This window comes from Oreochromis niloticus, linkage group LG15, assembly GCF_001858045.2.
Source record: "Oreochromis niloticus isolate F11D_XX linkage group LG15, O_niloticus_UMD_NMBU, whole genome shotgun sequence".
Lineage (NCBI taxonomy): Eukaryota > Metazoa > Chordata > Actinopteri > Cichliformes > Cichlidae > Oreochromis > Oreochromis niloticus.
The window spans coordinates 5,244,198-5,388,376 of NC_031980.2; the positions used below are offsets into that span (position 1 = coordinate 5,244,198).

At 39.5% G+C, this 144,179-nt stretch overlaps 7 protein-coding genes across 9 annotated transcripts; 4 read left to right on the forward strand and 3 right to left on the reverse strand.

Moving 5' to 3' along the window:
* Nucleotides 1-42,776: 42,776 nt before the first annotated feature.
* On the reverse strand, nt 42,777-43,833 carry rps29 (ribosomal protein S29). Its single transcript, XM_003440649.4, has 3 exons — nt 43,682-43,833; nt 43,124-43,223; nt 42,777-42,886 (listed from the first exon to the last, which is right to left on the reverse strand). Exons 1-3 carry the CDS (start codon nt 43,741-43,743, stop codon nt 42,878-42,880), a joined length of 171 nt encoding a protein of 56 aa, XP_003440697.1. The 5' UTR covers nt 43,744-43,833; the 3' UTR covers nt 42,777-42,877.
* A 2,748-nt stretch (nt 43,834-46,581) lies between these two features.
* Nucleotides 46,582-51,309, forward strand: mgat2 (alpha-1,6-mannosyl-glycoprotein 2-beta-N-acetylglucosaminyltransferase). The gene is made up of 2 exons (XM_003440648.5): nt 46,582-46,789; nt 49,312-51,309. Exon 2 carries the CDS (start codon nt 49,563-49,565, stop codon nt 50,970-50,972), a length of 1,410 nt encoding a protein of 469 aa, XP_003440696.1. The 5' UTR covers nt 46,582-46,789; nt 49,312-49,562; the 3' UTR covers nt 50,973-51,309.
* Nucleotides 51,310-55,412: 4,103 nt separating this feature from the next.
* wdr20b (WD repeat domain 20b) lies at nt 55,413-65,658 on the reverse strand. Its single transcript, XM_003440646.5, has 4 exons — nt 65,330-65,658; nt 62,143-62,325; nt 57,841-59,250; nt 55,413-57,276 (listed from the first exon to the last, which is right to left on the reverse strand). Exons 1-4 carry the CDS (start codon nt 65,576-65,578, stop codon nt 57,220-57,222), a joined length of 1,899 nt encoding a protein of 632 aa, XP_003440694.1. The 5' UTR covers nt 65,579-65,658; the 3' UTR covers nt 55,413-57,219.
* A 2,048-nt stretch (nt 65,659-67,706) lies between these two features.
* Nucleotides 67,707-72,465, forward strand: hsp90aa1.1 (heat shock protein 90, alpha (cytosolic), class A member 1, tandem duplicate 1). The gene is made up of 11 exons (XM_003440645.5): nt 67,707-68,060; nt 69,010-69,159; nt 69,274-69,640; nt 69,728-69,861; nt 69,980-70,285; nt 70,380-70,545; nt 70,697-70,887; nt 71,003-71,150; nt 71,245-71,513; nt 71,629-71,962; nt 72,060-72,465. Exons 2-11 carry the CDS (start codon nt 69,010-69,012, stop codon nt 72,167-72,169), a joined length of 2,175 nt encoding a protein of 724 aa, XP_003440693.1. The 5' UTR covers nt 67,707-68,060; the 3' UTR covers nt 72,170-72,465.
* A 344-nt stretch (nt 72,466-72,809) lies between these two features.
* On the forward strand, nt 72,810-77,783 carry hsp90aa1.2 (heat shock protein 90, alpha (cytosolic), class A member 1, tandem duplicate 2). The gene is made up of 11 exons (XM_003440644.5): nt 72,810-72,987; nt 74,034-74,183; nt 74,350-74,716; nt 74,807-74,940; nt 75,136-75,453; nt 75,575-75,740; nt 75,851-76,041; nt 76,275-76,422; nt 76,533-76,801; nt 76,892-77,225; nt 77,323-77,783. The coding sequence occupies exons 2-11, from the start codon at nt 74,034-74,036 to the stop codon at nt 77,433-77,435; spliced, it is 2,190 nt and encodes a 729-aa protein (XP_003440692.1). The 5' UTR covers nt 72,810-72,987; the 3' UTR covers nt 77,436-77,783.
* Nucleotides 77,784-79,894: 2,111 nt separating this feature from the next.
* On the forward strand, nt 79,895-109,999 carry ppp2r5cb (protein phosphatase 2, regulatory subunit B', gamma b). Of its 3 annotated transcripts, none has more exons than XM_005449702.4 (16): nt 79,895-80,044; nt 80,559-80,618; nt 84,361-84,523; nt 96,962-97,161; nt 100,139-100,249; nt 100,341-100,433; nt 101,014-101,144; nt 101,271-101,330; nt 103,020-103,128; nt 103,616-103,669; nt 104,069-104,239; nt 104,348-104,475; nt 104,590-104,691; nt 105,000-105,072; nt 105,463-105,579; nt 107,021-107,155. In XM_005449702.4, the coding sequence occupies exons 1-16, from the start codon at nt 80,018-80,020 to the stop codon at nt 107,153-107,155; spliced, it is 1,734 nt and encodes a 577-aa protein (XP_005449759.1). In that variant the 5' UTR covers nt 79,895-80,017. The 3 variants fall into 3 exon arrangements, with proteins under 3 accessions (XP_005449759.1, XP_003440831.1, XP_005449761.1); XM_003440783.5 differs by having other exon boundaries at nt 80,018-80,044; nt 84,358-84,523; nt 107,021-109,999; XM_005449704.4 differs by lacking the exons at nt 79,895-80,044; nt 80,559-80,618; nt 84,361-84,523 and adding an exon at nt 92,203-92,425.
* Nucleotides 110,000-133,455: 23,456 nt separating this feature from the next.
* Nucleotides 133,456-135,009, reverse strand: dio3b (iodothyronine deiodinase 3b). Its single transcript, NM_001279439.3, has one exon. It carries the CDS (start codon nt 134,878-134,880, stop codon nt 134,074-134,076), a length of 807 nt encoding a protein of 268 aa, NP_001266368.2. The 5' UTR covers nt 134,881-135,009; the 3' UTR covers nt 133,456-134,073.
* Nucleotides 135,010-144,179: the final 9,170 nt, after the last annotated feature.

Genomic DNA, 144,179 nt, shown 5'->3' on the forward strand with positions numbered 1-144,179 from the left:
CAGCATCTGAAGGGGGCTGAGATGACAGAATGGAATGGAATGAAATAAAAATAAAGCATTATAACATAACTGAAAATAGTCAGATGCTAAAATTATACAAATAGAAAACATACAGATTTAAAGTCACAAACTAAGACCATTTTATCCAGTAAGAAGGGCTCATCAGTGAGTAAAGTTTATCAACCTTAACAATGATGTATTGGCTTTAATTATCTAAAACTTGTGTTGAAATTGAGTTTCTAGGGGTCATTAATTCATACCGAGTAAAGTCAAGCTTGTGCTTTAGCCATTTTACATTGTCACAGTGAGGTCTGAATGAAGAACACAAAAGTGCATAGATGTAATAGTTGTGTAAAACAAAAACCAAACATCAGTAAACACCTTGCTGAAATGTTATCTTGACCCAAATAAAGGCCTTCTATGGCTGAGTTTAAAATTAAGCATCTCAAAGAACAAAAAATAAATAAATAAAAATAACCGAATTTTTTTTAAATGAAAACTTTTAATTGGACATTCTCTATCAAAACAAGCCCAGTGTCTAACCGCAAAATCAATACAAAGTCAGTATTGAGACTGGCGATATTTCATCAGTGCAGACATCTTGTCTCCTGACAGCGTCTCTCACTATCATAACAGGGTAAGTTAATGCATTTATGTGCTGCTGAGTGATTGATACTGTATAACCAATGCTGGTGAACAGAGGAATTGAACATATTCCAACTGACATTAATGAAATATCATATTTATCTCCCCACAGATGCATTACTGGCAATCGTTCGGTGCTCTGAACGGTCAGTGGAAGCTCATGAATTTGTCTTGCCAGCTCAGCCAATAATCAAGTCTTGGGTTCAGCATTCTGCCAACCTGTCTGCGAGGCAGGGAGTGGGATTTTTCAGTAAACACCAGTCAGCGACGGCAAATGTATTTCTGCGTCTTTTGTATGTTTGACCTTCCCATTAAGATAAGATAAGATAACTAATAATTAATCATTAATAATTAATAGTTGTATTTAAATCTGGTATGTTTCCATCTTTTAAAACACCTGTTAAATAAATTTAAAGAAAAGAAACAGGTGGAAAAAAGGAAGCAGTGTCCTTGACTTTCTTTATATGGTACTGGATTGTGATAAGCTAGCTAAAAGTATAACTGTTTGACTATATGGGTCCATACAGGGTGTTGTACAGTCTGTGCAGACGTCTTTATTTGCACTAATTTAAGCACAGCAAAATAACTCACTATAGTAAATTCTGTATCTTAAGAGAAAATCATGCTCAATTGTAAAATGTAATAAAGGAGAACTAGTTAAGTGGACAAACAACTGGGATCAAAGACTACCTTTAAAACGGGCACATTTACAGTTCATTTACACCAAATGTGAATGCTGCTGCTCAAAAGTACTGACAGACATCAATCACATGGCTGGGAATGTGCTTAGACATAAGCACATGTGAACATGATTATCTTTATTCCCAAGGAAATATTAGCAGTTTTACCACTTCGCTGGATTATCAGTATCTACCATCTTTACAGCAATATTTTAAGGTCCTTCTCTTTTACAAGCAGGTTGTTATACTGAACATTTAGACCTTATTCTCCTCTGGATTCCTTGATGGTTCATAACACGGCCGCTGTAATACTCACAAAACTGTAAGCCACCTATATTGCGCCGTGTGTACTGTCTGTTATTCTACTTCTTTCTTTCACTTTCTCCATCTTCCTGCCTTTGTTCCTGCCTTTCTGCTCCTCCTCTCATCTCTTTTGCAGCTCTTTCCCTCCAGCTCCCCACTGACAGCTGGATTACCATGTATCAATGCAGTGCCAGAAACTGGCTGCCAGACAAAATCATGTTTTGTCTCATCCTTGGCTACTGCGATGTGATGAGGGCCAACAGCATATGACATTGGGAACAAGAGAAGGAAAGGTAGTTGTGACCAGAGACAAACGCAAAAGGAGGTTCACATATTTTTTTTAATGTATCCAAACCTTATTTAAATATATAAATGTATTATATTATACATATTTATGCAGTCATGTGAACCATGTACATTTGTGCATATGAATATGGTTTCCCTCTGAAAAGTTGATGACGGGAGGTATTTAGGTACAAATTACTGAGGACAGGCATTTACTGAGTGCAAATCCGGTGTGAGCTGTGTGTGCACGTTTACAGTACGTTATTGTCAGCACATACATGTCTGTGATGTCTATATGCGCTAGTGTGTGATGTCTGTTTGAAGTTTATAAATGGTTATTGTCCCAGAGACCATCGTGAAATTGCAGCGCGATGAGAGCGATTCTCACTGCCTTGCAGGCTGAATATTGGATTTTCCAAAAAGTCAATAAAGGGCTTGATCATTAAAGTGAATAAATATTCTCTCCCCTCAAAGCTATTTCAAGACTTGCACTTTCCTATCACTACTGTGGCTCTTTTATTATTTACAGTATTGTGCTGACACATACACATTCTGACTGCATGTAGCATCTTATATGAAACTGAAAGAGGTGCGCGCGGCGAAAGTTGCCAATAATACAGAGACAGCTCCATTAAAATGGATTACGTTTTCCACCATTCTCACTCTTCCTCTGCACTTCCCAAAAATAATGTATAAGATTTCTGTTGTGGCTTTTTGCAATAGATTGGCTTTTTGTATAATATCTGTTTCCGAAGAAATGGGAGAGGTTGTTTTGGAGCCTTTGGTAGATTCGGAGGAAGCAATTGCTGAGGAAGTAAAAAAACAGTATCATAAGGGAATATACAGCAGTGTAGTCATTATCTCCAACCAATATCACTCTCAGTCAGTGACTGAGTTACTGCTGCAGTATTCTGACATGAGATGCACAGTAAATAAGGAAGAAATAATTGTCAGGTAGATTGCATGGCTCACGCTCACACACAAAACAAGGATTTTGAAATGTAAGAAATGCTGCACACACCTTTCTAATGAATGTATCTTTTAAAGGGGCCAGTACAATGACACTAATGACTCGGGTACATGATAATTCTTAAACACTGAAGTTTTATAGAATATTAGAAAGAAAGAATGTCAACAAAAAACAATGAAAAATCCCACTGGCTGCTATTCCTCTTCTGAAGAGACACACATACTGCTTGGTTTTTCTTCTGTTCCAGCTGACCCTTTGGAAAATAAATAATTGATGGATTAATGAATAATTAAATAAACATGTTTCGTTGTTTTTGATTCACATGTCCCCCGGCTCTTTATGGGTAAGGTTGAGAGGTCTTTGGGGTAATGGTTGATGGGCTGGGCTCAAAAGTTAAGAAGAATATTTTTCAGCCAATGGAAATTTTTGCAGCAAATATCAGCACCATTTCAAATTTTTTATTGGATGAGCAGAATACAAACGCATCGGAACTTGCACACTGCACACTCTGTATTCTCATCGTGTTCAAGGAAAACACAGAGCTCTGATGCAGGCAGGCGCCTTCTCTGCACAGAATGACCTCCAATGGATCACGCTACACGAACACGGTCCCGCTGCTGGAAAAAAAAAAAGTACACACTCAAACATAAAACCTGCTCCAACACGAGCGTCCAAGTTTTCATAACAAAGGTTGTCTATCTATTTTTTCTGTAACCCCACACAAATATCTGATTTTGTGAAAACACTGGTCATTTTGAGATGCTAGAGATAAGTCACAAGATCACAACTGAATTTTTTCAATTCAGTGAACTGAATTGAATGAATGAATGTCTGTGTAAACCTTCATGCATTTGCATGCTACTAAAATATTTCATCATGGACTAAACAGACTGACACTGGCATCCCTAGAGTAACGCCACAAAAATATACCAATTCCTAACGCCTGGATTGGATAAATTTTTCTTAATTAGAGGATTACTCTATGCTCTCAACGTCCTAGTGGATGGGCAGTTTAGGGATTCATAAGAAGACACACAGTAATAACAGCAAATGTTTAATAAGCATCATCATCACAGAAAATAGCTGCTTTCCCTGTGGCTGAAGTGGGATTTCTTGCGCATCATCTTCCCACTGATGACTAATGGCGTGATGAGAGAGCTGCCCAACTGTTCATCCTCGTATCTGTTGGTCCTTTGTGATATCTCTTCTTCTATTTGCTCACACATTGTTTCTGGTTATTTACTGAGCTGCAATCCCTTAAACCCAGACAGACAGGCGAAGGCTGATTTGTATTCATCTGGACCTCCAAACAATGTGACAGTGTGGAAGGAAAGGAAGAGTGAGTGGGCCAAGAATATGTGAGCGTATCTCTGGTTAGGATATATATCTCCGACTACATGTGCATTCTAGTTGTGTACATGCCTATTTGTATGTGCGTGTTTGGCAGCTTGCTTCTCCTGCACGTATCAAGTTGATTAGGTTATTTATGAGGGAGGAAGTAAATGAAGACTTAGTATTGTTCCTTATCCTAACAGACTGCAATGGTGGGGAGATTAACTACGTGGGTCCAAGATTCAACTCTTGTGGATTGATGACTCCTGAGGCTGAGCAGGCTCAACAATTCTTGATACTAACAAAGTCCCAGGAAAGCCTTGCTCCTCCCACAAGTAACCTCACATAACCTAGAAAGTAAGTACTAATAATAAGTGTGAACATGGTGGATATAGTATCTGAACTAAAAGGGTACAAAAGTAACTGGCCTGACTGTTAAATGTACTGTAATGTACACTGTATAAGCTTTTTAAGCAAATGCCTGTTATATTAGATTACGATACAAAGAGCTCAAACTAGGATAAACAATGATTTACATTACTGAGATGTCCAGCTTTTGGGAAGTATGCTCATTTACACACTTAGTGCCTAATTGGGGCTCCTTTACCACAAACTCCTACAGCAGTGTGGCGCATCTTGGAGCTGTTTATCTTGTGGCACTGCTGAGGTGTTACTGAAGCCCAAGTGACCGTGATAACGCCCTTCATCATCCGTATTTATGGTTTGGATGTTTTTTATCTGTTTTGTGACAATGCCCCACAGATGATCTGATGGGCATTGGTTAAGTGAGGTGGCTGGTCAACCAAACATAGTGATAACATGGTCAACAAACCAGTTGGTAGTGGTCCTGGTACTGTGGGCAGGTGCTGGGTCAGCTTGAAGTGCTATAAAAATCTCCAGGTGGACGTCTGCCTTGACTTTGGAGTTGATGAAACACAATAACCAACACCAGCAGATGACATGCCATCACAAATCATCACAGACTGCAGAGACTTTGTACTGGACTTCAAACATCTTGGATTCTGTGTCTTTCCATTCTTCCTTCAGACTCAAGGACCTTGATTTGCAAATGAAATTCAGAATTTACTTTTATCTCAAAAGAAGACTGAGCAGCAGTCCAGACCTTTTTTTTTCTTAGCCCAGATAAGACACCGGTCTGACATTGTCTCTGGTTCAGGAGTGGCTTGACATTAGGAATGCAATAGCTGTAGCACCTGTCCTGAAGACATCTGTGTGTGGTGGCTCTTTGTGCACTGAAACCTCAGTCCACTTCCTGTGAATCTCTCCCAAGTTCTTAAATCGACTTTTCTTGACAATTCTCTCAAAGCTGCAGTCATCCCCATTGCCTAGCCAGCTTGTTCGACCACACTTTTCCCTCGCAGTCAACTTTCTTTTAATATGTTTCAAGACAGCTCTTTGCCATCCTTATAAGCAATGACCTTCAATGGCTTACCCTCCTTTTGTAGGGTGTCGATGATAACCATCTTGTATCTCGACAACTGTCAAGTAAGCAGTCTTCCGCATGATTGTAGTTGTGTGTATTAAACTAGACCACGAGATACACTCGTGGTCTAGTTTTTCTCCTTTTCTCCTTTTTCTCCTTTACTCAAAGGCAAAATAAGTCTAATAATTTGAGACACCAACATTTTTATTGCATTCAATTTTTTGTACATGCTAGGTATTGATATTAGAGTTGAGCTCTGCTGGGTGGTTTGCACAAGAAAGTCACAAAGATGCAGGTACCGATTTATCTTCACCAATCAAGAGACACCTTCATGAGTATAACCTCAGAGGATTCGCCATGGGAAGCAAACCCCTGGTGAGTCTCAAAAAAAGAAAGGTCAGTTTGCAGTAAGGAAAAAACAGAAAAAGACAAGAGTAGAGTTGTGGAACAAAGTTCTAAAGGACAGAAGAAAGAGAAAATGAGCCTTTATCAAAATGACAGAAAAGGATAAAGCATGGATGAGAAAAGGAAGACCTTTCGAATCAAAGTACTCTGCCCCATCTGTGAAACATCGTGTTGATTCTGTTTTGCCTTAATGTGTATTTATTATAGTATTTATTATGGGTGTACCATTTATTCATTACCATTATTTATTTCATTCAGTCCAGTCACTGCTGATATAGAAATGGAATAAAGGCAGAGTAATTCAAGAGTGTGCTCAGATCCATCAAAATGCATAAAAACTAACTGGATTACATTTTAACAGCAAAGCCAAACATACATCAAAAGAAAAGGTCCACAAGAGTTTTCCTATTTGTATTCATGCTTAATTTTGATTTTTAAAATAACAGAGTACTTCTTTATTTCTTTTTACAACCATTCGACTGTGCAAGAATGTAGCATTATTTTCGACTCAGCTCTACAATATTTATCAGTCACCTCAAAAAATATGGTCTAATTCAGCGGTCCCCAACCCCCAGGCCACAGACCGGTACCGGTCCATGAGTCGACCGCGAGAGTTGGGGCTCGGGTTTGAAATTGATGATTTTCAGGATTTTTATTGGTTTTTAGCGATTTTTTTTTATCGTTTTTATCATTACCTCGGTTTCCCTGGGTCTTTTCCTGTATGTTATGAATATGTTATGATTGTTATTGGTACCAATATTGGTTTTATTTTGTTGTATTTATCCACAACACCTTAGAGGCCAGTCCGTGAAAATATTGTCAAACATAAACAGGTCCATTCCGCAAAAAGGTTGGTCTAATTTAGCTCCCTAATATCGCACATCAAATGAGCAAAAACAGAGAATTTAGTAGCAGTTAGCTAATATTAACAACATTTAACCACTACAGCCAACATCTGTAGTTATTGTTCGGTAACTGAATCAAGCATCAAGAGAGCATGGAGCATGTGTGCTTGTGGATTCTTAACCAGCCAGTCATGCGACATTAGCAGAATGCTAGCAAGGAATGCTAATTACCCTGTAAGGAAAACAAAGGAAAATGGTATTGTATTTGCAATATCAGGCATTGAACTGGGTATATTTGCAGCTAACTGTATATTAGCCATTTCCTGTTATAATTCTATTTAAAATTTCTAAGTACAATTTTATAAAAAAATTTGAGAAATGTATACTCATAATACTTGTAGCTCATAGCTAGTACTCATATACATACATATATGTATATATAAAACCAGAGTGCACATGTGCCATTCCTTCAGTTATCCCTTCTATTTTAATGTGTTTTGGTTTACACAAGTTGTGTTGTATATATCATGAAAAGGGTTTTGCATTCAGCCTCTTCATTCTTCATCTACTCTGTCATGTTCTTTAGTTGCAGGATGCCTTTAAGCTTGCTGAATCAAGCAAAAAATCTGCAAGCAGCAGACCATTTTCTTCCCCAGTTGCTCATCTCTTCCAGCAAATCCTGTTGCAATCAAACATCCATTCTCACTTTAGTTATATCACCAATCTAAGTGCTGTCTAGTTCAAGATTTAATTTTCATATAAACTTCATATTAAAAACCTGGCTGCATGGGTCACAAAAAGCAATCTATTTGTTTGTGTTTATAGACATGACCAGTGCCACGAAGACAAGAGTCAGCACAATTTTATAGCTAGCATATTTAACTGTGAAGTATATTATATGTGGTGAATACTTTTTCATCACAAAGTGGGGCTTGCATCACTATGGCAACCAAGAAACCAGATCCTTTAAAGTTGTTCCAACCTTTTCGTTTTAATTCAATACATGGTCTTTCTCTAAATCTGTTCAGTAAACTAACCAGTTTTTTTAATGCCAAAACCCTAGCTGATGTGCAATGAATGATTTTTAGTATTTTTTAATAAATAATCTATAAATTTATAAACCTTTAAATGGGGAGTTCTCTGCCTTTAAAAAGTGAAAATATATTATCTACATGGATACGAATCAGCACAGATGAGGCCGGAGAGAAAATAACAGATTAGGGATCATGAGAAGTTGGCAAACTGCGTTAACAATCAAAATCAAAACTATGATAGAGTAAAATCTTTTGCATGGACTGAAGGTAATATATAGGGTACTGTCACACCTCTTGTTCATTTTTTTAAGCAAAAATTTGCTGAAGAAAATGCACCATGAAAGTATAATGAAATTCTAAAAGATATATATCGTTTCACCTAAGGCCTCTTTATAGGATGAGAAGATTAGATTCAAGTTACACAATGACTTTTTCATGTAAATGTAAATATTGAGACTGTGTGAGCTAGATATTTAAATGTTGCTGCTCTTGCTAGTTGGCACCAGAATTCTAGTTAAATAAATAAATGTATCCTTACTGTATTAATGCACATCAGTTACCTATTTTTAAGATGTTATGAAGCCACCTGCCACATGTGGGTCTACAGCTTCAACAGCAGCAGAGTTTTAAACAAGTGAGGTGGAAAGTAAGAAAATGTCAGGCATGCTGACTAGTATGGTTAATGAACAATTAAATAGGGCAAACCGGGGATGACGGTAACACTTTTTTGTTCCGCACTCGCAACTCAATGAATATTTTTGTGAGGATTCCTAAATTTTGACACAAAATACCTTTGTTGTTGTGCATATATACACATATACATATATATACATATACATATACACACACATATATATACATATACACACACATATATACATATACACACACATATATACATATACACACACATATATACATATATATATATATACATATATATATATATATATATATATATATATATATATATATATATATATATATATATATATATATATATATATATACACACACACAACACCTTTTTTTACAATCATCCCTGTTCTCTCCTAAAAATAATAAATGGTTATATGTCAGGTGTGTTACAGTAGAGTGGCATATATACTGACATTCAGCAAAATAATTTAATATTATGCATGTAAAGCTTTATACAGGGAGCAAAATGACATACATTTCAGCACTATTCAAAACACCACATTACTGTAAAAAAAAAAAAACATCAAATACAGATGCAGTATATCCATTGCAGGAGTTTATTCCCTACTGAATGTTTACTGTCTTTTAGAAAGCTGACCAGTCTGATTTTTTTCTATTCTTGAGAGAAAGTTGCCGGGAATGCCCTTACTAAATACATGTATTTTATTTACTATATTTTCACTGTAAAAAATTTTTCGTAATAATGATCTAGATTGCGCTGTGTTAAATAGGAGAATCAGGATATTGGTTTTTGTTTAATGGTTGTTTCTTTCCGATGACTGATAGAATAGATTAGATTGAATTTTCGGTAGACGTAATAGGTCCCTTACCTTTTAAGTTATTAATGTTTTAAATTTCTCGCAGTCTGCTATAAAACACATTACCAGTTAGGAGGACACTGGTTCTTCATTGCAATTTATGAGCTGGGTGGCGTTAAATGAATTTTGAAGGATGTTTTCCGCTGTACACCCGAAGAATTTCTAACCTTGACATGGACTATACATCTGCTGAATTCAGTAAAGCACACAGTTTGTTTACCAAGGCAAACAAATCAGACTCAATACTAGAGCAATTGTGGCATGACTGAAGTGTTCCCTTTTTGAAGAAGACAACAGCAGTGCATTTAAGTTAATGCTGTTAAATAATTATGCACTCCGCTGAACAGACTCAATAGAAAGTGCCACGGTTTGCATTCAGATTGTTTGCCATCCAATTAGTCATCATGCACGGACTTGAAGCAGAGAAGCTCTGGGTGAAATGATCAATCAGTCTTGTCCTTGCTAAGCTCTGCAATCCAGCTTGCTAAACTAATAATACACCGGATACTTTAAAAACTACCTGGAAAAGCCTCTTTGTTCACACCTAGACATCTTTTTTTCAGTCAGTATAGCAATAAATGTTCCTCTCATAGCCACTGAACCATGAGAATAGCAAGTGCTGTCATTCAGTGCTTCATATATATATCCATAATAGATCTGTATTCAGGTAGTAAACACGTTCACTATATGTGGCACTTAAGAATGACACAAACTCTTCAATATTCTAGGCCACTGTCAGGACTGAAAACACCTTTGCTACAAATTACTTTGAAAAGACAGAGTTTAAGAGTATAGTTATCCACCCACTCCCTGCTGTAATGGGCTCTAATGCCTGATGTATAGGAGCAAGATGCAAAATGTGGAGGCAAAGTGATGGATAAAATCTGTTTTCTTTTTCCATACATGCCAATTTAGAGTCGCCAGAGTGAGCTTGTTGGGCTGGAACCGATCTATGGTTGGTAGAACTGACAGTAATAGGACATCGATGAAGGCTCCCTTAGCCTTCCTGTCCTGTCTCCCTTAAGGAACCTTCATTCTACTAAAATACTCACACCTGGACCAAGTCATGCAATTATATGACTTTCTGTGGTTCCAACAGAAAATGCTGAGTTGGTGCTTTAAATACCTGAATGTGAACCAAGAAATAAAAATGCTATTTGCGCTGTTTCTATCCAAGAGTTTGAAAACAGTTACTTCACTGTATCTGTAGAATTTGTGATCGCAGCAGAAACTAAAGGCCTCTTAACGGGAACAAGGAGCTTTAACTTTGTGAGCTCGTTAGAGTAATAGTTTAACATTTCATGAAAAATACTGAAAAGAGTAGGGTCACTTTAAAGTGTATTTGTTTTGATCTACAAGAGTATAACGTCAAATTAATCCAAAGAATGGTAAGCAGCATTTTCTTATTATTAGAATCATTCATCACAAATAATTGATGATTTTCAGTGGAATATCGGCGTGGGCATGCAGAGAGCAAAGGCTTAATAAAAGGCTAATTGTGTCATGTGTGGCAGGCAGGATGAAGGACCCAAACACAGGACTGATGAGACACAGAGGGATGAACTTAGGGAGGCATCTTTATTGCTGTAGCAAATCAGCCAAACATAAAAGTGCTAACCAAAGCTCAGAGAATTAGAAACATGGAACTAGAACTAGGAAACTTGAACTAAGGAAATTACAAGGCACATGGAGGAAACACAGCAATATGAGGTATGACACGACAACCGACAGAGGAAAATGCAGAGCTTAAATACACAGAAGGATAACGAGGGAATGAGACACAGGAGGAGAGCACAGCTGGGAGTAATCACACAAAACGAGACATGGAGGAACCAAAACTGAAAACACTGAGCATGGAACGCTAGACTGTCAAAGTAAAACAGGAACCAAGACACATTCACAAAGACACAGACTTGACATTGAGACATGGAGACATGACTGACCTGGGACAATGATGACCAGACATGAAACGTGGAACACGGGGAAGGCAAAGCAACAGAAACTTAAAGCCTTGGACTTAGAATATAACACAAGCAAAACTCAATAAAAAGAACCAAAACCATGGAGAACAACAAACACAGAATCTAAATTAAAATAGAATTACCGTGACAAATTGGTTATGTTGATCATCTCATGTTGCCACTAACACTCATGAAATGGACCCAAATGCAGACAAAAATATGTTCTTAAATAACTTGGAAATGCTGAACAAAAAGAGCTGCCAGTTGGCAGTGGGTAAAAATCCAACAACTACTAAAGAAGAAGAATACAAAGCGCAAACCAAAGGCTGGGATGCCAACTGGGAAAACAAAGACAGAACCTGGAGGAAGACCAGATAAAAACCTGACGAACACAAACGATATTACCAACAAAAAAAAGCATGGTGAGGAATGATAAGACGTTGGTGAATTCAATAATAACAATACCAAGAGAGACACACAAAAAAACAACAGAGGGAAAGCTACGTGAGGAGAAAAAACCTTTAAAACGGACAGGAAGTAACCAAATCAATGCATTTATTATTTTTTAGACCTGCCAGACACTTCTTGTATAACAAAATGAAGGCTATTTCATGCATTGGAAAAAAAATAAAAAATTGAAGAGCACAGTGTACTTACTTCCAGAAATACCCTTAACAAGCTGGTACAAAATGGCTCTAACCAAAATAGTTAGAGGCCCCTGTGCACAAATGATCAAAAGAGCGGGTACATCAGAGCCTCTAGGTGCCACACAGGTCCTCAGCTGGCTTCATTAAATGGTACCTGCAAGAAACAGGTTCTTCTGGTTTGTGAAGCAAGTAGTATGCACAGCTGTGTGAATACTTGCATCGAATATCCTTCATTTCATTGACAAAATCCTACCGACTGATTTCAGATCAAACTTGTTGTTTTTTAAAGGACTTTTTGAGTCTATAATGAAATCCACAAACCCTGATCAGTTGACTCCTAGTAATTAATAACCAGCTTGCATAAGGTAATACAGTGTGCCACTTGAACACAGAAGCAATGGTTGCTGAAAATAGGCTTCCTGTCCAGTGGAAATCATAAATTATAAATTATGTAGATAATTATAGATATTTAGATTTAAATGTCATCTTACAATTTCTGATTAGTTTCAATATAATTGTTGTATTAGATGAGAATATTCAAAAACAACACTGTTCAAAGTGACAGTTGAGCAATATTTCTTGTAATGCTGAGAGCTATTTGAGGAACGCTAACTAGCATGTCTGTAGGTAAATATAAAGCAGCACCCAGCAGCTGGCACAGAGGATAGATAAGAATGGATGAATAAAAATTTTGCCTTGGTCCAAAAGCAGCACATCAACTGACACATAATAAAGAAAATAATGAAAGAAAATACTTTAATTCTTTACCCTTAATTTAAAATATTTATAACACTTTTGAAATGTCAAGTTGGGAGACAAGTCTCATTTTTTCCTGACTGATTGCTGCTAAACTCTGAGGGACATTACAGTGTTGACAGCAAGTTGTTTTCTGTTTTGTATTTACAGTTATAGCCAGGAAAATGTCCAACTGTGCAAAGATCTGCTGGGCAAAAAAAAACAAAGAAAAAATGGATATGTCTAAACATAGAGAGGGGTGTAAAATTGTCTGCCTATAACATTTCACACATTTTTCTCACAGAACAGCCCGAGTTTATCCATCAAGTCCCCTGGAAAAAGAGCAGTCAGGCCTGAGCATGCAACTTGTGTTCGCATATGTGTGTGTATGTGCTGAGGATAACAAAGGAACAAGCAGGGAAACTGGCATTTCACTCGCATATTAGCTGCCAACAGGACAATAATGGCAATAAAGTCATGGCGATATTGAAATCTCAAGCCCGGTCTCAAACTGAGGCGCCTTGCCGTATGCTGTATGTGTGACTGTGTGCATTCATCCACTCATGCACTCAGGCTCACTGTGGGCACATCAGAGTGAAATTAATATCTATACCACAAGAAACCTCCGGTGAGTTCCAGCTTGGTTGATGTCATTCAGAGGGGTACATGTGATCAGGCTCACTGAAAAAAAATGACATTTCACTTAAGCTTGTCGCTAATGCTAATGCATATCAGATGGTGCCTGTCACAACTTTCACAGAAAGCAATATTCCAGATTCAACAGCGTTCTCAGAAAGGGATCAGCTAAGATTAGTTAATGTCCACTACCGCAGCTTGTATGAGAGTGTACCAGGTGTAGAGATCCACAGCAAGGATTTTCGGATATTCCTGGGCTTCTGGACTGCTCATTCAGGACTCACAGGTTTGACTGTCATGTAGGAGCATGGGGTTTATGTATGCATGTGTTTCTCTGTTTACAGAAAACCGATCTGATTAAAAGCTTTCTGTTCACCGCCATGACGTAAGGAACGATAAATCTACTCTCTACTGTGATTGAAGCTCCTTGTCTACAGGTGACACGCAGCGTCAGTTATCATCTCCGGTCTGCTATGCAAATGGGAAACTTATCTTCTTTTAGTTGTCCCGAGTATAATAATGATCCCAATTAAGGATTCAGGTCAGGTGGGTGATTGAGCTGTTGTTATCTTCATTGAGTAAACAAGGTTTCTTTCTTCTCATCCTTTGGCTTCATTAGCAAGCAAAACACATGGCCGCATTCTGACTCCCACAAAGACATGAATCTATAGCTCGGAGTGGACTCCAGTGCAAACAAATATAGTCATGCAGAAACACGGGCTTGTATTCAAATAACGGCTTTAAAAGCAGGGATGATCCCGGGGCGACTGTTGATTTCTGCATCAGAGGCAGTGTGTTTACCTACCTCAATCTAAAATAACTCTTGATGTATTAAAGTCTTCCAATTCAAACTTGAAAGAGATGGGAGAATTGCTTCTCTCTGACTTGTATGCAAGTATATAAAATGTTGCGAAACAACGGGGTGTGCATTTGCCTTACAAGAGAAAAAAATAAATTTTTATCCTATATAGGGTCCACTACATCTTCACTCTCCATCAAAGAAAAGCTTACACCGAGGAACAAAGTCACGCAGGACACTTGGGATATGAAAAGATTTTCTTTTTTCTTCTTTTTTTTGTCATGACCATAATTCATAATTTACAAACCTGGTGTAGGAGGAAAAATAAAAATCTGATATAATCTCCATAAAGTTTCCAACCTCAAGCTCTCTACAAAGTGCTTTCCACCTAAAGCCAATCCTAACCCTAATGACCCAATTTATATATGTTCAGGTAAAATGTGAAAACAGACTTTATCCCCCCACCCCCACCCCACCGCCTTCCATGGCCTTTCATTTCACAAACCCATGAACCTCTTTTATCACTTCACCCCTTTCTGCCGCTCTCCCTCTTTCTGTGTAAACTGGGAATGCTTGTCATGCTTCATTAAGGCTGGCAGTGAGTTTCCATTTAAATCCATTATTTTATAAGGCTCAGTGATACACAGTGGCGATGATGTTCTCATAACCCCATTTAAGATTTCATTGCTGCTAAAATGAGCTTTGGTGTAATTCATAAATAATAATGACATCTGAACCACCGTCGCTACAGTTTTGTGCCTCTTCTCATGTTCTGCTGTGTTTTGCCTGGCGATTTCCAGAAAGATGCTACACCGACGCCTATTGAGAAGCACCGCTGTTAATTCAGTACGACACCGGCACTGTAAAACAATGCCCGTGCAACATTTTGCTCATCTGGCACTGAGAAAAACGCTCATATAAGCAGCATTAACTCCTAGAAATGAGCTGTATGTAATAATTCTCCGATCTTTCTCGGGCACAGCTGATGTGGAGTCCATTTGGACAACTGAAGACCCTCACCCCTCCCCACCTCCTCTTCCCTTCTTCTAGAGGGTTCAGGGGAGATAGCCATAGCATTTATTAACACTGATAAACCTCTTACCTGTACATTCCCATCCCCTTTACCTCTTAATAAGCTCAGTTCATCTGAATTTCATTTGGCCACAATCAGCCACAGTGATTTCTCTCCCTCTCTCAAGGCTAAATTACGCCTCGTACATCATCATTTCCTTGAGCCTAAGCAGATGCTCCGAGCAGAATGGGGTTGGGAAGGGTGTATCGAATTAATCTAAATAATTGGTCTTAGCCTGTTTGAGCGGGCTCCCACACTGGTTTCAGACGGCATAATGAAGTTGCGACCTCCCCTAGAATGAGGCTGGCCAGCAGGCCGCCGATCATGTTTAGCACGTGTCATACGCATAGTTAAGTCGTTACATCCGAAGTGAGGGGAGACGCAATGACACTGCCCCCCCCCCACCCCAGTGATCATAAATCATAAACTCCATGCCTTCACCCTATTTTAAATATATCACACTTAGGTCCGCAGGTGCTGAATTATTCATATTTTGCTAATAGAGGCATTTAAAGATATTCTATGTTGCCTTATATCTAAAATGTGAACATTTACCCGGCATGAATATCTCTTGGGACGTACGCAGACAGGAATTAGCAAAAGCTAACAAAGTGCTTCTGTTCTAAAAGAGCAGAGAACAGCGAGGTCTGTTGTCAGGGGAAAAGAGCATGGTGCTCAGTGTTTAAGTTTGTTTTATTTTTTTACAATGTTGATGCATATATGTTTATTACCACCTGCTAAAGCTACATGTTTTTTATTCGTGTGGTGGTCAATTCTGTTTAATTATGTATGCAGAAACAATATCATTAGCAACTGAAAGAGTTCAACCTTACATTTACCACTAACACAATATTACATTTACATTTTAAGAGGCAGCATTTACTTGCTGGCTGCTTCATTAGTCTGACCTTGCAAGTACTGGACCTCCTTTAACCTTCAGAACTGCCTTAATTCTTCATGGCATAGATTCAACAAGGTGGTAGAAACACCTCCTAAGAGATTTTCGTCCATATTGACATGATAGCCTCACACACTTGCTGCAGATTTGTCTGTTACACATACATGATATCTCCTGCTCCACCACATCCCAAAGGTGCTCTATTGGACTGAGATCTGATGACTGTCCAAAATGTGTGAAAGAAATTCTCCACATCATTATACCACAGCAGTCTGAACTGTTGCTACAAAGCAGGATGGAGACATGCTTTCATGTTGTTTATGCCCAATTCTGAACCTACCAGCTTAATGTCCCAGCAGAAATCATGACCTATCAGACCAGGCAACATTTTTGCGATCTTCTGTTGTCCAATTTTGTTGAACAAACTGTAGCCATACCTTCCTGTTTTTAGCTGACAGGAGTTGCACCTGGTGTGGCCTTCCGCTGCTATAGCCCATCTGCTTCAAGGTGTTTTACATTCAAAGATGCTCTTCTGTGTACCTTGATTGTAACAAGAGATTATTTGTATTACTGTCACCTTCCTATCAGGTTCAAGCTATTTTCTTGGATATTTCCTTTCTTTGTCTGTAAACCCTGGAGATGGTTGTGTGGGAAAAGTAGATATTAGATATTTTCACTGACAAGTAAAAGTAGTAGTAGTGGAATTATAATGTAGATATCTTTACTCAATGAGATTAAAACAGGCATTGTGTATCTGAGTATAGTTTTGACATCTAACCTGTGTAAAATATATAGTAATTTTGTTGTGCTTAGTGTTGTCAGCATTAATCTCGTTAAAATGACGTTAACGCCATAACTGCATTAACGCAGCAAATCTCCATTAGCGAGTTACCGCAGATCGTTGCCGCGTTAATGCAGTTATGGCGTTGACGTCATTTTAACGGGATTAACACTGACAGCACTAGTTTTGCTGTGAGGTATCGTCCTAGTTCTAATGGCTGTGCTGTTTAGAGTTGGGCACTTTATAAAGTTTGGTACAACTATTCACACCAGTCCAAAGACAGGTGTGAAGATATGTGTGGCACATCTGTTACATGTGTGTACATAACATATGTTGCTATTTGGCTGGAATTAGAAAAGTATAAGGCAGCTCTAACTAATTTGCTAATACATGAAAGCTTGAGGCTGGCAGGTCTCCACTTCATACGATGGCATTTGGTCAGGGAGTGGAACAAAACTCCTCACCTCAATTAGAGCTCTCCATGGGAGTAGGATTAATGTAGATTGTTTCAAGCAGGAAAACAAGACTCCCCCGTTAGGTTTGGATCTATGTAAGAAATCAAACCCTAGCCTCTGCTGAGGTTTTGTGTTCTTTTTTTTGCCCTGAAGCTGCTTTGATGAAGTGTACATAAAATAATGATTGATATGGAAAGGCTAAAGCAGGGAGAGAGGTGAGGACAAACTCAGATGATCAAAGAGACATGGAATGGAGAGGGAAAATGGGCCCTGCGTGGAATGCTTCCCTTCATAGCAACGTTTTTTTTTTTAACTATTTCACCTCATAAATAACAGATTCACAAGCGTTTTAATGGTACACTGACTTGTAACAGGGACAATGTTGCCACTGTGCTCAAAAATTGCAAAAATGGCCGTTTGTATCTTGGGTTGATTAAGACTTGTGAGAAATAATTTGAAATCCTTAAGGATGAGGGAGACAGAGGAAGGTAGGTAGAGTTTGCATATATGACAGTGCTGTAAAAGTGAATTACCTTCCAGAACTGTACAGTGTTAAAAAAAAATCTTGTCATAGTATGAGTATGACATCAGTTCTGTCTGTTTGTCTGTCTGTCTCTTTGTTAGATTTTCAAGATTTCGTGTTAGGGTCAAAGACACACAAACTGTGAAAATCAGTAAAAATTTTATAATACCTACAACTTTTTATAGATGATCTTCAAACTTCACAACAATATGCTAGGCCTTGGTGACATGAGTACCTATTGGCTTAGCATTTGACCTTGACTTTTATTATTAGCATCCAAGGTCAAAGTTGACCTTAAAAAAAAACAGGCTAACGTCATATCATAAAAGATCAAAGTTTTAGTATAGCCATTGCCTTCTGAGAAGTTGTGCTCTCTGAGTGCTCTTGTTTTAAATGGGCTTTAAAAGGCTTTTGGATAGATGGATGGATGATAAAATATTTTTTCGTAATTTTTTCATCTATTCTTACATATATGAATCAAGCTAAAGACAGCAGAATATAAGCCTGTTGGAAGGGCTTTAAGATTTCCTCCAAATTATCACATACAGGAGCTGTTGGGATTACAGTTTCATGAACAGTAATATATAAACAAAACCATAATCTATTTCAAGACCAAATAGTTGTGGTGTTTAGCCCAAAAAAAGGGTAAACATGAAATAAAATAGCAAGGGAAAAAAGAACTAACAAGTGATTAATTACATAATGAAAATAAGTGCAAAAAACAAAGCTCCCACAGGGGACGCAAACCCCGGCCTTCTGACAGTATTGGGTTTAATGCAACTGTCATGGGAATGAGTAAATTACCCAGGACTGCGGTTCATATCTTCTCTCGCTGTTTTATTTTGTTCTCTGTTTGGCTCGATTTAAAGCACCAGAAATAGTGTTTGGTGAGGATGAGGAAAAGATCAAGGTTTGTGTTAAAAATCAACCCTGCATGTTGGAAATGATGCTAAATTGTACCCACAGCATTCACAATTAACACTAAGTGGTTCTGAACAAGCGTCCTGTGTGTGACGAGTTGGAAATGAGACCGAGCTTGTAACGCATAAAAGTTCCATATATGGCACAGGTGCACTAATGTGAGCACATTCAAAGAGACAAACGCTCACATATTCACCCTTGATTTGCTGTTTTCCATTGGTATAAAGTATAGACAGTCGCATGCACCATGATATAACATCAGCTGCTCTAAATGAGGCCACTAAATGCTGTGTACTAGATGCATAATAAAAAACATGCAACTGTGGATTCAATAAAAGTGTCCTATTTTCCTGTACTGTGGAGCTTGAGACAGTGTATGGATGAATAGGGGGGAGCTCATGGTGTTCTTTTAACAGAGGCATAGAGGCATGCTGAGTGTTACCGTGATTTGCTATGACAGCCGTGCCCCAGTGCAACATTCATTTAAAGCACAAAGTAAGCTTTGTCCATTTGTTTCCGCTGGTTTGTGTGTGTCAGAGTGGGTGTGTACAGGGCAGGGCTTGGGGTAGATGAATGCAGAACAGTGTGTGCATTTCCCAGCCAGGTGGAATCAGACAGTCTCTTCTTCAAATGACAGATGAGCCCCAAGACCATCTACATACATCATGTTGTGCTAGACTGATCAGGAGAAAGACTGGTGGCAAGGCAGAGAAATCCCACAGGATTTTTTTTTGGACTTAATAATTTCATGAGAGGCTGAACACTGTGAGAATTACACCAGACAGGCAAGAGAAGCTGCTTATTTTCAGCACCAGTTGGGTGGTATTTTTGCTCAGGCTCCCTGACTGCTTTTTCTGTTAAAATGCATTGCTAGGTCAGACACACAAGCACCGTGCTGTTCCCTCCATTTTGTCCCATCTGTTTAACATGGAGCATTACTAACACAATCAGCAGATCCCAGTACAGTCTGTGCCAGTGTGCCATGGTAGTAGAACAACTACCAGAGACAAAAAAAGAAAAAAGAAATCGCACACTTTCTTTCATTTCACTGCTGTGTCAAAAAGTATCCTGCAAACTCATTTCTGATATGTTTTTATGTTACAAATACACCTCTCAGGTTAAGGTTCTGAATTTCTCGAGCTATTTATATATCCAGGCTAAGTTATAAAGTAAGCCCTTCTTAAATAGAGACCGGAGGTTTGTATCAGATCTCTGCCATTTGGGGCCAGATTTGTTAAGCTTGTGAGCAAATAGTGCTGACAGGTGTCAAAATAGCATGTCCATTCTGCCAAGACACCCCGCAATTTAAAGCAAGGTTGCAAACCAAGAGATGATATTCAACTGCACGCAATTTACTAACAGGGCAAGCGCAGCTTGTTAATTGTAATCAGAAAAGCACATAAATAAAGGTGATACACATGTATGTTAAATGTAGCCCTATGGTAGCCAGTGTAGGACTGTAAGCCGTGCAAAAATATTTTAACATCGAGTTCTGTAGCAGTCTTGTCTTGTATTAAGACAACGTGCATCACTTCAAGGGATAAAACAAACCAGAAGTGTCTGATTGTCTATTAGTGTTAAAAATACAACTACGACTTTTTTATGCTGGATTTAAAAAATTTAAAAAAAAGTCGTATGCGTGCATTTATACAATATCTATATCTCACGTACTGTCAAACTGCGTGCAGCTGAATTAATGCAGGTTCACCTCTAAAACCGATCATCTGTGCGCTGTCCATGGTGCTGACACGTTCAACTAGCACAGTGATTCCCAAAGTCTGGGCTGGGGCCCCCTAGTGGGACATGAGGATACTGCATGCAGGCTGTGATAACAACAGAAATTCAGTTTGAAATTAATTGCAAGATTGTACAGTTATATATTCATATAAATTGTATAGATAAGTGAATTTAAACTCATAATAGGAAGTGGTCAGTTTGTTATATTACTCAATACTCTGACCTTAAATCATTGCTTTTGTATTGAAGTTTGTGTCCCAGTGGCAGGTGGGTCCACACATTGGCCTTAACACTTTGCATATGACTGGGTAGTGTTAGCAATTGATAGCCAACAGCCTGCTTTGTTTATGTTTTTTGAATACACTTTTTCAAGGAAATGCATCACTTTCTTGATTAGGGTGAAGATTTCAGCTTGTCTTCAGCTTGCATGTAATTGAGATAAAAATGTGTTTTTAAAGTTTAGTATAGGAATTGCAAAAATTGAGACATGCATTTCTTAAGTGTTAAATATCGGGGCAATTAGCAGTAAACTGCATGTGGCAAACATTAACCATTACTAAATCAGTTTGCATGCTTGATTTAAATATTCCTCGACCACAAATGCATATACAAGGGTCAGTCTCAAAACTCTCTGAGTTCCCACCTCTTACATGCAATCTTCTCACTGTGCTGTCTTTCTAAAATATTGACAGTGTTATTTTTTTTTATTTATTTTTTTTATAAGTCAAAACACAGTTTGTTCTGGCACCACGCCTCAGTAAATCTGGAGCTTGGAGGCTGCCTGGAGGAAGCAGGTGGAGGCTGTGTGGATAACTCTATGTGGTCATCAAAAATGGATGGAAGGCAACACATAGGCTCACATGCACCTTCCCATGTTGAAATACATGTACAGGTACAGGGTACAGATTTTCAAAGGGGGGGAATAAAAGCCTAATGTGTCATATCTTCATGCAATAAAAAGGGGGATGGAGAAAAATTAAGAAAGAGAGAACAAAATGAGAAACAGACCATTTCGGAAGATCATTAAAGGTTCTAACACTTGTTAGGTTTTTAAATCAGACAGTGGGTCTGGTCACGATGAGCTGCTGAAGTTCAAGTTGTATCTCAAAACAAAATGAATAATAACTTCTGTTATTAGAAGCCTTTGTGCAATTAGGTCACAGGTCGCTGTAAACAAATGCAGACCGTGGATCTGGGATTTTTAATAATTCAGAACTATCTAATGTCATGAGCCAAGCACGCCTAAGTCCAGCTGAGGCAGCTGAAGCAGCAGAGTGGAGCGCTATGTCTGCTCTCATCCTGTTGCACCCCAAATCAAAATGCATTCTTCTTAGCAAAAAAAAACCTTGTAACACAGCTACAACACGCTAACTGTTGGCTGTGTTGTCTTATGCATGTAGCTAGCAACTTCTCAATAATTAAAAAGAAAATGCAAATCTTGAAAAACAAAGGCTATACTCACTAATTGAAAAGCACTGGCTTTTAAGGGCTTATTGACTACTCAAAGCACTTAGCCCCATTAACCCATATATTGATACAACACTTTGTCCAATACACTTTCTCTAATTTTTAGATCAATTAACATGACTTGCATATCTGTGGACTTTTGGAGGATGCGGAAGAAACCAGCACAGCTAGAAGGCGCATACTCCACACACAAGCCCAGTATTTTTAACTTAATCAAGCTAAAATTAGTGAATTGGCATCTTACAAACATAATGTCGGAATTTTATTGTGGTTATTGATTGGTTAAAGACATGCTCCATTATATTCCCATTTTAAATCTCGAACAGATTTAAGCACATTAAATTTATACCAGGGATATAAAACCTTCTCTGCCCCAAACACCACTTTACATAAACTACCCTTTCCCTTTGTTATTGTTGTTTTGTTGTTGTTTTTCAGAGGCAAGAGGGAGATATCAGTCTATCTAGATGCCTTCCTCTTGCACCTCTATGAACCAGCCTGCTCTGGTGTAAATTAATTGCAAGAAAAAATCTATAGAGCCATCCAGTCTGAAGCAATCTGAATCAACAAAAGGTCAACGTAACATTACATGCTGTAGCATAATTTCCAAAAATAACCATTTTAGTGGGCATAACAATGTGCAGTATTCTCTAGAGAGCCATCTAAGTTCCCACTGCACAGTTACAGCTGCCCTGAGGCCAGACATTCTCCTGGTCACAGAGGCCACCAAAAATATCACACTAGTGAAACTGACAGTGCTGTGGGAGGATCGCATGGAGGAAGTGCAAAAAAAAAAAAAGAAAAAAGAAAAAGGTCCTCGGATGAATAACTGGTCATCGTCTGCCAGTAGCAGGGCAAAGTGTCAGGATGCATGCCCATTAAAGCTGGATGCAGAGGAGGATTTCTGGGGCATTCTCTTCAAGGCCCTGAGCTAACTCAGTTTCACGGAACTGTCAAGGAGCTGAACTATCAAGAATATCAGCGAGGCATCTGGGATTCAGGGAGGAGACCCAACCTGAAGTCAAGCTGTGGCCTAATCAGCCACAGCTGAGTCACCAGCAAGAGGATGTGTGAAGTTCAAAGACCTGAAACACGTGACCACCCCGGAATACTCCAATAATAATATTTACAGTTGCATCCAAGGATGTGTTTTATGGGGCAGAAATAGTTTAAACAGTAGTACACTGATAAAGGCCACTTTTTAAAAATGATGTTTACATGTTATTGAAAAAAGCTTAAACTTAAAGCAGAAAGTGTTAATGGCAGTGGTGTCTAAGGATAGATCCAATGAATACTGTGTTTTACTGAAAATGGTTTATTGACACAAAGAGGTTTGAGACTGACTGCAACATATTCATATTTATGATCCAGGAAATAGTGTCAGCCAGGGGGCTTGGGAACCCTGGGAGAGAGGAAATGTGCATTAGTCCAGTAAGGCTACTGTGGAGCGATGGTACAGAATTGATCCTGAGGAGATTTTGGCTTGGAAGAGTTTGGCTTACTTAGAGAGGTGGGGCGGGCTATACTGAGGATCAAGGGCCATGACTTTGTTTCCTGAAGCCACTGGGGGACATTGGGGGCTATTTTCCACCAAAAAGGACCAACTCAACTGGAACAGGTGAGCAAATCTGGTTGGAAGATTGTCCTTCACCCATAGAAGAACACAAATGTAAACACCGGGGAAAGCACTAGAAAGCAGAGAAGCTCTCTCAGAGCCTGATTACCACTCTCAGGAGGTTTGGCAATCTATTAAGGAATGGAAGCTCAAGCAGCTCCGGATATAAACTGGTCCTGATGAGGAAGTGGGAATCAGGCTGAAAGACAGGAAGACTAAATCTACCACCCAAGGGCAGAGACAGAACCTGCCCAACCCAATCGAGAACTTTAGAGACCATAGATAGAGGAGCACACCAGTTCAGGACTATGACAAGAAGCAGTCTATGCAAGTTTGTCACAATTTGGCTACTTTATTTAAGCAAGAAGAATCAAAATCATTAAGTCAGTAGAGTAGTGTATGCTTAGGTAGGTGTGGGAAGACGTGCATGCATGTGGCAAAATAAAAAAAGAAAGCGATTCTATACTCTAGAATGGGGTGGGCAGTTAAGCTTCCATGAGGCCATATGAGAATCAAGGACTGTTGTGGAGGGCCACACCAATGAGCTTGTAAAGAGATCAAATTAATATTTAGCAGAACTGGTAATATTAATTGCTCACCCCTGCCTAGACCAGCCGTTTCTCATGTAATTTCCACTTCCACTCGGATAAACCTGCAGGCTATGTGTCATATGTATTTCTATTTATGGTTAATAGATACTCTGCTGAAAAGAAAAAAGACTTTTATTACTCTCACTCAATATTTTTCTGTTTCTGTTAGATTTTTTAAATTTCACTTTATTATTCCCAAGCTGTTGTCTTTTAAATGTTTTGTGTCTGGTGCAAATTATTTTGTGTTTAGTGGGGGTTGTTGGCGTGTGTGTGTGTGTGTGTGTGTGTGTGTGTGTGTGTGTGTGTGTGTGGGTGTGCCATGTGAATTCCTCAACCTTTCTATCTCTCACGGCACTGGCCATGTCCGTGGCACTGAGATCCATTTGTTATGCAGGTTCATGAGATCAAGTGGGTGTTTGTCATTCCAGAGCACACTCCTTCACAGTGGTTGGCCGCCTGTCTCTCTGTGATACCACAGTGAGGAGAAAACAGCATGACACAGGCCACGGTCGTCTGCCTCACAGAGGAGGAATGTACAGAGGCCACTTCTCATATGTTGCTCTGATTTGCTCCAATGTTACATTGATTTGCCAGCGAGATGGTCAGGCAGACGGTATTTGCTACACTGGTTTGATTCTGCTGTCAGTCATGCAGCAGCTCTTCATGCTCTACCAGTGATAAGAAAGATGCACGCTTGGAAAATAGGACTCTCTCTCTTACACACACACACACACACACACATACATACACACACAAACACACACGTTGACACGTCAGCAGCCACAGCAGGCGTGAGCGTGACCCTGCAAACAGTGATGAGGTCATTACAGGCGACACAGCTAGGGCTGGAGACTGGAGCCTGGAGGCTGTGCGGCAGTAAAACAGAAGAGAGTACAGCGTGTTCCTTAGCAAGGCGAGAGGTCAGGATGTGCTCGTCGCCAAGCTTGTCCTCAGTGCGGGATACATAGGACGGGGGAGCCAGTGACATCACACAGAGCCACTCGTAGTGACTCACTGACACTAATTATGGTTTCAACCTCCTGCTCTCGCTCAGTTTGACTCCTCTTCACCTCAGTGCTGACTTTTCTACCCGCGACATTTTGACAATCTCTCTCAAATCTCTAATTTCTCTCTCTCTCTCCCTCTCTTTCATTTTAACTTTTTCCTCTCACCTTTCTTTTATTCCCCTTCTCTCTTTCTTTCTGTGGCACACAGGCACAAACAAAATTTCAGAATTTAAATTCCCATATTTAGTTTATGCCACCCTTTTTCTGTGTCTTACACAATCACTTCCTCCCTCTTCCACGCAGGATCATTTTTAGCTTCTGTAAGAGCAGAGAAGAGGTTGCAGAGTGCAAAATGACTTCTCTGCTCTGTCACTTCACTTTAACACACACACACACACACACACATACACACTTGTGTTTTCATATCTTAGTGGGGACATCTTATTGACATAATGTTTTCCTAGGCACTTACTCTAACTCTAACCATCAAAAAGAAGTCACTAACCCTAACCCTTAGCCTTAACCTAACCATAACCTAATTGTAACCCTGACACTAAAACCACATTTTGAGCCTCAAAAATGCCTTCAAACTCGTTGGGACTGGCATTTTGTCCCCATAAAGGCTGCTGGTGCTCCCAAGTATAGTGAAATTCCAATTTCTGGTCCCCAAAAAGATAGATAAACATGGTACACATGTACAAACACACAGGCTGGGGTAGAGCTATTTGGTCAAGTCGGTTGATATCCTGTTAAAGGATGATTCACTTCATATCCACTCCAAGACAGGTGAACAGAGAGTGGTGGAGTGGTTACAGACTAAAAGGCAAGCTGGGAAAGGATGAGGCAGGAAAAATAGCTAAACTCTGAGAAAAAGAGATTTATATATAGGGATGAGGTAATAGAGAGGGTTTTGGTTTGCAGCAGCAGTGGGTGGGTTTGTGTTTGTGCTCCCGGTTAGCTCTCAGCTGGCTGATATGAAGGAGCCTTGGCAGCCAGCACACCTGAGGAGTAAACATGACAGATGCTGATAGACCCTGACGCAGACTGATAAGCTCTCTCCCACAATCCCCCAGTGCTGTCCACAGTGGTGCAGAAACCTTATCGTGCATTGCGCCACGCCAAGACTTTCCCCTCCTCATCGCCACCATCATAAGTCTGCGTACGGCCACCCTCGATAGGCAGGTGTCACTGCACGATCCCTCCCAGAGTATGACAGAGGTTGCACGAAGCTCAACCTGGCGGGGCTCGAAATAATACTCGACTCCTGCAATTATTCATTTCATCTTGGCAGCCGGTGTAATTTATGAACATCCCAAGGCTTGATTGAGTACCACGTTAAATCTAAGTGTAATGATGTAGAGCAAGCTATCAAAGAAAGGGAAGATGAATGATGAGATGCCAACATTACACCGGTAACATGCAAATTTTCAAAGGGATGCACCAAAAAAAAAAAAAAGTTTAACAACCAAAATAACATCAGCATTCCAAATAATTATTTCAACATTGTATCTGCGTCAGATTTTTTATTTCCTCTTTTTGTGCCAGAGAAACATGTGACACAACAATATACACCCACTATCTTATATCTGTTGATAGGCTGATATATCATTGAAATGACTGGTATATGGGTGCATCCCTTAAGATGGGATAAAGCTGTTGTTCAGTTCAACTCAATTCAATTTTATTCATACAGCACCAAATCACAACAGCAGTGGCCTTAAGGCATTGTGTAGGCTATGCTATAATAATGAAACAAGATTTTGTTTTCACTTAAGTAACAAAAGCCACAGTTATTTGTGAATAATCACTGATGATGAGAGCTGGGTCTTTGGGTATGACCAAAGAAAAAAACAGTCTTCAGTGGCCAAGCATGGAAGAGGCACATACACAGTCAGGAGTGTGCTTCTTCTTTTTTTTTTTTTTGGATATCCATGGGTCTGTGTGCCCTGAATTTGTCCTCTATGCTATGTCGACACCGTCAGTGCTGTGAAACTTAATATCTTGTGCATGCTCAGAGAGAACATCTACAAAAAGTATCCTAAACTCTGGCAGATGCCACCTTAAAGCATACTTAAAAGGCTGGAATCTTTTGGCCATGCCTACACAAAATGATTTACCTCATGTCTGCTATCCAAATTGACATTATTAATAATATTTGACAGAGATAACCTGTGTAAATACATCATTTTTAATTGATTGTTTCACTTATTAAAGGAAAAAAGCTATCCAAACTACCTGGCCCAAAGCAAAAAGGTAACTGCCTCCTATAGCTAATAGATTGTGCTATCCTTGGCTGGAAGATCTGCACTCAAGTGTTTGTAATAACTGGCAAAGAGTCTTTCACATCTCTCTGAAGGAATTATAGCCCACTGTTCTTTGCAGAATTGTTTTCATTCAGCCACAATAGGGAGTTTAAGGTCATGCCAAAGAAGCTCAATTGAATTCAAGTTCAGACTTTGACTAGGCCTCTCTACAGGGAGTGCAGAATTATTAGGCAAGTTGTATTTTTGAAGAATAATTTTATTATTGAACAACAACCATGTTCTCAATGAACCCAAAAAACTCATTAATATCAAAGCTGAATGTTTTTGGAAGTAGTTTTTAGTTTGTTTTTAGTTTTAGCTATTTTAGGGGGATATCTGTGTGTGCAGGTGACTATTACTGTGCATAATTATTAGGCAACTTAACAAAAAACAAATATATACCCATTTCAATTATTTATTTTTACCAGTGAAACCAATATAACATCTCCACATTCACAAATATACATTTCTGACATTCAAAAACAAAACAAAAACAAATCAGTGACCAATATAGCCACCTTTCTTTGCAAGGACACTCAAAAGCCTGCCATCCATGGATTCTGTCAGTGTTTTGATCTGTTCACCATCAACATTGCGTGCAGCAGCAACCACAGCCTCCCAGACACTGTTCAGAGAGGTGCACTGTTTTCCCTCCTTGTAAATCTCACATTTGATGATGGACCACAGGTTCTCAATGGGGTTCAGATCAGGTGAACAAGGAGGCCATGTCATTAGTTTTTCTTCTTTTATACCCTTTCTTGCCAGCCACGCTGTGGAGTACTTGGACGCGTGTGATGGAGCATTGTCCTGCATGAAAATCATGTTTTTCTTGAAGGATGCAGACTTCTTCCTGTACCACTGCTTGAAGAAGGTGTCTTCCAGAAACTGGCAGTAGGACTGGGAGTTGAGCTTGACTCCATCCTCAACCCGAAAAGGCCCCACAAGATCATCTTTGATGATACCAGCCCAAACCAGTACTCCACCTCCACCTTGCTGGCGTCTGAGTGGGACTGGAGCTCTCTGCCCTTTACCAATCCAGCCACGGGCCCATCCATCTGGCCCATCAAGACTCACTCTCATTTCATCAGTCCATAAAACCTTAGAAAAATCAGTCTTGAGATATTTCTTGGCCCAGTCTTGACGTTTCAGCTTGTGTGTCTTGTTCAGTGGTGGTCGTCTTTCAGCCTTTCTTACCTTGGCCATGTCTCTGAGTATTGCACACCTTGTGCTTTTGGGCACTCCAGTGATGTTGCAGCTCTGAAATATGGCCAAACTGGTGGCAAGTGGCATCTTGGCAGCTGCACGCTTGACTTTTCTCAGTTCATGGGCAGTTATTTTGCGCCTTGGTTTTTCCACACGCTTCTTGCGACCCTGTTGACTATTTTGAATGAAACGCTTGATTGTTCGATGATCACGCTTCAGAAGCTTTGCAATTTTAAGACTGCTGCATCCCTCTGCAAGATATCTCACTATTTTTGACTTTTCTGAGCCTGTCAAGTCCTTCTTTTGACCCATTTTGCCAAAGGAAAGGAAGTTGCCTAATAATTATGCACACCTGATATAGGGTGTTGATGTCATTAGACCACACCCCTTCTCATTACAGAGATGCACATCACCTAATATGCTTAATTGGTAGTAGGCTTTCAAGCCTATACAGCTTGGAGTAAGACAACATGCATGAAGAGGATGATGTGGACAAAATACTCATTTGCCTAATAATTCTGCACTCCCTGTAAAACCTTCATTTTCTTTTCTTTTCTTTTTTTTAAACATTCATTGGTGTGTTTTGAATCATTGTTCTGCAGCATACCCAAAATGTGCTTGAGCTTCAGGGCACAAACTGATGCCCAGACATTCTCCTTCGGGATTTTCTGTTAGAGAGCAGAATTCATGGTTTCATCATTTATAGCAAGTCATCCGTGTCATGAAGCAGCAAAGCAGTACCAGACCATCACACTACCACCACCATGTTCGACTGCTGGTATGATGATCTTTTTATCAAATGCTCTTAGTTTTATGCCAAATGTAACGAGACTCAAACCTTCCACAAATATTATCTGTTGTCTCGTCCAGAGAATATTTTTATAGAATTTTACAGTCAGAACTGCAAGTTTCTATCCAACTTTAGATTCATGAAGGACTCGGAGATGAGTCACTGCTCATCCAAAGGAGTTGAAAATAACAGCTAAGTCGAGGTGATTCGGGCACTTGATTAGGATGCCTCCTGGGCACCTCCTAGGTGAGATACTTCTGGCATCTCTCAATGGGAGGAGTCCCTGGGGCTGGTACAGGACAGACTGGGGATGATCGTGTTCCTCTGCTCGCTTGGGAGCAGAATTGAAGAGAAGAATTGGAGGGGGGGGGGGACTGAGACCTGGATAAGCAGCAGAAAATGAATGGATGGATGGATGACACTAAAAAGGCAAAATGCAAATGTGTAATTATTATTTGCGTTATTAACTAAGACATATCAACATTGGTGACACTAACTGTTTTTAACTGCTGCTTACATAATGCTTAAGTAAGGCCACTGCATTAATCCAGTGCACCTCTTGGCTCCTGGTACCGCTCACCGATGTTCATTCAGATACTTATGATTTCTACTGACCTGTCTTCATTGATTTCTCTACCTGTTTGTAAACACACCGAATCAGCTGCAACCTGGCTCTGACTGATCCCCATCATTTTCAATTACTCAAACAGGAGTTCAGGCCTGCAGTACTCTCTGGCCTCTGAATATGTGGACTCTGCATCATGTTAACTAGCATCGGATCCTCTGGTGGGTGGACAGGCTGGAATCAATAAATCCTGAGAGATCCCTGCACAGCAGTAGCAGAGAGCCAAGAGTGGGCAGGTCATGCTGCTGCAGGCAAACAGACAGCGAATCCACAGGGAGGGACATATCTTAGCGCCAAACAACAATGCACTATGCTATCCTTTTCTGTGTGACTCCTTAATCCTACACTTGTCATTGCTATGGGCAAGAAAATATTTTGCTGTAACCAAGCCAGTTAACCTCTTGAGACTGCTGAAGTTGTAGAGAATATGTATACCACAGAGTATTATGGTGTGGAATGATAATTCAAGTTTACCTGACTTATTATCTAAAGCACTTTCCTTTACAAGAACATGTCATTTCTACTGAATCCGCTCTGTTGGACAGATTGTTGGAGAGGCATCCTCTCAGTGCAAGTATCCCTAACTTTAAGGAACATAATTAGTAGCAAGTGCTGACAGGTCAGAATGGTCAGAATATTGCAAATTTGGTATTGATCGGATGCCAAGTAAATACAGGGCTAGTATTGCCAATACCTGTTTGTAATATCAATACTTTTACCCTACCAAGGCACCTTATATACTGGAGAGCAGTGTGTCATGACTTACAAAATGAATCATCACCAATTTGCCAATTCTGAACACATTTTGATGACCACTACATCATTTTGACTCCCCCAAATCATTAGCTTTTGCAACAAACCTTTCAGTTTTTCATGGATTTAGAAACTCGTTTGGTTTTTGTTTTTTGTAGACCTAGAAAGTAAATGTGCATGTTTCTAAAGACCTTTTGGGTCATTGCACGTTGTTTAAATGTGCTGTGGGCTATAAATAAAATAGATGTAACAATCAACACAAAAATGCTCAGACATTTTTCTGGGTGCATTTTTCATGTATATTTTTCATTGCCAAAGAAGCATTATAGACAGAAACAAAGTATCAATCATCAACAGGATTGATCTGATGCCAAAAGAAGCACTGGTATCGATACTATCGATATTTGGATTGATCCACCCACCTCTACAGAATGGTCATTTGATGGCAGAGACAGTACAGGTTGGGCAACATCACCAAAAAAATGCTTGTTGATGTGCATTTCAAATGTAGCTTTAAGTGGCTACTGAGTCATTAAAAGAATGCTTAACCACAAAACAACAGTGATCAACCTGATAAAAACCTTCATCTTGCTGCATGTATGCATGAGGAAAAGCAGCCGTTTGTTGTGGTTCTCGAATGCAAATGCAGGTGGGAGACTGCGGAAGTTATATGACTCAAACACCGCATTAGGCCTGTTTGTTGTACAAAAAAAAAAAGAAAAGAAAAAAATCCGCTCTGCACCATCCTCCATTTCACTCAAGAGGAAAATGGCCCTCTCTGCAATGATGGCATAAGGACTGTGTGTCATATTTAATGCCAGTCATTTTCTGGCATGTTGGTCGGTCTGGGGGGGATCTTGTGCGTAATAGCCAGAGGGATAATGGTTATGGTAGGAGTGGGGTTAATAAAAAAATAAGTACGAATGGCTGGAAGTGGAGTGAGCGGGGAAAGTCTGCTCTCTGTGCCTCGGTCTGAACTGCTGGGTTTTATGGCGCTTTCTCTGATTCTCCCTGGGCTGCATCATTTCTACATTCATCTTCAAAAATGGAGTTGCATCTGTCACATTGTCGCTCTGTGAATTCGGCCTCCATCTGAATTACCACTTTCAAATATTGAAAAAAAAAAAAAAGTCTTGCCTGCCCATTACTCCAAACCCAGCCGGTGGAGGTGTTGTCACGGAAACCAGCAGCCACTTTTAACAATCAAACATGTGTGACAGTTCATTTTCTCTCCTGGATTAGAAGTGCTAGCGTTGACGTGTGAGCAGAGAGACAGCGAGCCTGAGCCGTAGCACAGTGTGACAATTGGGTGGCAAAGAAACAGACACTTCCCAACTAGAGGCGCAGCAGAAAGAATTAGCAGCTACTAATAAGATCAGTGGCTGGCAGCTGTTCATCATCTTGAACATCTGCTTATCATATCAAATGAGTTGGGGAATTCACAGTAACTCCGTAGGAACAATTCAGCAGCGACCCATGGCCAGTGCTAACCTACTGCTATTGGAAAAGAGCGGAGGGATCGATATTAATTCTGATCCTGATATTGGATCGATACTAGCGCAATAGTTTGGTTCTATCGTCTAAGTTTAGTATGTAGCCCACTGTTAAATAATTAGTATTAGGTTATATTATATTATATATCATGTATATACCTAAAAACCTAATATTATCTATATTACATGTGGTTTATATTAAGTTTAAAGTATCAGTATCTGTGTTGGTATCAGCAATACTGGTTATATAAGTATCACACAGAACTTCAAAAATGGACGTCGCATATGAACTCGCCCCCTTGTTTTTGTTTGTTTTTATTCTTCTCTACCTACACGGACTGCTCCTTTAATATGCACTGCAGTGTAATTTTATATGCAAATCTTCTAAACTATTCAATTCCATGCAGTCTCTGCTGGCGATTTATAAATGTGAGGATTGAAAAATGTTAGCATTGGTCATATTCAGGCCAGACACTGACAATTCAAAGGTTAACATCCAAACCGGTGTACAAAAGAGATTGACAGACACGGTTATGAGTGGGTATTTCCATACTGCATAAAGGCTTATGGTCATATCTCCTCACTTACAGGCAAAAGGTGTGCATATATTCACACCACTAAGTGGGTGAATATATATGTGCATGGCTGTAATAGGGGGATTATAGCAGGAGACCACCCAGTAAAATAAAATATTTGGAGCCGTTGACCTGCATGAGAAATATTTCAATTCTGACAGAACATCACATCCTTCTAGCCTGAGGAGATATGACAGATGAGTCTCCTCTGTGACACCATTTCTCTGCAGACTTTCAAATGCCAATATGTGATCTTTTCCATTTATGAGTAATATTTTTTTTCCACTGCCCCTGAGCACTCCGGTCTATTGAGCTACCAATGGCAGGCCAGTCAAACACCGAAACAGCCGCTGACCTCCATCGCCGTATTATGTTTCCTGAGAGCAGAGTTTGATATCGTTTAACCTGCTTTAACACAGTGCTGTGAGTAATACTTCCATCGCTATTTTCCATGCATTTTCAAATCAGGCCTGAAATGATGAGCTTAGTGACAAAGTGGCGCAGTCTCCTTCACCTTTTACTTATTCCTCAAATTACATTTGTTGAGATTTACAGCCTCTCTGTCACTGCAGGTACTAACAGCACATACGGAAAGACAGTGCATGATGTTGAACACAGAGAAAAGATCTGGGCTGTCTGCTTGAACATTTTATGTGTTTACTCTTTGATTTATCTTTTTTTGTTTGTTTGGTGAGTGCTACTCTCCCGCTGTGCCTGCCCTACTCTGGCTTCTCTTTTCTGCTCAAGCCGTACTCTCCACTTCAAATGGCATGCTGTATTCAATTAGGTATAACCCAAGCTGACAGCCTGATCAAGGTTGCTTCTAAACATTCAGCATCTCTCTCTCTGGTTTTATTGTTTTGGTTTTTTTTCCTCTGCTGTGACTGGAGAGATCTTCCCAAGAGAGACGCACAGCACCTCCTGTCACCTCACCTTTCACTGCTCTGTGCCTGCTCTGACTGCCACTTCCAGTTTCAGCTGCGGGGCAGCACTGCCCCCATGGGCATATTTGAGATGTGCAGCATCTTTTCACTGGACTGTGGGAAGCAGACAGTGTTTTGCTGCCATCAGAGGTTTTGTGTTTTGCACATTATGTTATATCTTATTGGTTTTTAGCACAGTTTTAGAAGATTTACTCTAGAATGTAATGGTTTAGCTAACAGGACTTTGGACATTATAACAAACCCATTCACATTTGAGCCATAGAGGGTATGCAACAGGTAGCATCACTTACTGGCTTTAATTATAGCTGTCATGGATTTGTTATATTAGGAGCCAGAAGTGACCATACTTGGATGGGTGTGGAGTGCTAAGTCATCAGCTAACAGTAGCAAGCCTGGTTAACAAGGTCCCACCAAAAGACCTTAGAAACACATTGCACCAGTTAGCCGGCTTATGTTTCTGTGCAAAGTGACATAGAAATAGAATAAGTGAATCTCACTTACCAAAACTGAAGAACAGACCTACTCGATAGAAAACTTGACATTTCAAGTTTTTATCAAAATGTTCCTAAGTGCTTTTTTGATAGAGCAAGGGATTTTCAGTGTAACATTTCTAAACATACTAGTTTTCTTTAGAAAGCAATAACAATAACAATAACAGAATTATTTCAGTAAAACAGCCAACATTAACAGGGTCAATGTTATTTTTGCCCTGAAAAACTGACCTTTTCATTCAGTCACTCAGGAAAGAAATTAGTGAGACATATGTCTAAAGATTCTAGGACAACTACTAAGCCAAATGAGTTAGCCAAATTGGAAATTATAGTCTCAAAGAAGACAATAACTATAACTCTGCACAGGCACGGACTGCGATGTTATAGACCAAGAAAACCTCCACTTCTGCAGAAGAGACAAGCCAAAGAATCTTGAAGAAAGGGTGCGTGAGGATTCTGAGAGAAAATCTAAAAGAACACTTTCAGATCAGGCGCTAATAACTCTGTCCTTATCTATATATTATTTGGTGGAGGTTTGATCGTGAAGCTCTGGCAATTTAAAAAACTGATATTCTGACATATCTGGAGATATTTTTTTCAGACACACAAAACATAAATAACATTTCCCTAACATTTGTTTATTTATTGAGCCATTTACACTTTGTCTCATTCTGCTGAGATCAGCTGATTATGGTGTCCGTGGTTTCCCAAACACGTGTGTTTATCAGTCATTATAAATACTGATACCAATAGCTAATATCGGCCAATCAAAGTCATCTTTTTTCATGTAGTACTGTATAGATTTCATAGATGCTAATTTTTTACATCCCTCTTTAGGTCACAGATGTTAAACTTGCATGGAAAGAAATCTGAATTGACCCTGTTTCCACTGAAACATGCTGACGTGTCTGAGGGATGATATTCATGCATACTAGCTTCAAGTGAAATTCTAGTTGAATGGTCAGCACTTTGACACACTGCCAAAACACCAGTGCAAGTGGACAGAATGGGACTTCCACACTGAAATCTAAATTTAGCAGTCATCCTGAAAGTGCTTGAGAGCTGCACGAGAGGATGACCATTCAGATTAAAATCACATTATGTTTTTTATATTTATTGGTGGAAACCTAAAAGTAAATTTTAAACAGTTAAAAGCAAAAAAAGGAAAAGGTTCCACATCCATATCTTCAAAAAGACAGATCCTCTTATGACCTTCACTGTGGATCGACTCTCCACAGATGTTTGATGAATCCCACTGGATGTATGTATAGTGTAATTCATTAAATGCAGCATTGTGCCAGCCAATAGAGTACAGACTGAATACCAACAAACCTTTTCCAGACCATCTTTTGTATTTGTCATATTTGGTAAGCAACACATTTTTCATGTCTGGCTCTGTATTTCAGCTCTGAAATTACAGAGTGAGTAAAAAAAGTTAGTGCTGATCATACACCTACCTTTGCAGAGAGGTGAGATATTTCTTGAACCTGGTTATTAATATTCAGCCAACCTATTTTTATGTTGTTTCACATTTTCTGTAACTGGCATTACAACTACAGGCTTTAGGTGAATGTACCTATTTTCCCATGATTGAATTTTGGTCTTGTTTATTATCATCATAAAAATGCTGTATAGATGAAAACATTCATCAGGATGTACAGTTGTGGTCAAAGGTTTACATACGCTCAACATGGGCATGAATGTCATAGTAATTTGGGGCTTTTAATACAGGATCAAATATACACACACACTCACTTAAATCTTTTTTAACAAGTGGTGCTAAAGATTCTACAGTGTCTTTTAACTGGACAACCCCTTAATGTTTTCATTAGTGATTATAATTGATTACAACTGGACCTGGTACTTTCTTGCTAGCCTAACTTTTTGCTAGCCTTAAAGGATTTGTTTGATTACACTCATTGGACTGACCGATACTTAGAACAAAGCAAAAGTCCATGGAACTCAGTGAAGATATAAAAAATGAGAATCATAGATTTAAATGATTCTCATTTTTTATATTGGAGACATTTTTAAACAACTGCATATTTCAGGATCATTACTTCAAACAACTGTAGGTAAGTACAAGTTATTCAGATGTGTCACCACTTTGCCAATATCTGGAGAAGACCCAAACTGTCACTTAGAGGAAATTGGTTAGGATGTTCAGGAACAACCCAGGAACCATCAAGCTTCAAGCCTTACCCTATTGAAAATTTGTGGACTGTGTTTAAAAGCCAAGTCTCTGCCAAGAAACTAACCAATTTAAATGAACTCTACCGATTCTGCCAAGTAGAGTGGTCCAGCTGGAATTATGCCAGAAGCTTGTTGATGGCTACCAAAAGTGTTGACATGCAACTTGCTAGGGGACATTTAGCCAGATGTTCATAGGGTGTATGTTTATATATGAGCCTGTTTGGTTCTAGAAAAAAAAAAGTTAAAAGCTCAAGATTAACATAGGATTCATACCCATGAGTGTATATGAACTTCTGATCACAAGTGTGCATCATTCAGCTTGGAAATATCAGTTTCCTGAAGATTTTGGATTTTCACTATCTTTAAGGCTAGTTTGAGCTGCGCTCCATCAGCAAACGCAGCATTTGGTGCTCCCACTCTCTGACATGTCAGTGCAGCATCTCTGCCTGCTGTTTTAACCCTTCCACCACCTGAATATCTACCTCTATATCATGTTTCTAAGTGAGTAGTGAGCTCAGAAGATAGTCACAAAACTTTAACAAATCAGTCGTTTCAAATATGAATTCTCTTTTTTTTCCAACGTATTTCATTACAGGCCAACTTGCTGTTCTTCTCTCCTCTGAACAGCACATGTTTGAGTTGTCATTGGGAAAGCGCAGGTGTTACTAATAACATTAACGATCGTTCCTTTCTATAACAGTGAGCTGTGCTGTGCACGAGCACGGCATGTCTGCAGTGTTCACTGACTTCTAATTAGGAAATTGTGTTGTCCAGCTTTTCATAGAAATACTGAAAGCCGAAAGTGAAAAAATATATATATTATTTTAAGCACCATCTTCTTTCATGAGGTGTCGTGTGGATCTTCCCCACCTGCGGAGTTGCAATGAAAACAAAGCGAATGGCTATCAGCCTCCTCTGGCCAAGCAAAAACACCATAATTGATCTCTTTCACAGCGGCACTCACAACACCTACGACAGCTTTGTTCATTTAAATGTCCCACTAAGCAACAGCTCTGAGCCAGACTGCAGCAGGATTCTGGCAATACAGCATCTAAATGGATGACGGCCATTAATAATTACACCTGCGCATTTCCTGTGGTGACTTGTCAGCCATGGGCTTAGCAGGCGATTTCCTTTAGCCTCGGAGACTTTCACTGCCAGCTGATGTTACGTTTTGGTTTTATTTAATATATGCACAACAATATAGGCTGCACATATCTCTGTAAGTCTAATATTGGCCACACAGCTGACTTTAGGTAAACAAAGTCTGTGCATTGCTGAGGCAATTCCCTTGAAATTTATGGAGAAATTAATGTTTGCTGAAGTCATCTAAGCCTAAATTGGGCCTTTGCGGCACGTTTATTCCATGGAGGCTGGAGAATTAGCTTCTGTTTGACTGGAGCGATTGAGTCAGCCAGGTGCTCCGTACTGGACTGTAATAAAGCTCAGTGAAGTGCGCAGCTCACGTCTCAAGGGAGTACACTGAAACAGAAAAATATCTGAAATAATAATGTAGTCAGGTGATGTTTGTGGGTAAATATATTGCTGTTTTATAGCAACTGTGGAAAATAATAAGAAATATGTTTTTTCTTCAGTCCTCCAGCTTACTATAACACAAAGAAAAGGAGAATATCAGGAACAAAACATCCTGTAATTATCAGCTATTATTCTTAGGGCGTCTCACACAATAGCCTGTTAATCATTGCATAATTTCACAGGTTCTGCTTTTACTATTGCTTCTTTCTTCAATTAATCTGTCTATTTTTTCTTTATGTCTCTGGCTGCTGCTCTTTTCTTCATTTTTTTCATTTGCCATCCCTCAGTCAACATCTATCCCACTCCGTGGAAACTGGGAGAGGAGGAGCATGAATGAGTTGCATGTTTGCCCACAGCCGTTTGGAGGAACCTTGCAGAGAGAAGTGCCTCTTGGTCTAACAATCAAAAGCAGGTAAACCCAGAGGAATGTTTCCATGCCAACAGTGTGTTGTAACGTTTTCAATTCACTTATTTTTCGCTATAATCTAGGAGATGGATGGCAGACCTCTGCAATGTATCTGGCAGTCAGTCACAGTAGCTCGGAGACTTTGGGTCCCAAGCCATCACACCAACAGCTCCCTTCTGGTTTGCTCAAACTAGTGTTCCATTCAGGTTTGCTTTCAGCATTAAGATTTGGCTGTGACCACAAAGTGCACACAATAACATATTTATGTGCGTGTACAAGCGTGGCACACATGAGCGATCACAGAGTCTTTTATAGCCACAAACAATCGATTTTACCAGCACGTACATCACTTAGGGATAATAAAATTAACTGCTACTCCCAGTAAACTGTCGACCATCCCCTCCATGTACAGATGCAATTATCTCATCAGATCACTAAAATAAAAGAGACTTCACAAATTTATTTGCAACATTGCTTCTAATAAAACCCTTAACTCATAACTTCATTCAGTTTAGTTGTATTAACAATATATCAAAAGAAAACGTATCATTACCCCCTAAGTAAACAGTTAACTGAGCTTATTGTCATATTTTAGTTATATTGGTTTTATAGTTGATAACTTTACTGATTAGATTTTTTAAATAATCTCTGATGGGGAACCACTAGAAAGAAGAAAAGAAGTCAGACTTTAAAAAAGTGATTATGAGCTACTAAAGATCCAGTTAAATATGTTATCCATCCATCCATCGATTCAGTTTCAGTGGATTCAATTTTTCCATTATTATTTAAATCCATGTGAAAGATGATCATAGCCTTTGTGATGTTGCCAACACCACTGATTTGAGAAGTGTAAGTTTGAGCATTGACAATAAATGTGTGAAACAGAGGGACACTGCATCCTCATACGGTAGCGAGGTGCAAGTCCCAAGGTAGGTATTTACCCTGCTTTACCATTTATTTCGTCCAAAATGGGAGCATAATTTGCAGAGCATAACCATTGTGCTTAGTCAGGATTCTCTCCATGCCAGCTACAGGAAATGAATGCAGCTTTAAGGAACTTCTACATGGGATTCCCTTTTCAGACCAGGGAACCAGGTCCATTTTTTTAAACACTGTCTATGTTAAATCTGCCTCTGTGGTTCTCCTCCCTTTACAAAATGCAAGACTAAAGTTGAAGCAGTAGCCCAAAAAAGAAAATTGAACTACTGTATGTGCTAAACCATTACTGTCTGATAATAAATGCCTACATTTAGATATCTACCTAGTTACTGCTACTCACTGTTGCAGTGTGTCACCAAAACTGCATATTTCTCTGGGGAAACTGCAGCTCTTCACACATTTCATCGACCAACAATAGGTTTCCACTCAGGTGGTTTGTTACAAATTTCAACAACAAAGGACTGATAATCAAAGTTAAAATGTGGAACGTCATGTCAAAACAGCATTTCTGGTAACAATATTTCAGATTTGATAAGATTTAAGGTTTACTTCCTGGATCATTAACTTTTATAACTAAATTAAAAATGTGAAAAATAAATAAAAACTATAATTATTTAAGGACATGGAGGCAATTTCTTAACAACTCTATTTTCACTTCAGTCAGTTGATTGTTTGATTCACAAGCCACTGTGTACTGAGGAAAAAGGACTTAAACAGAGCTATTTTCCAAACACATGTGAACCTAACTTTATGTAGGCTACATATATAAAAATAGCATGGTGTAAGGCAGAAAGTGGAGCTGGAGCAAACTGTGACCACACAAAGCCTGTGAACAGTAACAACGATGGGAGACTTTTTGAAAAAGATTCAGGTTGGATAAAACTGATTTTTCACTGAGTCAGTTGTCGTGGAAGTTGTGTACTGGGGAGACAGCACAGCGAGAACATTGATGCGGTGCAAAGAAGAAAAAAAGGCAGTTGAACCGAACATCAAAGACAACACCTTCCACCCGCCAACATGGTGCAGTGATGCAACAAGGAGCGCTTGTGTGTTCAGCTCCAAGCTGGCCTGCCCGTTCCTGCACACAGGCTCCTTTTATGCATAACTTATTGGCCTACTTTTAAAATACCTACAGATCTGAGGTAGACATCAATACACCCCATAAAATACGCCTTAGCCTTGCAGAATGTTTTGCACACGCTGTGCTTCCATTTCTAGAGTTCAGTCAGACAGTTATGGCCACATTTGTTTAAAGTAGCTATATCGCATATATTTACTGCATTTGGCAGGAAGTACCTTTTCTTTATTTCCTTCATTAAAAAAGTTTCAATTGTTCATTTTGAGCATGTACTGGACTTCCGAAGACTCATTATAATGAGGGCTGCTGCTCTAATTTTGAACTACTATCACTATTCATTCATCCTTTTATTTCTAAGCAGTTTGTTCTGTTGCTAAAATTATAGGTTTGAGTGTTTGTATAAATTTCATTTTTATGTCATTTTGTTTCTTTTTTACAATTTCCCCAATGGGAGCATTAAAGTTTCATCTTATTCCTGCTGAACAAGAACAGATTTGTTATTTGTGGTACGCTAGCATTTCCCAAGCATATTTTAGTTATTGCCTTGGATTAAACAGATAAAAATTTGAAGCTCGAGCATAAAGGAGTAGATTTACCATGCTTTTTAAAAAATCAAAGTAGCTGCAAAACTACAATGTATTTTTAGTTTTTTGATCCTTTTCAATCTGCCACAAACATCACTTTTAACTGCCCGCTTTGGACCCCATGAAGCTTCTCTAGCTACCTGATGGGCAGCATCTGATGGGATAGCTACCTGATGGCAAAAGGTATATAGTTATGATGAATGGGAATTTGCATAATTATGATTAAGGAACTGACCTCACAGCCCATTGTTCCTTCAGTGGGCTGGTTTCAGTCATTATGCAAATGTACTGTTTATAAGGTTTGGGGAAACCTGCAGTCAGCTGAGACTGAAGAAGTCACTTGGATGAGTGACGAAACGTTTCTCCCACAAAACACTACGTCCAGATGAACAGATTCAACTTTTGGAGATGATGAATGAAAGATTTTTTATTTTGGGGGGGGGGGGGCATAAATAGCATTACCAGCAGTCTGTGACATTATCAATGGCGCTGAGCATGACGTGCTGCTGCCATCTAGTGCCTAACACTTAACTTTTTTTTTTTTTTAAAGGTGAGAACAAAAATTTGAAATATTTTATAGTAAATCCTGGCAAACCCCCCCCAGAAAAACTCAATATCAGACTGCACAGAATCCCATCTACCTGGGAACAGCCTTAAACAAATAGCTTCACTTTGGTAGCTTCAGTCACGAGGCGCTAAGCAATTAGGCGCACTACAGGGGACTTATCAAATTTCATTAACTTTGAGCAAGACCATTATCTCAGCATGTTAGCAGTCCTTGGATGAGAGCTGGGGGTATGTTGTTTTACGTGAAGGCACGCTGAATTAAAAATTAATCAGCTGCTCTTTACGCTGCTACCATGATGCACAACTGTGAGGATTAATTGCACTACTTGACTTCTTGCAAAATAGCTCAGCGGATGTCCCATTAAAGGTTATTAACAAAGAAATGTGACCACTCAACCACAATGCAACCTTAAAATTGAGTTTCCACCTGAAATATTTTACTTCCATGCTGCCTGGTTTGTTTTCAAGCGACAGACAAAGCCGACCTGTCTGAAAGCTCCCCCACCCCATTATTAAATTACGGCTATTTCATTCCTATTGTGTTTTCTTCCCATCAGTCTTTCCCTGTCCACTAGTTTCCATGGATACAAACCACTTCTCTGCAGTTATCTACCTATTACCTATTACAAGGATGTCTACATTTCACTCATGTAACAAAAAAAAAAAAAAAAAAAAAAAGCCATAAGACTTGCAACTCAATGTTAACCCCAGTTAATATTGATCAAGTTTCAGTTCTACTCAAATTTAAAACCTCTTGCTATATAAAACCTGTTTGCTTAACTCTTCATAGACAGGAACTCAAAGAAGGTGAGCAACTAAGACATTTTATTTAAAATGGAACCATCTTTAACTGTATGACCAACATGACTTTGCTGAGCAAAACAAGAGATCATTAATGGTGTTTGATCACTCATCTAAAAGCCCTTTTTATCCATTGTGGAAAAAAAATATCAAATTTATGCCAATAAATAACCACGCAAAAATCAAACAAATTGGACAAAAAAAACGATTTATTTGCAGTGCTGAATTATCCCATCATGGTCAGACTTCCAATGACAACTTGACCCATCCGAGGACATCGGCACAAGACATCTTAGTCCAGCTGTAAGAACATAAAATAGGTGTTAGTTATTGTAAAGAAACGGGCATATAGCATGCATGTAAGGAGCAAAACAGCATGAAACTCAACATTTAATTAAAACAACATTTAATTCATGGGCTTCATCCTCAAATCAGCAAAGCCAGTCCTAATGAAACTTTATACAGTCGGAAATTCAGTTGATGTTCTGTTATGTAAAGTTATGATCAACTTGAGAGGCTACAGAAAAATACAACTTACCTTAACGAAGCCGATGTCTTTAGCGTACTGCCTGAAGCACTGGCGGCACATGTTGATCCCGTATTTACGGATCAAGCCATGTCTGTTAGAGCACACTCGGCTGCAACAACATCAGAGTAGTATTAATCACATATACGCTTTTATGTACCAGTTATAAAAAGCCCTGGCGTCGATTGTCGTAAACTATGAGCCGATGTGCTCTTCTGAACACCGGGGCTAACTTTAACAGTCCTGTAATAATGCTACTCTCAATAACGTTAAACATTTGTTACATTTCTTCCGATCAAGCGACGGAAGACATTACACGCCTAACTCATATGCATTAAGGGCATTCGGTAAGTCTAGCTGTTATAAAACCAAAGCCGGTCAAAAGACACACACGGCTGATGCTAATAGGGAAGGAGGGAGCATTCGCCTCCGCCATATTAGCTCAGGTTCAGGGCACATGCGGTGCACGTTTGGTAGCATTTTTTTAAAGATAAGGTGGCCAGAAACACCTTATATCACCTCAACTTGATCACGTTAACCGATAAACAACGCAATAAAGGTGACACTGACCAGGAGCGGGATCCCTGTCCGAATTTTCTGGGGTGACTCCAATAGAGCTGCTGATGGCCCATCTTGTCTCTTTTCGCTCGAGTGTCGGAAAGGAAGAAGAACGGGCGCGCGTGCGCAAATAGGCTTTCTGGTGCTCTATTTCCGGTTTCGGGTTGTTGTGTACCGCCTCCTAGCGGCTGTTTACATCAAATCTAAACTAAATTTAAAATCCTATTTTTTTTTGTACATCGCCAAAACTAATCAATTTGAATTAATAAATCTCACAGCCCAATGGGTAACCGTGATATCATTTAACTAGGATATATCTCCTCTCTTACAGCTCGAAGCCCTGCATTTAAATAAAACCATGTTACATTAAACTATTCAGTCTTCATCTCGGAAACAATTGTCTGTTGACCATAAGCACTTAAAAAAGCAAAGTGCTTGCTCTTTCTGTTTAGCGTGAGCATCTTGTTGCACACATAATCCTTCAAATTAACTCGTGTTAATTAACTCATGTACAAATCTACTGCAATAAAAAATCATGCAAACCACAAATGCCTGAAATTGTTCATTGATTACCCACAAAATGCGGTCTAATCTTCATAACCAAACGCAATCAGACTAAACAAATATGTATTTAACTCCAGTTTCTCAAAAAGCTACTCGTAACCAGATACATAGTTATTGTATATTCAAAAAAAGAAAAGAAAGAAAGAAAGAAATATACTGCAAATACACACTTTAAATAATTTAATTATATGTAAATCTTCCAATTAATTTCGTGACATACTTACAACGTCAACTTTAAATTAAAATATTGATTGGTACATTGAACTTGCACCTTGCATTTTTGCATGATTCATTCTTTGAATAATTCAGCCTTTGATTTTATATATTTCAGTTGCATTTTACTCAGAATTATTGTGTCATTTTTATCAGGGCAAAGAATCTTTTTTTTTTTTTTTTTTTTTTTTTTTTTGCATAGTTTTGTATTTTGTAATGATTTTTTGTTGTTGTTTTTTTAAAATTCAATTTAGTTTCAGTTACCTTCCAGAGTGGGTTTACTTTTTAGTTTTTGAAAATGTGTTGATGTACTGACAGAGTTTTTTTAATACAAAGAAATACTCTAAGACATATCCCAGGACACTTTTTCTACAAATGAAAGGAATTCAAGACCATTACTATTATCACTCTCTGGGTGTACAATGTGCAATCCTCAAAAGAGTGGAAAAGCACCCAAGGCTCACAACAACACGTGTGTAGAAATCTTCGCAATTTGATAAAATCTTTATTCACATGTCCATTATAAGAAAATCACTGAATAAGAGTGGTAATATTGGAAGGCTACAATATAGAAGAGCACTGCAGGCTCTAAATGTATTTTTAATAGTATGTTTCAAATTTACAGAAGATCCCCTGCTGTTTCATAACATCTTTGGCATCATCTTTTATACTCAAGGAGGCAAATACTGAATTACTGAAGAAGAAGAAAAAATGCAGGTTTGTAAGGAAAATGCACTGCATCTCAGTACCAAAACCCCATGTCCTCACTGAGGGAACAATGCATAAGTCTGTCAGGAAAATTTAACAAGAGATTATTGTGGCAGCTGTCCGTGACCTATCCTGGGAGAGGTTAGGTGACAGGACAATAGCTACACAAAGGCCCAAAGTGCACAGGTAATTCTTCGGCAGAATAGCTGGGAAATAAGAAACCGTTTTTTGAATGGCAAAGTTAGGATATGTTCACCTTAAACCAATTGAGATGCTGTGGGATGACTTGAAGAGGGATGTTCAATCAAGACCTATTGTGGGAACAGTTTGTAGGGAGGATTGATCCAAAATTCCTCCTCTGTGTTGTACACTTCTTACATGGAGCTACTCGTAACATCTGATGGAGGTTGGTATTGCTGAAATAGGTTCCACGAGTTAACAAAATTCAACACTTCCCTTTTTGGGTCTGCACTGTGAGTGATCAGTGAAGAAGAAAAAACCAAAAAAAGTAGCAATTAAGGCAGTCTGTGTAGAATTGCAACACATTTTACTAATAATCAAGAAATCCCAGTGTTGTGCCAAAAAGTGATTCCTGTTATTTGCCAACAAATAACTGCCAGTATTTAAAATCTTGTAGACGAGTTGTTGGCCTGCAATCCGTCAACCATATCCATTATTAATAGTAGTTATTAAACTCTGGCTCTCTTTCACAGTGCGCCTTTGTCCTCCCTCCCCTAAACCCCAGCTGGTTGTATCAGATGGCAGCCTCTCCCTGGTTCTACCAGAGCGTTTTTCCTGCTAAAAGGGAGTTTTTCCTTTCCACTGATGCCAAGTGCTTGCTCATCATCTGACTGCTGGAATTCTCTCTCTATTATTGTAGGGACTTTACAATATAAAGTGCCCCGAGGACACGGTTGTTGAGATTTGGTACGAAATACACTGAACTGAATTGAATTCAACTGAACTTAATTGTGAATGATATTAAGTCATTTTCAGCTAGAAAGATCATTCTAGTCTGCGACTTAAAAAAACAACTTTGATATAGCCTTTATTCATCCAGGTAAAAAATGACACTGACATTAAAAATATTCTATAAAGACTATAAAGCCAAAAAATGACTGGTTTGAATATAATGTTAGGTACAATAATGCAAAATGATAAACAAAGAAACAAAAAACAAGTAATTTCTTTATTTTATATATAACCCCTTCGTAAATCTTGTTTACCACAGCCTATTTACCCCCCAAAAACCACAGATTTAGACATCAAAAACAGCAAATCACACATAAAAACATGGGGAATTACTTTTGGGGGGTCAATCACATTTTGGGGTGACAACGGTAATTCAAACAGGCCCACTAACTTTTCCTAGCCACTCAAACCTCATTATAAGGTCAGTTTAGAGAGCAGAGTATCTGCAGCAGCAGGAGCAGCAGCGGGGATTCAAGATATTTCGGGTATCTCTGGTGCCCCCCGCTGGCCCGGTGCATTGTGGGACAGCGACAGGCAGTGTTTTCACACAGCTAGTCGACAGTTGCGTTTGCCGTGCATTTTGCAGAACGGTATGGGGGAGAATGGGAAGCCACCGTACTGACTCTTCGCAGTGAAAGCTCCGCACGGATTCTGCGGTTTTAGGTAAAGTACTGTGAGCGTGGTCGTTGTGGTTCGATACGGTGTTGACGGTGGTTCGGTCCGGGCGTGTTACTTGCAAGTTGCTAGCTGACGCCGTTGCTAACTTGCTGTTAGCATTTCCGTGATGCTGGCTGTCATAAAAGAGCGAAGCTGAGGCGTCCGCCGTTGTTTTTGGCTGCTTTCTGTGGGTTTTGTGTTAGTCGGCGAAATGATAAAAACTGTATCTCGTGGTTTAAAAAAATCGATTGAAGCCGCCGCTGGCTCGGTGTTGTTCAACGGCGGCCAATTTAGGACAGACAAACTGATGGGGTTTGTGTTGTAGCTAGGCTCCAAGAGGAAACTGCACATTTATAGGCGCTTGTACTGCTAGTATAAACCGGTTTAGGTCACGATAAAAGAAATTAAGTGGATTAAAATAGGAAATACGTTAAGCTGTAGACCAAATATTTGAGTTGATTTGGCAGGATGCGTGTGGAAAGCATTTAGCACGGAAAAGCCGAATGTGGGCATGCAGATTGCAATAATTTAAAGAATATGGATTAGAGAACTGTATCGTTTTACTCCTGCATTTAGCTGCTTTCCTTAAAGTACATATCACATATTAATACATTTCTGTGCACATTTGCTAATAGCATTTGGGGCTTACTTTAATATATATGTCTGTGTGGGGCAGCTACAGGGAATGTGTTTACTTCTGTTATCACAGACTCTAGTAGGTATCAGATACCTTTCCTAGGCAGTGTCGGTGACACACTGCAGTCTGGACTGGATGCTACCATTAAGTAGAGTTTTCAGGCAGACAGAAAACAGAATAAATGGTCAGGTAGTCAGCCTGAGAGACTACTAATTTAATAATGAATAAAGTATGGAGGTTTGCTCAGCAGAAATGAGCGATCAATATTGATAATGCAGTTAAGGGGGAAAATAAATGGAGGGCAAATTAGAAGCATTGAGCTTTAATCAACATTGATGATATAAGCGAAGATGAAGTGTGGGGTAAGGGTGAGGATTAGATGAAATCACAATTGTGGCTTTTGTGATACTCTTCGTAGGGGCTGGCTGGCAGCCAGTTGCATGTATATTTCTGATAAAGCTAGGTGATTATCATTTATTGAATGTCTGTGAAACCATAATATATACTTTTATATTGTCATCGGACAAAATGCATTTTATTGGATATGTTAATTGTACTCTGCAGATAAGGGAAGATAAGTAAACTGGAGGTGCTTTCAGGTATTAACTCAATGCAAAGTACAGTAAATGTACAGAAATCTGCATTTGATATGGTCAATGTTCTGCTTGTAAAACAGCAGCAGTTATGTTGACAGTTTTTGGTGGCACTTGGCAGGTAGCTTGTTTTAAGCACTTGGTAAAATCTGCTTCTTTTTCATTTGAATTTTGTCTTCCTCGATTGTAGCCCCTGTCTAATCATCTAGTCTGATTAATTCTAACTAAACTGATCTCAAAGCTATATGATAAACAACTGTCTCTGTACCGTTAAGTACAACATTTTCAAGAAGGATAGGCTCTGTTGCATTTAACTTTCTCATGATTTGATCATTTTACTTTTAAATAAAGGAAAAAACTTCAGCTTAATTGTTATGCGATGTGTATGTTAAATTTGTCCATTGTGATTATAGAATGAGACGCTCCTAGTGAATAGTTCCTAAACAGGAATTTTTTTCCTGGTGTCTCCTATCCCGATAACATTATTGTGTGAGTATTACTTTACATTTGGTGTGGAAGTCAGATGTCAGAGCTGAGAGTGAAATCCCTCCAGAGTTAGTGGGTTCTGGCAGTAAAGTTGGAAAAACAAGAAAATTAAAGACAATGTGCTGTCCAGCTGAACGTCAGCACACGACTGCATGTTTCACTCGGTGCTGAATGCTCGGTGGAGCGAAGCTTTTAAACATACCGCGTATGTACCTGTATTTACTGTAGATTTGTGAACCTACCTGAATGGCTTCACCTGGATGTGAACCATATCCTGGTTCAGGTATCACTAACAATACAGCATAATGCTTTTCTTTTATGTGCACGTCAAAACTCAGCTGCAGCACTTTCACAGATAGACTGGTCAGTGTTCTGCATGAAGTACCTAAAACTTTCTTAGTACTGCACTGTATGTTTGAATAGAAGAAGTTCAAACCGATTGACATAGTAACTTAAACTGCAGGTCTGATTATTAACCATTTACAGAGATTGATGCCGTTTCCTAAGGTTATCACCATATTAGTTTTGCGCATTTGTCGTGTAGGTGGTTCAGTTGTTACCAAGTGACCTACCTTATGTGTGTGGGATGGCAAAAGCTAATGAGTGTTGATTACGCAAGACCAAACCCGGTGCAGTAATGTGCAACAGTTGAGTATGCTTAAACATCAGTTGATCTCTTTTTCCATGTTGCAGCATGGCAATGTGCTTTATATACTGTGGAAACAAATTTCTGTCAAGATTTTCGCAACATTGGCTAACCCCCACCTGTCACAATGCACTTAACTTTATTTTCTGGTTTATTTTTCATTCAGGTGGTACACTCACTGCCACTCTGCTGCCTCCCAGAAACCATCATGCCTTATGGAATATTCATTCAGCACCAGTGACTTTCCAGTGGGATCCATGTTTACAACAACAGTTAATTTTGCCAACACTTAGCCTCATAGCACTTTCTTTTTAAATCGCTCCTGTTCCCAGTGCAAAGCGTAAGCCCCCCCATACAGCTGCATCTCGATTCCCGATTATCAGCTTCTCTCCCTTTACAAGAGGATAACCCTCTATCATGAGATTCCGAATCTACAAGAGGAAGGTGGTGTTACTGACTCTGGTGGTTGTCATATGTGGCCTGGCTTTCTGGAGCAGTGGAAGGCAGAAGAAGAACGACAGTGGATCGTTACCCAGGGAAGTGGAGGCGGTGCGGAGGAGCAACATTATTAGCAGCAGCAGCAGTAATAGCGTCAACAGTCATAACCAGGAACAAGCAACGCCAGCGGTCAGTCGGGCACCTGTCCCAGCACCTGTTATACAAGCAAATGACACACACCAAGAAAAAGAAAAGGACAAAGCCAAAATATCCAAGCCAGATGTGGATAATACCACTTTAGTCTACCGTGGCATTGTCTTCCAGCTAAACTTTGATCAGACGATAAGAAATGAAGAGAAATTTAAGATGACTCGAAAGAAGGATGATTTGGTTGTAGTAGTTCAGGTCCATAACCGACCAGACTATCTAAAGCTATTAGTAGACAGTTTACGAAAGGCCAGAGGTGTGGATAGCATACTGCTGATATTCAGCCATGATTACTGGTCCCCTGAGATTAACAAAGTGGTTGCCTCTATTGACTTCTGCCAAGTCCTCCAGATTTTCTTCCCCTTCAGCATCCAGCTGTACCCACAGGAGTTCCCTGGAAACGACCCTAGGGACTGCCCCAGAGACATCCCCAAGAAAGACGCCTTAAAACTGGGTTGCATTAACGCAGAGTACCCTGACTCGTTTGGACACTACCGGGAGGCCAAGTTTTCCCAGACCAAGCACCACTGGTGGTGGAAGCTTCACTTTGTATGGGACAGAGTTCGAGTTCTCAAAGACCATAAGGGTCTCGTTCTTCTGATCGAAGAGGACCACTACTTGTCTCCGGACTTTATCCATCTCTTAAAGCAAATGACTGCTCTGAAAAGGGAGCAGTGCACAGACTGCGATATCCTCTCACTGGGGAGCTACAGCCACATTGGCTACTCCAGCAAAGCAAATAAAGTGGAGGTGAAACCCTGGAAGTCCACCGAGCACAACATGGGGATGGCTCTAAGTAGAGAGACGTACCAGAAACTCATCCAATGCACCGACACCTTTTGCACTTATGATGACTACAACTGGGATTGGTCTTTACAACACTTGACTGTGTCATGCCTGCCCTCCTACTGGAAGGTCATGGTGAGCGAGGCACCACGGATTTTCCATGCCGGAGACTGCGGCATGCACCACAAGAAGGCTTCTTGCATGCCCGTTAACCAGAAAACCAAGATAGAAAATATCCTACAGAGCAGTGGGAACCAGTTGTTCCCAAAAAACCTCCTGATCACAAAGAGACTGCCAGCCAACGGGGCAGGAGGAGTGGCCCCACATGTGAAAAATGGGGGCTGGGGAGACATCAGGGATCATGAACTCTGCAAGAGCTATGTTCGATTACAGTGACCTTAATTGCTACTATTATATATTATTGTCTCTTTTGCATCCTATATAAAGAAAAAGTAAATCTTTATGGACTATTCTTAATATTGCCTGTTTTATTGGCTTGTTCCAAATAAAGACGAATGTTGGATTTTTGGCTTCTTTAACACAAATATGTCTTTACATTGAATTATTTAAGTAATTCTAACAAGTCTGCAATGTTTTGTATCATTGATATACTAAACAATATATATTGCTGTGTTTTCTATAACAAGATTTTAAGATTAATATATGCATCATTTGATATTCAGAGTCTAAAAACATACTGATGGGAAACAAATTAAAGGTAATGCCAACATAACTTAAGCCACTGGTTTCCACTGACCTGTTGCCATTGCTCAGTCTGCACACATACACTGGAAAAAAGGTCAGAACGGTGCCTAAAGGCTGCTGTGAGTTTCTTATGACAGAAAGAACCACACATTTTTCCTACGCAGTTTATAGGTCCGTTTACAAAATGCACCAAAGCGAAACTAGGACCAGCACTACCCTGTGCTCCTTTTCCACGGATCAATGGCCAGTTTCTAACTCATAAGTCTGTTGCTAGTGCCAAAAAGTTGGAACTGGTGTCAGTGGGTATGGAAAGCGCTGTCACAAGAAATATAGCAGTGATTGGACTGAAAGGCAGCCCACGGATTCTATCCGCCCTAATTTTCCATCCAAGGAAATGATCCCAACATCTTATAGTACACACCAAGAAATGAGTTCAAACCTGTGAAAATGTGGCCTACAAAAGGCACAAAGGCAGAACTGGGTCCAAATTAACAGTAGCTTAAAAATGTCTGAAATCTGGCTTAGGTATTTGAGTTGAGTTGAAACCTGGTGACTGCCCACCATTATCTCTCCGGTCAAAACATTTTTGTCAAACCCTAGATACTCTGAAGAAACCCTAACTTCTCACATCCTGTGCTACTGACCACTCAATTTCTGCTTATCAGGGTGGGAATGTTTGTGGGATAAAGGTGATTGCTCAGAACGTTTTATTGATGAGTAGGGATCTCCCCTCTTAAGTTGATCAGTGACCCTTGCAGCATAACTGAGCTACAGCATCCCCTCACTATAGCACTTATGCATTCAGGTGTTCCCGTAATTTGTCACCCATCTATATCTCAGTAGGTGGCAAATTGGGAAGAGCAGGCAAGTGCTCACTGGTGCAGTCACGAGTTTGGCAAAACTATGGACTCAGAAGTCCCGCTGTGCCCACATAATTAGTTTGAAGGTATTTATATCTCACAAATTTGCTGAGATCAAAGTAGATCCGTTGAGACACCTCATTCTATTTAAATAATTTTCCATTTAGCTTCAACAGGTTATTAGAGAACACCAGAAGACTCGATATTAAAGTGACTGCAGCAGTTTGGAATTCAATTCCATCAGTGCTTTCAGTAACGGGGGCGCGCAGAGCTACAGTTTTCATCGTGTTATATTTGACAGAAGAAGCATGGTGATGCACTGCAGCTAAATAAAACTGCAGGCCATTGTTTTGTTGCAATGCATCACTGCCCCTACCCAATGTAGTATAACGTTGTGCTACTGTATCTGCAGAGATTCTCACAGAGAAATAAACGCGATGCACCTGGAGAGCTCCCAAGGCTCTGACACTACTTTCTGTTTTCTGTTGTTCCTATTGAAGATGCATTTACATTTTAAGTGCTTAGACCACAGCTCAGTATTGATAGTTTCCGCTGAGGCCCGAGCTCACTGGCTTCTCTGGCTGCATTGATCCCCTACTCTCTTTCCATCACTCCATCCTTCACCCATCCTCCTGGCAGTGTTTAACAATCAGTTCTGCATACTGTTCAAAATCTGGAATAAGTTATCAGTGACTGAACTCTTCAAACGGGTTCACATTTAAGGTCTCCTCTGGTAGACTCTGCCGGTGGCCTTTCAGTGACACAACTCTCAGCATAAAGCACCGCATGAATTAAAGATTAAATACTTTAATGTATGAAGAGGAGGTTGTTTCCTTAGTGTGAATGTTTCTATTTAGATTGACACAAAGCCTCTCAAATGTTCCTCTTCGGTACAAAAACAAAACAATGCAACCTCTGCAGGGTAAGCAGTTCCTGTTAATTTCTTATTAGTAAGCTTCAATTCATCATGCAGTGTGAAGACATGCAGTCATACTGCTGCTGCTTCTCTGAGGTCATGCGACTGGCAAATTGTGCAGCTGTTCCCATGGTGCATACTCAATAATTGGGCCTGTACCACAAGGGAAGCATGGCTTAGAATAGAACTGAGAATAGAGGAAGTGGCACATTGTTCTTGATTCGTGGTGACTAATGGTTAGCTGACATCAGAGCATTGGATTTAAGTTCTGTACAGCCCAAGACCATTACCCATACCCTCCCCCTCCTAAAAATTCATGATACACAGTTATCTAAATTGCAGTTAAAAAGGTGCAGAGGAAGAAACTGCCTATCCACTCTAGAATCCAGGCCAATTGTCAATACAGCCATCCTAATGAAGCAACTTTGTATTCCATGTTGCATTTAATTTGTCACCCTCTTATCCCGACTTTATAATATACCTCATTCTTTAATGTCTAAACCAGGGGTCTCAGTCCACGAGGGCCGGTGTCCCTGCAGGTTTTAGATCTCACCCTGGGTCAACACACCTGAATCACATGATTAGCTCATTACCAGGCCTCTGGAGAACTTCAAGACATGTTGAGAAGGTAATTTATCCATTCAAATCAGCTGTGATGATGGATCAAGGACACATCTAAAACCTGCAGGGACACCGGCCCTCGTGGACTGAGATTGGGGACCCCTGGTCTAAACTAACCACAGGTCTTAGCAGTGGGTTAAATAAACATCCCTGCGGAGCTTAAAAATGAAATTAGATTAATGTGATCCTTTCCCCAACTTGACTAGACCTGTACGTTCAAATCTATCGCTGACATAAAGGCATGAATTAATTTTTTCCCCTCCCTCCCTTCTCACAGTAACTGTCAAGTTTCTGCATCACATGAAATGTTGCTCAGTCTGGGCTTCTAGCCCCCGGGAGGCGATATTAATCATTCATAGACGTTGCACACATTGCAGGTAAACAAAACTCTGGGTCAATATATGGAGACATGCAGACGAGGGAATTGCATCAGTGCGAAAAGATGGTCAAAGAGGGATTGTGCAGTGGGATTTGTTTTCAAGCTATTGAATACCTATCAAAGAGGGCCCATTTCCCTGAAGGTGTAAGATAGATGCAGCTCTTTTCAAGCCTGTGCTCGATGCTACTGTAGTTTGATTGCCATTCAAAGGTGATAGGGTTTGTAAACAGCACAGAAAGCACAATAATAGCACATATATTACCATCAGTGGGGTTTTTCTTTTTTAAATGTAAATATCTCACTAATTCTGATTGACACTTGCTGAAGATTGATGTGGCCAGCCCAGAAGAGATCAGTCATTCAGTCAGAGCTGTTTTAGTGACAGCCTGACGGGATGATTGTGCCAGTCTATCCTGCTGATCACACCTTTTTTTCCCCTCACATAACAGCGATGCCACAGGCTGCCGGTTTAATGGCTATGAGTGCTTGTGTTTCTCCTAAAAGTAGCTCATAAATTATGGAGAAGCAGTTTTATTCCGCTCTTTGAATATAAAATATATATGAAGTGGAAGCAATACATTTGTGATGGGAGACCGAGGGGGAGACAACAGGATATAGGCTACATATCACATAGACAGCAATTTCCCCGTTTGATCAAGTGATTAATGTTATGGAAAAAAAAAAATTCCAAAAGCTCTCATTTGCCTGAACAAGACTGCCACCTGCTGGTTAGCTGCAATACTAACACTTCAGTAGTCATGGAGGTAATTCTCAAAATGAAGTAGAAGGAAACTTTAGAAATCTCCTAGAGAAGGTGTGTCAAACTTAAGGCTTTGTTTTGCAATGACAGGACAGTCTGTGTAACGAGCAACCAGAAGATTTTCTGCTATCTTACACATTTATTTCTCACCATTTAAGCCAGATTTCATTCATTAACCGCAGCACGATTTGTCATGTTGAATAACTGAGGTGTTGTTACAAATGCAAAGCTTATAAGATATCTCTGTAATTAAACTGACAGAAAGGGGAATTTTACTGATCCAGGTTGCTTTAGATCAAAGTGGGCAGTATGTGGCTCACAATGTCAAATGAGTTTCCCCTAGAACCCTGCCCTGGAACCAAGCCATCATGGGAAATTATTAGTTGTGCTTGTCCTTCATTATGAAGTGAAAAAATTTAATACTTCTTTCCCCGTGTGATAAAACTAAAGGTTAACAATGTAAGAAATTCACATTGTATTGAGCCTCACCTCTTATCCAGGCAGAAGAAAGCATGGAGGTGCATGTCCAACTAAGAAGTGTTGCATGAACGCGTGGTTTCATGTGTGAATAAACAGTGAACACAAACAGAACAGGTAGTCTGTCAAAGCTGTTTTAATAGGCGTCACATGGAGGAAAAGGCTCCCACTGTTAAAATCCTTAGTTCTGTATGGGTGCCTGAAAAAGCACCCCTCACCTCAAGCACCTACCCCCGCCACCGAGTGCTGACGCATGTCAGCTGGTAATTCAACACAGTGTCAAGTTTGTTCACAAGTTCAGCATCAGTTACTGGCAATATAACAGAAGTCACAGATTTCAGTCCTGTGTGCAGAACAAGGTTGTCAGTCTTATTTGTTAAAGTGAGTTTCACAAGTATTATGACGGATGGGACTGCTGCCTATGGGTGAGGGGAACTATGCCAGCGTTGGTCTTCCTGTGGTTTACCTGAGCTCGGAGTGATGGCTGAATTATAGACCACTGCCTCTGCGCCTACCTGTCTACGTAGTAAAAGGAATCTGCAGCGACAGGCTAGCTAGCATTCAGCACTACCTGTTAGACAAAAGGATAGACATTTCCTATACCAAACGTTTCATTAATAAAAATACACCTGAAATTTCTCTATGTACAACAGAAAAGAAACATTTTCACCTGCATATTCAAGATTTGTTTTAATATTAGGTATAGATTTTCTGTATTAGAAATATCACTATTTTCTGAAATGAGGATTTTCAATTAATGTAATATGATCATTTCACCCATAAATCACTGATGTACAATATTTACATATATTACAGAGCCCATTTCATCCGAAACAATATTAAAATAAATGCTCAATAGATACAAAGTTTTTGTTTTTTTAAATTCTATTTATATAACAACCTTGTCAAGGAGTCCTTACACACTCCAAAATGTAAAGCCATACTCCTCTAACTATTAAGTGCAAACAATTTTTTTTTCATATAAAAAACTATGATTGCAGCATCCAGCGTTGAGACAGAACGATAACAAGCCGTTTCCCCAAGTGCTTTCAAAGCGTTTTGAAAAACTTGTTCCACCCTCATGAGTTCAAAATATAGAAGGGAAGGAAAAGAATGAAAGAAAAACAAAACTGTGCAAATAAACTCCTGAGTTTGACAACTCGGACTTAAAAATGTTTCAAAAGGAAGTAAAAGGCAGTCTCTCTTGGGCAGGTGTTTGACAACCGTGACTGCACAAGGAATCACCCAGGAGGTGAAAAATAAGAGACTTCGCTTTGGGGATATGCTGCTGTCGCTCCAAAACAGTCCCTCATCTTATTCCCTTTATCTGTGAATATATTACATTTATTTTTTCTTTTTTTTTCCTTCTTTTTTTTTTTTTTTTTTTAAAAAAAGGGATTTAATTAAACCCACACAAAAAGGTCAGGTTGAGGCATCATCACAAATGCTTACACCGTGTCTAGTCTTTGAAGATTTACAGGCACAAGAGATTGGGGGATTAGTTTGTTATTGTTAGACTAGACACGTTCTGATATGAGCATAGATGCAATAATGAAGCCAGTCAAACCTTCCCATAAGCCTCCTGGATGATTTAAAGCTTGCCCTCTAACTTCCAATAGCACCCTTTAAACCCACTCCACCTCCCCCACACACACACACACACACACACACACACACACACACACACACACACACACACACACAAAACAAAGGGGGTCAAGTTTCTAATTCCGGCCTTGGCCAAAATTCTTAACATGAACAGTAACACAAAGAGAGCATCTGGGTGCTTGTAGTGATGAGAATGAAAGGAGACACTCGAGGTCATGTGATGTGTGACTGTGTGTGAAGAAGCGCTGCAGGGCCTCGGTCTTGGTCGTCCCCACGTCTCTGTTGCGTGGAGCTGTTATTAGCAGCACCAGCACCAACTATACTACTGTTCCACTGGGGGAATTGGCTGGGTTGTTTTGAGATGATAGCAATCCCTGTGGAGAGACAGATAACACACATTGATAATAAAGATTTTTAGTAGAATGTAACACGAGAGGTAGAAGAGTGAGGCCTTGAGGTTTGCGCTTTTTTTTCCTTTCTTTTTTTTAAACAAACTGTCCTATTTACAATCAAAACTGATGCAGGTTTATGTATGTATGTGTGTGTGTGTGTGTGTGTGTGTGTATATATATATCTATATATCTATATATATATCTATATATATATCTATATATATATATATATATATATCTATATATATATCTATATATATCTATATATATATATATCTATATATATATATATCTATATATATCTATATATATATATATCTATATATATATATATATATATATATATATATATATATATATATATATATATATACACATATATGGTGTGAACTCAAACCCAAACTTCTGAACTGCTTCTGAATGCAAGAATTACTCAAAAAAAACAAAACAACAACAACAAAAGTTTACTTAAAAAAAAAAAAAGAAAGAAAAAAAAAAGACTTTAAAGTGTCACAAGACAGTATTCTCATGAGGCCCGTCACTCACCACTTTCCCAGGCCTAGCCCATGTGCAAACGAAACCCTCCTGACAGGCTGTTACCAGACAGTCCTCCAGGAAGATTAACACAGTGAGTCTTTCGTGAGCTATCTTTTTGCACACCAGCGGTTCCAGGAGCGGCACCTCCTCCATGCGTGGGCACAGCGTGGTGCCTAAAGTCTTAGCAGCGTCAGCTTTCGCCGTCTTTGACAAGCTGAGCTGGTTTAGCTTGTCGCTGCTCTTGCTGCTGATGTGACCCATGCTGTGGTTTCTCTTGTGATCCTTCTCGTGGCGCTCCTTGCGCGAGTCGTGTAACGACAGTGTTGCAAACTTGCTGACGCTGGTGGCGATGAAAGCGCTGTCAATGATGCTGTTGGCCTTGGTTGTGGCTGTGGCGGTGGTGCTGCTGCTGCTGTTGCTGCTGCCTGTGTTACTGTTGGGGGTGCTGCCCCCTGCTGGATTTGAGGAGTGAGGCAAGCTATTGGACCGAGGCAAGGTGCCGGGGAGGGAGTTAGTTGGGTTGCCGCTAGTGCTACTATTGCTCAAATTGTCTTTACCGTTGGTGCCACCGGAACCGGTGGTTGTGGACAGAGTAGGAGTTTGTCCTGTTGCTGGAGGGCTTGTGGCACTCATAACATTAGTGTGTGTTCGAGTGCGGGACAAAGGGAGGTGAGGAAAGAGAATGTCCTCTGTGAGGTCCCACAGGCACAGCTGGGTGTCCTGTCCCACTGAGCCAAATCTGTAGGTCACACTAACAGGCCTACTGTCCGTAGAGTTTCTCTTAGAAAGCCGAGAATGAGAACTGTTTGCTCTGTCTCTGCCTGCACTGAAGTGATTCTGCTCGTGAAAGTCCTCGTCGCTGCCACTAAACTCCGCAGGCAAGTCACCATCCTCAACACTGGTGGTACAGTGGTCAAACGCCACCACGCTCACCCATGACTTGTGGCCATGCCCTCGTGCAATGACTCTGCAGTCCAAAAACGACCAAACCGTCACCAGGTCGTCCTCCCCTCCTGCCACAATATACCGTCCATCAGGGCTCCAGCACACGCACAGTAAGCCACCGAAGTAGCTCTTCATAGTTCCGTGTAGCTCTGCGGCATCAAAGCCAAAAACCCGCAGGAAGCCATCCTGGCTCGCACAAGCTAGAAACTTTCCATCTGGGGAGAAAGCAAACTCATTGAGCGCCCCTTCGCCCACTGTCCACCGCAGTAACGGGTTACGAGCCGATTTGCTCTTGCAGGTATGCACAGCATAATTTTCACCCTGCTTAAGGAGCTGGTAGTGAGGTGCTGTGGTGCCACAGGTGTTTTCCACATTGTACAAGTACATGCTGCCACTGGAGTGAGCCACAAGAAACAGGCTCTCTGAACCAGGAACCCATCGTACACACGTTACTCTCGACTTGTCAATAAGTCTCTGGAAAGAGAAGAAAAGAAAAAAACCAAAAAACAAGGAGACAGGTCAGCTAGTGGACTAGATCAAACATAAACATAATTTCTTTAGGGATTAATAAAGTATTCAGATTCTGATTGATTCTGATAAACATATTATTGCGAGCCTGTACTACAAGGAAGGTTCAACATATCCATGACACCTTTTTTCTATTTGTCGTCACTTACCCACTTATCCCAAAATCAGCAGTCAAGCTAAGGGGTCACACAAAGGTGATTAACAACATGATAAGTCAGGTTTCTCGATCTAGCTATGAGGATGTTCATATGAAAGAATATGACCAATCAGAAATGGGGTAAGACTAAGGGAAGCAGAGTGATATAGACTATGGTATTATAAAAATAGAGTTTAAAGACATAATAGAGGCTTAAAAAACAAACAAACACATGCACGAGCACATGCGCGCATCAGGGCTAGAGCTATTGCACCAGAGAGTTTGTGTGTTTGAGACACAAGTACAGTAAAAAAAGAGTCATCTAAATATGACTATGTAGTTTCGAGTCTGGACTGCTTGAGAAGAAGGCAACTGGTATCTTTTGTGGTTTGTGTAAATGAACCACCATATAATTCAAATATGAAGGTTGCTACAGACTAAAGCATGTATGTGCAATGGCTTCCCCAGTTTAACCAATTTTTGCATAGAGGAAGTGGAAAGTAACACTGTCTGATCGCCTTCAGAGATCAGACGGGCAGATGACACCTGTGTCAAAATAGTAAACCTATAAAGCAGAAGCCTTCGTTGAACATATCAACTCCATGAACAAAAACAGAAAAAAAACAAAAAAACAAAAAAAACAGGAGGATACCAAGAAGCATAGTTCACCATTCCTGGACTGCTTTACTTACTGAGGAGTAAGGAGTATTTTTCCGCATTCTGTGACTGATGGTAACTTGTTGTGACTAAATGGTTGCCCAGAGCTTGAGGGTGTTGCATTGCACACTCAATCCCTTTTGGTCACAAGGCAATTGCACAGGTTGCATGATAGGAGACAGCCTTTCTGAAAACACTTGCATTCTGACTGCCCAACTGGAATCTCACTAAGACAGATTTTCAACATGTTACCATAACTCTGAATGAGTCTTTATCAATGACAACTCAAGGGAACTCAACTCAATGGGCTGCCGGTATGTCTTATTCTGGTTATATTCCTATAGAACAGGAAGGTTGCTGAACAGAAATGTATTGGTTAAATCTGAAATTTTGCCTATGTACACAGCAACAGATATGTGATTTTCAATGATTTATCACAATTTCTTGATGTAGTTTTAGAAACAGCCTGTACCCCAATCAATCACAATTCAATCGCAGACTGATGTCAGACTAAGCTATCAGGATTGATTCTAACCTCTAGTGGTTATCCCAAGACACCTTTTTAATGTCGTGATGCATGCTCAATCATCCAGGTAAGTAAATCTCCAAAAGTTGATTCAGTCATCTGGACGTAGCGTTTTCAGTGGGAGAAACTTTTTGTCACTCATCCAAGTAACTTCTTCAGTCTCAGCTGACTGCAGGTTTCCCAAGTGTCAATCAGAAAACCAGCCCACTGAAGGAACAATGGGCTGGGAGGTCAGTTCAGTCATTATGCAAATGTACTGTTTATAAGATTGGGGCAACCTGCAGTCAGCTGAGACTGAAGAAGTTACTTGGATAAGTGACGAAACGTTTCTCCCACTGAAAACGCTACGTCCAGATTAACAGAATCAACTTTTGGAGACACCTTAATATCAGAATAAATGCACAGGAACGAACCTCAGACATCCACCAGGGAGAGAGAACAACAAAGGGAAATACACTGTTGTCCAGTATGTGGCAGGTTTTTTTTAGATAAGTTCAAAAAATTTTTATCCAACCATTAACACCCTAGTACACGTTTCACCATGGAAACCCCTCAAGACAAAAACTGGCTCGTCCCAAGGTTAAAATACACAAACATAAGCTAAACAACACAGTGTAATTCAGTAAGCAGTGTTCCAATTTTTTACATGGGAGGAACCAAACACCCACTCCACAAATACATTGCACAACATAAGAGAGCCACCTCAACAGGAAAAGGACAGGACAATGCCAAATACCTCATATGATGATGGAGTGAGGCAAAGCCTCATAGTGGATTCACACCTTGGCCCTGATTACAATAATCACCAAAGCCTTGTTTCACACCTTGGCTCATGTGATGACTCACATAATTAACAGTGGCTCACAAGACCTTAGGACAACCCCCACTAGGGATTAAGTCATTGAGATTCTCCATGAGTTGTTTTAGAATTATACAAAACCTCTTCGATGAGAGGGGAAACTCTTCATAAACCAAAAATAAAGTTCCCTTGTTTTCAAGCATTCATGATGCTGCTTGATTATGTGTGAGCTTTATCTTCTTTAGTCAGCTAGACTGAAAAAGCAATATTAATAAAGTCTAGTCTATTCAAAGTACAATAAAAGTTTTAAAATGGCTTACAGACAGCTTGGACAAAAGGAAGAATTTATATTTCTTACTAATGCTCATCAGGGAAAAACAAAGACTTTAGATTTTCTTTAATTTTTTTTTTTTTTTTTTTAAACAACCTTTAGCTATCTATGCACTGGGATCAGAAGGATCATCCAGGAATGGTGATCCTTCATTCCAGAAAACTGAACATACCTGTTTATCTCTTACTTCAAACATAACCTGTAGAGCAGATTAGGTCTACGGTACAAATTACATTGTCGATGTACCCTGGTAAGTAGTGGACCACATTTGGAACACTGAAAATCCAGGGTTAAACCCGAAGTTACATTACTAAGCCTCAAATCCTTCTTCGTAGTACAGGGCTCAAGAGAGGCAAGTTGTCTTCAAAACAATGATAACTGCTACCCACCTCCTCATTGAAGAGTTTGCTGGTTTCCTTCTTTATTGGGTCTATGAGTTGCACCTGGCCTGCTGAGAAGCCCACCAGCAGAGAGACACTCTCTGCTGTAGCTGTGAGGGGGTTGAAGTCATGGCACGTAGGCTGCGTTCCTTTGTATATCCTCTTGTCTATGGGCTTACTAAGATCAGCAGCCTGCAACGATAACAAACACATTGACATGACTAAAAATAAATTAAAGAAACTGTGATATGTTGTTAAATGCAGAAAGTCATTATTCCGAACTAGAAAGAAAGAGCAACAAAGCCTGACACACACATTTGTGACAGTTTTATGTCTATCACTTTCTTCAGGTCTATTTTGGAGCTTAAAACAAGTCAGAGAGAAAGGTTAGAAGTTGCAACGCTTCTAAAGGTGTCAGTGTTGTAAAAGAGGCAGCTCAAAATAAAATGAGATAAAATAAGCATCTATGGCTGCCCAACAATACAAGTGCTGTGGCTAAACTGTCATAAATCATTTATGCAAGGATGCTTCATATTACACCTGGGGTAGAGACAGAAGACATATTACCAGAGATGTTCAGCTGCTAAGATAAAGTTTAAACAGCAATAAATACCTCAAACAAAACTTGCTTGATCCCGACTGTATGCAGTGGATCTGTCTAATTCTTAAACAATAAACTATGTACAACAACTCACTGTGACTTGTCGTACTGACATACCCTGGTTAGGGTTTCGGGTGACAAATGTTTTACTCACTTTTGTCAACAGACAAAATGGTGATGTTGATCTATCTGTCACTAATCTGAAACTGTGCAAAATGTGTTGCTGTGCTTCATTTTCTTTTACCCACTGTCCTGTATATTAGGGCTGCACAATTAATTGTTAGAAAATCGCGATCTCAATTCATACTTATGTGCGATCTCATTTCCAAATGACAACGATTTTAAAAAAGAAGAAAAAAAAAAGATGACGATTGCACTGCATTTTGATCCGGGACATAGTCTGCATGAAAACAAGCGCTCACTCTTCCTGCTCAACAAATGACAAGGGCGGAGCCTTATACCACGTAATACCGAAGCCAGCTGGCAGGGAAAAAACAACAGAGAGCACGTGAGAGATGATGAAGCTGTAAAGGCCAAGAAAGTGACAGGAGAAAATCCGTCCCGGTCAACCACATCAATAACGGGAACCTTATACAGCGCTTCCCCATACCCGTCGAACTCCCGCAGGCACAAAGAAATTACGGAGGCTATCACTTATCACCTGGCTAAAGATATGGCTCCCATCAACACTGTGCAAAACGAGGGATTTGGGAAAAGGATCAACACCCTAGACAAACGCTACACAGTGCCGTCCTGCAACTATTTTTCAAATGTTGCACTACATGCTCTATACACGCAGTGTCGAGCAACGGTGGAGACGGAATTACAAGCAGTACAACATTTTGCGGCAACAACAAAATGTGAGACATTTATTGTTTTTATGTTCATTTATTGTTTTTATGTTCAGTCTCAACTGTTACGAAGTTGATGTGCAGTTAATAAGTGCAATAAATATTTATACTGGAAAAGAAAATCGTGAGAGAATCGTGATCTCAATTCTAAGCAAAAAAATCGTGATTCTCATTTTATGCAAAATCGTGCAGCCCTACTGTATATGGCTGAAAAACTTTGAGACGTTAAGTGGCAATCCCATTGATTGTAAGATTAGTGGTTTGACCATTAGCTCCTCCTTTATGCACGTCACTGGGTCTTTGAACAAGACACTTAAGCCCAAAATAATCCGGATAGTCAGGCCTTCACCTTGTAATGTGTGTGTGTGTGTGTGTAGCTGCACTAGTTCAGTCCGTGCTCTGGGATTTCAAAACTTGATGCGGAAGTTTTGAGAACTGCTGATGTTAAAAACCACCCGAGACGTCCCTACATCAGGAAAATGAACTTGAATACAACTACTGTCCCTAAAGCTAATGCAGCTCTGGTTCAATTTTGTTGCATCAACAGGTTAACACTGCTGTTTACTGGCAAACAGTTATAATGGCTAATATTTACTCCATGCAGTTTTGATTAAGTAGTATAAGTGTCAGCATTTCTATCACTATTCTAAAATTTTCTCCAGGGTCTCTTCTCCAGAGACAGCAGTGTTGTTGAATGTTTCGACATTGCAGTTTTTCGGTTACTCAGTCAATCTGAGGAATTTTTTTTTGATCATAAGGAAACGTCAAACACTGGCTTTAGGGTTCAAAAACTGTAAAATCGAAACACACAATTCTGTGGCTTGACTTGCTGTCAAATAACAGACTTCATAACTTTTCAAACCCAAAGGTTGCCCTTTGCCAAGTAGTACACCATATAAACTTAGAATTATCCAAAATAAGTGTTCCTATTTGCACTTTACTTTTGTTAAAGACAACAGAAGAACAGCTTTAACATTAACGCCAAAATGCACGGTTAGCAGAGTCTTCGTGGAAAATCAAAACACAAACAAAAGTGTGAGTCCTTATTAGGATGCTTGGCCGCTACACCCAGCTTACGGGTCAAGCAGATCACCAGCATGATCACCGCTGTCACAGTCACCATCTCTGCTTAAACGTTTCTTGCTGCAATGACATCACCACTGCATGCAACCTAAACAGTGGATCACATTGCATCACAACCCAGTCCTGACAGTAGCATGCACACATCATTACACCACGAAAAACAACACTCTTCACTTCCATGCCAGCAGCTTACAAAGTCTAAAGCTTACATGCAGTCAGTGGCTTCTTAACAGGAACAACAAAGTTGTTTCCTGTCTGCACTGCCACCGACAGTGTAGAGGTGCACTTTCCACGTAAAGAAACGAGGATAAACAAACACCACATGACATGACAGAACAGGAGAAGCCTTTTCTCGTATAGCACAGTTCACTGAGTAATTTCATGTCACAGCTTTTCGCCGAATTAACTAGCAAACCGTGGAGGGCGCACAAATCTAATCGAAGCAACAACAACAAAAACAACTGTGGCGATGTTAGCTAAGAATGCTAATTAGTCTCTAACTTAGCTAGGTTTGCTACATGGCCTTCTCTTGACAATCTGCGCACTTAAATAACAGAAGCCGAGAGAGCTGACAGTTGGTTTGCAACGCCTTTAAATATGCCAAATTAACGGGCTGCTCCCGAACAGCGGTTACTTTTCCTCCGCGCTCAGTACTGTTTACCTTTCTCACGCCTTTGTAGATATAAAAGTAGAGTTCCCGGCCCACATTGAAACAGATCCTGTCGCCGTTGCCGGACTGGTCGTTTACATTGACGAAGGAGACCTTGACGGGATTGGAGCCCTGCGAGTTGAAAGGCACCCTGTTCGGGCGGCTGTATTCAGAGTGAGTGAGGAGTTTGTAGACACCTTCTCGTGTGGTGAACTGAGTTTTAATTTCGTTCATCTCCTTCCCTCCTCCCTCCGCCGCCATCTTGGAAATCGCCGTTCATCCTTGTCCTGGCCCCGGATGTCAGCGAGAGCGCATGTGTTGGACCGTTGCGGTCGCAGCCATGCATACAGTGAATTATAGAGTCAAGCAGAAAAACATAAGTGTATGTGCGTGTAAACGCGATTAATGTAAACAATGTAAACAAACACATCGACTTAAAATAACTCGTTATTATTTAATATTTTTTGTTGGAAAAAACAATAATTTTTACAACTTTTATGGTCCACCAAAGCAATAAATAGCATATATTAATTTTGAATGAATACAAATAATAATTCTATGTAATAATAAGAAGAAGAAAACCTGTGGAGGAAAAGCTTACAATTGAGTATAAGCAGAGTAAAAAATAAATATTATTAGTAAACAAAAATAAAAGGGGGAAAATCTCTCTGTGCAATAAAATCGTCCAAAGTCAAGGAAAAGAGAGAAAGTTCTGAAACAGAAAACCAAGACTGAAACTCATGGTCACTTCTGTAATCAAAGTACCAAAGTAAGAACCATCCCAGGATGTAAACACTACTACCATCTGGCAAGTTCCAGAAACATTGCTATTATTATCATTCTTCCATTTCATTAAAAAAAGGACTGACTCACTGTCTTACTCAAACAGAATAGTCGAATACCGAGAAATTTGGCTTCTCTCTTTCATCAGTTTACACTGACCGAGACACTGCCTCGTGTTTCTCAGGTACATGAGTAGTCAGCTTCTAGTAACGTCTGCTACCAGCTGAAAACATTTCGATTACGTAACTGATCCCTAGCAAGTGCGATACACTGCCCTCCTCTGGTAAGTAAAGCCATCGGAACAGAGTATTCTAGTCGTCTGTCTTACACAAGTCTGACTTTAATTATTTTTACATGTAAGTAGTATAGTGCAGCCTATTCCAGGTGTTATGGAGGATGAATGGGTTTTTACAACCTTTTGCTAAACCATCACAAGCTCTCATCAACAGACTGTGTGTTTGGCATACACATATTAATGTGTTATAGGGAAGCGTATGATTTCTGCCAGAATTTAAGTTTGGCCAATGGCCACAGAACATAGTCAAAAACTCTTTCCACAAATTCAATTTGCCTTCACTATAAGTCTTTCTCTATCACTGAGTAGTTTGGATGGCATATTCTGTTTGCAATCCACAAATGAAAATCAGGAAATTAAATGGAAAGTTCTAGACATTCCTAGTAAGTTGGTCTGCAATATGCATTATGTAAATAAAGAAAATGTAATCTAAACTCTGACAACATGCATATATAGATGTGTAAATAAGGCAGCATATGGGTTTCCCTCCAGAATTTCTGTTTGGTCAATTTATTAATTAATATTATTTATTAATAGCCCTAAAACAAATTCAGAAGTATATAAAGTTATGAGCTAAACCAGGCCCAGCCCAGCAGAGACACCACTCTGATTGTGAAATATGAACAACTGCACAGATTTTGAACTTTTAACTGTATTTTCATTAGTTTTTACAACTTTTCCTATTGAAATCCCCCCCATAGCCATTCATACTATACCAAAGTAGTTAAGTAATAGATAAACAATTAAATTGTGGTAAAGTTCCTGTTTCTGTTATGTACTATATAAATTTATTTTCTTTTTCTTTTTTTTTCTTTAGTTTTTTCTTTCTTTAGTTTTCTTTTTTAGAGAAAGAGGTCCATCTTACATGTGTTTGTGATGTGGAAAAATTGAGACCCACTGTTAAAATTGCATTTTCTAAATATATATATATTAAAGACATCTCAGGGATTAAATGTTTAGGTAAATGTCTTTCTCTGGTCTGGCCCACTGAAGATCAAAGTGGGCTGTATGTGTCCCAGAATTAAAATGTATTTAACATGCCTAATCTAAACTGTGGATGGACAGCAAATTGCACACAGCATCCCAAATGGCTTTAAATATGTAAAAGCTTAAGATTCATCCAAATTATAGATGCTAAAAAAAAAGCATGGGCCTGCTGTCCATTCCATAGGAAGCCCTAATGAGCATGTGTGGGTGCAGTGGGGCGCCATGGCAGCTGCTGATGGCAAAGGCAACGCACAGCTGTGGTGCTGGGTTATGCTGTCTAACAGCTATACAAGCTATCAGTGAAGCTCTCATTGTGACTGACAGGCACTCCTTGTGACTCTGCAACCCTATAAGGGCACACCAACTTTAGAGCTCCAATGTCCCAATCGCAACCCCCTTCCAGGCCATTCCTCAGCACCCCCCTGACTGTAGTGAACATACAATCTGGAAGCTTCTGAATGGGAGCTTCGAGAAACCATCCTGTAAGTATAAAAAGACGTTGTCATGTCGTGTGGTCTGCATAGAGTCAGAAGACGCTAACTAGAACACAACCAAGAGAGACTTACTGCCCACAGGAGCAGCAGAGAAGCACACACTTGAAGTTCTCCAAGAAGAGAAGTCAAGCTCAGTGATACATTTTTCTCCTAGAGGTGACTGAAGACAAAGATTATATCCAAGGTAAGAATGGAATCAATGCAACAATCATTTAGATTTTAGAGTATACTGGGTGCTTGTAAGGTTTTATGTGAAGTGAGTGATTTAATTCACAAGAGACACTTACTGCTCACAGGAGCAGCAGCCAAGCACACACTTGAAGCTTTTGAAGAAGAGAAATCAAGCTCAGTGATTGGTTTAACTATACAAAGTAACAGAAAATAAAGATTATATTCAAGGTAAGAATTAGAAAATCTACAACAACTTTTGTTTTTTACAGTATATTGGGTGCTTTTGTGATATAATGTAATTAACTTAAACCTTTAATATTGGTTAGAATCAGAATGGTATAGTGTATGTGCTTTTCTATCAGTGTCTAAATAGGACTGTTACAGGCATGAAGCACATGGCAAGCAAGGTGACCCAAGTGTGGGACCAATGGCTTCTCAGAATCTATTCTAACAGCTGATGCAGCACATTTGCATCTTAGCTTAGTGACATAAATATGAATCCCATAGAACTGTAAAGGAATTATTCATTCTGGATTAAAACCTTTGTTTAATGTATGAAATGTTCTTAGAAGGCCAAAAAAAATATATGCAGTAGTCGTGACAACAGACTACCCCTTCCTATGCTAAAAAAACAAAGTTAGTTTTTGTTTCATCTTTGAATTTCAAGTTGCTATTTTTTTAACAAAAACACTACACACATTGAAGCTATTAAGGGTTTCCAAAGCATCTGAACCCCCCCCAAACCCCCAACCCCCCAAAAATGCCAGTTCTGTGATTGACAGAAGGAACATGTGCACATCAGCAGGCCATGTGGCTGCCTGAGAAAAACTTAACCGAAGAAGTTCATAGTAAATTAATTTAAACTACAGGTGAAAATATAATTATTCGAAAACACAAAAAATACAGAGGTACAATTTCTTTTTTTTCTGAAAAATGTTACCCAATATGTTCTTCCCCTTTAGATGCCTGAGAGTTCTGCACACATTATGGAGGAGGAGGTGGAGACCTTTGCCTTCCAGGCTGAAATTGCTCAGCTGATGTCCCTTATTATCAACACTTTCTACTCAAATAAAGAGATCTTCCTTAGGGAACTCATCTCCAACTCCTCAGATGTAAGGGAAATAAACACTTCAACACCATGTTTTCCAATTTTTTTGAATGTAAAGCAAGCCCTTATATTTTTTGCCCCCCAAAACTATTTTAATTGAGTTATCTATTTTCGACAGGCCTTGGATAAAATCAGATATGAAAGCTTGACGGATCCCACCAAACTTGAGTCCTGCAAGGACCTGAAGATTGAAATCAGGCCTGATCTGCACGCTCGCACCCTGACCATCCTTGACACAGGTATTGGCATGACCAAAGCTGACCTGATCAACAACCTGGGCACAATCGCAAAGTCCGGCACCAAAGCTTTCATGGAGGCTCTGCAAGCTGGAGCTGATATCTCCATGATCGGTCAGTTTGGTGTGGGTTTCTACTCTGCCTACCTGGTAGCCGAGAAGGTGACAGTCATTACCAAGCACAACGATGACGAGCAGTATATGTGGGAGTCTGCAGCTGGAGGCTCATTCACAGTCAGGCCTGATACAGGTATGTCTTAGTCGCCTCATTTACACAACAATTGAATCAGTCATTTGACCTTGTCTGCCACGGTTCTAATTTTGTTGTTGATTTTAGGAGAGCCAATTGGCAGAGGCACAAAAGTGATCCTTCACCTCAAGGAAGACCAGACGGAGTACTGCGAGGAGAAGCGTGTCAAAGAAGTTGTGAAGAAGCACTCACAGTTCATTGGCTATCCCATCACACTTTTTGTAAGTTTTTAATTACACAGTAAGAACAATTATCCAATCAATACTTGATAATAACCACACATTGGGTGTGATAATGGTATGGCAAAGCAAAATTTAAATATGCCTTTGCATATTTAAGGTGGAGAAGACAAGAGAAAAGGAAGTAGACCTGGAGGAGGGAGAAAAGGAAGAGGAGGTTGAGAAGGAGGCTGCTGAGGACAAGGACAAACCTAAGATTGAGGACGTTGGCTCTGATGAGGATGAAGATACAAAGGATGGCAAGAACAAGAGGAAGAAGAAGGTCAAGGAAAAGTACATTGATGCCCAGGAGCTCAACAAGACCAAGCCTATCTGGACCCGTAACCCTGATGACATCACCAATGAAGAGTATGGCGAGTTCTACAAGAGTCTTACCAATGACTGGGAGGACCATCTGGCTGTGAAGGTAAGCTAAATCTTCTTGTGATAAAACATATTTAGCAACACCAGTTGCAATAATGTTATGCTAATTAATACATATCTATATCTTACCCCTGCAGCATTTCTCAGTGGAAGGCCAGCTGGAGTTCCGTGCCTTGCTCTTTGTACCTAGAAGAGCTGCATTTGACCTCTTTGAAAACAAGAGAAAGAGAAACAACATCAAGCTTTATGTGCGCAGGGTCTTCATCATGGACAACTGTGAAGAACTGATCCCAGAGTACCTCAGTAAGTAACAATAAAGTAACACATTAGTAATAGTGAACAAAATCTTGACCCTTTAATGATGCATTCTCTCAAAATTCATAGTTATTAGTAATTGTTTTTGGAACTCAACTCCTGGCTTTGGGTAGCTGACCAGTTTATTTTCCCTACTCAGATTTCATCAAGGGTGTGGTGGACTCTGAGGACTTGCCACTGAACATCTCCAGAGAGATGCTGCAACAGAGCAAGATCCTGAAGGTCATCCGCAAGAACCTGGTCAAGAAGTGCCTGGAGCTTTTCTCAGAACTGGCTGAGGACAAGGACAACTACAAGAAGTTCTATGAGCAGTTCTCCAAGAACATCAAGGTAGGATCATCCATCTAAATTTCTTACACTCTAAAACTTCAGAAAAAATGTATGATACCAATCATTTTGCATTGATGTTAATAACACAAAATGACACATTGTTTTTTATGCTTAGCTTGGAATCCATGAAGACTCCCAGAACAGGAAGAAACTGTCTGAGCTGCTCCGCTACTACACCTCAGCCTCTGGAGATGAAATGGTTTCCCTCAAGGACTATGTCTCTCGTATGAAGGATAACCAGAAGCACATCTACTACATCACTGGTAAGTTATTCAGTGTGGTTTCCTTTTCTTTTGTTTTCAAGTATTCCCTGGGAGTTTAAGTTCATATAACACCATACTGAAATAACTTTAACAGGTGAGACCAAAGACCAGGTTGCCAACTCTGCTTTTGTGGAGCGCCTTCGAAAAGCTGGCCTGGAGGTCATCTACATGATTGAGCCCATTGATGAGTACTGTGTCCAGCAGCTGAAGGAGTACGATGGCAAGAACTTGGTTTCAGTAACCAAGGAAGGCCTGGAGTTGCCTGAGGATGAGGAGGAGAAGAAGAAGCAGGAAGAGCTCAAGACTAAGTTTGAGGAACTCTGCAAGATCATGAAGGACATCCTTGATAAGAAGATTGAAAAGGTAATTTTTCTCCTTCAGAAAATGATAAAGTTATTATAGTTAACATTATTAGGCATGAGAAGCTTGCTTGACTGTGTTCAAACATACTAAAAATACTGTATTTCCATCCTGACAGGTTGTAGTTTCGAACCGTTTGGTTGCTTCCCCCTGCTGCATTGTCACCAGCACCTATGGATGGACGGCAAACATGGAGAGGATCATGAAGTCTCAGGCACTGAGAGACAACTCCACCTTGGGCTACATGACTGCAAAGAAGCACCTTGAGATTAATCCCTTGCATCCAATCATTGAGACCTTGAGGGAGAAGGCAGAGGCTGACAAGAACGACAAAGCTGTGAAGGACCTGGTCATCCTTCTGTTCGAGACTGCCCTGCTCTCCTCAGGATTCACACTGGAAGACCCACAAACACATGCTAACCGCATCTACAGAATGATCAAACTTGGTCTTGGTATGTATAGCTTTTCCTTCAAACATCCAGGTAGTAGTTAGGTTATTATACATTAATTGAGGAATTTGTTTTTTAATGGATGTATTTCTATACACAGGAATTGATGATGATGATTCTGCAGTTGAAGACATAATTCAGCCTGCTGATGAAGATATGCCAGTCTTGGAAGGCGACGATGACACATCAAGAATGGAGGAAGTTGACTAAATTATTTACTAGACTTTTTCTGGCTTTGATTTTTATTTTTGTAATTTATGTTCCTAATTTAAATGTACATTATTTTTTAGCAGAATTTCTGTTAGTAAACAATGTGCTAGTCAGAAAAAGTTGATGGAATTAATACAGACCACAGTGGCTTTAGTTTATATTGTATCAGCCACTTATAAAACTTCTGACAATCACTAAGAGTATTATTAAGTCACCGGGGTTTAGACTTATATCTCTTTTGTAACATTTTTTATGAAAAGCAATCAAATTTGTAATAAAATATATTTTAAAAATGACACCTGTCACTTTTCTTATCTTATCACCTGTCACTTAATTTTATCACTTGTTTTTGCTTCCTACAAACAATAATACTGAAAGGTGAAAAGTTGTATTAGAGAAGCGCTTAATACAGCTAAGTGGCTTACTTTTATCAATTACATCGTTTGATTTATCATGTATTCTGGAATTTTCAGTGAATACAGCATGGTTCATTCTAGTTTCTGCTCTCACATGCCTTCCTCATTCGGCTCAGCCTCCCCTCCCTTAATCCCGCCTCCTTCTGCCAAGAAAGGCAGAGAGGCATGTACACGCACCATGATTGACAGGGCACCGGGCCAGTGAGCGGCCACCACCGAGCAGGAGGATTCCAGACGGTTCTGGAAGCTTGTGTCAGGAGGATTTCTCGAATGGTCATAGAGGGTATAAAAACCGCACCGTTACACCAGTTTCCATAGAAGCATTAGCAGTCAACGAGCCTGCGAGTAAGGAGCGATCTCTACACATCTTCCTCAGGAGTTTTGGGCACACTGCAAACCAAGGTAAATGCATTAACAGCCTTACCACAGACATTTGGGATACGAAAATATTACACGCCCTCAAATTCAGATTTAATAGTACTAAATGTTAGCTTATTTGACAATAATTTAGAATCGAAGCTGACATTTTTGTCATGTCTGGATAGAAAGTGAGGCTGAAGTGAAGAAAGGGTGAAATGTAGTTACAGCACCTGGTCTTTAAAAACTGATTAAAAAGTATCTGCTCTGAAATTTTAATGTCAGCGTCATAAACGGTAATAAGAATTTGATTCCTATTGTGCCTCATTTCAGAATTCAAACCTGCGGGACAGTAGCCACATGGCAGGATGCTTTAGTGATGCATTTGGGAGGAAGGTGTTATGTTAAGCAGGGGTTTAACTGTTTGAACCTTAATCAAATTTCCTGTGCTAAGATTTCTGCAAGATTTTTTGGGCCATCTTATCCTTGTACCAGGTTTTAATTCAGTGCAAAATCAGTAGGGTACAGAGTGTGCATTCTTATAATCTCGTCAGCTGTATGAGAGGCGGGCGCTTTCGATTCATATGGAAACTGCTAGAGAGTTCTTCTTGCCTCCTCGTACCTTCTAGAAACTTGCACTTCACCTGGGAAACCAGCAGGTGGAGTAATTTCTGCTGATACCGATATGCAATTCAAGCCACGTGTTAATCTCTGATTAGCCAATAACCAAGCAGGATTGAATCACAGTCCAAGAAGGGGGGAAAAAAGGTCCTTGTACCTTTTAATACAAAATTATGAAAGTAAGCAAGAAAAAAAGAAACCAAAAAAAGTGACTATATACTACACATCTACACAGAATTTGCTTTAGTTTGAAGTGATGTTAATTCCTCAATGTTACATTGAGGCTACTTAATAAGGATAAGCTGTAACTGCAACATCTTACATAAGAAGGATTGGCAGTGTTTTTCAAGTGTATGTTGCTGGGATGCAAACATTTAGTGTTATAAAAAAGAGTATTTTATATTGTGTTTCAGTCACTTTAGTCAATGCATTTTTTTTAAAAACAATATTTGTTTTCCGTCTTCACTCAGATGCCTGAAATGCACGACCAACCAATGGAGGAGGAGGCAGAGACCTTCGCATTCCAGGCTGAGATTGCTCAGCTTATGTCCCTGATCATCAACACTTTCTATTCCAACAAAGAGATCTTCCTTAGGGAACTTATTTCCAACTCCTCAGATGTAAGTTTGCAATATTAGACTGTGTTGCTTTGTTTATTATTTAAAATAAAAAAGACATTAAATAATATGCTTTTTTCCCCCTTAAGAAATTGAATTATATTTTTATCAATACAGAATAAATTCTGGAATTTCTTTAAACAATTAACATTGTGTTTTGCTCCATCAGGCACTGGACAAAATCCGCTATGAGAGTCTCACTGATCCTTCCAAGCTGGAAACTGGCAAAGACCTCAAAATTGAGATCATTCCCAACAAAGAGGAGCGTACTCTAACCCTAGTTGACACAGGTATTGGCATGACCAAAGCCGACCTGATCAACAACTTGGGCACAATTGCAAAGTCCGGCACCAAAGCATTTATGGAGGCTCTGCAGGCTGGAGCTGACATTTCCATGATCGGTCAGTTTGGTGTGGGTTTCTACTCTGCCTACCTGGTAGCCGAGAAGGTGACAGTCGTTACCAAGCACAACGATGACGAGCAGTACGCCTGGGAATCATCTGCTGGTGGCTCATTCACAGTTAAAGTAGACAACTGTAAGTGATATAAACCCAAATTTGAAGTGAATTATTAATTATCTAACCCGGTGGTTATAAAGTATACTGACCTATGGTCTTCCTCTACAGCTGAGCCACTGGGACGTGGAACTAAAGTGATCCTGCACCTCAAAGAAGACCAGACAGAATACCTTGAAGAGCGAAGGGTCAAAGAGATTGTTAAGAAGCACTCACAGTTCATTGGCTACCCTATTACGCTATTTGTAAGTACTTAAGTCATATTTAATGATCCCATAGAAGAATTCAATTTGTAACTATTGCAGATAGCTTTTGCACTTTAGACTTCTGAGAAAGTTGCTGAATAAACCTCTGTAACACTGATATTATAAAATAGTGACTCCCTAAGGCTAAGGTGTAGGGAAATTCTTCAGCGTGTGACCAAATGTATTTTCCTTCAGGTGGAGAAAGAGAGGGACAAGGAGGTGAGTGACGACGAGGCAGAGGAGGAAAAAGAGAAGGAGGAGAAGGAGAAAGATGAGGAGAAGGATGAGGACAAACCTGAGATTGAGGATGTTGGATCAGATGAAGAACAGGACCATGAGAAGTCAGACAAAAAGAAGAAGAAGAAGAAGATCAAGGAAAAGTACATTGACCAGGAAGAATTGAACAAGACCAAACCCCTGTGGACCCGGAACCCAGATGACATCACGAATGAGGAATATGGAGAGTTCTACAAGAGTCTCACCAATGACTGGGAGGACCACTTGGCTGTCAAGGTTGGGCTCTTGATATGTTGTTTTAAAAATGTAGCAGTTCTTTATAGGAGGAAAATTGTGTCTGATTTAATGTAGCCCAATATATAATCACTTTTGTTTTTTTATTTTTTTTGCCTTACAGCACTTCTCAGTAGAGGGTCAGCTTGAATTCCGTGCCCTGCTCTTTGTGCCTCGGCGTGCTCCTTTCGACCTCTTTGAGAACAAGAAGAAGAAGAACAATATCAAGCTGTACGTGCGCAGAGTCTTCATCATGGACAACTGCGAGGAGCTCATCCCAGAGTATCTCAGTGAGTATTAAACTGTGGATTACAATTTCCCCAACAATAATAGAATTATAATGAAAATGACACAATGGACTCTTTAGAGTTTTAACAGTTTCCTTTCTGCTTCCTATCAGATTTCATCAAGGGTGTGGTGGACTCTGAGGACCTGCCACTAAACATCTCCAGAGAGATGCTGCAGCAGAGCAAGATCCTGAAGGTCATCCGCAAGAACCTGGTCAAGAAGTGCCTGGAGCTTTTCACAGAGCTGGCTGAGGACAAGGACAACTACAAGAAGTTCTACGAGCAGTTCTCCAAGAACATCAAGGTCAGTATCCACAATCTTGACTGAGTGAGCTGCAAGGTTACCAGATCTTGTCTTTAATTCCTTTGCTTGAATAATTCAGCTCTAGCAGTATGAATATTATAAAGTAGCTTAACAACCATTGAATGCAGCCAGTGGTAGCGCCTGCAATTATTTATTTATTTATTTATTTTTTTGCACAATCAGCTGAATAAATCTGCACTGTTGATAACAGTTGACTGTTTTCCTTATTACAGCTTGGCATCCATGAGGACTCCCAGAACAGGAAGAAGCTGTCTGAGCTGCTGCGGTACTACACATCAGCCTCTGGAGATGAGATGGTGTCCCTGAAGGACTATGTCACACGTATGAAGGACAACCAGAAACACATCTACTACATCACTGGTGAGGACACTTTTAAAACTGCCAATCAAAAGCATGCGTTCAGCAAACTAAACTTGTTTCATGTGGGCAATATGGCATGAATGAACAACATTATCATGTCTGCATTTCAGGTGAGACCAAAGACCAGGTTGCCAACTCTGCCTTTGTGGAGCGCCTTCGCAAAGCTGGCCTGGAGGTCATCTACATGATTGAGCCCATCGATGAGTACTGTGTCCAGCAGCTGAAGGAGTTTGAGGGCAAGAACTTGGTTTCAGTAACCAAGGAAGGCCTGGAGCTGCCTGAGGATGAGGAGGAGAAGAAGAAGCAGGAGGAGAAGAAATCTCAGTTTGAGAACCTATGCAAAATCATGAAGGATATCTTGGAGAAGAAGGTTGAAAAGGTAAGCTGATGAAACCAAATGACAATATAACAATGGAATTTGTGTTATTGTTCAACTATTGATACTGATGGCGTTTGTTTTCCTCTTCAGGTCACAGTCTCCAACCGCCTAGTTTCTTCCCCTTGCTGCATTGTCACCAGCACATATGGATGGACGGCCAACATGGAGAGGATCATGAAGGCTCAGGCGCTGAGGGATAACTCCACCATGGGATACATGGCAGCAAAGAAGCACTTAGAGATCAATCCTGACCACCCAATCATGGAGACCTTGAGGCAGAAGGCAGAGGCCGATAAAAATGACAAGTCTGTGAAAGATCTGGTCATCCTCCTGTTCGAGACCGCCCTGCTCTCCTCAGGATTCACCCTGGATGACCCACAGACCCACTCCAACCGCATCTACAGAATGATCAAACTAGGTCTTGGTGAGTATCTGTTAAATCTTGTATCTTTTGGTGGTATGTTTGCCAGTAAATGTGTTAACCCTGCTTTGCTGACTGATCTGCTTCTTTTATCCTCCAGGTATTGATGAAGATGATGTGACATCTGACGATAACACCTCTGCACCCACTGAGGACATGCCCCCTCTTGAAGGGGAAGATGATGACACATCTAGGATGGAAGAGGTGGACTAATCAGCTTCCATTTCCTGTTTAGTTAAAAAAAAACAAAAAAAAACTAATGTTATATAAAATTTAATGTTAAATGTTGTAAATGAGCCTGGAATGTCTGTTCCTAAACACTTTTGTTGACCAACGTAACTTTATTTCCACTTGCGTTGACCACATGCAGTTCAGTCATTCCTTTAGATCTTTAGAGTTTTCAGATTGTCGCTTTTTTGTATTGAGTTGTATTGATACATTTGTTCTTTTTGTATTTGACATTCCAAAGTTTGTGTTCTTTATTGTAAATATAACAAAACACCATACTGTTATTTTAAACGGTGCAAAAACCTTAAATAAAGGTTTACCATGTTAAGCTATTATTTGGTCATTGTTACTGATGAGTGAACACAAGTCTCGTGTTTTATGTATAATGCTGCATTTTAAGATTGGACAGGTGGGTTACCTGTCCACTGTGTGTGTGTGTGTGTGTGTGTGTGTATATATATTTATATGTATATAAAAAATTATTTTTTTTCATGAGAAAATCAATGAAGCTATTAGTGTTCACTTGTAGTCGAAGAATTGCTTTAGACTTTGTTCTCAACAAGTATAAAAGCTGTGTCAAAAGGGTTTCTTATTTCAGCTCAAATGAAGTACAGACATTATTTCATAACATTTTTTTTCTCATCGCGATTTTTTTTAAAAGACATTCTTTATCCATAATTTGACAGAAATTTGTATCTTGATAAATATAAAGGGATGATGTAAAGTTGTAATTTCCATGTTTGAAGTATACTGTTTTCATTTACAACCAGTGAAATCAACACTGTTTATGAATCATAAGCTATCAAACCAATGTTTGCTTAAATATAGAGTGAAGGAAGAACCATCCCTTTTTTCTTAGCTTCATATGAATGAAGCATTGCCCTTGGGCAGATTGTTTGCTCTCCAGTTGCCTTTCTAGTTTCTCCATGGGAAAAGCAAAAAATCTTTTGTAATAAAAAGCAAAATGCTTGAGGGGAAGTTAAGAAATAGCAGATAGGTCAGATAATTATGCTTTTCTTGGGAACACTGTTGAATTTATTACAAATAGCTTATGTGTAAAAAAAAAAAAAAAAAAAAAAAAAAAAAAAAAAATTATTGAAAGAAATACAAACGAGGAAAAGCCAAAAGGACTCGAGGCTTCTTTTTTTTTTTTTTGGCTTTAATTTGGGAATTTGTTCATTATTACGTAACCTTACTGAAGTCTTTTCCACCATACTGATATTTCTTGCCAGACTGAAACTACAAGGATATAGATGTTTGTGTTGAAAAAGAGGAAGGAAAGGCTTATATAATACATCATTGCTGTAGGTCTGAATGTTGTCTGTGACAGATTCATCCAAAAATAACTGCCTTTTTTGTCTCCTCTTCTATTTTTCTGCTTCTTATCTATCTTTAAGCTTCTTCTAAGATACAAGGATCAAATTAAAGCTTACCCATTTTGTTATTTGTGGAAAGGCACATGTTTAACTCATAAGCTTAAACAGTGATTTAGATATTTTCATGCATTCCTCTCTGCTTTTATCCCATATGTCAAAATCATTTTACACGTGTGGGTTCATGTTAACCACCAGTAGATGGCAGTCGTTATGCATTCAAAGAAGGTTCTACCAAGCTGTTCAAATATTCTAGAAAACTCCGGCCTAGGGGTCTCAACCAGCTGAAAGAAGGAGGTAGGTAAAAACGGAAAACTATGACCACTGGTTTCACAGGTGCGTGAATATATGTAGCCAAAAATATAAATATAAAGGAAAATTATTTTGACACATAACGAAGATGGTTCAGCTATAAAAATGTAGGTAAAGATGAGACCCTTTATGTGTTATAATTTGTTTTCACCATCCGAGTCTACCCAAAGTTCTCCAGTATATACTACTACTACTACTACTATAATAATAATAACAACAACTTTATTTATATAGGATTTTTTTTAACTTCACAGTTTGGATAAAATCACTCATTAAGGAGAATTATACATATTCAAACACATGGTTATGCATTCATTCCTGCACTACACTCACACGCACGCATTAGAAGAACAAGAGCCAAAAACACTGGGAGAAACATTAAGGAAACGCAAACCTATGGAGACGAGTTTTTAGCAGATTCGCTCCTGAAACTATGGTATGTCCCAGGATTGTGATGCTCAAAAATTTTAGAGAAAAATTGAATGAAAAGGAATAAGTAAAATAAAAACTGTACCTGAACACGTATCTGTAATGAAAAAAAAAAAATATATATACACTGCCAACTCATTTTGAGGGGGTCATGTGGGAGGCACTGATTGATTTTCCATGGAATGACCATAGGAAGTATGCTGTCGATGGCTGCAATCCATAGTATCGGGAGCCTGCAGTCCCATGTGCTGCTGTCCTGTCACCGGCAGGGTGCGCTCTCGGTGCCTTTACGCTGGCCATCGTTATCGTGACGCGCCGGAGTCAACTGACTGACAACAGCCAATCACAGTGTAAGGGCAGACTGAACCGCCTTGCAGTGTGCTGTCCTGAGAGTTGTCAAGGTTTTGGTTGTGGAGTATCCGTGAGGGGAGCAAGGGCGGTTACGCTTGTACAATGCCGAATAAAACGAAAAAAGATAAGGTGAGTTAGACAAAAGCTAGCAGGCCGTGTCGATAGTGAATAAACTTTGCACGAGTTACATTTCATTGAATTTATTGATACTGTGCCGGGTGCATAATACGACATTTTGCTGCCAGGGCAGTGTCCCATCACACAAACGTTAGCCAGCCTGCAGTCATTACCTGCTAGCCCTATCCTGCCATCATGTTAGCACTTGGCACGTTGTGCAGTGTTATGTAACTAGAGCACCCTTATCTTAAAGTGATACTTACATTGCACGTGTGTGTTATTTTGGTGTAAATTTAAGGACTTTAAGGAGCCGAAACCTCGGGTCGTGTAACGTTAGCTAGCTAACAGCAGACTTTACAGTGTGGTTAAACAGGAGTGCGAGACTGGGTGGGCAGGCATGCTATATTTAGCTTGGATTTGTGCTAGGCGGCATTCACCGATTGCATTCACCTGATGTTGTCAAACAATATAAACTTCACTTAATTAAATCAAGTTTTTAATCTTTTGATTGAAAATGTTTTTGCAGGAGTCTCCCAAGTCTGGCAAAGTGGGGAAGAGTGGAGGACAGGAGAATTCAGAACATGAGGTATTCGAACAAGGAAAACCACTCTAAGAACATGCCCTGATAACTTTATTTTTAGTTAAAATGTATTTAACCCTCAAATTGGGACTTTTGAGATGTCAGATCTCGTTTGTGATAGTCCCATGCCCAAGGGAACAACTCAAACAGAATGAACATATAATTACCAAAGACCCTAAATGCAGAGCGATATATAACATTAGATTAGATAAAGAAAATAGAAACTTGTAAATGATATATTAAAAGCTAAACAAGCAGTTAAAAAAACCAACACACCCTAGACTCTTCACAGATCAAACAGGGACTGCAATGGTTGGGGATAACCTTTTCAACTTGATGTAATTACCTCCAAGTCATTTAAAATTAAAATGGAATTTAGTGATGCCAGCTTTGTAAGAGGAGTATTACATTATAATTGGATTATTACTGCATGATAGTGGTCTCCAGTATTGGTGATTCTGCTTGCAATAGAAATGAACGTACATGCTGAGGTTATTTTTTTAAGTAAAAAAAAAATGAACAGGGACATGATAAAGCTCATCGAGTTTTATTGTGTATATCTAGTTTATTGTCTTGTTATCAGTTCAGTGTTTTGCAGATTACAATTTATAATGTTGCTCCTGAAGTGCCGATTCAGAATACTTAAATGCATCACAAAGGCCTCCACAAACCATGATGCCTATGTTATATACTTGTGGAGAATTTGTATATTTTTCACATGACAGCAAGTACTCATGCAAAAGGACAGGAAGCCTCCTGTGGAGTGGAACAAGAAAAGCTTATTCTGTTTTAGGTCTCATGATTCTTTGAATTCATCAGGGGAAAATTCTTCTTTGTGACCAAATTTGCTGTAGCAAGCTAACTAACTAATGATAGATGTGAGTCACATGAACACCATAGTGAAATATGGGAGTATGGACTACTTGTGTTGGCCATCTGAATTTGAAAATCTCAGTCAAAAGTCGATCACAACTGTGGACTTGTTGTAATATTGGAAAAACATGAACTTTCTGTCATTTAATTGTTTATCTCTTAGTTAATGGCTTTGTAGGAGTATGAATGGGAATGGGAAGTGATTTAGCAATAGGAATCTACGAACTCCTTCATATTTTCTAAAGCTGTCTGGCGTGGAGGATTGGAGTCCTTGCCAGGCTCATTCTGGTCCCTGGACCTTATATTTGACTTCCTTGTACTAATAAAACTAGTAAAATGGGACTAATGACTGAACTTTAAAATCATAATCTCATAACCTCATAGCCTTGGATCTTTAGTGGACCGGTGAGTGACTTCATGTGACTCAAGCTGCTCTCTTTTTGATGTTGATACCCTGTTGCTAAATGTGTCGTTAACACCAGTTTAGGGCATGGTTGAGTTCATCAATATTTCACCCATAATTACATGGTTGACCTGTCATACAGCGGCTTTAAGCAGAAAGCTTTACTTCAAAACACAAATTTTATTAAACATTCATGAAACCGCTGCCTCCTGATTTTTCTAAAGTAGGATAGCTATTGCTATTGCTATTCATAAACCACTTGCTGCTAATGCATTGATCTATGATGTTCAGTAATAAAATTCCTTTGAAGAGTGATGTGTTGTGACTTGCTATAAAACCTTTTTGCTTACATCTGGATTCGGATGCATCTGGGAAAATGTATCTTTGGCCCTCATAACAAAATTGTTCAACACTGAGTTTGTCCGTCTGCATTACTCGCATCTCACGTGAATCATTGCATTGTTGTGCTGCACAGTCATACACTGCTTGTAAAAATAAAATAAAATATGAGGAAATTCTGTGGCACCAGGAAGATAGCATAGTTTAAACAATGTTTAGTGTTTCCCTATATGTGCAAAAGTTCACTTCAAGCTCAGTGTGAGAGTCATTACTTTGTTCAGTTGTCATTTATGATCCGACTACATTTTCTTTTCTGCTGTTTTACTGTGTGTTTGTGGGGAGGAGCTACCCACAATGAGCAGAGAAAAGGAAGATAAGGAAGATCTGACTTCCTTCATTCCTCAAACAACTAGATGCTTTTTATTTTTTTTTTAAAGGAAGGCAAGCATTTGAATGCAGTTATGTCGCGTGTGGAATGAGAGCGGGCAGCTGTTTGTGCTGCCTAGAAAGCAAAAGGTAGTCCTCCTCTTGCACAGATTATAATGTTCTTAACCAGGCTGTATTCCGGTGTTACCACAGATGGACTGAGCTTAGGTGGCAAGGTCTTTTGAAGTCTGCCCAAGTACACTTGACTCATTTTAACATTTACATATTTTTCTTTTCATCCTTGCAAGAGAACAATATGCAACTTGAGTTTTTACAGTAGGCATTCACACTGGTTCAGTGTTATTGTGCCAAGAGATCAGATTCATTTTTATGAGCTTCTGGATTTGGTCAGAGGCTGACATCCAGCATGTCACACTGACAACAAAAGGTTTTGAAGCTTATAAAATGCCTATGATTATGTTTTTACCATATTATAAAAACATGAAATGAAAACTTTAGGCCATGACTGTACGAGCTAAATCTGTGGGAAACACACTATTTTATTGCCTTGTGTTATATACACAGTCCATTTTATTGAGTTATAAAAATCCACACTTGTCAGTTAGCAGATAATTTCATTAAGCTTTATATCTATTTCAGAGCTTTATGTAGTTACCAGTTTAATATAGTCCCTGTAACATATATTATTTTCCACAATTGCGTTGTACATTTACAGTTACAATAAAGGCCTTATCTGTTCTATTTTAAACCCTGTCCCTTAATAACAGCTGGTTAACAATTACATACATTAGTCATCCTTGCCGACCTACCAAAATATTTTTGTTTTTTCAAGCTGAAAGTTTCAGCCTCTGCCAGCATTAGACCTGCGTGTCAGCAGCCATGTATTGGATCAGCTAGTGCACCAACCCTGTGTCAAATTAAAATCGCTGGGCTGCAAGCTGTTGTCACCGCCCCCACCCTTCCTTTTTTCCCATATGCTCTGTCAACCAGAAATGCATAACGGTAAAGGCTGTTATGTAATATATATGTAGCTTTCATTTGACTTGTTGTCAACAACCATAACTGACAAAGGAAAATTTAAAGCATTAAATGAGAAGAACCATAGATGACCGATGTTTCTACTTTGGCCTAATATACTTACATGAGTTAATTCAGATCTTTCCAGTACATTAATATGTAATCGAGTTCATAGCAGAGGTCAGCACAGCGGCATTTTCCACTTCACACAACAGCTATCTAGTGGCACAGACTGATTGTCTGTCTTGTAGTGTGGCTCAGACTGTGGCCAACTTTGTCTGGGTCTTAAGCGAATTTGATAAATCTCTTGTGACTCAGACTGACACAGCTCCACAGCTGCATCAAGTGAATTAAGCTCTGTGTCATCAGGTCCATGCTGATAAATGGATCCTAGTAGGAAGGCTGGATCAGTTGAACTTGCTGCTTTCAGGTGATCCCACATCAGGATGATGCACTATTGTAAAGAGTAATTGTACATTAGAGTAAGTGTAATTGTACATTTGGTAAACAGTTTTGTTTTTTTAATGAGCATTTTGTCAAGTGGATGGCAACTCAGTGTATATAATTAAAAGTATCAGTTGTGCTCCCTGGCTGGTGGCTGCATGCACACATTTTTATTAGATTTCTACAGAGGTTCATTCTCCCATATTTTATACCTGCATCATTTTTTTAATGTGTCTTTGCTCTTATGTCCGTGTAACTAATGTGTGTTTTCTCTTGTTTCAGCAGAGCTCTAACAGGAAGGCTAACAATAGTGTTCCTCCAACAACTCAGCTACTAAAGGGGAAGCAAGCAGGTTCCCAGACACCTGTCAAAAAGGACAAGAGGCAGAGCTCCTCTCGCTTCAGCTTGAGCAACAACAGGGAACTGCAGAAACTTCCTGCTTTTAAAGGTATTCACCTGTGCAACAGTCTGAAATCCATTTTATGTAATCACATAATGAACTACAGAGTGCGCTCGATTTGGGAGAATTTGCATGTGTTATATATTCATAGAGAACGGAGTTGAGGTAATGTTTTCACGCTTCAGGGTTTTGCACAGAATTCAATAATCAAATCAACCAAATTTGGCAGGTGGAGAAAAAACTACCTGGTCTGCCTGTGTGTGTTTAATATATAAGAAATGTCTCAAATGCAGATCTAGGTAAGTGCACACCTCACAGAAATATGTACTAACAAGCACATACTCAATTATTTAGTCACTCCTTCCCCACAGAAGTGCCCATGAGCATCCCTTGCTGCATCACCTCCATTTTAATACCAGGCTGAACATGACATTATGCAATATGTGGAAACAAACAGAGGACATGCATGGCATGGATTTTGCTCTGGATTTAACCCAAGCGTCTATATTTAGTGGTAATCCAGAGATAAAGCTTTAATTCCACAGTCCTTGTGTTTCCGAATGTTGCCAGTGAGCAGATAAGACATGTCTGCCAGCTACTACTATTCCTCCGCCTGTCTTTCCTCGTGAACTTTACAGATGTATATGGATATTTAGTGTCTAAGTTCAGTGCCAGATCCAAAAGCAATGAGCAAACACTGCTGCGGCACAGTAAATGCATATTGTCAGCATTGTCCTGTGTATACATGGATGACTGCGTGCATAATTTCTCAGTACTTTAATTATAATTACCTAACATAGTGGTATGCTTTACAGACAGTTATATTGATATTGTTGGCTGTTAAATAATCATGTAATTAAACTTCAAAAACTATTTTATAACTGATAGTGGCAATGGCACAACAGGAATTGGTTATACTGTTTCTGTTTCTTTCTAAATGTTCAGACTCAGGAAAAATAAGAAACTCGTAGGAAAAGGGTATTTTAGTGGTCCCCAGATGACTATTCTGTTTAGTAAGTGAAACAAAGTTGGGACATTGAAAGTGTCGGGCACATTTCCAGAGTGGGTAGGGAGAATTATCCATCTCCTTTCAAGGACAGATATTTCCTGGATTGTTAGATTATTTACAGTTGATGCAACGGCAGCGTAAAGTTTATGGAACTGTTATAACCCCGAATTGTGGTGAATGCAGTCTCGCTGGGTTACTTGCGCAAAAGTTTCTGTATTTGGTAAAAGATATTTTTCTGTGCCATGTCTGTCTAGCAGACATTGAACACTCGATGTTGTGGATGGCACTGATACGTGTGTGCAGAAAAGAGCGCTTTTGTTTTTGTTTTTCGTCATCGGTGGGAGGCTTGTAAGCTCACAGTAGAGCAAAGGCAGCATTCTTCAGGGAGAATTTACGAATGTTATTTCTGTCTTTGGAAACCTTGGCAAGTAGAGCAAAGTTGGATTTCCTAAGGTGGCAGCATGATAACAGGCCATTTATTGTTCATTGTGTCTTTTTGCTCTGCCATAAAAAAATGATTGTGTCTTTATCTTAGCTAGCCGTTACCTTTGTAACGTGTGAGGAAACCAATAGGCTTAACTTCATTTCTGATACAGCCTGCTCACTTCCCACACCCCAATGAGAGCTTTGATAACATTCTGCAAAACATTATCCCACAGTGGCCAAGTAGATGTTATCACTTAGTCCTGTCCAAACAGGCTCCTCGCTTGGCCTGTTTTCATTCCAGGCATGTTCACCACCTCCTGATGGAAACACATGTCCGTGAGCCTGTCCCGCAGAGCCGCAAAGTTGAGGCGAGACTTAAAAACCCTGACCAGAAGCAGGCCTTTCCCATGAACTTAGACCAGATTTGTGTGTGCTTTCTTTGACTGTATGGTTCTAATTTTTGCATTTGTTTGGACGATAGTTTGGTTTCTGTTGAAACTCGATGTGGTGAGCTGCCGTTTTTTTGTGTGTAGATTTTACAAGACATAATACACAAATCCAAACTTGTGTTTTTGTGTTTGGCATAATGTTTAGCTGGAGATCTGTCTGACTGAGGCAAGTAAACAGGAGATTAATTCCTCTTTCTTTGTCTCATTGCAAGTGTTATATACATGTGCCAAAAAGCACAGAACAACAACAGTTGCTCCCTCTGTATGGGTTCTCTTTTAAAGCAGGAGCTCTCCTACATGGAGCCTTGGTCTCACAGGGTTTGGTGCCACCTTGTGGCTAGAGTGTCAAATATGAGTGGTGATGTTGAAGGACATAAGTATATCAACTTGTAACCAGAGTTATAAGTTTAAAAACGGATAATACTTTTTAATCTGAATTTTTTTTAATGAGGGTATAGTTAACATACTGTATGAAATTTACAGTCCTTATCTTTTTAATGAGACGACGCTTAATGGCAATGCAAAACTTTCCCATGTTCCTTTATAATGTGAAACTGTTTTAAGGGGCACTTTCACAGATCTAACTAACAGTCCGCAGACCACAGATATGCAAACATTGTACACAATGTAAAAAAGAAAACATAAGGAAAATAAAACACTTAAACAGAAGGACAACAGGAAAAGCCTTACAAAAACAACATAATTAAATCATAATGACTGAGAATGTTTATTAATCTGTGAACAGTAGTTCACAGAGAGATGTTTTACTGTGAGTAAACAGTTGGATGAGAGAGAAATGGTGTGGAGTAAAAAGTTACAGATAGTGACGGGGCTAAATGCCTATGTCACGGCAGATTCTGGTGGGTTTAGGATATAAAATATTATTTTTATTGGTCACAGGTTAAGTTGGCACATTTCTGCTCCTTTATAAAATGTAGTTACTAGTATTCAAAGTAGTTCGGATTTAGTTTATGCTTCACAAATTGTTATGTTTCTCCTGTTGTTGTGTTTCTCTTGTTGAATGAATGAAGTTCATTGTAAATTATTAATTGTCTGATATGAATCTTATCGGTGAGAAGGATACACGGGCTTCAGCACTAGTCAAAGACACAATGGACACGAATGGTGAAGCACGGAGCAGGGACAGCTGGAGACAGTGGGCTGTCCCAAGTCTAATAAGCTGCAGTGTTTCTGGCAGTTCACAGAATATGAGAAATCTGCTGCTGACATGTTGGCGCGACATATCACAGGGGACTTTCAGAGGTTCATGCCTCAGGGGGTTGGAGCCTATGTTTTTTGGTGTCACACTGCATACCAACAGCTAGTTATGTTTGACTTCTTCAGTGTACAGTCATCTTCATTTTGAGGGATAAACAGTAAAGATGACAGAAGTTATATGGTCAGCAGTAGGGATGGGTATTGATAAGATTTTAACGATTCCGATTCCATTTTCGATTCTGTTTAACGATTCGATTCTTTATCGATTCTCTTATCGATTCTTGTTTTTAAAAAGGAGAACACTAAGGTCGATTAGCTTAGAACTGTTTTATATCTTCTCTTTCAACAAGATAGAAATTTAGGAGTAACATGGCCTTACAAACCCAACAGTGAGATCTTAAGAGATCCACAGCCTACAGCTCTTCAATGGGGTGTCACAGGGTCCCCGGGGAAAATTGTAAACGTAAAATAAATATTCTTCTGTAGCAATACCAAAGTATAACATAAATTATTCTGTAGCAATTACACAAGAATATCCAGTAATGTCCCTGCCTACAATTAAACACATTCACTTACCATCTGCTGTGGCAAATGGCTGCAAGGTTTTGACCACAAACTACTCACTGCTCGGTGACATGCGGGCCTGAAAAGAGACGCTACCGGTAGACTGCAGCGACAACTGCCAGCGAGCGCCAGCCAGACTCTGGCTGTCTGTCTCATCATGGTCACCTAAATGCACAATGGCAGGTTTTGTAATAAAGCAGATCGAGCTAAAATAATATGCACTGTTAGTTGATTATTTACCTGCCGCATTAACGGGAGATGACGTGCAAACGTTACCGCTGCTGCTGGGTTGAGATTCACGAGTCCGGAGCGGAATTAAAGACATTCATTTAAGTTCATCGCGTGTTTTGTGAGCAAATGCTTTTGCATATTCGTAGTGTTTCCTCCCTTAATGAAATATCTACTTTGCAAGTATTGCAAGTTGCCCTGAACGGATGACAATCCGTTCTCGTAAAGTATAAACAAACTTTTAAGCGTTTGAGCCGCTTAGGCGCCGTGTTTCCTGCCAGGTACGCTCCGACGCTCCGCAACATGGTGACGTCATTCGGGGCGACTGGAATCGATAAGGGAATCGTTTGCAAAAATGGCAAACGATTCCAAGGAATTGAAACAGTGGGAACCGGTTCTCAACAAGAACCGGTTTTCGATACCCATCCCTAGTCAGCAGTTATGTTTTTTTTAAGCATTCTTTCAGACTTTGCCTAACACTAGGGAGACAGGACAATGACAACAAACACGTGAAGATGGTAAAACTAAATAAGTTTTGTGTGTTTAGTTCTGCTACCTGTAATACAGCTGTTTAGTAGGCGTCACTGACTGTTAGCAGAAAACACAGGTCTAAGTCAAACTACTAAAGTGTACGTCAGTCAGGTTTTATTTTTATGATGAATAGAAATGTTGCTTTTACTGTGGTTGTCTTTTAATTACATTCTAAAGCTCCCAGGAAGTAATCTTAACGTTAAATCACTACTTGTCATGTCATGTCAGAGAAACGTCTTTAACTTTGAATACATGTGGAAGCAGAAAAAGGCCCCTACACCTCATGAGAGAAACTTGCCTGGTCAGACATTTCATATGAATAAAAATACAAAAAAAGTCACTGGCAGTAATCATGCTGTTAAAACTGCATAAGCTGTGCACTGGTTTTGCATGATTGCACTCTTCAGCATTGCTTCTAGAAGGGTTTTGTAGATAGAAGTCATAGAATCAGACACATTGCTATATTTAAGCAGTGAATGCTTTATTTATGCATCAGCTACATTCAGAAATGACAGGATCCTACTAAAAAACACGACTCTGTATCTGAATTGGTGGTGTTTTGTTTGGAAGAATAGTAAATATCGAAAATGGTATTTAATTAATTCACACACAGGCCAGTTTACTATATCTGCAGGTTTAAAACTTGTTTTTGAACTTTGAAAAACGTTTTAAGCTTTTAAACTGTTGTATATATTATAATAACACATTCCACAAGTTACCAGGTTTAAGCTGCAACATTAAAGGCGATCTCTGACTGTGTTTATCTTGCAGTCATCAGCCACAGGTGTTTTCCACTTGTGCAACATTTTTAGTGGCACAATGAACAAATCTGAGCTTTGTTTCTTAATATATCTGCTTCTTATGTGACTAATACAGATCAGCATGTATCATCGCTTTGTGATTCATGTTTGTGTTAAGAGAATAAAAAAAAATAGGTTGGATCTTGATAAAGATGTCTCTATCACTGGAAGCTGCCTAAGTTCAGCCACTGTTGAAAGAGCCTGTGTCCTCAGCTGCGTCGATCGGTCTGTTTCTCCAAATAGATCTGAGCCTTAAGCGTTTACAGAGGACCATGACATTGAAGATCAGCAGACCTGTGAATGAACCACTTCGTTGTGTATTTTAGGCAGTGCTCCTGATATCAATGATAAGTTTAGAAAAAGCTCTGCTATAACACAAGTATGGTTTCAATCTCACAAGTTTCTTCGCATTCAAAAAATAGCACTGACACAGCAGAAAGCTCGGGTTTGGTGAATGCATGTGCGAAAGTAGCATTTGTGGAGTATTTGTAATGAGTAATCCAGTATTTTCTTCTCATGGTCAGAACAGCAGATCTACAGATGGGAGGATGCACTATGCCTAAGGAACAAAATGGCAAGAAAGAGCCCTTTATATGCCCAGATTAGTCCCTGCTGATGAAATGCTCCATTATCGTATATATTAGGACCAGCTAAACTGGATGTTAAGTATTACATCCATTAGGGGTGTAGTCGTTCCCATTTTGTACAGTTGATTTTAGTGTAAGACTTTTAACAACCTCTAACCTGCAGACAAATGTGTATACAAGCTCAAGGTTGTGTAGCAGGAGCAACAGTGGCAATACAACAAGAAGCGTGCAAGAACAAACAGCAGCCCAACTCGAACCACACCAACACCTCCTACACCTCCAGAGGAGAAGTACAAACCCACAGGGAGGAACCGTGACACCATTATGTGCTTTATGAAATACCACACATAATGCATTTTGCACAAACATTACATTAGCCTAAAACACAGTGTTTTGGGTTTTTTTGGTTTTTTTTTTAAAGTGTGAAAGTTCCAAAACAGTTTTGCTTATTCTATTCTTCTTTTTTGAGCTTAACTAAACCTCTGTTTACAGGTACAGTTCTGCTGGACAATATTATCCACAAATAATGATTCACCTAATTACTTTTTGCAAAAGAGTCAAAAATGCTTGGATTTAAGCAGTCAAGAGTATATTAATTTCTTCCTTCTTTGCATATTATACAGAAACTGCATAGAAAACACATCCCTGTTGCCTTGCTGTAGTTGCTCTGCCAGTTTTCTGTAATCTTGGCTAACACTGCCAAACACTGAAATGACAGCAATCATAGTGCAAAAAAAAAAATAATGTCCTTTTTTGTCCTTCACAAGAGAAGTAATTGCGAAGGCTAGTATGCGATACACACATTTTAATAGAAATGTTTGTGGGTTGTCACACAGCTACGGTTATGAAATGTTAATTCTAATGGGCTAAGCAAAGTCTTTTTGTACAGTCTATTCTCCTCGGTGGCTTTCTTATGCAGCAAATATTATTGGATTATATGTCACTGTAGTCCAAATCTGTATAATTCACACCCATCTACATTGTATTTGCGTGGTTATTCTTCGTGCATAGGAATGCTTATGACTTTAGCTGAATCACTGTTTCGACACCCTGTCTGTATGTGCTTACTGTACTTTGAGAATGATGACACATACGGCATGCACAAAAAAAAAAAAAATGTCAGTGTATGTTCTGATTGTGTATGTCTGTGTGCAGAGCTTTACAGAGCCCTATTGTATTCCAAGGGTGCAGTGGTTACTATATTTGGGAGTGCAATGCCAGTGACTGGGAGTATGGATTTGTTGCTTTTAATTGTCTGTGTCACCGACGTGCCCGCAAAGGTTTACAGTGCAAGCTTTTGTTCCCCAGTGCTGCTGAGACAAAATGCGGCTTTCTGCATATGCACATCCTGTGTTGCTCACATTGAGACTTCCTGCCTTCCTGTTTCTCTTGTCACATACACCTGGGCTCAGGCTGTGCTGCTGAAGAGCCATCTGTCATGCAAACACAGACACACACGCACAAAGTTGGCACGCACACTGGAAATGGCAGCAGACATTAAAAAAAGGTCCACTAGTTGATGACCAGTGTAAGGTGACGTTAAGCATTGAACACCTTGTTGTATTTAGGTTTGTTGTTGGGAGTTAAAGACTAAAAGAGAAAGAAATTGTTTCCTTTGTCTCCTTTGCTTCTTACAAGCAACCTACATGTTGTACAGTTATTTGTATTCCATGGTATTATTATTCCATTTGTGGTTATTTCAGAACCAGTTAAATGGAATTCAGGCGTGTTGTTTGTGCTTTAAAAACTCTTTGACAGATGTAGGTTCTTTTGGCCCAATCACAGTAACTGGCCCACCCCTTTTCTCCCCACTCCAACAGCCAGTCTGTTTCCTCATGTTTATTTATTCTGACAGCCCGCCCATGTGATTGCCGCCAACCAACCGGGTTGCTTCTGTGTGGGATGACATCACTAACTAGCTGGTTCCCTCCAGCAGCAGGGGAGCTTCATTTTCTGCTCCGAGTGTTCGTGCTAAAATGGAGGCTGGCTCCTCGCCTTAGCCTGGGCTACCCTCTTCTCCCCTGTTTCCTGCCTCAGCTCACTGATGTTGGCATGTACTAGAGCTGCCGGCGGGATGGTTCTGGATGGACCAAGCTCTAATGGGCCTTTCCAGCCTGTGGCCCTCATGCATTTTAGAGGTGAGAATAGGAAATCTGCTACTGTGTACTGGTCTGTTTAAAGAGGAGGTGGGCTTGAGTGTTTAGCAGCCACAGCTGGTGATTTAAAAAAACCAAAAAAAACCAAACCTTGATATTATATGTATCATTACTTTTGTAGAGATGAGTTTAAGAGTTTTTTTAGTGTTGTTTGCACGAGGGTTTTTGAAAGAAAGGAGGTGATTGTGTTTGTATGTCAGCGAGGAAGGGTTCTGCCAAGACATTGCAAAGCTTAGCTTTAGTTTAGAGAGGGGGGGAGTGTAAGATTGGTAGTTTTGAGTCTCCCCTCCCCCATCAACACTATTGATGTCATAGGAAGTGAGGTCAAAGCTTGTATATGTCTGTATTGTATTGGTGCAATGTGACTAACATAAGTTGAAAGGCTGTTTGTTGTTGTTGTAGCTCCAGTGTTCTTTTTGAGTTGCTGTTGATTCAGACAAACTTAAGGAAGCTGGAAGCTGTCTCTAGATGAATGCAAAAGTGCATCTGACTGTGTTATAGTGTAACAAAATAAGGTCTAATGTTTATATGTAGGTTAGCGTGCGTATTCTTTGGTCTCCATGCTGATCCAGTAACTGATACAGGTGGCAGTGTGTGTTTAACATGTCGCTGCTGTCACAGTGATGTCAGTTTCATGGTGTTGCTTATGTGGCTGTTAACATGGTCTCGTGACATTTATATGCATAGTGATAATTACAGCAAGTTATGGCAGAAAGCCACCGGTCCCTCCTTCGGATATCCTGTGTCTGAAGTGACAGATGGTAAGCGCACCATATTTGCCATTAGGGGCACTTTATTAATCAGTTATTTTCATATTCAGTAGTACAGAATGTCTGAGTCAAGAGTTGTGCTTTAGAAGTAATTTGTGCTCGTGGATGGTTTCCTGTATGCATGGTGGAGCTTTTAGATGAGTAAAGGTTATTCACTGATCCATGCAGAGACGCTTGTGTGTGAAGTCTGCAGTTGCACAGCACGTCTCTTAATATTTTAGGCCTGTTCAGAAACCCTAGTGCTGTTGTGTAACAGGAGCTGGTAGACCTCTCAGCACTCAGAGGCTGATGAGTCGAGGTGCTCATGAGTGGGCCTGTAACATTAATAGGAACAAAACTTGTAGATGCAGGTGTACTAAACCTCAAATAACTCAGCAACCCTTTTTCTTTATTCATCTCACTCTTTTCGCTATAAACATGACATTTGACGACCTCCTCTGTACCCTTAATGACAAGTTTTGACACCTCAGTGTTTATCAGTAAAGATGTGGTTTGATGACCATTATAATAGTTTCTTGGTTTTTCAAAGAAATAAGCAGAGACCACCCTCACAAATCTGCACACCCAGTCATGTTGTTCTATAAGCAGCTCAGTTCAGAAAAGAGCTTAAAGGGTTACTCCTCATAGGGTTTCGAGCATTAAAGAGTTAAGGGTAAAATTTTGAGACTTCCTAGTAAAACAGATGCTACTATATTAACTTAACATTTATAAATATTTTTATTAACTTGCATGCATTTAGAGGGGATTGTTCATCATTTTGACAAGTATTTCTGCTCACTGTCCAAACAAGGCTTAATATTTTTTTTTTAAACACACTGTACGCACTTAAGCAGAAGCAAGCTGAATATTAGTCATGAACACAGAAAGTGGTCGCGAGTTTTACTTCCATAGTTAGTGCACCTCATTGGTCACTCTTTTGTAAACTTGTTCCAGAAATACAAAATGGATCACGTTTAGTGTTCTCCACGGATGTTGTGGCAAAAGCTCAAGAGCTTGGCTGATGTTTGACCTTTTACTGTGCTCAACTGGATCCTGTTTGCGGATAGTGGTTTGAATATGGCAGTTGGTCTTAAAACTTAAGTCTTCTGAATATAAATTCAAAAATCTTCCGTTTTTTTCAAAATATCTTGATGGCATGTATAACTATTTGTATAAAAACAAACAAACATAAAACAAGAGCCAACAAAGAGCCATTAGATAAGAAAGGAAGCAACAGTAAAGTAAGGAAGCTTCACCACAAAGCTTTGACACTGTAACAGTGTTGGGGAATTATAAAGCAAATACATTATTGAGTCAATAAACCAAAAGGGTAGTCTACCTAAAAGAACGTATAGGATTTACAGGTAGCCCTCAGACAGCTTTGTTTCATGCTGTTTTAAATGCCAACGTTTCCTCTGTGACTAATGTGGAGGTGTGCTGTCAGTCGTAATTTGAGGTTCTAGTCTGTGAGCATTGCCTCCATTACTGAATCTTTTAGAATTGACCTATTTTATTGGTGCCAGCTGTTAACATTTTGTCTGGTATCAACTTATGCAAAGCAGGGTCTGCATAGAAAATACTGTAGATATATGATTACAGATTACCGTGCTGTTTTAACTCTTTATTCCAAAGTGTTCAAGAAAGCCACTGGACGTTTATAAATGAATCTGTAAGATTATTGAGTGTAGCAGGGAGTGCTGACTGACTTTCTTTACTCCATGATTCATGTTTTGCATGATGCCTTTGGCTGACACTTTCTTCAGCCATAGCTGATGTGATCAGCAATTCAGCTGTCCAGTGTAGAAGCAGCAGACATGCGTCTCTGATTAGCAGTGGTCACCCCCTGGTCCAAAGTCCTGTCTCTGCCTGCAGTCACCATGGTGATGTAGGGTACACATGCAGATTGTTAATGGGGAGAAGAGAAAGACTCAAGAATCACAGACTGTGATGAAGAGATTAATGCTGCCCCATAGGTAGGTTTTATAAGGTGACATTCTGTTTTAAGGCACTAATCCCCGTGTTGGATGAAAATGAATGAGCACTAATCCACTTCTCTTGGTTTCATGGTATTTTCTGGAGTTTGGGAATCGGATCAGCTCAGGCTAATTCAGAGGAGAAGCTTCCTCTCTGTGACTCGTGTCATTTATTACAGGCTGCTACTGACAGTTTTGATCATTGTAAAGAAAAGGGAAATAGCTGTGTCCTAGTGAAGGCCCCATCACAGTAGAGTGCTTAATGCTGTGGTTATTTGGTGCTATATAGGCTGATTGTAGTAAAGGCATGCTTTCTACTTTTGTCAAAAAAAGGTGAAAATAAGTTGCACTTTATTCAGAGCTCTGCTTCCTGAGTGCTGATAAAGGGAGAGAGCACACATTATAGCTATTTCTAAAATTGCTAAAATGGTTACCTGTAGATTTAGAGTAGGTCTTGTTTATAAAAACTTCTGTACTTTCATACCTTGCACTGTTGCACAACTTATGATGTATGTAGTGTGCAAACCCTTCAAGCTCTGTTCAAGTTCCCTCTGAGCAGTCCAGAGTACATAAAGAGAAGCTGTCATCAGACCTTATGAAAGTTGATTGAAATTATGATATATTTTAATGTATAATAATTCTGTTTAGAAGCTTTGTTATTGTCACTTAATTACTTAATTGCAGACAAAAAATGTTTTCATACTTTTCTCTAATCGTTTATATCTTTGAGGAAGCTGTCAAGTGGTTATAAATCATTTAAACTGACACTGATTGGAGCTAGCACATTGTGCAAAATGCATTGGCTGCAAAAGCATGTAATGATTTTTTTTTTTTTTAAATTGCAAGCTAATAATGATACACAGGTAGGTGTGGCCCCACATTCCCAGAGAGTGATTTAGATCTTTTGCATCATTGATGTGGTGATAACATAGCAGTCATTACCTCACTAAGTGGAATTGGTTGCTTTTTGCTTTAATAACTAGAGGAACGTGTGTATGTGTGTGCAAAGTTGAGTTTGAAATCATTTGGATGAACAGTTTTCATTTTTTGCCAAAAGGATTTCACAACAGTTGGCGCACGGATACGTCAGCTGGAGGGATGCTCTACTCTGTGATTGGCTATTGCTTTAAGCAGCTGTGATTTGTTATTTGGCTGTCAGTAGGCTTTTATCACCGGGTACACTGGCAGCACAGAGAGAGCCTCTGTGCACAGTTAATGCATGGGGCACTGGTAACTTCATTATCTTCATGTGACGTGCCACCCAGATATATTCTGCTTTATCAACCAAAATGCTTATCTCCAAGCAAACAGCTGAGCTGCTGTGCACAAATTCACAGTTCCAGTGAAGTCTGTAGAAACAATGCAGTCGTGCCCAGAATAAAGCCAGCAAGTTGAAATGTTCTTTCCTCTGGAGAAGCACAAAATATGTGTATCTGGTGTTTTTATTAAAGAGTTTTCAGTAGGAAATCTGGCATTTCCTGAACTATCAAATAAATGAAAACGCACACACAAAAGCTGCAATCGTTCTGTCTCAAACAAGCACAGCACTAGCTCAGTAAACCCAACATTATTCAGAGACATGCCTTGCAGTCTATAACATTATAAGTCCTTTGTGATGGCTCACAGCAAAATAAAATATGGTTGTAAAATGAAGAGATTGCTTAGTAAAACATTTAAAAGTAAGTCAGCCTGTCAGTATCATTGCTGCTCTGTGTAATGTTAAAAATCATTGACATTTTGCTTTGTGAAGCGAATTTGAATTTAATTCCAGCCTTTCGTCTCTCTCTGTTTCATAGATGTTCCCCCTGCAGAGCAGGAGAAGCTGTTTATCCAGAAGTTGCGTCAGTGCTGCGTTCTCTTCGATTTTGTCTCAGACCCACTGAGTGACCTGAAATGGAAGGAGGTGAAACGAGCCGCGCTGAGCGAGATGGTGGAGTACATCACCCACAACAGGAACGTCATCACCGAACCGATCTACCCAGAAGTGGTTCACATGGTCAGTATTACAGTAAACGGTGGAAACGAGAAGCTTAGACCGGTTGTTTTTATTTTATTATTTTATTTTGACCTGGCAAATGTTTAATAAGTAGACAGTATAAGTGAACACACTTAACTAAACTTAGTTAGCCATCTTTGTAGTTTGTATCACTCAACTCCTGGAAAAAAGTAAAGCCTTGCATAAAAAGTGATTTGGTTACTCATATTGCAAAAGTATGTGTGCACTTTTTGTCTCGAAAGGCTACATCTTATGTCAACTTAACTTTCAAAATAAGAGTAAGGGAATTTTCCAGTTGTAAATAGGTCACATCATTGTCTGAGACGGAGGAAAAAATTAAAATAAAATGCAAAATATGTTGCCAAGATACATGGGAGGCCCACCCAAGTCAAGTTTAAGTATGAGGAAACTCTGCCATCAGTGTTTCCATAAATGAAAGCTTTTAATTATTTAAAATAGAACATTAAAATCTGTAATGTCCTGTGATGTACTAGTGCTGTGGTTCTATAGCTGATGATATTTCTCATAAAGTTTTTTATCCCATAGAATATGCAATGTGTAATATGGTTTGGGGAACGTTTTAATAGTTTAGGTCTAAAAATATTCACTTACAACTCTGCATTGTTCATTTATAATTACTTTATTTCGTGTTAGCGAGATGTCACGTGTCACTTCTCTTACTGTAAAATTGTGTAAGTTGTAATTGTGAAAAAAAGGCTCTGTGGAACCCACATGGCCTCGAAGAGCCATCTCACCCGGTAGATTCCCTTTTCTGTTTTTTTTTTTTTTTTTTTTTTTTTTTAATGAAGAAGCTGATTTGTTTTCTTCAGTTTCATTTTCGCAGCATGGAACGAACATTTTGTGGTTTTCACTAGACCCACTTTAGTTTTTATTTTGGTAGTTTTTTTTGTCACAGATCTTTTAAGATCATTTAAATAATTTGTATGCAACCAGGTGATCTGTTTGTTTTTTACAGCGTGTCTCTTGTTTGAATTTGTCTAAAGATTGTTCATGTATTGCACACCACACCCTAAATTGTTTGTACCCCTTTAATGGTGTAGGTCTGAAAACTGCTTGTTTAGTCAGGGTGTTGCCAGTGCAGCTGTGTTGGAGCTCATGCTGTAGATTGGAGAGGTGTTCCTCTTAGGTCGTGGTCTCAATGTGTTCCTGGTGCCAGATTTGCTTTCCCAAGCCAAATTAAAAAGCCTTTGATGTTAATCAAAGGCCGGCCTCAATGCCACATGGTAAACTGCAGATGATCAAGGTGCAAATTTCCCCCCGTCCTCCTTTGCCTGGGCTTTATTTGATCAATGCAGCAGAAAATGCAACTGAGCTGTCAAATCAGCATAAAAATATACTCTTACTCCTGGCAGCGCCTGTCCCGTACCCCCTTAAAGACAAGGGCTCTTTGAAGTCCACTGATGGCTTTTATCATCAAAGTAAGTAAAGAGTGACACGACATTCTCCTTTATGGTAATAAAGTGTATTCTGTGTATTCTTATGTTAAAACTGTGCACATTATTTACTTCCGTAAGGTTTCTGTATTTCAGAGCATTTTTGACATCTCAGTGTTCAAGCATCATTATTTAAACAGGCATTATTTGCACTACACGGCACTGCAACAGTTGTTTTGTTGTCCTGATCTATTTGTTGAAAGTAAGGAGTGATTTCTGCTTGGAATAATAACCTGATGGTGAATGAGAGTGTTTTGACCTCTGATCGACTGGAATCCCAAAGGAGTTCTGAATGCGCCGTCTCACGGGGAAAATAGATTCTTCACAGTCTGGGGTCTGAACAGTCACAGAAATAGGCCAGTATTGACAACTAGACTGTTGATATCCAGCCACCTAACACCTTTTTACCAATTCTTTAATACAAACAATACCTCAAAGTTGGTATATTACACTGAACTTGTTAAAAAACAGTTTAAGTCTCATATGTTTACACAATGTGTATTTAAAATTTAATCTAAAAATACTTCACAGGTCTTTCTTTCCATAACATTTTAACGACTTTGCCCCTTACAGAGTCTGCTGTATTTTGCAGATATTAACTTATCCATACTGCACATTTTTGGTGATGAATCGGTTTCACAGCACTGCTCTTAATCTGAAGAAACAAATATACACCAATCCCCAAATCAACGCTCACTGCCTTGCTTTGCCCAGTATGCCTAATATGTGCTGTGGATGTAGCAAGAAAAAATGGATACATTTCACAGCACAGTCAGCCCACAGATAGTCTGCACGGGCTACACATTCATTGTAGTCAAATGTATGAAATGTTAAAAAGAGAAAGATATGAGCTCAGAGAACAGAGAGAAGCAAACAAATCTAAAGGCTGATTAAAAAGCAACACGAAACACAGTAACCTACACTCTGTTCTTCTTTATTGCTTTTCATCATATCTGATTTTCATTACATTACAGCATTCCAATTTTAACATAACTGTGGCTTGTAGGAGTACACTCAAAGCTAAAGGTAACATTAGCCACAGCAACAGCTCATTCAGAATTTAATAAGGCGGGTCTCCTTCACAGCCGGGGGCGGTGCTTATCAGGTTTTGACGTCTCAGTTGGTTGTAAACTCGAAAGGCTCAAGAAGGAAAAGGAAGGAGGGGATGTAGTCGATTCATAATTTGTGGATCCAGACAATGTTTAAAAAATAGGAAAAAGTGGATTTTGCGTCATTTAAGCATAGACTTATTTAAATGTTTATAGAAATATTTTACTTGTCTTTTAAAGGCAGTTTGGACGGTAGATGGTCCAATGGATTTGATCTGTTTGTTACTAAAGGTTACTGGCAGCCTACATAAACAAAGAAATGGTGATGTTTTAAATATTGTGTTTTTTATGCAAATAAAAAGGGCAGAGGCCACCGCTTCCTTGAGCGGTTTGGATTTCTGTTGGGGAAATCTCTTTTTCGAGTTTTTATTTATCTGGCATGTCCGGCTGTCTGTCTCTGTTTTTGTTTCCCAGTTTGCTGTGAATATGTTTAGAACATTGCCGCCGTCATCCAACCCCACGGGTGCAGAGTTTGACCCAGAGGAAGATGAACCCACTCTAGAAGCTGCGTGGCCGCATCTACAGGTACATGGATCACACCCACACACATGGTTTAGTCAGAAAGAGCCTATTCACCTATTTCTGTTGTTTTAAAGTCTTTGCTCCTCTTCCACAGCTCGTCTACGAGTTCTTCCTGCGGTTCTTAGAGTCACCAGACTTTCAACCAAACATAGCCAAAAAGTATATTGACCAGAGGTTTGTATTGCAGGTGAGCATGTTGCTAGAGCACAGCTTCTTTCTCTGTAAAGAGGAGCTATGATGCTCATTTCCACCTCAATATTTTTATTCTTAACTAGACAAGCTTTGCATGATTGATAGTTCAAAATAATCCTTGTTTATCGTATACCAGTGCTTTGTCCAGCCCCTCTGTTCGTGCACTGTCTAAAACAAGCTGTTTTAGCTCCTCTGCCTTTATGCATGTGGGTGAGGCATCTGCGCGTATAGCTTTGACTGTGCGCACAGATGCCTGGAAAGAACATATTGAGGATATCTGCTCTCCTACACGTCATTTAAGGCCAATGTTTGTCTGAAGTTTAGTGACTAGAGCAGCCTAAGGCCTGAAGTTTTGGCTTTTTCGTATTAGTTGCACATACGCTGAAATCATTGTTGGAAGCTTGAGCCATGTTTAGTATGAGCATGCATTTCTGCATTTCTGTAATAGTATCAATGTGACAAAAGAATAAAAACTGTAACAAGCCCACTTATGAGCATTGTATGTAGTACTCTGTTACATTTAATTTTATTGTCCCAGTAACCTTCTTTTTTTTTTTGTTTGTGTGTTTCTTCAGCTCTTAGAACTTTTTGACAGTGAAGACCCCAGAGAAAGAGATTTTTTAAAGACCACTCTCCATCGCATCTATGGGAAGTTCCTGGGCCTTCGAGCATACATTAGAAAACAGATTAATAACATATTTTATAGGTGAGTGTGTGTCTTCCATAGCTACATTAATGGTGCTTGTTTTGTTTGCTTGTTTTGGGGGGTTTTTTGTTTTGATTTTTTGAAAGGAACATTATTGCTAACTTGTGTGTGTTTGCCCTTTTTCAGGTTCATTTATGAGACTGAGCATCATAATGGAATTGCAGAACTACTGGAAATACTAGGCAGGTAAGATGCTTTTAGATTTGTTAAAGCAGCTGCTGTTCACAGTATAGGGTTCAAAATATAGGTTTGTTTTTATATATATATATATATATATATATATATATATATATATATACACACTACTGTGCTGTGCAAAAGTCTTGAGCTACCTCTTATTTCTTTGTAGTTTGCTAGGATAATGGGTAAAAGGTGCAGTGATTTATACCATTTGCAAATTTAAATGGAAATACAGTATATGAGGCAAAAAGTGAGTTTGCACAGTTTTAGTAAGTTTGAGAGTCAATATTTAGTAACGCCACCTTTATTCTTCAACACAGCCTGAGCTTTTTTGTGATTTCTTTAAGTAGTCTTCAGGAATAGTTCTCCAGGCTTCTTGAAGGACATTCAAAGCACTTCTCTGGATGCAAGCGAAAAATGAAGCTGTTGGCAATCAGATGCTTTCCAGATGAAGTTGTATTGTGGAGGATACAGGTTTTGGCGCCATCACTCCATAAGACTTATTGCCACTGATTTCAGTCCTGTTCTTGTGTGATTTGTCATTTTCATTAGAACATTTCTAATGAGGCTTCAGTAAACAGATAATGGGTCACCTGAAGTAGGGCTGTGCGATATGACCAAAATCTCATATCCCGATATTAAGACATCTATCGTCGATATAACGATATAAATTACAAAAATGTAACATTTCCTGTAAATTCTGTGAATCTCGGGCATCTCGACTTGCGTGAAGTGTTTCCAGCTGGGCGTCGTGTACCTGGAGTCGAGTGTTTTAACTGATGCATGGAACTATACATTTTTAGACGTAAGTTGTAACGGCCGCCATTTTCTTTGTGAGTATTTATTACACAGCGTGCTGCGGAGAAAAGTCTGTTCTAATGTTTGAGTCTAAGGTTTATTTTTTAGCACCTGGCGGCTCTTTTTTGCTTCTCATCCGTTAATACTCTGCATCTTTCACGTGACTCGTTTTATTTTGAAAAGCCTCAACAGGATCTTGAGCTTTATTGTGAAAGGTTTATGTGGAAAATAAACAAGCGGACACGCTGTGGTTTTACCGTCGTTGTTGCTAACGAAAACGCATAAAAAACAAGCGCTTGTCCGCCGTAGTGTGGTTATATTAAATATAAGAGAAAGAGAGAACTTTAAGAAATTAATATAGCCACTACAGTGACCATCAAAATGATGAAAAAATATTGCCGTAAACAGTTTATTTTGCGACACCACGAAACAAACGATAGCGTAAAATGAAACGATAGACGTTTTTCTATCGTCATCCGATATATATCGTTATATCGAACAGCCCTAACCTGAAGGGCCACATGGTATTTGCAAAGTTGCTATGTATGGACATATTACTGGTTCATCCCATGAGTTGAGTGATTATTTTGTGCTTGTCGGTCAGTGCTGAAAAAAAATTTCTCTGATAATGTTCAAGTACAAGGACTGAAAATGAGTGAAAGAGCCAGCCAGTGTCCAAAGAAAGTCTTTGAAAGAGCTTCAGAAAGCCTGCAGAACTATTGCTCAAGACCACTTCAAAAATGACAGGCTGACTCCTTGGAAGAAATGTATAAGAGCATTAGTGGTGGCTCAAGACTTTTACACAGTACTGTAATTTTTTTTTTTTAAGTTAATATTGAGATTCAGAATTATTGTACACTAGAGTAATTTCTTCTCTAATAACGATCTTCCTCACAGCATAATCAATGGATTTGCATTACCTTTGAAAGAAGAGCACAAGATATTCCTGCTGAAAGTCCTCCTGCCTTTGCACAAAGTCAAGTCTCTTAGTGTGTATCACCCACAGGTAGGAATTTCCTTATGTTTTGCTCTGCCTTTCTCTGCTATAAACAAAATGCTGTAACAAAAGTATGTCTCAAGCAAAGTCTTTTCACTTGGCAGACATGCAGGTAATGCCTCAAAGCAGTTATTTTGTCAGTGAAGCATGTATCCAGTGATAAAAAATGTGGAGTTAGTCACAACTTTAACTCTCAATGTTCACCGGATAAAAATGCACGTTTCAAATTAACAATCTGGTCCTTTTACCCCTAACTAATGTTTAAAAATAGTGTAAACATGCAAAAACTGACATCTGTGCTCGTGTGTCAATGCAGCAACATTTATTGCCTGATTAGAACGTTTAGGACAGCCGCCATCTTTGATCTTACTTTATTATGTAGATTCTGTAGTTTGTTGAGTGCAATCTCTCTCCCAATAATATTTATGATACTTCTGATTTTGTCAAAATTAAAACAAATGCTGTTTCCTTTTTTTCCTTTTCTTTTATTTCCCAGCTGGCCTACTGTGTGGTACAGTTCTTAGAGAAGGATAGCACCCTTACAGAACCGGTAAGATTTATTTATTTTGATATTGATTTTTTGGCATTTTTTTATTATCGATTGACCTTCAAGCTCTTTTCAGACATACATCGTTCAAACTCCTCAAGACAGTATTCTCTGTTTGTTTTATGGTGGGTAAGGTCAGGGCAAAAATAAACACGCTCACAAGTCCTCACAAACCTGCTGGAAGGTGTTTTGGATTTTGTGTGCTTGCATGAAATACCCTGAGATCAACTAAACTACTTTATGAATATGTTGACTACTGTTTCTGCTTCTACTGATAGTTTTTGTAATTTAAGCTCATGTAATCCACCATCAGCAGATTAATGGCTGACCAAAATCAGCTGTCCAAACATTCCTGCTTCCTCTTTAATAAGCCTGGTATCCTGCCTGTGTGTCTGTTTGTAGACGGTAATGGCATTGTTAAAGTATTGGCCAAAGACCCACAGTCCAAAAGAAGTTATGTTCCTCAACGAACTGGAGGAGATACTGGATGTCATTGAGCCTTCAGAGTTCGTCAAAGTCATGGAACCCCTCTTCAGACAGCTGGCCAAATGTGTGTCAAGCCCGCACTTTCAGGTCTGAACCACATCCCTGATTATTTTGATGCGTGTTTTAGTTAGTCGTACAGTGTGCATTCTGTTTGTCTGTGTACCCATGTAACCCTGTGAAAAACTGTGTTGTCAGGTAGCAGAGCGAGCCCTGTACTACTGGAACAATGAGTATATCATGAGCCTGATCAGTGACAACGCTGCCAAGATCCTCCCCATCATGTTCCCGGCCCTTTACCGCAATTCCAAAACCCACTGGAACAAGTGAGGCTCCCCCCACCCACCCCCTCCATTTATCTGTTTATCTTTATGATGAAGGGTATGAGGATAGTACGTAAGCAAAGCAAGTGACCCGTGGTAACCTTTTTGTGTCTGTAGGACGATTCATGGGTTGATTTACAATGCTCTGAAGCTCTTTATGGAGATGAACCAGAAACTGTTTGACGACTGCACCCAGCAGTTCAGGGCAGAAAAAAGCAAGTAAGTAATGCAGGGAGACATCACACCCATTTATACAGCGCAAGCTACAGTTTCCTTGTTCTCATTACAGTGTTAGAAACGTCATGGAAAACATTGTTTAAACATCATTAGAAGTGGAAAAGATGACTAAGTAGATACACACTAAAACCACAATCTCTTAACTTGAAAAAGTTTTGGGTACATAACTTGTTTTTGTTTTTAGTTTTTTTTTTACATGAGTTTATCTTTCAGACAATCTTCTCTGTTTTGAAGAAGTCTCTTGTGTGTGTGTGTGTGTGTGTGTGTGTGTGTGTGTGTGTGTGTGTCAGAGAGAAAGCCAAATGGAAAGAGAGAGAAGAAGCTTGGGTGAAGATTGAGAATCTAGCAAAGGCAAACCCACAGGTGAGCAAATAAATAGTAACCTAGCAATTCTGACAGTACTGCAAACTTCTCAGTGATTTGCAGGGTGTCTCAGTTGCATCAGTAACCAGGCGAATCAAGCAGGGTTTGATGTTTTGGTGATGAACATCAGTTGGTGTTTTGACAAACACTCCAACTGAGAAAAAAGGAAAAAGAGTTTCTATTTTTTTTTCTCTTCCTTTTTTCTTTTGTGTGTGTGTGGAAGCAACAGATGGAAAGTTACAGGATGGATTGTGGGGAAATGTATTTCCAAAAGCTGAGGTTTAAAGTAATTAAGAAAAGCTCTGCTTAAAGCTAGTACCTCCCACAAACCTGTATATTTGATAATGTGATTCTTTGTGGTTAACTTTTCTTTCTCTTCTTTTGCTGCAGTTTGTCGTGTATGTGGACTCCATAGGATCAGGGAGTCCGATGGACATGGAGACAGATGGGCCACTGCTAGACGATGTCAACATGCTAAAGAAAGCAGTAGATGAGAAAGCCACACAGGTCAGTGTGTGTAACATTTTTAATATGCATGCCTGTATCTGTGGGGTACAAGCACAAGCTTGTGCACAAGCTTTGATGAATATCGCTTTAATAATAGACCTGTTTACGTTTCAGATGTTAGAGCAGTCAAGTGAGCCTTAATGAAATCATATACGTGGTCATAAAAAGCAGAAATTTGGACACTTTAATTTATTTATTGATACTGACTTTGACGCCAAGACTGGAGGTTTATTTTTGTTTGAAAACAAATAAATATGGTTATGTTAAGTGGAACCACACAGCCACAGTCCAGCAGTCCAGTTTTTTTCTTTCTTTCATTTTGCTTCAAAGCAGCAGAAAACTACAAGAAATGTTAATGATGAAGAAAATGTGTGATGTGGAAAAGCTAATAATAATACCGCAAATGAATTCCACTAATCACAGCTCATTTCGCAGTATGCTGTGGAGCCTATCTCATTAGTTGACATAAATACAAAAGCATTTTTAGGACATTTAAAATTGTGAACTGTGCAGCTCAGGCTTAGCGATATTTTTCTCATGCCGTGTGCCAGTCACTTTACCTAAATTGTCCAGTTTGGTGTGTCTGTACTGTTTTAGCGATAGCTGTGCTATAAATAAAAACCACGTTCAGGTCCATAAATATCTGTGTGGTGCGTGTGAAAACAGCAGCACTATCAGGGGACTTTGTAGTGGTTATTGTGCAACTGTCGCTGCCACCAGCAGCTTTTCAGAAGCACAAAGACGAATGAGGATGTTCCAGTTCTGTGCGATCGCTGCAACTCCTAATGCATCTTGTCATCACTTTGTTCTTTTGCTAATATCTGTCAAACGCTAAAATGAGGAAAGCTCTCTACCGAGCTGTGTGCACACTCCTGTTTGTGTAAAGCATGTGGGTGTAGCACTGGTGCAGACAGCATCTTCACATTTGCATTGGTTTGAAACAGTGGTCATAAAATGCACACATACAGTGAATTTGCAGGATCTTGGTTAAAAAATATGTCTTTAGAGTCACAAATGAACTTGGTTTATGACTCAGCTGTTTGGCCCCACAAGTAATTTCCTGAGCAAAGATGGTTATTCAAGCTGCTGAAACGGAGACAGATTACATAAATCACTTCAGCATCCCGTCTGCCTTCCAAACCCAAACAACAGAGACAGGATGAACAAAGAGTGTTAATGGACAATATTGCCAGAGACTTGTCCATGCTCCACTATCATATTTTTCTTTATTATACAGTTTTGAATTGTATAGCTTATCAGCTAAAGACTTTTAGTTTTGTCATGTAAGTGAGAAAAGAGTTTGAAAGGAAAGCAAATTGCAGGGATTAATATCTTGTTCGGCCTGTCAGATGGGCCTCTGTGCAGAAGCTTAGGTTCATGAAGTGGGGCTGTAAATGCATTAGTTCTGATTTTACTGATCCCTCTTTGTGTCTGTGTCTAGATCCAAAAAGACCAGCGCAGAGAACGCCCGTTGATGCGGAGGAAATCTGAGCTCCCCAAAGACATCTCCACAGTCACAGCTTTGGAGTTGCACCGAAGAGCAGAGGAAATGTTGACGCCACACGATGGCCATTAAGAGACCATCCCAGACCCACCATAAACCAGCAGCATCCACAGTGGAATCACAAACCCCACGGAGGGCCAGCACAAAAACCCCCAAAACAAAACAGAACTGTGGTATCTCAGTCCAGCCCAGTGCAACACAGAAATGAACAATCCCAGCTCCACCTGACACAGAAAATGTCTAAAGCCACACATCTAAGCCAGGTCCGGCTTTGCGAGACAAGCGGTGCTCGGTCCTTACTGATCCCCACCCCTTCACCTTTCAAACCACCTGGTTGTTGTCCAGCAGAAATGTCTTAGGTGCTGGGCGGTCCTGCATGACCACGACAAACCCTCCGTATACTGAACTTCAAACAAGAAATTGTCATAATCTCCTTTTCTTCTGGTTTTTTTCCCCCTCCCCCTGTCCGCTCAACTTGTGTTTTGGGGTGCTGTGCTGCCCCCTTCTGGTCATTTTTCTCAGGTGTTCTGTTGCGTTGTGTGAGTGTGAGTGTGAGCTGTCTTTTTCTCGTCTCTTCTTTATCGACGTCAGGTGCTTGTACAAATAATAAGAGCCCTCAACTGTAACCTCAATGGAGGACATCCACAGTGGGGGGAAAAAGGAGCATCAGTTGGTGAGACTGTGTTTCTGTATATTTAATATTGGCTATTTTTTCTCATAACATCTAAACTATAGATAGCTGTTTATATTTTTCCCTTCACGCTATATTAGGAGCTCTTCTAAGATTTCAAAAAATCACTTCCTGTCTGAAGAACTGTTCTGTTTGCTATTATTTTTCATTCATTCACTCCATTCATCAGGACAGGGTCACTCTTGAATTCAGCAGGGATGTGTGTCGAGGATTTGGAAAACAAAACCCTTTTAACTCAGTGCTGTTCATCAAACAGGGCCAACCTGACTGAGGTTCCAGGTTTTTCTTCTGCACATCATTATTCCCGTGCAGAAGCCTAGTTCGGTGCCAACTTCTCTCATTTAGTTCCTGTTTTTAAGAAAAAAAGATCTTTTAATTTTGAAGGCAGTCAGTTAGCACGGCTCCCCAAGCGTCTATGGCTTAAAGTTTACCACATGTTTAGAGCATTTTTTTATCGGTCACAAGGATGAGTCCGTGGCCCAAGTGTGTTTGGCTGCCCGGTTACTTGAGAGCTGATTGTGTCGATTTATTTTTAGTTTCCTATTTATGTCCAGCCATTGTGTGTTTAACATGGTTATTAGCTTTCAGTACAAGTCACTCTCATTCATTTGAGGCTTATGAGAGGTTAAAGAGATGTACTAGGTTGTTTGGGATTAACACGATGTTACTGTGTGTTGAGAGAAGTTAAACAGGGGCATAAACCGTGCCGATAATAGACTTTGTCTTTTTTGTTTTTTTAAATCTTTTCAAGCAAGATCCTTTTATTTGTACAACAATTGGTGGAGAATAGATTGCTTCGTAGAGGAGGTATGTTTGGTTTGAAGAGGTCAAACATAAGCCTTTCTTTTCACAGTGCCTTTTGTAGTCGGAGAGGATATTTACTCAACTGAGAACCGAGTAGCAGCATGACATAAAATGTCAGATGATTTCAAAGGTTATAACAGTAGTTTCCATAAAAAAGTATTCAGGTCCGTTGTTGGACTTCTGCCTTGTTGAAGCTACGTAGTTGGATCCGTTTTGTTTTTTGAGTTCAAGGCTAAAGAGCAGAGATGGCGTGGTTGCCCCAAACCACTTCAGCAAAGAAGCACTTCCTGATAAAACTTGAAAGAAACTCACAACACAACTGAAACTAAAACAAACTAGTAAACATTTGAAATCCGTGATGCTGTCTGTCTTGGTATGTGTGTGTGTGCTTGTTTGACTGGGAGTCCCCTCCCCTTAGTGCCTGTTGTTAAGAGCTAGCCTCTACAGGAGAGGAAAATCACCTCCCATCCCAACTTTTCTTCTTCCATCCTGTGGCCCCTCTATTCCCATTCCACTTTTTCTGATTTGTCCCATAGTCTGATCTTCCCTCATCTCCCCCCCCAGCTGCGTGCCCACACGGTGCACACCCTCTTCAGTTTAAAAACACAAAACGAAACAAAACCTGTAGGGCTTGTTATTTGGACACGTGTTTGCTTCTGGATGCTTGCAAGTTCTTTTTTTAAATTTGTTTTGTTTTGTTGTGGTTTTATTCTTCCTTTGCTCGCAGAACCTCTTTGTCAGTGTTTTCAACTGAATGTGCAAATTTGTAAATAGTACTGCAACCACACTGTTCAGTTCTCTCCATGTTTATCTTGAAGAACAACAGTCATTCAAGGCTTTCACTGAAACCCGACAAAAAGGAAAGCGATTCCATCCCGGCTGAAGCGCAGTGCTGGCTCCCATTGGTGACTGCTGTTCTTCTTCAGATGGCTTTAAATATTGGCTTCTTTGGAGCTCTTTTCATTTGACATAAGCTTTGTTTTTCTGTTTCTTTGAAAAGAGTTATATTTGCAAGTGTCCTTTAGTGTGCGTCTGATACTAAATGGCTTTGTCTGATATTGTACATATAATGTACTTTTGTGTTATAACTATTATTAAATGGTAGATTTCATATTTTGTACAAAATATCCCGTGTACAGACTACAGAGGTTATTAGCAACTGCAGACAGTTGTTATGTGGGACAGAGTTAAACACATGTAACTATTTACAGTTAGAAAACATATAGAATTTGGATAGTTTTTTATCTTTGTAATTTTGACATCTTTTCCATTTTTTTTTTTTTTCACCTCCAGATGTGTTGACCCTACATACATGAGCTTTTTGTGTGTGCTTTTATCCAAATCTCCAGTGGTGTACATCTATCTATATACAGCAAATAAAGAGAACATGTGAGTTTTATATTTTCATCCTAAGAAAAAAACAGTAGTGTGTGTCATATTTCTTTCCTTGCAGTGCTCCTGATGGTCACAAGTTCATGTTTGGACTGAATAGTGGGGACATTTTGTACCTTTTTGATCCAGATGATCATCTGCTCTGTTCATCTGCTTCATCTTTTGATTGCTCTGTAAATAACACTCACTCAACAAGCTAAAATAACAAAGATTCTGTCTGAGTGGTGTCCAAAAAACGATGTGGGCTTTATAGATCATTAGGAAACCTTCTGGGGGAACCCAGAAGCATTACCCTAAAGCAGATAACTCGTAAGCTGGAGAGCAAATGGCATCTCAGTGATTTAGAAGATCATCATCATCATCTGGCCTGAAATTTATTTTACAAAATTCAGTGGGCTACATACTGAACTTAAAAGATAGATCCAAAGAATCGATGCTACCAGCATTGGTATCAATACTATTGATATTTAGATCAATCTTCCAAACTCTATCTGCCAGTAATTTCTTTTAAATGTACAGCCAATCTTTGGTTTGAGTCAGGGTTAATTGTGGAACTTAATTTGATGCAGTGTGTTAAGTGTTTATAGTGAAACTAAGACAACCAGCTCGAGTGTGTTCAAATTGATGTATTTCAGTTTACTAAAGTTTAGTCAATTTTTTAACTTGGACCAAAACAAATTAGCTTTGAATTTGAAGTCAGAAAACCAAATAAGCCAAACTGGGAGCTTGGATCACATGGCCCGAAAAGTCTCCAAGACTGCCTATCCAGTATATTTACACATTAGCAATGACAGGTTGTAACACACACACATTTTTAACACATCTTAATGTAACTCATCTTCATTATTAATGAGTGATTAAAAATAATGAAAAACACTAAAAGAGGAACCCCAGATCCCCAATCCTGAAAAAACCCCTGATGCATCCACAAGTTACTAAAGAAATAAAGCCTTTTGCTGCCACCTGCTGGACAAAAAAAAGTATTCAATATTTGAACCTCCTCAAAACGCAGAAGATTAATTGTCCTGTCACGAAGCTTAATGGTGAATTGATGTGGTGCTTCAATTGCCTTCAGTGCACTCATTTCTCACACTTTTAAGATGCAGACTTTATGCATCTCTGCAGACTTTTTCTACCTCCAAATTAAAAGATGATTTGGCATTTCAGAAGTAAGAAATAATAGGGGTGCGCAAAGTCTTACAGAAATGAAATGCACATCAGTTTGCCGCCTGTGATGTTTTCAGCCCTTTATTTTTAACATTAAAAGCTCATTTTCAAAATAGAATCTCATTTGTTGTTGGCGTTCCCGTTAATTATTTATCATTCTGAAAAAGTATATAATCCAGTCGGTTTGGTTTCATAATTTTACACTGGATTACAATAAGAGTAATCTATGTTGCATTTTCTCTGAATGTTTGAATGTTTTCATCCTTTTTTTATGATACTTTTACCAACCAGTTCCAGCCTAAAATGTGATCATATCCTCTTTTTAAATCAGAAGCAGTGATATTCATTCGGGTATCATCTGAAGGACACGGCTTTCTTTTTCTCCTCTTGTCTTCGAGTGTTGCTAGGTGCTTCCATCAGCCATTCACAATTGCCCGAACGCTCGCTAAATTGGCTTGTCTGAGGTCACTCAAGTTTCTCCTATTCATTTGAAGACAACAGTGAGGTTTGGCACCCGCCCACCCTCTTGTGTCTAGCACCCCTGCTGGGATTCTGCTGCTGAACCCAAATGAACCGGCTGGGATTTAGAAAACAAATAGACTTGCATATTTTTCGCCTCCAAAAACACACAACTGTTGGGCTGCTGGCGTGAAAGCAGAAGGGAAAGTGTGTCAGTTATTTAATTTATTTATTTCTCGCTTTATTGGCGTTTGATCATGCGCCCTTGTTGCATTCAGCAAAACTTATTATTCAGGATCAAGCACAGATTTCTATATTTACTCTGAATGGGCATAATAACCCTTGTTCCTAAAAGCTTGCCCTAATGAGGATGGAAAAACAAAAACTAGAAAAAAAAATCCCAATTGGCCTCATTGTCAACACGTTGTCCTCCAATTATCTAAGGAAATATTCCTCAGGGCTGCGTGCGTCATTGAAAATCAAAATACATCAGTGGGTTTTGTGGGTGGCTAAAAGGCTCTGTGTATCTCTCTCTCTCTCCTCTTAGATGAGGTCACATGGGTTCATTGTTTTTGCCTGCAGTCACACTCTTGTACCACACTTCTCGACTTCAAATATGGTATGTTTCCTTTCCCCCCCTTTTTTTTATTTCACTCTTTTTTTATTAGGATGTTCTGACAGCGTTCCTTGACTGTCAGTGCTCAAATCTTGTTGTGCGAACCGCCCCCCTCCCAATCCTTGCAACCAAAAAACATCTCGTCACGACAGGAGATGTCAGAACCTATTGCCATGGAAACAGTGCTCCAAAGTTTGGAGCGTCGACCCCCATTTTGACTATATCCAATCAGATTTTAGGAAAAAGCTTTCGGTGGTGCATTACTTTAATCGGAAGTCTGGTGTGGGCACATCTGTGTGGACCAGATATTACGTCTGAGTGACGCTTGCGTGTATCTTTTCTTGTGCATATGTGTGTGTGCGTGTGTGTGTGTGCGTGTGTGTGCGTGTGATGTTTGCAAGCCAAGAAGTGACTCATCATATCACACAGGGGGTCTGGGATTTAGCTCTGTGGTCTTGTATCCACTTCATCTTTTCCTCTCGTGCTGGTGCTGTGCAACACCTGAAGTCTTTTTCCGGAAAGCGACGAGTCACACCTCGCACTCCAGCTGCTCTCCCCCTGAGGATGGAGAGCTGGGGTGCAGCCCGGGCCCGCTTTCTTTGATGCTCGACACTCCGGCTTCAAAGTCCTTAGCATCAAAGCCGAGGACTTGGGATCAGGCCCAGGAGCAGCCCAGCATCCTTACGTTCGCGCACACACACAGGCAGAGACGACTTCACTTCAGGTTCGTCCGGCTTGAACAAAGCAAACTTCCTTATAGGGACACCACAAAGTTTGGTAAAACAGCACTTTGCTTAAGTATTTGAAGATATAACCCTGCCAGTGAAACTAGAAACAACCCTCATGTTCTGTAAAGACTTTTATTTATGAAGTTAGACCTCATCAGTATGACTCACAGCTTATTCTTTGGGAGAAATCCATTCATTATTTGACAGAAATGATTTCAAACTTGAACAAGAAACCTTGGAGAAACAACTCTAAACTCCTACCTGTGATTCTTTGACCATTTTCAGCAGCGGCACACTGAAACTTCTGCTGCTTTTACTCACTGAAATGATGAGTTTGTCCAGACCTGTAAGGGCCAAAAAAGGGATTTGTAATCTGGCCTGAAACAAATTATTTGCTCTTTTTACTTTAAACCATACTTAACCATGTAAACCCAGAAAATTTTAATTGTTTCAACAATTAAAAATTAATACATTAAATATCAATTTGCATATATATGTTTTCATTTGTATAATTTTTCCAAAAAATCCCGCATTTTTCTGCAGTTTATGACTCACAGCAACCCCCTCATGTATCTGATTGCCTACATCAGGTTTCGTTTAAGGGGGAAAAAAAATCACACTGATGATGTAGAAGTCTCAAAAAACCATGCATAAATGTTATACACTTGGAATCAAAGTGTTCAATTTGAAAACGCAGGCTGCTGGCTTTCTTGGCTGTCAGTAATGAAAAAAGATGAAAACTTCATTTTTCTGATATTCTTTTCTTTATTTTTTGAGCACAAAAACAAACAATGTTTAGTTGATTAATGAATAAAAACACAGAGGCTCGGTTCAGCTGTGGTCAAATTTAAACATATATTGATGCTATTAGTTCTGAAAAGAGGAAGAATGTCATGTTTCTATTATGTTGATTACTGACCGTGTACTCTCAGTGCTGCTTTTAAATTAGGTTTGAGGAAACGAGTCCAAAAATTGAATTCATCTTCAAAGTATTTTTAAAGGGACATTTAAAAAAAATTAAATAAATAATACCAGACTAAGCGCTATGGCCTGAAGACAGCATTCACGTGTGTGTCTTTAAAAACAGTGTGAGGTTTAATTAATGAGCCTGGAAAAAACTGATGTGAAAAAAAAAAAGCAAAGGTATGAAAGTCTGAATTCAGATCAATAAAACCAAAGTCGAAATCCGACCCCACATCTGCCTGATCAGAAGACTGCGGAGTCTTGACATTATTAGCCTGTTCTCTCTCCACAACTAGTTTCCTGCCTGCTCCATGTGCACGTGGATGCACGTGTATGTGCGTTTTGGAGACAAAACTGTGTTAACCTCTCCAGCAGTAATCCTGCAGCCTGCCACTCTGGGCACAACAGAGTCATACCAGGACAGCCTTCCATGTCTGTCTGGAACACACAGAACCTTTATTATCTTGCAGTGATTCAGGGGCATCTGGGGACGACCTGATTGTCTGCTGAATCCACGCAGACGCATAAAGGGCTCGGTGGTGTACGATGAACCCACCGGTAACTGTGTGACGATGCGCTGGGGAGATGAACCAGAACGGTGTTTGGAGACGGCAGCCTCACCTGACTGTCTGGAGCCTCGCTGCTCTCAGCACACAAGGTCAGAGCACACTTGAGGGACTTGAAGGGCAGAAAAGACTGTGCAGAGCACCGAGTTGTATACTTGTATTTGGAAATATGTCAAAAAGGACGAAGGGAATTGGAGGGAGGAAGAGAAAAAGCCCCAGACAGGCAGACACACACACACACACACACACAAAGCTTTTTCACACTCTTTGCTCTTTTTCCACTTGGCTGAGCAATAGACGGATATGCTGAAAATGATGCAGGCAAACTTCTGCAGAAGAGGATGTTCAGATGAGAAGCTTAATCTAAACAGCACTGGAGAATGATTTTTTCTCAGCATGTGCATGGCTGCATTCATGTGCTGTGCATTTGTTTTTTCAGTTTTTATTTTGCAAGAAATTCAATTGTAGGCACATCTTTCACAAACTATAACACACTATGAGCACCTGCGTGCCATTACCATTAGCGCAGGTATAGAATGTCTGCAGATGTAAATGCATATTCTGCAACTTATACATGATTCTTTGCTTGAAAGTCACACAGGCTCTTCCAACTTGCAGTGCATTAACAGGGTGACAGAAGGTAAATAAATACAAGCTTCTTCTGATGGTTAACAAAAAAAGACGTGGGAGTGTCTGCATGTTGGCATTGGGGTCAAGCTGATTTTGGGCAGCTTGGTCTCCAGAGTTTCTTATAGAAACACAAAAAGCTCTGACTTCATTGATTTTTACTGCATGTGGCTGGGGATGGATAGCCTGCTGGAGGTCGACCCTCGGGAAGAAGGGTACATATTCATTCTAATGTTAAACCAGCTTTTTAACCTCTGAAGTTAATCCACGGGACATGGTTGTTTGCTTTAGGCCTGTCTGCACATGCTGTGTAGACTTGAGATAGATTTTCCTTTAGAGCAACCGTAGGGCTCCTGTGAGAAGAAATATGCAGGGCTGTCAGCTAACTGCCCATTAACATCTATAAGCAATAAAAAAAAAAAAAATCATGCACACATGCATCATGAAGAACCAATAACCAAACATCCTCATTGTGCATATGCGGTTTTAGCAATGCAACATAGTATGACACAAGTAGCCTTGCACACATATTGCTGTTGCTGTTTTTGCGCATCTAAAGCTCAGCCATCACCTGAACATACTTTATCAACAACTGTGGATTTTGCAAAGAAAACAGAAATGACAAAACTAAAGAAGGCTGTTACTATTGATGGGTAACATTAAGATGATGGCAGAAGAAAAAAAATCCCAGAAACAGTTGCAGTCGGTGTTATTTATTCAGAGTCTTCTGCCAAATTTCTTATTTTCTTTGGGCATTTTGTCTTTATTGGAGACAGAAAAGCAGAGAGAGCAGGGGGAAAGATACACAACACAGGGCTTCAGGTCAGAGTCATCTGCTCAACCCACGAATTAACCGATACTAGAGGTTGGCAGCTCAATTAAAATATCATTAGTACTGATACCAATGCTGGTATTGGTATCAGATGGATACTAGTGCAATAAAACCAATACTTTGTTTCTGTTCCCTAAGTTCAGTATGCAGTCCACTACACTTTAGAGACAGTCACATTTAAATTCAGGGTCTCCAAAATCAAACAAACAAAAAATCACAGTGATTTAGTGGTCATTAAAGTTTGTTCAGAATTCGCAAATTGATGATTAAGCTCACTATATAAATTAAAAATATCTGTATTAGTATTGGCCCTATATTTAGCTGACATCACATTAATACCAAAATGTGCAGTAATACACAGCATTTACATAAATCATAATTTCTTATTTTCTACCTGCATTATGTGCATACTTACAGAGCTGGGGCCATTTCTGATAGCATGCTTTCACTATGAGCAGGACAGTCATTTGCAAGTGTCGGAATTCCCCTTGAAGAATAATCTGTGCACATTAGAAATGCAGTTATCTTAATAACATCACTAACCAGATTTTCAAAAGCTCTCGGAGGAAAAAAAGACTGAAAATCTAATTCAGCAAAATAAGAACTTACAAAGATTGGCATTTGAATCTGTTCCTCTGCTTTGGTCTAAATATTATGTTTTTGGAAGCTTCGATTAATCCTATTAGAAGTCTGAAATCACACTAAGTGCTGAACTGTCAGTTGAATGGAAATAAATGATTGGTATGTAGTAAACAGTCAAAACAATCTTAATTCAGCTCTGTCTGTTTCATAAAAAGTTAGGACACGGTAAAATTGGAATGATTACGAAATCATTTCAAGGTGAAAATGAGAAATTATTTATTTTATATACATTTTTATATTATATTTTAAAATGTAAGCCAACAGCCTGTTCATAAAAACGTGGAAAGAGGGTAAACAAAAGACGAGAAAAGCTGTTGGACATCTCAAAACTAATTTGGTTAATTTGCAACAGCACAGTAACTTGATTTGGTACATAAAAAAAGAACACCACAGAGAGGCTCATTGAGTCTTTCATAAATGAAGACTGCATGGACAAATAGTTGAATAATTTAAGAATAATGTTTCTCAATGGAAAATTGTGTTTTATTAGCTACAGTACGTAATGTGAATAAAAACAAGGGGCAAGGCCAAAAGAAAAGAACTGCAAACTGCTTGTTGCTGTTTTCACAAAGGCAGGTTACACTTTGGGAAAAAAACTGTAATCAGGATCCAGAAAAGCCTTCACTGGGCCTGAGCTCATTCAGTTTAGTCTGAAGTGAGGTGGAAAAACTGTCCTGAGGTCTGACGAATCAATATTTCAAATACTTTTAGGAAATGTCCTCTGAGTGAAAGAGGGTAGGCTCCATCTGACTACAGATGTTCATGGCATTATGTGGGGGCATATGCTGAATAATATTTACAGCTTTTAGAGTAAAAATGTCCTATCCATAATTTTTAAAGGAAGCCTTTGTTTTTTTTCTCCAACAAACCAATATAGAGCCACATAGTACATAGCCCGACCAGTCACCTACTGAAAACATTTGGCCCAGTGTGATGCAAATGCATATAGCTGAAAAGCTATATGAATCAACAAAAGGAAAACATTCTTTCTCCTATTAAAGTTACAGCAGTTAGTGTTAGCAGTTCCCATGCACTTCCACACTTGTTGTTAAAGCAGTTTAACAGTCTTATTATCTTTATACGAAAGTCCATGCTTTTATTTTTATTTTTGCGAAACAAGACTGCAAATTTCTGTTTTATATTTTGTCCTTAAACAGGAATAACAACAACAACAACAAAACATAATGATAATAATAATAATAATAATAATAATAATAATAATAATAATAATAATAATAATAATAATCTTTAACTGTAATAAAGGATTTCCCCAATATGGGATAAATACACACATCATTAGATACATCTTGCTAGTACCAAGCTCTTTTGCCTTCTTCATGGCACGTATGCAACAAGGTGCTAGAAAGATTGCTAAGAGATTTTGGTCCATACTGACATGACAGCATCACACAGCTGTTGGCTGCACATCCATGACGCGAGTCTCCCATTCCACCACATCCCAAAGGTGTTCTGTTGGACTGAGATCTGGTGACTGTGGAGGCCATTTGATTACAGTGAAATCATTGTCATGTTCAAGAATGAACAGGTCATTTGAATTTTTGGACCTGCTGTAAGCAGCCAATCACATTGTGGGTACGCTTCGGTCATTAAGGGATGGACATGGTCAGAAACAATACTGACAAAATAGGCTGTGGTGTTTAAATGATGCAGAGTTGTAATTAAATGTGCCAAAACTGTTCCAAGAAAACATCGCCCACATCAATCCACCACCTGAACTGTTGATATATGATTCATGTTATGTATGACAAACTCTGACCCTAACATCTGGATCTTGCAGCAGAAATTGAGACGCAACACTTACCCCATCTCCTGTTGTTCAAATTTGTGTGAATTGTAGCCACAGTTTCCTTTTCTTAGCTGATGTGAGTGGGACGTGGTGTGGTCTTCTGCTGCTGTAGCCCACCTGCTTCAAACTTTAACACGTTGTGTGTTCAGAGTTGCTCTTCTGTATATCTTGATTGCAAGGAATGGTCATTTGAGGAAAGTTTGAACTTCAGCCAGTTGTCTGTATATTAGGTTAAGTACATCAGGCTGCTTCCATGTGATTGGCTGATTAGATATTTCTGTTTACAGGGAGTTGAACGGGCGTACCTAATGATGTGACTGTGAGTATGAGTAAGTAAATAAACCTTTTCAAATGGATTCTACTATGGAATTCCTTACTAGCCTGATAGTTGTAATCACTGACCCAGAAACCTTTAACCAGTTCAATAACAGTAAAACAATATACCTCATTATTGTGCTGGAATCTTGCTCAAGAGTACTTTAATCTGGCAGCTTAACACCATTCAATTTAATTAACTAGGCAGTCAACAAAACTGAGTTTCTTTGTTATATTTATAAAACATCCACCAATCCTGAACAACATAAAAGACTCAGACATTCTTGGATGCATTTAGTTACTAATTCTTAACAGCTGATTATGTATAGTCATTAGCTGTTTATCAAACCACTTAATGTTATTCACTGTTAGATAAGATAGAGTAGCTATGGTTTACCAGGCCACTTCTTAAATAGCTGTAGTTCATATACCATTTACAGTGACACCAGGCTGGTAAATTTATAGCAAACATATGATACCAGGCAGTTAAACAGCTCCATAAGCCCATAGAACAGGGGTGGTAAACATAAGGTCTGGGGACCAGAATCAGCCTGGCAAAGACTCCGGCCCTCTGGATAAAAATAGCAAGGCATTTGTAGATGAACTTTAAAACCTCTTAAGCCCCACGCCCCCGGTACCGGGGGCAAAAGGGAGGAGATCACGTTTAATCGGTTATAACGCCGGTTGAGAAATATAACTCCAGACATGTGTGGTATCCACAGAAACCTCAGAATCTCAGCTAAAATGTCATATAAACCATTTCTACAACCACCAAACACACCGAAAACAAGCCGCGATTAAACGAGCAGTTACGTAAATGCGCAGAAGTCTGCTAAACACGCAAACGAGAACCAGACAGTCTTCAGACTTCATGTAACCGGTTATAAATAGGCTGGCTAGCTTCCAGGGCTATCACTGCGTAAACACACAAAGTTTGACCACGATCGGACCAAAATTCACTGAATTAGCCGCAAAAGAAGAAAAAAATTAGGCGAGAATAAAATCTACTTCCTTTTTCTGTGTTCCAGTCTCAGTAACTTTGACACAGTAATATCTGCTTTAATATTTACACCTCTGATTAAATGTCCCAAGTGTTAGCTTCATTTTGATACCAAGATTGTAAGGACGGAGTTTGTAATTGCAGGGAAATAATCAATTTAATTTAGGCATTGCATTTTCGAGCAGGAAGCTCAGAAACCCCTTTGGGGCTGAAGAGGCTAATAGTTTTACAACTTTGGCTGATGATAAAGATCTCCCCAAAGCCATTCACACTACATCAGAGTAGTAAAGTAATAGATAAACAATTCAATGACAGAAGTTCCTATTACAGACAGGACAGTCTGGGCAGTGAGCTACCAGAACTTTTTCTGTAATTTTACAGTTTTACACATCTATGTACAAAACATGAGATGTGCTGTTGAAATTGCATTTCTTTATATTATATTATGATATTTCAGGGATTAAATGTGCAGTCAAATGTCTTTGAACTGGTCCGGCTCACTTAAGATCAAAGTGGACCATATGTGGCCCTTGATATGAAATGAATTTGACATCCCTGCCATAGAACTAAGCCCATAGTCCCAAACCCTAATTTAGACATCACACAACAATATAGCTACATGTTCAATCTAAAAGCATTGGAGTGAGAGGGTGATCTCGATTACTTTGCCAAAAAAAAAAAAAAAAAAAAAAAAAAAAAGCCTAGGATCTTCCAAAATGATATTTTCCCCTCTCAAAACAGAGATTTCAAAGCCACACAGACCACAGCGCCACAGAAACAGGCTTCCCTAAACCTGTTCACAAGATACAAGATGCTTAATGATCATCCTGCTGTTGATTGCAAGAAAAGAAAAGGTGTGTGTGTGTGTGTGTGTGTGTGTGTGAGAGGGGGGGGGCTTCCTATTCAACAAGAACATTGATTCAAAGAGATTGAAAGACATAAATCAGAACAGAAAAATGACCAGAAACGAAACACAGGGATTTTCATTTTCTTCTCTCCTTTCTCTCCCATACACACTGGAAGGTCTGAGCTTGCCAGAAAAGCAGCTGGAAATTTGCAATTTTACCCCTAGAGGGGCTTCACACCTCATCTCTCTTAGTTAAAAACATGTCAGGAAGCTGAGGCGAATTAAGTGCAAAACTCGCCTTAAATCCAAACAGCATTGCTTACCAAGAAAAACTGTGTGCCTCTCATTTCTCCAGTAAATGATTTGGATAAGAAAAATACATTTCTCTTTTAAGAAGACTAGCTGAAAGCCTGTCATGTGAAGAAAATGGCAATCAATTAATAAAACATTACTATTATTTATCCTTACCAGGACCTTTTATTTCTTTGTTTTCTGGTGTTTTTAAGCCATAAATCCTAGAACACCCTAAAGCATCATATCAGAGACAAAGTCTTTGCCAGCACATGAATGAAATTAGTGTTTATTGAATAGGGAGAAATTTAATTAAGTTTGTAAAATCCAAAAGACATGAAAAAGAACATCATGCACAGTTTAATGTTATGCTTATCATGTGTCAGCACTGCTGTTCAGTGACCGTGAATAGTTTGGTAGTTAGGCAGTATAAAATATGCTCTGTGAGTAAACATTTTTATCATATTCTTTATCAAATCACAACTTATTGTTTTCCAGTGTGTAAAATGGCAAAACCGCTGCTTTACAACAAAATCAAGCAGTTTATGTAGTTTAACAGGCAGGTGGCAAATTTAAGCCCGCGAGCTAAGACATGCATTTTACAGAAAATGAAGCATTTAAGGTGAAGAACGTTTAAATTAAGTGAATCAAGTGAATCAATCGTTTATGGTGTGATCACAGTGTGATTTTAAGGCTGCAGAATCATGTAATTGCTCATTAATGGAGCTTTTTTAATGTTTTTTAACCATCATTTGACAGTCATTCAGCCCAGAAAGCTACCCAGGAGCAGAGATATTACATTCTATACTTAAGCACAGACATTCAAACTCACCACAGTACAACAAGCTGACATGTTTATACTGGACAAAACTACCCAGTATTTCCATGCAACATTTAATAACATAAAGTTAGAATACTGATTTATCAAAACATATTACATACAAATCCAGTATTTGATTAAAATGATGACATTACATGCCAGCTTTAAATTTTCAGTCTGTAAAGTACTACTGAGCAGTCCTTAACTTTAAATCTGACCTCTTCTTCCTCTCTGTCCTGTCTTTTATGGCCTTCTTATATCTTTCTCCATCTGTGGGTGAAGTGAGCTCTCATTCTTTTCTCTCCCTGAGAAGCAGCTGATCCTAGCAGATAGCAGATGCAGTGTGTGACAAACTGCACACAAAGAGTCTGAGATTTTGCTCATATTTGATGAGCAAATAGAAACGTAGCATTTGAAATTACCTGTAACTTTAAAAAAAAGTTACTCCCTTCATGCTCGCTATGGACACTTATGGACACCTGCACTTGTCCGACCCACTTTAATTTGCCCTTCCCTGAGTATAAACACTATAAATGATACAGTTAAAACATAAAGTAATGAGCCTGTTTTGAAACTGTAAGGAGAAGAAAAAACAAATTTGTGTAAAAATGTAGGGAGTAAAACTAAAAAAAACTGAAATTCTACAACTCATGTTCTCTCGTGGTTCCTTTTTCGGGTCATTGCCTGCTTGGATTTTTTTTTTTAATCACAAATCACAAGCAAACAGTGGCTCTGACGCAGCCACTGAGAACATTTTATGACTTGTCAGATCAGTCACACCCAATAGCCCACCCTGATGTATCATCTATTTTGCTCTAAATGGGACACAAAGAAGATACTGTGGCATTCATTAAGACTTAAGCCAGACTGAAACTCATCAGGAAAGTGCTCATGGGGTCCCCTGCTGGCCATTAGAAGAATTCATGGCCCCTCTGCACTGGTTTCACTTTACGGCTACCTGATGTTTTAGTGCAGCTCATCTCAGTTTCAGCCTGCTTTGATACTAATGTACCTTCAGGCTGTAGCCCATTACTGCTTCTCTCTGCTGCTAACACTGTAATGAGGCTCAGCTACTGTTCACAAACAGCAGGCGGTTTGCTCTTGCCTTTAACCGCTTCACATCCTTTACATTGCTGATGAACTGTGTGTGTGCGTGTGTGTGTGTGTGTTTTCAGATAGCCATATTAAATTAAGTAAGCAAAGGCCGCACATTGGAAAACTACCTTCCCACTTGTGCCACATACCCCACAGAGTACATACACTGACAGAGCACATACCACTGGAATTAAGTAAAATAATTCAGGCTCACTTAAGTAATTTGCCTCAAAATGCCTTAGCAGGAATCTATTTTGTTGTTGGTGGGTTTTTTTTTCCAGGACATTGCTGGTCAAATTGACATGGTCTGCAGCCTCCCGTGCCTAAACTTGTCCAAATGTGTTCTGTAGCTGACATCCTTGTGAGGACATTGTATAGTCTTACAGTCACTCCCTCTTATCACTTGTGATAAATACGGGCTGACATAAATAAAGACAGATGAGCAATAAAGCAATTTTCATATGACACTTATGGATATTAATTACTGAATGAAACTGGAGTAGGTTTGGCATCTGTGGCATTCATCTGATATACTGAACACTTGAGAGTGTGCATTTGGGTCACAGTTTTACGCAGTTACCGGAGGAGAGTGAAGTACCCAAAATGTCCCGACTACTTTATCGATGTTTTCAGTCTTTGTTAAACTCTTTTCTGTCAAAGTAAGTATCGACTGTAAACCTTAAATGTATGTAATTTGACCAGGGCATTGTTATTGAGAGCAGCACCCAGTGACATCTGCAACTGCCAGATCTCCAGATAAATTGATCTCATAGCAACCATATTCCCATGGCAACCAGGATACAGATGCCACGCTGAGGTGATATGCAGAGTAACTGGCTGCCACAATGACATTTTTTCCATAAGAGAAAAAAAAACTTGGCTGAATGATTCATCTAGTTTCCATCCCCAAATTATTGTCTGCATCATTGGCCTCCTACGATTTCCTGCCTATTCTTCTTACTTTAATTACTTTTTACAATTTCTCCAAAGCAGCCTCCTCTCACTGTGATTGATGTACCCCCCGAATTATGGATCAGAGACATTTGAAAAAGTTGATGGGTTTTGCTATACGTTACCCTTGGAAAAACTTTTAAAAATAATTGTAGATCCCTACTAAATCCCTACTAAACTAAGCGAGATGTATGAATATATGAAGTTTGCTTAAATTACAGATTTTGTGGACATTAAAAACACAAACAAAACCAAGCAAGTGGCCTAAAATGTCAGGAGTAAGAGTTCATTTCTCCCTCTTTACATGCTCTGAAATATAAAGAATAATAATCATTAAAATTTAGGTTTGGTTATAGGTTCTGTTTGTGATGAGTTGTACTTGATGCTTTAGAAATTTAAATGCAAGACTTTTTTTTGAAGCTTCCATCAGAGTGACCATTCAGTAACTATATTCAACACCCTATTGCTCATCCTTATATTCATGCAAAGATAGGCACGAATGAGCATTGGCCCCCCAAAAAGAGAGACATACACATAACTGAGGTATATATATGTAGAACATTTAGTCTGAAATGAGTCTTCTATTAAATTAGCAAAAATCAATCTCATATATATATCTATATATATATATATCTATATATATATATATATATCTATATATATATATATATATATATATATATATATATATATATGAGATTGATTTTTGTTGCTAAAAATCACACACCTGAAGCACTTATTATATTATATGTCTGAGTGTGAAGGATTCATAATAAAAAGTTTTAAATTATGTTGAATGAAATGGATCAGTGCAAGCAACAGATTCTGGGGGTGTAAATTAAGCAGAAAGCTTCAGTTCCTGGAATGGCCACTTGAGGCTGCCTCCCAAAATAAATGAATCTCCTTACTGGTCTGGATCGCCAGAGATCCAATAACGGAGTAGTCATTCATGTTATGTTATGTTGCCTAAAGCTCTCGTTCAGTTAGTGCACTGTGTGTGCCTTGGTGTTAACTGACAGATGCTAAAATTTATGTCACTCGGACCTGAATGGACCGTAGGGGACTCGTGGTAAAAAGGTATAAAAAGTTTAATTAAGGTTGCCATGGCTCCCATTTTAAAATGCCAATCTTCAGTGCAAAACAACCACAAGGTCAAAAGATATGGACTGTATGGTTAGTTTCCCCTTTCACATGGAATTGTTTTAGAACTTACCTATCTACATTTTTATTTAGTAAGTTTGCATTATTACAATTGCAACTTAGCTACTTTGAATGACAGGTGAATGCTCACAGTGTCATTAACTGAACAAGAGGTCTGTAATCCAGTTTTGGGAAGTGGAATTCTAACATTTTATCTGTATGTCACTTGATACTAATTAGTGTCTGTGACTTTGTGATGCACCTACATGTACAATGCTATGCTGCATTAATATGAGATTTGTTACATGAGTTGATAAAATAATTTGCCAGCATGATCATCACAGGGATTTTGGATGAATCAGCTGACATTATAAACTTGAGGCAATAATCTTCTAAGTTGAAAGCTTGAACCTCTCTGTTAGCGTTAATTCGATGAAACCAAATGACGTGAATCAAATGCCATGCTGATTACAAGTTTCACCTCTAACATCAGTGACTATGGGAATGTCTCTGAAAACCAGAGCATGACATATGTAGTGATGTAGTAGCTCGTCTTACTCATGATCCATCACTATTAGCTATTATAAAAAGGCTCCCCAACGTAGTAGCTAGCTGCTAATGAAGCTTTCTTACTAAAGTTCTCTTACTAAAAACACTTTCTTGAGATGAATAAATTGGTTTTTTTTATTATTATCATTTGTTTTTCAGTCTGTGTTATTTTGGGAGGCTGTCATTTATTGGTGTTAGAGGATTACATTTTTAAGCTCACATTAGCTAGCTGCAGACACTTGTGGCGCTGTTGTGGAAAACAACTGGAAAACTGTAGCGCCACCATCGATGTCAACTCCTTTGGTTTTTAAGTTATTTCACACTCAGATCTACTTGTCGCTTGTCACATCTTAGCTGTTCCCTATTTTAGGGGCTACGTCCCTCGAATGCCACATTTTTTTTAGGAAGGCAATGAAGGCTTGTCCCAAGTGTGGCTCACAAATATGGCCTTCTTTTCCTGGGATTTGAAGGATCCATCTGGTATATTCTTCATAACCCTCCTTATATATTGTAATATATAAATATTTCTTTTGAGCTTTCTCACTTTGTAATTGTATTTCATCCAACTGTTGAATGCTCAATTTCAGCCTGCGTGCTAAGTTGTGGTTTTCCATTGTTTGAAGTCTGGGAAGCATTTCCCATCTCGATAAGGTATGTCTATCAGTAAGCTAGTCATTTATGTGTCATGTGTTAGGTGTAAACAATGTGATGACACAAGCTTATATAAAAGTCTGATACCAGCATACAGCCATCTGTGGTCACCTCCTCACTGAAAATGAGTCCTCAGTGCTTCTGTGATTCTTTTAATCTTATTATTGCCTCTGATGTTTGCATAGTTTATGAAACTGAGTCAAATCTCCCTAGTGTTATTGTCTAGCCATTTTTTATTATGATGTGTTGTTTCCACAGTTTATATTGTCTGCACAATTCTATACACTATATGAGACTTTGTCACTAGTGCCGTATCTTACAAGGCTCAGACCTAATTATGTAAAATTATGGCTTGCTCATTGCAGGTATGTTTCCCAGCTTTAGTCTCACAGCACTAAAAGAAAAAACTTTTGGATTCTGTCTTTAATGCACAGCAAAATTTCTGATTCTAGTCTTGTACCAAATCAAAAGCTTGATAAACGTGATAAAAGTTATCCAGGGGGGTCACTAAGGTCAGGTAAAAATTTGTCATAGACTATCTTTTCACATGGCTACACTGTCCCATGGTCACAAACCTTGTTTTGTACATCATATGACTTCAAGGGCTTGCAGCTAAATGGAAAGTCATGAGATTGGCAAGATGAAAAATTATCATTTCACCAACAGATTTTATGTCTTGCTAGACATTACCTCATTTCAGATAACATAATGATTCATCACATATCAAGAACTTTACATATTGTAGCTATGTATCGGTATGTTCTGGGATTTCTTCTGTTCTTTTTAATTCCAAGTCAGCGCTTCATGTAGAAGACGTGGCCCTATGCCAAAAGATGGGTTCTTGTGGTTTCTAAGTAATACAGCATCGAACTCACTGGAACATTAACTTACCAAAAGGCTCACGGATTATATGGATATCTATTATAAAATCTTTTTTAAAAAAAGGCTTTTGCCTCTGCTGGAAGGGGTAAAATGATGATATAAAGCTTAATAATTTAGGTTTTTGATGAAATACTGCTTATAAAATATGAAATACTGTGACAAGCATAAAAAAGTACTAAATCAACTTTTAAACTTAGTTAACAGTTCTAAACTAATGGATGCAACCAAAGATGCTGATCCACTATAGCAAAACATTAAAGCTGACCTTAAACATAATTTCTATCAACTGGCAAGTTTACCAGTTAGTTGCTAACTTCATATTTGGTCAGTCTTAACTGCAGACCTGGGCATTCCGCTAAGGGTTTGAGTTTTTGGCATGTCTGGCTAAGGGCATGTCAGTGGTGCCACAGCAAATTTTGATCATTCGCCGTGAGATTTTAATTTGCTGTCATTCACAAAGGCATAATCCAAAGTTTGATAAGGGTATACCCTTGCATTCGTTTCAATTGTAATATTTAGCAATGGTTACAGCACCACCTAGTGGGAACAGGAAATGGCATGTTTTACACTTTGAGATACAGCTTCAAGGTGACTGACCTGAGCCACCCAAAATAACTCAAGAAGTTGGTCTTAGGTTCTTTTGAACACTGTGAATTTTTTGCCAAAGGGCGTCACTGGTGGCATTGCGAATTTTAATGTTTCGCCATGAAGCATAAAATTGCTATAACTCAAAGACAAGTGGTCCAGTCTCTCCCAAACTTCACAGGCATGATGAGAGTCCAACACTAAATAGACTATGTTACTTGTCAACAATAGTTAGAGCGTCACCTAGTGAAAATAGGAAATGTAATGTTTTAATATTTTCAGTTGATGTACTGCTCCTCCTAGGTTAACCACATGAATAAATATCAGACTTTGATGATGTTCCAGTGTGAAAATTGTGAGATTTAATTTAACAACAAACCCTGGTACCATGGTGATTCGCCTTGAAACAGAAAGTAATTTTTCAGGTCTTGAAAAGCTTAAAAACATCATGAAATTTGGCAGACATGATCAAGATGTACAAAAAAGTCTCTTGAAGCCATGGACTAAACTCCAACGGAAGTAAGCCATTTTGAATTTAGTGTATAATTTTTGCAGCATTTTCGAGCCCAGAGGCATCTATGTGACAACATTATGTCACACTTATAGCACCACCTGGTGGCAACAAGAAATACCCTGCAGGTTATAATCATCAAACAATCTACATGAAATTTTAATTGGTTGTTCCAGGCATAATATACAGCAGTTGACATATGGGTAGTCGATGTATTTAGAGGTAGTCCTCCTTATTAATTAGTCGATTTACTCTGTACAATGTACTTCTACCACTGGGAACAAAAAAAGTTCCAGATATTGATGCTAACACCGCCATGCGTGACAGTTGGTACTGTGTTCTTAGGTTTGAAAGATCACCTTTACGCTTCCAAACATATCTTCTGTCATTGTGGACAGATAGCCCAATCTTTTTCTCATCTGACCATAAAACCTGTCTCCCGAAGGCATTTGGTTTCTCTGAAATTTGCAACTGCAAATTTCAGTTGAGCTTCAACATTTTGGAGCAGAGGCGTCTTTCTTGGATGACCCCCCTTTTAGTTCCCTGGGTTGCTCCTGAACATCCTAATCAAATGATCTAAGGATGACAGTTTGGGTCATCTTTCAGACCTTTGGAAAGTAGGGACGCATCAGAATAACATATAGTAAAATACAGTTGTTTAAAGTGATGAATCTGCAGCTGTTTGGAAAGGGCCCATTAAGCTTCTGGAATAAACTTTCCAAAGCCCCAACCTCAACCCTACTGAAAATTTGTGGACTACACTTAAAAGCTTGTTCTGTTCCAACAAATCAACTATGTTAAATGAACTCTACCAGTTCTGTCAAGAAGAGTGGTCATATATCAGGTCAAAATTATGCGAGAAGCTTGTTGATGGCTGAAAAAAGGATCTAATCAAGGTGCGACTTGCCAAAGAACATTAACCATATATTAGCAGGGGCGTATTTTATACTTCTGACTCTGTGTGGATTAAAGAAAATCCAAGTTCTTGTGTTTTCTAAAGTCACTAAAGTTGTACAATCATCCCACCCTAGAAAAAATAACAGCTCAGAGGAATCATTAGAAGCCATTCATGCCCATGATGATTATATGTAAACTTCTAAACACAACTGTATCTAAAACACATGAACAGTGTCAGAAAGTCATTTGAAGAAATTAAACCCCCCCCCCCCAAAAAAACCCCCCAGCAAAGATCTGACACAGGACGATGAATCCAAATTTGATGTTTTTGGTTCAAATTGTCCTCCATATGTAGAGAGGAGGACAGGAGAAAGTACAACCATGACAACCATCTGTAAAACATGGTGTAGGCTCTGTCATAGTTTGAGGCTACATTTCAGCTAGTAGTGCTGGCGATCTTATCAACATTGATGGAATTATGAAAGCAGAAATATAGTGTCAGGTTTTAATTGACCATGCCATCTGGAAAGCATCTGATTTGCAACAGATTCATTTATCAGCATGACAATGATCCCAAAGACACTGCTAATGGAACACTATCAGCCATGTCCTGGCCTCCCCACAGTCCAGACCTCAACATTATCAAGGCAATGTGGGATCATCTTGGCAGAAAACGAAAACTAAACACAACCCAATCCAAAGAAGAGCTTTTCATGTCCTTAGAAGCCTGAAGACTTTGTAAAGAAATTACAAGAAAACTTGGGTAAGAGACTTCAGGTCGTGTTAAAGAATAAAGGTGGTCATACCAAATGTTAACTTTCAAGCTTTTTTGAAATAGTACAAACTGCATTTTTTGCCTTAGATACTACAATAATACTGTAATAATGCAAAATGACTATTGGCTTAAAATTTTTGCACAGCACTATACTAGTCTGCATCAATACTGGGATGGGTGATGCCTGCAGAGATTATTAATGGTATTCACTTCAGATGTCAGGGGGGCTTTAATGTTCTGGTTCATATGAAAATATACCAGTGAACCTTCTTGCTATGAAAAACCCCCCCACATAATTTGTTTGGGCAAATTATAATGTATACATTTAAAGCAGCGCAACATGGTGAAATCCACATCATTGCCATTACCTTTAAACTGGTAGAACTAAACACTGATACCACCTCTTGTTACTCATGACCTCTTTCACAACATGATTGGGGATAAAATTTATTTACTGTCTAATTAATGTTTTTGAATGTTATTGAGACTTTGAGTGATAGGTTGGCTAAATGTTGTTACCTCAACAAATATGAGTCACCTGTCTTTGTGGTTTTGGTGGCTCCGGGAACTTTTAAATGCAGCTGTCAGACAAATAATATTCCTTTCTCTGTGATCAACTGAACATGTAATTTACAAGTCAATGAAATTAATAACAGTAGCAGGAAGCAAGTATCTGTCTGTGGACTCTGCGCACTCATACAGTCTATTGATCCACCTTGCTAACTAAACTGGCAGTCCACTGACAACAAAACTTAAAAGTGGCACCAGGCTAGACCTGAACTTTCGTGTCCTGCCTGAAAGATGGGCATGTACCTCCCTCTGCAGACTTGGTCACTTCCTTTTAAGTTGAAATGCCTTATTTTATTTTAAATGGCAAGAAGAAACAAAGGACACATTTGTTTAGCTGCAGGACTTACAGAAAAGTACTAATCACTGCAGCTTTGGATAAAGAGAGTTGGGGTGGAGGATGCAATAGGAGTTTTGATGAAAAGATACTGCAGTCTCAGAGCTTAACAAATGAACACCTACGTGACCAGAAGATCTTATCTCTGGTTTTTGTTATAATTGATAGTTCCACGTAGCCTCTCCTTGGAATTTCCCAACATTATACAGGAGGGATTATGAGTTTAGACTGTTTGTGTGTTATTTGATTGTTATTGTTAATAGCTTTATTTAACCAGGATACGTAGTGCCGAGATTGAAAACCTTTTGTGCGCTGGCCAAGACGGAAAAGAAATTGACAACTTGAAACAAAATCACATTTAATAATAATTGCAAATGTCTAAACAAGGATATTCTTGCAACCTTGACTTGGTGCCTGTTTGTCTGGGAGATAGAAGAATAAATGAAGCCACACGATTAGCCACATCTAACAAAACAAAAGGAAAAAGAAGGCAACTACTTCTATAGATCATGTACATGTACTTATGCTAACCTAATACTTACTGACCATTGCCATTTTTTTTTACCAACTTCAACTGATCTGTTTAGATTTGTTTCCCCAAATTTGACTCAACAGCAAAAGCCAAGACTTTGCACAGAGTTTTAGACAATTGTTGCCGACACGTACTGTAATTCAGACCTTCACGCTATCTCGAGTAAAATGTCAACATTTATTAAGTTTCATAATCGTAAAAGTTTTTGGCCTATAGGAAGATAAATATTTACAGTCTTTGCAACATCAGCTTTAAATTCCCAGTTTTGTAATTTATAGTTGTTTAAAATATCAGATTAGTTAAAGAAGAAAATTGGCAGTTAAAGAAAAGGAAAGTAAATGAGGAAATTATGAATGAATACTTATGGTGAAAATGAATTGTTAGTGGTTCATTTTGCCAGAAGCAGGATGAGCTTTCTGAGAGGCAAAGCACCACAAACCACAGCCTGAAGGAAGCAAACACATGTCAGTCACACTGTGTGACTCACGTATTACTGTTAAAAAACAGTCAGTGCACTACTGCTTACAAGGAGAAGAACTATTTCTCCAGCTTCCTGCTGAACACACCTTCTATTGTCTTCTAGTCATTGAATATTTAGCACAACTATGAACCAGTTTCATTTTTCACCACTGTGATTGAAAATGAGCTAAAAAAACAAACCTAAAAAGCCTGCGATCAGCAAGGAGGGGAATCAGCTTAGACCATGTTGTCACACACAGACTCTGTAAGCCTGTTATACTAACAGGGATTGAAATGGTCTGCATCCATTATGCACTTAATACCTCAGTGTTATGCGCACAGATCTCTGTATGTTTCGAGAGGGCACTTAAACCGAGATTCTCGTCTGACTGTCACTGAGCATCACTTGGTCCCATGGAAATAAGATTCCCTGGAAGACCGAGTCGTCTGACGCAAACAGTGGTGTGATCTGATAAAACTGAAAGATGTGTCATTGGTGTTTGAACCCTTGGTCTGATGGGCCCTTAAGCAGTCTGCTTGCCTCTCTATTCATTAGTCAGTGTGCCAGATAAGATGAAACTAATATCTGTATGACACACGGTAGCCAAGCAAGTAATTCAACAAGAGATCAGTGTTGTTGTTTTTTTTTAGTCTTCTCTGATCATGTTGTTTGCATTATATTCAGAACCAAAAAAAAAAAAAGAAGAGGACTGGAACACTAATGGAAATGTCATTTAAAAAAAAAAAAACCCTGAATGCTAGAGTCGATGCTCGACAGTGACGGCCTGTTTGGTATTTTTGAATCGTGAATCTCTCAGGTGAAGGGTGAAGTTTTTAAAAAGCTCTGTGGTCAGACATTTCTAATTGACCGACTTTATTTTTTTTCCCTCTGTTTTCCCTGAAAGACCTGGAATGAATCAGAAAGGGGAATTTTAAAGGAGCACTGACTTTGTTCCCCACATTTAACACTGAAGCGAAAGCAAGGGCACATCAGTTCCCCTGCTGCTGTACACTACATGAGAATCAACCTGAATACATTAAAACCACAGAGAAGTAACTTGGGCCACAACGGACCTACAGTATCACACAGCACTCCTAATCCTGATTATGTGGCAGTGTGTAAATGTCTATGGGGGAGATTTGAGAACTAAAGATACAGCTTAGCTATATCTGTTTCTTTAGAATAACTAATATTCCAGTTTTTTAGTTTTTGATATGCAGCTTCCATATTGAGAGTATAAAGTTTGCTTTCCTGTGAATCAGTTTATCTGGTGAAGTCAAGACAATCTGTGATGAGCGATTTTTCTGCCAAAATGCAGATTACATGAATTCAACAAAGAGAATAATTTATGTTCATGTATTGCATTAATGTGTAATATTAGAAAAATTCTGTTAAGTTCAGATTTGTTTGGGGATTTTTGTTTGCTTTTTTTTGGGGGGGGGGGTCTTTTCCTCATTGCTTGATCATCATATCAGTTTCTCTTCACTGTCATTTCTCATTAACCGTGTTACCCAACATGAAACAGGCCTCTTCTTTTGAACTGTATAAATAAAACTGAGTTGACTTTTGTTTCCTCCTTTTCACTCACACACACACACACAAAAAGTTCCTTTCTTGAACTGGTGAATGGTTTACAAATTAGCCACAAGGACAGATTATGTACCAAATTAAAAGAGAGTAAACAACGCCATAACAGAGAGATAAGCAATCATATGAAGCTCAGTTCTAAATCTCTTCTTTAAAACTACACAGGAAGCAAATGTGACGACTTAATTTTTCTTTCTTTCCTTTCTCTCTCTCTTTTTAGAAGCAAACAGAAGCAGTAAAATAAAAATGGGTGCACCAGGATGACCAAAGGAAGAGCTTAAAGGCGTTTTCAACACTCAAAAGTGCGTCATCAGTGTGTGATCTGACATTTATTAAAAACAGTTGTTCAGTTACAATTGCTTCAACGTTACACCGTTAGGCAGTCGGTCACCGAGTGAGGCGTCTCGCTAATATGGACCCGCTACCAGTGTCGGAAACATCAGTGTCGGTTTTCTGGATGACCCTTTTAAAAACCGAACTTCACAGAGACACCAGAAGGCGATATTAGCCCGAACACACACACACACACACACACACACACACACACACACACACACACACACACACACACAGAGAGAGAGAGGTATTGTAGAAAAATAGAGTGATTACCAATTGAGACTTTTTCATACAAAAGAAGAAATAAAGAGAATCGCGATGCGCAATCAATGAAAGTCGAGACAAGCACAAAATCACAGCCTACGGTCTATGCTTCAACATGACTTTAGGCTATTTTGACAAAGAGTCCTGAAAATGTTTCTTTTTTCCTCATGTTTTTTGCAAAAAAAAACCCCAAAACAACAACAATGTGCCATGGGTGAACATCTGATAGCAGCATCTGGATATTTTGCACTGTGGGTTGGATACTTATTAAGCAGAGTGGGCAGAGCAGCGGGCAGTTCAGCATCTACACATGGAGTACCGCTGTTTGGGAATTCGGCAGATCGTTCCTGTATTGTTCCAGCCAGTTTCTAAGCTCGGAAATCCGGTATCCCTCTGGACCCCTGCCCCCCTGGTACACCACTTTTTCATCCCTCACGATGTAAAGTCTCTCAAAGTAGGCTCCGTACGCGGCGTTACACGAGTTGTCCATATTATCCACCACCACGTTGGTCTCCGGCACCTCAGTGAGCATCAGCTGAGCGGCTCTAAGTCTGTCTTCCAAACAGCGATGCTTGGGGATCTGATACGGCGCGTCCGAGCTCACCCAGCCGTCCGAGGGATGCGCCTCCTCGATATATACAACTAAAAAGTCCGCAATGTCTGCGTACTGACTCACGACGCGCTGAAACGCCGTCAGACGCGTCATGAATGGCGGTCAGGAGCAGCTGCCAAAGTTAAGAATGAGCGGTCTCTTCCCTTTCACGCAGTCCAGGATTCGCACCTGCTTCCGCTCCTGGACAAGCACCACCTCGGTGTTGGGCGCAGGGTGCCCAAGGTGCGCAGATTTGAGAAAGTCCAATTTCTGACCATGCCACACGGCCCTCAGGGACTCCAAGGTGAACATCTTGTTAGAGTCAGAGACGCACACCGGCGGGTCGTCCGGGCTCTCCTGCCTCTCTCCCATTTTCAGCAGCACTTTTTTCCTAATGCACAAGAAATCCAGGAGCCACAGCATAACTGCGGCCAGAAGGAACCGGGGAAGCAGCATCAGGCAGAGGGCTGCATGCTTCAGCGCCTTCGCCATTTGGACACCGCCGGAGTCGTCCATCATCTCTCCCCCAGCTGATAGGATGAGACTGTGCCGGCAAACGAGACAACTGGAATTTAGTCACCTTTACCCATTGGAGAAAACTATCTGACGCACGCAGGCACTCTTTTTATAGGTACAGCAGCGTTTGAATAATGAGGAGGGGGAGGGGGGGGGGACACGCCTCCGGTACCCGCACCGCCCACTCACATGGTGGGGATTACCTCCCGTCAACTCTGGGCTTCAAAGATCCACAAAGACATGGGAAGCGAGAGAGAAAGAGATTGAGAGGTTGAATGTTGATAACACATGACAGTTCTCTATCTTCTTGGGGTTTGTTTTGTTTTTATATTTATTTTTTCTTTTTTGTACTTTATTGGGCATATAGGCTTCGCACGGTTGGTTCAGAAAGTAGGCAAAACATTTGACTCACTTCATGCTTCAGGGGCCTCTACGGCCACTAGACGGCGCTGGATTCATACAGACCATCCAGGCTGGATGAGTCATTCGCTTCGTCTAGGGCCCCTCAACACCTTGTGAGGAAAAGGAGGCAGCATAAACCTGCCATCACCAGTTTCAAAACTGAAGTGCATGTGTGTGTGTGCCTGTGATCATGGCAAAACATGATCCCAAAGACACAAACGGAAGAGGAAATGATCACTGTGCATGTTTTGAGCAACATTTGGGCAGCATTGTGTAGCTGAGATTAAAATGAAGGTTCGTATATGGGAGCTATGAACACTGAGTAGGCCATGCTGAGCTGGGCTTTGGGGTTATTGTAAGTTAAAAATCTGTTATTTTGTAAGCAACTTTTTGTTCCTGACTGTCTGGTCTAGTAAATGATGATTAAACTAGAAAATGAAACGTGGAATTTACTGTATTGTCATACTTAAGTTCCTCGTATTTACGATGATTACACAGGAAAAAAAGAAATGTGGAATGACTGTATTCTCATGCTTAAGTTCCTCCTATTCACTATGATACAAAAAGGCCGAAGCAAATCATGTTGCCTCACCATGAAATTTCCTCCTCGTCTCAGGCGTTGATGACATGGCATCCATGTGACTGCTTGGATCTGTTTCTCTGATGCCATAACACTCCCAGCATGTGTCCAACCATCATTCCCACCCCTGAGTCTGTCCCCTTTCCTCTTTGTTTTTTAAAAACTGTTTCTTTTTTTTCCTCCTCCTACCTTTTTCTCTCTACCCCATGGCTTGTTTCACTGCATTGGCTGTGTCGTACACCGCCTTTAAAAACAAATAGGAATATACAGTTTCTTGTCACCTACAGAAATTTTAAAGGGGAATCGACTATGCTGTTCAGTATTTGTCATCACACATATACAAAGTTACAAAGTTGGATGACCATTTTCCTCACACATTGGCTTCTTTTTACTGGCTCCCTGTTAAATCCAGAATTGAAATCAAAATGCTTCTCTTCACATATGGGTATAGAATAATGAGGCTGCATGTTATCTTACAGATCTCATAGTACCGTGTCACCCTGTGAGACAGCTTGACCAAAGTGGCTGAAGAAGGGCAGGAGACAGATGTAGCAAGTGATTTATTCACCATCTTCGTGACAAAAAATATTTACCAAAAAAACAAAACAAAACTCAAAACCAAAGTTAACTCAGTACAAATAAACATAACTGAACTTAAACCAACAAAAATTAAGGTCACGTGCACTCAGCTACACTGACCTGGTCTTTTCCTCTTGAACACCTGAGTTCTTCTGCTTAAATACTCAGGTATCCAAACAATTTGTCTGGACTATTCCATTCAGTAGGTAAGACAAACATTACTATACTCATAAACTTACGATGCTACTCTTTACTAGCAATAAAAACACTCTAAGGTGTAACCAATACATATTACATCAATGCATCCATTTCTCTACAAACAATGCTGAAATTGACTTTATTATATACAATTCTTCCCTTTCTTCACCTGGTCCCTTCCTGTGACCTTAGACTAAACAGGAAGCTATAAATACAGGAAGTGAGGCAGCACTTCCTCCTTTTGCTCCGGGAACATAGGTAAGTAAGGTGAGTTCAACAAACTAGACAAACTAACAGTTGGAATAAATAATGTTAATTTAACAAACTTGTCAGAGTTGATTTAAACCAAGATGTTACATAATCTGTGAAAGTGCAAAACATAAACCCCGGATAGTATATGTTTGCCCACTACAGAATAAAAAATAAGGTATGGCTAAATCAAAACAAGAATGTTAACTAAGAATAAAAAGCTTCAAATATGGACAAATGGTGTTCTCACCCACTTTGTCACACACTCCAATAGAGCACTTCGCTGTCAGACTGCAGGCTTGTGTTTCCTAGGCTATATAAAAGTAGAATGGGAGGCAAAGCCTTCAGCTTTCCGACTCCTCTTCTTTGGAACCAGCTCCTAGTTTTGATTTGGGAGACAGACGCAATCTCTGATTTTAGGATTAGACTTAAAACTTCCCTTTTTTGTAATAGTTAGGGCTGGATCAGGTGTATCTTTTGCATTGTCTCTCTCTCTCATCACTGGTTGGTTATAGCAGATGGCTGCTCGCCCTGAACTTGGTTCTGCTTCCTGTTAAAATGCAGGTGTTCTGTCCCACTTTCGCCAGGTGCTTGCTCATAGGGAATTGTCTGATTATTGGGGTTTTCTTTGTATTATTGTAGGGTCTTTACCTTATAATATAAAGTACATTGACATGACTGTTGTTGTCATTAAGTGTTGCATGTACAAATAATCCCTGTGCATCAAATGGTCTCCACACTGCTGTAAGCGTTCCATTTCACACTCCCCTCTCAGAGCTACATGATGTCAACAAGAGAGGATATATTGAATATGGTCATCTGTGCCATACAGCCCTTACTGTGAGCAGAGAAGACCCAATGACCTGCTGTTCAAACTAGGGACAGGATTGATCCGATATATAGTATCAGTATCGGTCTGATCCTGACCTAGGAAATAAAAAATGTAACCTGACTAAATATAAAAAAGGCACCTCACAAAACTTGCGACATAACCCTACCTTAGCACATGGGAGTAGTATGCGTCACGTGATAAGAGCGGCTGTTGCGTGTGAGACCTGTCAGCAGTCTGGAGTTACTTTACCCTGAAAGCATTTGGAGCCTCGCTACGTGCTACCAAACCGGCATTTCATCTCTGCGCAAGCTATCGCAGAGAAGTAAAGCAAGTGTGTAAGTTATTCGCTGAATGTTTTTAAAGCATTCCAACATTAAGCTTGACAACCGATATATGGAGCTCAGACGTCTGTGCGTTGTCACCACTAAGTATGACTGTACAATGGATGGACTCAAGTTTTACTTTGAAAAAACTGTTGCAGGTTAAACAGTTCTGTGGTTCCAAGAAAAAAAACATGAAAAATATTTTTTTTTTCATACTTGTCTTAAGTTTTGTATAGAAATTACACACAATTCAGTCTCAGGTTAAATGTGATAGAAACCGCTTACACTGACATCCATCTTGATACAAGAAGAGTGTCATGAAGCAGTGTTTACATTTATTTGCACTGCTTCCCACTCTGGAGGTCTATTTATGTTAAGTATAAAAGGGTCGATTCTACAACTTGTTTTTTTTATTAGTTGTTGAATATAAACGTTATTTTGTGCTGATATTGCACTTCTTTTTTTCAGAACCAGAGACATTTTGTAATCTGCATAAAATTGCATTTTAAATAACATTTTGAATATTACTTTAAATACTTGGATTTAAAGTTCTGTTAAAAGATTAAATAAAAAGACTAGTTTAGCTGAATATTTTGGGTGCAGTGTATTTTTCGTAATACAATAGTTTTGTTTTGTCTTTTTAAATTTGAGTATGAACTTCTACAAAATGCAGCAAGATATAAAAGAAAACAGTTTTATTGATTATAAAATGGACTATATCGGATTCATAATAGTATCGGCAGATATCCAAATTTATGATATCAGTATCGGACATAAAGTGGTATCATGCCATCTCTAGTTCAAACCTGGAACAGTTCTACAGTACAGTAACCATAGCCCACCTTTCTGTGTGTTTTTTTCAATAGGCTTTAATTATTTTATTTTTTTTTGTTATCAGATGGCCACAGAATGTCCCTATCAAATACACTACCAGTAAAAAGTTTGGGCACACTTTCTCATTTAATGCTTTTTCTTTATTTTCATGACTATTTACATTGTAGATTTTCAATGAAGGCATCAAAACTATGAATGAACACACATGGAATTATGCAGTAAAGTAAAAAGTATGAAATAACTCAAAACATATTTTATATTTAAGATTCTTAATAGCCACCCTTTGCTTTGATTACTGCTTTCCACACTCTTGGCATTCCCTTGATGAGCTTCATGAGATCGTCACCTGAAATGGTTTTCCAATCATCTTAAAGGACTTCCCAGAGATGCTGAGCACTTGTTGGCTCTTTTACCTTCACTCTGTGGTCCACCTCATTCCAAACCATCTCAATGGGTGTAGGTCAGGTGACTCTGGAGGCCAGGCCATCTGACGCAGCACTCTATCACACTCCTTGGTCAAATAACCCTTACACAGACTGGAGGTGTGTTTGGGGTCATTGTCCTTTTAAAAAATTAATAATGATCCAACTAAACGCAAACCGGATGGGATGGCATGTCACTGCAGGATGCTGTGGTAGCCATGCTGGTTCAGTGTGCCTTCAATTTTGAATAATTTCCTGACAGTTTCACCAGCAAAGCACCCCCACACCATCAAACCACCTCCTCCATGCTTCACAGTTGGAACCATGCATGTTGGAACCATTGGTGATCATGGCTCAAGAGTTGGGAGTTCGCCTTGTAATCGGAAGGTTGCCGGTTTGAGCCCTGGCTTGAACAGTCTTGGTTGTTGTGTCCTTGGGCAAGACACTTCACCCGTTGCCTACTGGTGGTGGTCAGAGGGCCCGGTGGCGCCAGTGTCCGGCAGCCTCGCCTCTGTCAGTGCGCCCCAGGGTGGCTGTGGCTACAATGTAGCTTGCCATCACCAGTGTGTGAATGTGTGTGTGAATGGGTGGATGACTGGATGTGTAAAGCGCTTTGGGGTCCTTAGGGACTAGTAAAGCGCTATACAAATACAGGCCATTTACCATGCATGTAGAGATCATCCGTTTCTGCATCACACAAAGACACAGCGAGTAGAACCAAAGATCTCAAATTTGGACCAAAGCACAGATTTCCACTATTCTAATGTCCGTTTCTTGGCCCAAACAAATGTTTCCTGCTTGTTGCTTTCCCTTAGTAATCGTTTCTTAGCAGCTGTTTGACCATAAAAACTGGATCCGCGCAGTCTCCCCTGAACAGTTGCTGCTGGAACTTTGTGTGGCATTTATCTGGGCTCTAATCTGAGGTGCTGTTAATTTGTGATATCTGAGGCTGATGACGACTCAGCAGCAAAGGTGACTCTTGGTCTTCATTTCTTGGGGCAGTCCTCATGTCAGCCAGTCTCGTCGTAGCGCTTGCTGGTTTTTGCAACTGCACTTGGGGACACATTCAAAGTTTTAGCAATCTTCCAGACTGACTGACCTTCAGTTGTTAAACTAATGACGGGCTGCCGTTTCTCTTTACTTAGCTAATTGGTTTTTGCCATAATATGAATTCTAAGAGTTATCAAATAAAGCTGTCAGTTGTGTACCAACCTGACTTCTGCACAACATAACTGATGTCCCAACCCCATTAAGAAGGTAAGAAATTCCACAAATGAACCCTGACAAGACACTGGCTATTTTCAGGAATCTAAAATATAAGACATATTTAGAGTTATTTATGATTTTGTTCTTCCTACATAAATTCATATATCTTGCTTTAAATATTTAATGTCTTCAGTATGTACGTGCAATGTAGAAAGTAAAAATAAAGAAAAACCATTTAAAGAGAAGGTGTATCCATACTTCTGACTGGTAGTGTACAAAGGCCCATTTTTAAACTAACAAATGGATGTTCATGGCACTGTATGTGCATATGTAAGCTATGTGTTTGTTTCAGGATATGCAGCATATCAAGCTTATAATGGGTTATCATACTGCCTAATGACTGCACCCCATTAGACTACTGGGGCTCCTTAGCACAACAGGTTTAGCGTGGGATTTATTATAGTCGGGTCATGAGTGTGTGCAAATCTAATTATACAAATTTAATGTGAATTTATTTATTTATTAAAATATGGCATTCAAACAATATCTAGTATGAATTGAACATTCAACAGACTCTGTTTTTAACGCAGTTTTGCCTGACTTTAGTTTGGACAGCTCCAAACTATTTAAATCTATTCAATGAGAAACTGCTCAGTGATGTTATACATCTTTTTCTACACATTCTTTCAAGACCCCAAACCTTTCACCTTTCATGTTTTGTTAGTAGTTAAGAGACGTGGAAAAGTTGACTTCTTAACATCTTTTTGGTGTGTAATTTTTGCTGCTTCTGCGATCCAGTCCAGTTTTCAGTGACTATTATAAGAATGGTAAATGGCCTGTATTTGTATAGCGCTTTACTAGTCCCTAAGGACCCCAAAGTGCTTTACACATCCAGTCATCCACACACTGGTGATGGCAAGCTACATTGTAGCCACAGCCGCCCTGGGGCGCACTGACAGAGGCGAGGCTGCCGGACACTGGCGCCACCGGGCCCTCTGACCACCACCAGTAGGCAATGGGTGAAGTGTCTTGCCCAAGGACACAACGACCGAGACTGTCTAAGCCGGGGCTCGAACCGGCAACCTTCCGATTACAAAGCAAACTCCCAACTCTTGAGCCACGATCACCCAAAGAGAATGGCTCTCAGCAGGTTGTGGACCGGCCTCCCAAGAGCTTTGAATGTCCTTTAAAAAGCCTGGAGAACTCTTCCTGAAAACTATGTAATGTATTATTACTGGACATGACACACTACATGTAGTAAAGGTTATTTACACCATGGAGCCTTACGCTAAAAGTGGTCTCAGATTTAACACTATTGGTGAAGCTGGATTCTTAGAATCAGTGTTACGATAGCTGGGATAGACTCCAGCCCCCCCACGGCCCTGATAAGGACAAGTGGAAGAGACTGGCTGGATGGACTGATGGCAGCATCTTGTCCGACTGAATAACAGGATGTCAATGGGAAGGCTGATTGGTTTGTCGCTGACTAAGAAAGCTAACAAGAAAGCTAACAAGAAAGCTTGACTAAGAGAGTTCAGGTTGTGTTGATATGCTGTATTTCCACAATGCTTGCTCCTGTTTCAGTAAATCATTGCATGTATTTCCCACTTTCCTAGGAAAATATTTTAAAAATGAGGGGTAACTCAAGACTTTTGCACAGTACTGTAGGCTGTCCCTTTAACCTCCTAGGACCTGGCGTCCACGTATGTGGTCATCACATTTTGGGTTGGCTAGACCAAAATACTAAATTTTGCTCTACAAGGGCCTGATATCCACTTACAACAGGGGTGGGCAACTCCAGGCCTCGAGGGCCGGTGTCCCTGCAGGTTTTAGATGTGTCCTTGAACCAACACAGCTGATTTAAATGGCTAAATTAGCTCCTCAACATGTCCTGAAGTTCTCCAGAGACCTGGTAACGAACTCATCATGTGATTCAGGTGTGTTGACCTACGGTGAGATCTAAAAACTGCAGGACACCGGCCCTCGGGGCCTGGAATTGCCCACCCCTGACTTACAAGGACATTATACTGCCACTGTTCTACCGAAATTTAAAGCAAATGTACTCATATGTGGATCTCATTTTTCTCAGAAACAAAAATCAGGTAAAAAAAAATCTTTGTTTTTACATTCACCAGGTTCCAATCAGCCCAAATAGCAAAGAGAAATTAAAAATGCATGCCATGACAGAGTTCGGGTCTTAGGAGGTTAAAGCCCGAACCATGAAAAAATTGCTAGAGAATTTGACCTTTACGATTTATGTTTATTGAACCTTTTCGTGTTTAAAGCGCAACTCAAAATCATAAAATACATTTTACTCACGTCTGACGTCAGTTTGCTTCCTTCATTAAATCAAGTTATTTATAAACAACATCAGCACATTCCCCCCCATCAATGGCCTTCACCCAGGAGACTGGGTTTCGTGCCACTGTGGAACGATTATTTTTACACTCAATTTCATATCATTATCAATCTTTTGTTATAAGTCATTGCTTAGCTTAATTCTCAGCCACTACCTGTTCACAGCCCGTTGAATCTGTCATCAGACGTTATTAGTCCAAGACACATTTCCAGTAGGTAGTCTTCTCAGCTTTAGTTAGCAAATCGTCCTTTAGTGGTTCCTCTATCCTCCTGAAGGGAAGTAATGGGTTATCTCTTTTAACTGCTGTGTGCTGCCAAATTACTTTTGTGGTTTTGTTTGTACTCACAGCTTTTTTTAAACCCTTTTCCTCTGTTAGGATTAGAAAAAGAAAGGAAATGATTCAATTTCATTTAATTTAATAAAAGTTTCCTTTCTTTCCTGCTTGTACTTGTTATTTCTAAGTTTCATTGCTTGAAATATAAGGCAGAACCTGCTTAAAATTAACTGCCAATTTTTCTAATGTCTTTTAATTTTTTAGGCAACATATAGCAACATTCAATACGGTGCAAAAAGGTGCAACAGTCAAAGCTGATCCAGGAAGCTAGCTTGCTAACTTTGCAACACTGTTTCTTTATTCATTTTCTCTTAGGGTGTGTTAATGCATAATTTAAATTTTTGCAGAATTATAATCACCTTACGATGCTGTTGTTTTGTTGTTGTCCTGTCAATTTCCTACTCACTTGCTCTTATTTTCTTTAGCACAGAAAGATGGATACAAAATCTAGTCAGTCCGAATTGCTTTCCTAGTTAAGCTATAAATTGACTATTTTGTATTTGATGTGTTTTTTTGTGTGTTTGTTTTGTTTTGTTTTGTTATCAGTGCTCTTTTTGTTCGTTTCGCCAGTTCAGATTTTTGACTGCCACCTACATCAAACAGAGCAGAACTGGAAATAGTTTTAGTTTTGCATCAGTGCATTATCCTCCTTGAAGCAGCTGTCAGAAAATGGGTTCACTGTGGTCGTAAAGGGATGGACATGGTCAGCAATAATACTCAGGTAGGCTGTTGCGTTTCAATGATGCTCAGCTAAGAGGCTCAAAGTGTGCCAGGAATATTCTCCCTACACCATCACATCACCAATAGCAGTCCGAATTGTTGATACAAGGCAGGATAGATCCGCGCGTTCATGTTGTTAATGCCAAATTCTGACCATACCCTCCAAGTGATTTAACATGGGGGTTTTCTGCTGCTATGGTCCACTCTTTGAAGGTTTCACATTGTGGTGTGCATTCAGAGATGCTCTACTCTATACCTTGGTTG

Bases quoted from the DNA above. Each gene is read 5' to 3' on its own strand.
- rps29 (XM_003440649.4), bottom strand. From the start codon at position 43,743: ATGGGCCATCAGCAGCTCTATTGGAGTCACCCCAGAAAATTCGGACAG. The intron at 43,224-43,681 runs GTCAGTGTCACC...ATGTTGTTGCAG, and splicing joins GGACAGGGATCCCGCTCCTG to CCGAGTGTGCTCTAACAGAC.
- hsp90aa1.1 (XM_003440645.5), top strand. From the start codon at position 69,010: ATGCCTGAGAGTTCTGCACACATTATGGAGGAGGAGGTGGAGACCTTT. The intron at 70,286-70,379 runs GTAAGCTAAATC...TTACCCCTGCAG, and splicing joins AGGACCATCTGGCTGTGAAG to CATTTCTCAGTGGAAGGCCA. The intron at 71,963-72,059 runs GTATGTATAGCT...TTCTATACACAG, and splicing joins AATGATCAAACTTGGTCTTG to GAATTGATGATGATGATTCT.
- mgat2 (XM_003440648.5), top strand. From the start codon at position 49,563: ATGAGATTCCGAATCTACAAGAGGAAGGTGGTGTTACTGACTCTGGTG.
- wdr20b (XM_003440646.5), bottom strand. From the start codon at position 65,578: ATGGCGGCGGAGGGAGGAGGGAAGGAGATGAACGAAATTAAAACTCAG. The intron at 62,326-65,329 runs GTAAACAGTACT...TTATCGTTGCAG, and splicing joins TCTACAAAGGCGTGAGAAAG to GCTGCTGATCTTAGTAAGCC. The intron at 59,251-62,142 runs GTGGGTAGCAGT...TTCTCTTTCCAG, and splicing joins GCAAACTCTTCAATGAGGAG to AGACTTATTGACAAGTCGAG.
- ppp2r5cb (XM_003440783.5), top strand. From the start codon at position 80,018: ATGCCGAATAAAACGAAAAAAGATAAG. The intron at 80,619-84,357 runs GTATTCGAACAA...CTCTTGTTTCAG, and splicing joins AGGAGAATTCAGAACATGAG to CAGAGCTCTAACAGGAAGGC. The intron at 104,476-104,589 runs GTGAGGCTCCCC...TTGTGTCTGTAG, and splicing joins TCCAAAACCCACTGGAACAA to GACGATTCATGGGTTGATTT.
- hsp90aa1.2 (XM_003440644.5), top strand. From the start codon at position 74,034: ATGCCTGAAATGCACGACCAACCAATGGAGGAGGAGGCAGAGACCTTC. The intron at 74,717-74,806 runs GTAAGTGATATA...CTTCCTCTACAG, and splicing joins CACAGTTAAAGTAGACAACT to CTGAGCCACTGGGACGTGGA. The intron at 75,454-75,574 runs GTTGGGCTCTTG...TTTGCCTTACAG, and splicing joins AGGACCACTTGGCTGTCAAG to CACTTCTCAGTAGAGGGTCA.